General features: G+C 42.3%; 4 protein-coding genes across 10 annotated transcripts; 3 read left to right on the top strand and 1 right to left on the bottom strand.

The window, feature by feature from the left end:
* Nucleotides 1-8,325: 8,325 nt before the first annotated feature.
* On the top strand, nt 8,326-15,870 carry LOC147451122 (uncharacterized). Of its 2 annotated transcripts, none has more exons than XM_086520087.1 (6): nt 8,326-8,478; nt 8,610-8,787; nt 12,196-12,245; nt 13,456-13,553; nt 13,632-14,209; nt 14,437-15,870. In XM_086520087.1, exons 1-6 carry the CDS (start codon nt 8,408-8,410, stop codon nt 15,337-15,339), a joined length of 1,878 nt encoding a protein of 625 aa, XP_086376213.1. In that variant the 5' UTR covers nt 8,326-8,407; the 3' UTR covers nt 15,340-15,870. The 2 variants fall into 2 exon arrangements, with proteins under 2 accessions (XP_086376213.1, XP_086376215.1); XM_086520089.1 differs by having other exon boundaries at nt 14,440-15,869.
* Nucleotides 15,871-18,576: 2,706 nt separating this feature from the next.
* On the top strand, nt 18,577-21,757 carry LOC147451123 (pentatricopeptide repeat-containing protein At1g06140, mitochondrial-like). Of its 4 annotated transcripts, XM_086520092.1 has the most exons (3): nt 18,577-18,882; nt 19,397-19,591; nt 19,703-21,757. In XM_086520092.1, exons 2-3 carry the CDS (start codon nt 19,447-19,449, stop codon nt 20,800-20,802), a joined length of 1,245 nt encoding a protein of 414 aa, XP_086376218.1. In that variant the 5' UTR covers nt 18,577-18,882; nt 19,397-19,446; the 3' UTR covers nt 20,803-21,757. The 4 variants fall into 4 exon arrangements, with proteins under 4 accessions (XP_086376218.1, XP_086376217.1, XP_086376216.1 ...); XM_086520091.1 differs by having other exon boundaries at nt 18,577-18,892; nt 19,397-21,757; XM_086520090.1 differs by having other exon boundaries at nt 19,397-21,757.
* A 25,764-nt stretch (nt 21,758-47,521) lies between these two features.
* LOC147451124 (uncharacterized) lies at nt 47,522-107,222 on the top strand. Of its 3 annotated transcripts, none has more exons than XM_086520866.1 (3): nt 47,522-47,784; nt 47,941-48,317; nt 106,751-107,222. In XM_086520866.1, exons 1-3 carry the CDS (start codon nt 47,646-47,648, stop codon nt 106,802-106,804), a joined length of 570 nt encoding a protein of 189 aa, XP_086376992.1. In that variant the 5' UTR covers nt 47,522-47,645; the 3' UTR covers nt 106,805-107,222. The 3 variants fall into 3 exon arrangements, with proteins under 3 accessions (XP_086376992.1, XP_086376993.1, XP_086376991.1); XM_086520867.1 differs by lacking the exon at nt 106,751-107,222 and adding an exon at nt 104,477-104,615 and having other exon boundaries at nt 47,527-47,784; nt 47,941-48,322; XM_086520865.1 differs by lacking the exon at nt 106,751-107,222 and adding an exon at nt 104,477-104,865 and having other exon boundaries at nt 47,540-47,784.
* A 23,340-nt stretch (nt 107,223-130,562) lies between these two features.
* Nucleotides 130,563-132,114, bottom strand: LOC147451125 (uncharacterized). The gene is made up of 4 exons (XM_086520576.1): nt 131,977-132,114; nt 131,679-131,891; nt 131,451-131,613; nt 130,563-131,383 (listed from the first exon to the last, which is right to left on the bottom strand). Exons 1-4 carry the CDS (start codon nt 132,112-132,114, stop codon nt 131,178-131,180), a joined length of 720 nt encoding a protein of 239 aa, XP_086376702.1. The 3' UTR covers nt 130,563-131,177.
* Between the last annotated feature and the right edge of the window lie 12,065 nt (nt 132,115-144,179).

Genomic DNA, 144,179 nt, shown 5'->3' on the forward strand with positions numbered 1-144,179 from the left:
CATTAGATTCATCGCACATGGGTTTGACGTTGTCATCGTAGCCATCGTAATGTTCATCGAGTAGATTTCGCGAGGAAGAAGAGGCAGCCATATTAAGAGAGGATGGTAAATAATGTTCTCACAATTATTACTTGATGTCTTCAAAAGAAGCAAAAGGTAAAGAACATGCTTTAGCTAAAGGATGAATAAGTTCATAGAAATAATACTTCACACAATCACAAACATCTTAGGATCAGTAAGGGAGAGGGATGTTTTTGAACTAATTTTTGAAGCAGCAAGATCACTTATATACTACAAGCTCCCTTGCCTTTCTCAACGGTTCACTATGTCTTAAAGCTAAGCTACTATCACATCTATCAAATCGATTTGACACATAAATGGATTTAACACATTTAGACACATGCAACAGGTGAAATCAAATTCAAAGGGATTAATGAACTAGTGGAGAAGTGTGTGTTGGTAGTCTAGGGTTCCCACCATGCTCATGCGTTGAACACCATAGAAATAGCAAATGAACGAGCCTAAAATTTTCTCTTGACAAACTCAACGAAAAGAAATTTGCATGCTCGAGAAAATGATTTTTCCTGAGCACTTGGTGGAAAAAGGATTTCCGAAAACCAGTGCTCGTCGTAAATTGTGTGTCGTCTTAATAGTGTGCCGGTTTCAATTTCAAAAATGCCGCTTGAGGGCACGATAGTATTTGGGAAAAAGGAGAAACGTTGCCTTAGAATAGGCAAAAAATAGTGTTGAAATTTTGTAAAGTAGCCTAATTTTTTGAAATTCCTCTCTAGTGTTCGGGGAAAATGTGTCTCGTCTTAATATTGTGCCGTTTTCAATTTTAAAAGTGTTGATTGAGGACATGGAAAAAGGAGAAATGACGCCCCAAAATAGACAAAAATAGTGTAAAAATTTAAAAAAATAGCCTATTTTTTGAAGTGTCCTCTTGAAATATTTGTAGACATGTAGTAGTGTTAGTGTGTATACGCGCTTCACCAGGGGCACTTTTCTCCCACTGGGTTTTTCCCCCTGGACATCTGGTGTGAAAGGACACCTTATCTCTTAGGGTTTCATATAAGCTTTGTAGCTCTGAGTTTGTATACACATTATTATTCCAATACAGAGAGACAGACTACAGAGATCTCGTACACAAGCTCTGTGTCTTCTCCTTCTCCATCTTCTTCCTACTCTGAGTTGCTGTCTTCCTTCTGTTTCCTGTTTCATCATCTTCAACAATTGGTATCAGAGCAAGGTGATTTCCAGAGCCTCTACTTGCGTTTTCGCGTCCGCGCGCGCAATCGCAGTTTTCAGAAAATTTGTTCGCGGGAGCATCCTCGACGTTCCGGGAGTATTCTGACCACGCGACCTGGTGTTTTACCCCCCTTTCGAAGCCGTTCGAGCCCTCAGAATTTCGTTCTGAGCAGCGTAACAGAAGTTACTTTTCCGAGGCGTTTAGATCAAGAGGGTGTGTTTTTTGACAGATTTTCTTCAGGTAAACAGTTCTTTTGGGAAGCAGCTTGTCTTAGCTTTGTGCTGAGATTTTGTGTAGAGTTTTGCTTGGATTGGAGAGGAGATTTGTGAATCTCTTGGAGGTTCTTTTGCTCTCTTGTGTGCATCTACAGTATGGCTCAATCTACGGAGAAAGAGATTTTTGGTGCGTTTACATCCGAAGACAAATTGGATGGTACCAACTATTCTCTTTGGTCTTTTATGACCAAAAATGTTTTGGTTGGTAAAGGATTGTGGGATTATGTATCTGGAGATGAAGTTCGTCCAGGTAGCATTGCACCTGCCACGCCTGGTCGTGGTGCAGCTTTTGGTGCAGGACCCTCACAAGTCACTCCAGAGCAAAAGAGATGGGATACTAAAGATGCACAGGCTATGGCTGTGATTGCCTTAACCATAAAGAGGACAATCACACCACATATCAGATCTTGCAGAACTTCTGAGGATGCTTGGAACACTCTGCAAGCTATGTTTGGAGGAAGAAACGCTGCCAGAATAGAGTTTTTGAAGAAACAACTTGACAAAATACAGATGGACGAAGGTGACGATATTGTCGAGCATCTTACAAAAATCAGGGATCTTAAAGAGCAATTGCTTAGCATTGATGAAGTGATTCCAGAGAAGGACTTGGTTTCCAAAACACTCAATTCACTACCACCATCTTATTTGACTTTTCAGACTTCTTTGACTCTGTCTTTGCGAGCTAATCCTGACCCTCTTCATTTTGAAGAGTTAGTGGCTTTGCTATTGCAGGAGGATCAATCACGTAAGAACAAGTCTTTACAGGTGGATGGTATGGATCATGCTCTTGTTGTACAGAACAAAAACAGGGGTAAAGAGAGTGCTCATTACTCCAAGTCTAGTGCAGGACAATCTTCAGAGAAGTCTAAAGGTGATTCCGACAAGTCCAAGAAGAAAGGTAAATGTCACTACTGCAAGAAACCTGGTCACTACATTAGTGAGTGTAAAAAGCGAATTGCTAAAGAAAAGAAGAAAGAGTCAAGTTTGGTTGTTTCAGCTTCTGGTGATTCTTCTACAGCTAAAAAAGAGTCTGCAAACTTTGTGCAGGATTCTTATGCTTTTGTAGTATGTTCAAATTTTTCTGCTTACAGTGTTGACAAGACACAAATGATTTGGTACTTTGATATTGGTGCATCCAGGCATATTACTTCAAGGAAGGATTTGTTTTGTTCATTGGATGCAGCTCCAGCAGGAAAGAAGGTGACATGTGCAAATAATGCTTCTTATCCAATCAAAGGCGTTGGTAAGATTTTGATTACCATTTCAGATGGTTCAGATTTATGCTTGCCAGATGTCTTATATGTTCCAGGGATCAAGAAGAATTTGTTGTCTGTATCCTCTCTTGCAAAAAATGGTCTTCGGGTCATTTTTGAGGATGACAGATGTGTTGTACGAGATCGAGAGAATGGTTATTCTCTTATCACTACAGGTACGCTGGACAATGGACTATTTGTGCTAGATCGTTATGAAAAGCAGATTCAGGTATGTATTGCAGAAACAAAGACTCAGGCCATGCAGGATGCTGAGTTGTGGCATGCTAGATTTGGGCATGTTGGTTATGGCAGTTTGATGACTTTACAACGTCATAATATGGTGCATGATTTGTCCTTATTGGAGATGCCACCAAGACATGTATGTGAAGGTTGCGTTCTTGGAAAGATGCACAGATTTGCATTTTCGCAGGATGGTTCAGTTAGAGCGACACGAAAGTTGCAGCTTGTACACAGTGATGTATGTGGTCCTATGAGGACGCCATCTTTGGGAAACAGCCTTTATTTTGTGACCTTCATTGATGACTTTTCCAGGTTTTGTTGGGTGTATCCACTCAAAGCAAAGTCAGATGTGTTTGCAGTTTTTCAACATTATGTCTCCATGGTTGAAATGAAACAGGTTGCAAAGTACAGACTCTTCGTACCGATCGAGGAGGTGAATACATGTCAGGTGCATTTAAGGATTTTTTGGGAAAGAAAGGCATTAAACACCAATGCACTATGCCATACACACCACAACAGAATGGTGTTGCAGAAAGGAAGAACAGGTCTTTAATGGAGACGGCTAGATGTATGCTCAAGACTAAGAGTTTGCCTCATAAGCTATGGATGGAGGCAGTTGCTTGTGCAGCACATGTTTTGAACAGGTGTCCTACTCGTGCCTTGAAGACCATTACTGCATATGAAGCTTGGTATGACAGAAAACCTTCAGTCAGTTATCTTCGTGTTTTTGGTTGTCTTGCTTATGCTCACATCCCTCAGCAGTTACGTGGAAAGCTTGATGATAAGGCAATCAAATGTATATTTGTGGGGTACAGTAGTGGAAGTAAAGGTTATAGACTTTACAATCCTGCTACAAACAAGATTTTTGAAAGTCGTGATGTAATTTTTGCAGAAACTACTGCTCAACCTATGGTTGCTTTTGATGTACCTCATATGCAGACACATGATGTATTTGAAGGTTTGCTTCCTTCTTTTGTGGAAAATCAAGAATCACAACAGGTTGATAATCTTGATCAATCTTTTGATCAGCATGTGACACCTCATGATGTAGAGGAAATTGTGCGTGAAGAGCAAGAAGTTCTCAGGGAAGAAAGAACCTTACCTAAATGGGTTCAGAAAACTTTGCAGGATAGCAAGTTGGATGCACCGTTGCCACGAAAAACACGTGCTGGTACTACTTTTGGCAGAGAGCAAGTAGATTTGGCTTGCTTTAGTACTCTTTGTGATGCAGATGAGCCTGATTCATTTGAACAAGCTTTAGAGTGTGTTCAGTGGAAAGATGCTATGCAGCAAGAAATTGATTCTATTCATAAGAATCATACATGGGATCTAGTGGACTTGCCTACAGGTAAAAAGCCTATTGGTGCAAAGTGGGTTTTTAAGGTAAAAAGGAAACAAGATGGTACTGTTGATAGGTACAAAGCAAGGCTTGTGGCAAAAGGCTATGCGCAACAGAAAGGCATAGATTATGATGAAACCTTTGCTCCTACTTCTCGTGCGTCCACAGTTAGATCACTAGTTGCAATTGCTGCTCATCATGGTTGGAAAGTGCATCAGTTGGATATCAAAACTGCTTTTTTGAATGGTGATTTGCAGGAAGAAGTTTATGTAAGTCAACCAAGTGGTTTTGTTGTAAAAGGTCAAGAGCAAAAGGTATGTAGATTGCGTAAAGCTTTGTATGGTCTCAAACAGGCTCAAAGAGCATGGTATGAGAAGATACATACTTATTTGTTTGGCAAGGGATTTCAGAATAGTCCAACAGAAAGTACTTTGTATGTCAAAAAGAGAGATGGAGTTCTCATTATGCTAACACTTTATGTGGATGATATGCTTCTTACAGGCAATAATGCAAATGAAATTGAAGCGTTTAAAGATGCTTTGAGAAAAACCTTTGAGATGTCTGATCTTGGTTTGCTACATTATTACTTGGGTATTCAGTTTGTGCAATCAGAGGATGGCATATACATGCTGCAGGCAAAATATTTGCATAAAATTTTGGACAAGTTTGGTATGCAAAATTGTAAACCAATCTCTACACCCGTAGAAACTGGATCAAAGTTGAGCATGCACGATGCTAGAGAACCTTTTGATGTACATACTTATGCAGCAGCGGTTGGTTGCTTGATATATTTGGCAGGCAACACTCGTCCAGACATTCAATTTGGGGTTTCACAAGCAAGCAGATTTATGCACAGCCCAGGTATGCATCATTGGCAGGCTGTGAAGCGCATACTTCGTTACCTTTCAGGTACCCCTAATCTTGCCATGTTCTTTCCAAGGGGGGATATGTATGGAAAGCACAGTTCTATGCAGCTTCTTGGTTACAGCGATTCAGATTGGGCTGGTGATTTTGACACACGACATTCCACAAGTGGCAATTGTTTTTTCTTGGGAAATGCATGTATATCTTGGCTAAGCAAGAAGCAACCCACAGTGGCTACATCAACTTGTCAAGCTGAGTACAGGGCAGCTTTCACGGCAACAGTTGATTGTGTATGGATACGCAGGTTATTGGCAGATCTTTGTGAGTGTCAACAGGCACCCACTACCATTTTCACTGACAGTCAGAGTGCTATGGCAGTTGCAAGGAATCCAGTATTTCATGCAAGAACAAAGCACATAGAGGTTCACTACCACTATGTCAGGGAAAGGCTACATGCAGGGGAGATCACACTAACTTACTGTCCTACACAGGATAACATTGCAGATCTATTTACGAAGGCGTTATCACGAGAAAAGTTTGAAGCTTTCCGAAAAGCTTTGGGCTTACTCTCATACACATGATGATCTTCTACCTTGTACGGATTCACACTATCACTACAGGGGGGATTTGTAGACATGTAGTAGTGTTAGTGTGTATACGCGCTTCACCAGGGGCACTTTTCTCCCACTGGGTTTTTCCCCCTGGACATCTGGTGTGAAAGGACACCTTATCTCTTAGGGTTTCATATAAGCTTTGTAGCTCTGAGTTTGTATACACATTATTATTCCAATACAGAGAGACAGACTACAGAGATCTCGTACACAAGCTCTGTGTCTTCTCCTTCTCCATCTTCTTCCTACTCTGAGTTGCTGTCTTCCTTCTGTTTCCTGTTTCATCATCTTCAACAATATTTTCGTACCATAGCCTCAACATTGCCGAGCAGTATTCGGGGAAAATGTGCCTCGGGTTAACACCATACCATTTTGAATGTCAAAAATGCAGAGAAATTTTAAAAACCAGGCTAATTTTTTGATGGGTTTTTACACTATTTTTCTCTCTTTTGGGGTTGAGAGCATTTTCAAAATTGAAAACGGTATGGTATTAGGTCGAGACACATTTCACCCTAACAAAAATTTTCAAGAGGAAATTTTTGAAAATTAGGTGCTATTTTCTGCACTTTTACACTATTTTTCTCTCTTTTGAGGTTGACAACATTTTCGAAATAAAAAACGGCATGGTATTCAGTTGAGACACATTTTTCCCTAACACTGCCTGCAGCAAAACACTTCTTTCTTTTGAGGTTCACAGCATTTTCGAAATCGAAAACGGCATGTAGTGTTCGGGAAAAAACATTTTCCCAAACATGCAAAATGCCTTTCCTTATTTTTGCCAAGAGGAAAATTTAGAAAATTAGCTTACTTTTTTAGGTTTTTACACTATTTTTCTCTATTTTGGGGCGGAATTTCTCCTTTTCCCCTTGTGCTCAACAGGCATTTTGGAAATTGTAGACGGCATGGTATTCAGTTGAGACACATTTTTCCCTAACACTACCTGCAGCGAAACACTTTCTCTCTTTTGAGGTTGAGAGCATTTTTGAAATCGAAAACGGCATGCAATGTTTGGGAAAAAACATTTTCTCAAACATACAAAATGTCTTTCCTTATTTTTGCCAAGAGGAAAATTTAAAAAATTAGGTTACTTTTTTAGCTTTTTACACTATTTTTCTCTATTTTGGGGCAGAATTTCTACTTTTACCAACGTGCTCAACCGGGATTTTGGAAATTGAAGATGGCACGATATTAAGCTGAGACACATTTTTTCGGAACACTGGCGGCATGGTATTAAATTGAGAGAAAGAAGATCATGCTTGTTATTTTTAAATATTGGGGATGATGGCCACGTAATCGATTTCACCTTCAGTTCTCTACTTCACCATGAGCCACTGACACAGACAGTCCTCAAAAGTCTAAGCCTTAAATAGGCTAGAAGTGCATTTTAGAAAGACTCTCTCTCTTTTGAGGTTGACAGCGTTTTCAAAATCGAAAAAGGCATGGTATTAAGTTGAGACAATACAGCCAATACAGCCAGTCGATGGAGTCGTCACCAACCTTCTGTACCAACACTGCAGCCAGTCACTATGCACACAGTATTGCAAGGACCTCATGCTCAAACTCTGCAGCCGTACTGACCACCTCCCTCGCCCTCCGCAACCTCGCAAAGAGCAGCTCGTCCAGTGCTTCTCCATCGACTGTCGAACCTTGGACGCAGTCGTCGAGTACAGTGGACTGCCTCTAAGCCTTTAAGGCTCTACAAACTTTCACACGCAACTGGCCTCCACGTGGATGCCATAGGCAATAGGACACCCAAGCGAGCCCAACACTAAGGCCAATGCTTTAGCAGGCCAATGATATATGATTAGAGCAATCTAAGAATCAATGGGACTACTCACAATAACGAACTATGCGTGTACAAAGAGATATGTTTCTGTTTTACACACTCTTCTTGCCTTCATAATGGCACTCTCATTATTGCACTCACATGTTGCTTATGTTTGTGGCTCATAGCATGGCTTTGCCTCCAAGACTAAATGACACGGAGCATTTAAGAGGGGGAGGTGAAGGGATCAATGAACGGGAAGTCCGTGCGCAGCCGTCGAGGCGATGTCCACCGTAGATCTCCTATTAAAACTAAACCTAGACAAGAACTAAACCCGGACATAGGGCCTGTCCAGGTTTAGTTCTAGGCGAATCCAGGTTTAGTGTTTATAACATCATGTAAAATGGCATTGATTTCACATGCACGCGGACGGGCGTTGTGGTTAGCTCGCAAAAGACATTTGGGTGCGAGGTCGTGGGTTCCAATCCGGCCTCCTCACCTGTGCCCCAATTTTTTTGGGGGGGCTCACCCACCTCGAGATGCCACCACCCTCCACCGTCGATCCCCTTACCCACCCCCACGTGGGCAACCGTGTTAGTGTCGTGGATGGCCTTGCCTACATGAGTCTTCGGAAAACTAATGAATTTAGGTTTAAATCCTATAGGCCACTCCAGTCTAAGATAAACCATGTCAATAAATAACCTCCCCGTGGATGCCATACCTGATCCTAGCAATGCTCTAAGAGCCAACTCTTTGCTTGGTTGAAATGAAGGTGTCATTTCAATACGTCTAGATTAAAGCATACGTCGTCATGCAGGAGGACGTTGGTGTCGACCATTACGCGCGCCATGAAGAGCTTTTCAAGAAACGTCTATCATTACTGTAAGAACACACATACACAAGCAATGTCCTCGCTCAAGCTTATGTGTGTGTCTGGTGTGTGGAGAGAGAGAGAGAGAGAGAGAGAGAGAGAGAGAGAGAGAGAGTTTTTTGGGTGGGTGGATTTGTATCAGGCGGGAGTCGTTGGGCCTGGTGGAGCAGAGACGAAGGATGACAAGAGAGAGAGCTTCTTCGCCTGCCCTCAAGCGTGTCATTCTCCGCTTAAAGCAAAGTCAAGCAGATGCCCTTGATGTCAAGTGCAAGAACCAGAAATTGCTTCAAGCTGTGGATGACATGCTCATGGAAAAACAGGCGTGTTTCCTATGCCATATGCACTTAACTCAATTATATGTGTCAAGTGCAAGAGGAAGCCGTTCTCATTTCAACATAGACCACACGCTGTCCCCAGAGAAACCTCTTTAATTTACAATCACAGTGTCTTCTTTTAATTTTGAAGTAATTAGGCCCTGAAAAAACCAAGATCAGTATCTGGTACTACATTTTTGATCATAGAAGTAAGGTGTTGGCTATGGAGGTTGATAGCAGAAATGTTCAAGCTCCATTGAAGACAACGATAGCAAGAGGTACTGTTAGAAAAAAACCGGGGTCTAGTGTATTTTAATCGACTGAAATTATAAAATCCCGGTTAGATTTTAAACTTGCCTTTAAGAAAACCGACAAATGTACACAAGTTTTAGTGTAATTACCGGCAAAAGCTTCAAATGTTGACCTGAAAACCGGGAGAATTTCAAGTTTCCCCTTATTTTGATCGGTTAGGAAAAATGCTTTTTTCTAGCCCTGGCAAGAGGGAGTGAGAGACTATTCACATGGGCAGAAAAAAGAAACATGCACTCTTACTTTCTAGTTAAATTCATAGGGCTGAAAAGTTTTGTGGTGACGGTGCATTGTGATGCCATGTCTTTTAGAAGGGTTCTTGCAGTCGAGACAATTCAAATGCTCATCCCAACAACCTTCCTCTTAAGCCTTTTGCTTATGGCCTATTATGGTTGACACTCAATATACTTCCCCTAAAATGATTGTGGGATGTCTTTGCTGCTCCGTTTGATCAACACGGGATAGGCTAAGGTTCTCCTAGACAATCCTTCCTTGAATGATTGTCAGGAGTACAAAACAATAGCCTTGCTCTTCTGCACTAAAGATATTAAGTACTTGCGTTAGTTTTAAAAAAATGCATTACTGCTAAAGATTCCTTCTCCCTCTCCTTCCCGACGCCGATGACATATGAAAGCCCCTGCTTCTGTTGCGTTATGCTGGCGCCCTATCACGTGTAGCCATAGCCGTCCTTGCCCCTTGTGCTTGCGAAAGTTTGAGTGCCGAGAAATCCACCTTCACTAGCCCGCCTGCAAACCCCTTCATCATGAGAAGTCGTGCTATGCAACCCACAGCTCCCATCTCCTCTGCCTCCCTGGCTTCCCCACGTCCGCCATGATTTCTCCGGGTACGTCTGCTTACCCCTCCTTGTTTTGGGACTTGCAACTTGCAAGTCAGGTTTGCGGCCAAGATCAGTCTGCTGCATGAAAAGACTGCAGTTCCACTGCTCTCAAAAGAAGGAAAAAAGAAGGATCCTACTTCCAAAAGAAATCGGGGAAGATAATTTTTCAAAAAAACATAGGCACGCATGTGCTTGCTCGACGCCTTTCCCCTTTTCTATTCAATCCTTAAATTGCATCTACTGAGACTCTTCTCAGTTCCTTTTTCAAAATGTGTTTCACCTACTCATCTTACAATAATAGGGTAATGTTGTTGCTCCTCCCTTTGAACAATAAGGTATAGGCTGGTTTTGTACTCGGAAATCCTTCCTTTAATGACTATTTTGAGAGCCCAACAAAAATTTGTGCTGCATTACTGATTAAAGTGTTCAACCTATCCTTGCTTTAGTTTGTGTTGGGATTGAGCTTTGTACCATGTGGCAGGACTCGAAGGCGTGTGAACTCTTATAGCATACATGTTGAAGCAGAACCTAGAAGGTGCGTACCCTAGGAAAATGTGGATCTAACTGTGTCTACTGCATCACCAAGCATGGAGTGGATGTGATTGTATTATCAGGAACTTCCTACTTTATATGAAGGAGAGGAGAGCTCCACCTATTGCATGTGGAAGTCTAATTCATTGGAAGCCTTAGGCAGTCGAGTCTTGCTCTCTTGCTTTACCTTTTCTCTCTCATTCTCTCATGCTTTATCTTCCAACATGGTATCGGGGCCTTAGTTTCAAATGAGGCAAGGTTTCAAGAGAGGTGACTCGGAGCACCCTTGTAGCCTGGGAGTGGCAGACAGTAGCTCACGCAATAGTAAAGCGGCAAAGCCTGCAGAGGGCTATGACAAAACTGGTGGCAGCAAGGCCATAAAGCCCACATTGCCATGAGAAGCTGATTGGGCTGTTGATGCTTATAGTCAATTGCCAGAAGCCATCCATGCTGCAATCAAGCTGTTGTGGCTGTATTGCGCCTCAATGTGCTATTGTTATTGATTGCAGTAAGCAGCAATGTGGTTGCTTACTATGCCACAAGTAATCACCAAGAGGATTGGCAGCCTGCTGTGGGTCTGCGAGGCTTCTCATAAGCAGCGACACAGCTGATTACTACGCCTGTGTGGGCTGCTGTGTGAGGTTACTACGCCTGGGATTAGTATGCCTATGTGCAAACAAAGGCAGCCCGTGTAGGTGCAGCCAGCTGCTACTGAGGAGGCAAGGCCAGGAACTGACTGCCACCGTTGTGCTGCCATTGGCCAACATAAGCTACAGGAACGAGTTAAGCTCCTACAACACCGTTTGGGGGCTTCGAATAGGTGCTTGGCTTCGGTCTTCCCTTGGAGTAAATGTAGGGAGAGTCAGTGGCTCCGTGGTAGAAGCTTTCTTTTCTGGCTCAAAGGCAAAGTCTGCCAATGCTCAAACACCCAACTGCAACATGTTTCGTAAGTTCATGAATAGTGGAAACCTGTGTGGAGACATAGTCCTTGTTTTGGTGGAATATCTCACTATGATGCTCCAAGGATAGATTTTTGTGGAGAGAAACTGATAGATAGATACCTTAAAATCTCTGGTTATAGTCGTCAGTGTGTTGATGGAGACCATCTCTAAAGTTCCTAATTGGCTATGAATTGTTTGCTACGTCCTAAGAGCACAATGCTTGGTTGATAAAGACTGCATAGCATTGTCTTTGAGAAAACCTGCAACACGAGAAATCTTGGATTCTTCAATGTAGTTGCCAAGAGAATATATATTGTCAAACTGTCGAAGGAATTGAAGAGGCTTCTTTTTGTCTCAAACACTAGAAAAGGTAAAGAATTTCATTGTGTACCTCCATCCTTGAAAATCTTAGGCTGATATAGATGATATACTAAACTCTGATGGTGGTGGGGGAGGAGGCAGTGGAGGTGGATCCACTAGTAAAAGCATTACAAATGTAGATTCTGCTACCATTTGGCAGAGAACACCTCCAAGTGGAATAGAGGACTCCCCCAAATTCTAAGTAGAAGCCCTGGAACTGCCAAGTGGGGTCTCGTGGCTGCAAAAATCAAGGTTTACTTCAAAATGAATGGCTACAAAGTTTTCTCTTGTATCCTGTTGCTATCTTAGTATTGTTGCACCTATTAAAGTCAATGTTGGAGCCAACACAATGGCCATTTTCACAATTAGTGTGAAGTCATTTTATACAGTTATTGGATTTCTGCTACGTAATATTAAGAAAAGTCTGATTTGCAGGCACAATTGCCAATCAAGTCAGCCACTAATGTAACAACCAAAGAACTATGGTACTTTTCTACCTTGACATACAATAAACTCTTTTAATCATGAAGTCAAATGTTTCAAACTTTTATAAAAGGAAGCCATCATGTAACTTACTATTCACAACACTTCCGCAGAAACCTTTGCTACATGATGTTCTCAACACAATGCACTCATCTCTCTATGTTTTTTGAGAACATCAGAGCCATTTTTCACAAATTTGTCATGTGCGTAGCCCACCACATCTAACTGCAAACAGTGATTAATAAAATGGGTGCATATGAATGTGCGGGTGCATTGCGATTGCAAACACTGTTCAAATTGGATGTCATAGGAATATTCTGAGACCTAGTAAAACACACTTCAATTTCATATGAATTAAGCTCTCTCTTTGTCATAGTTGGTAAGAAGATGAATGCTCAAACTTGAAGGTGATGCGCTAATGTATTTGGCTGTTTGCTCATATTTTGCATTAATTTCTTCATTTTCCGATATGGCATCCAACATGTGAGATAGGTAGCTTGCCCAGCTCTTGTTCAGATTTTTCCAGGGATCCACATTTACTTACATCCCAGTGATACTACACTTTTTGGTTGGGCTTGCATCGTGTGGCTCATCAATTATGTGCGCCTTGTTTCTATCAAGTAAGAAAGGGCCTAGAGTGTGGCAACGGATGCCTCAGAGACAAACAGAGGCCATCTGATCATGGATCATGATGAGTTATGTGCTCTTTAGACTCAAAAAGGCCTTGAACGATATGCAAGCGGCTCGGTGTAGCACAGCAATCACAATGCTACTTCAATCTGTAGGAAAGCCATGCTGGCTAGTCACTGCAATTGATCTGTTATTACAACCAGCCTGCTCCATGAGTTTTGCTACACCTATTTGTGGAAATGTGGAACTATGCACCATATGAACATGCATTTTCTTGGATCAGGCTCCATGTGGAGAATCAGAAGGCCCTTTTCTGGTAATTAAAATTGGTTGCTTGCAGTTACTCAGTAGACATGGATATTTTTCTTCTCTAGACTAGCTGTTCTTGTTTCCCTGATGAATATGCAGAAGTCTGCTTCGTTTTGAGGGGTAGGGTACTCTATTCAAAGTAAAATGATTTGCTTCGCTTTGTGAACTGTGTTGAGGTGTTGGTGTTCTAGCTCAGATTGTCTTGTGTGAAATGAGAGATGTCTTATCCTTTACATTTTGGTGTGATTGTGGTCTGGTTTTTACGGATTTCAGTTGCAAAAGCAGCGCAATCGTGAAGGAACAGAAGTTAAATGATACATGTTCTGATGTTGGCCAAGAAGGGGCAGTCATCATCAGGTCTTCTGATCCAGGTATATCCCTTTTGTGACCTTGTTCTCAATTATGTTTGGGTTTCTGTTTCTGCTTAAACTGATGCTTAGGTCACACAGAGGCAGAAAGGCAGCACCAAGCGACATCTCACATAAAGCTGCAAGATCTGGGATCTAGTATTAAAACGACTGATACTGACGCCTCGTGCCTGTCTACACCAATCACCTGCTCAAGTCCTCATGAAAAAGTCTTATTCGGAACATGCGAGGAATTTCCAGCCCAGTATATTGTCAGTGAATTGCAGGCAATTATCCCTCATTCAACTCTGGTGATGGAAGAGAAACTAGCCTTGCATTCAATCATAACAGTAGAATCATCGAAATCTGTTGATATCGACAACATTGCTCGCAAAAATCAGCATCAAGATACATTGACAGATAAAGGCAGCGTATGCACATCTAGGGAGGACACAAATGAGCCGACGTCGGGTGGATGTTCAGATCTACCATGCTTGAACAATGACTTCATTATACAAGAAATATATACACATACAGAGCAGCAAAATGAACATCTGACGTATAAACATGAAAAGCTACTGGAGCAAGGGGATGATTGTAGCAAGCCAAGGCTACTTTCCTTCGTGAAGGAAAGTGAAGTTGCAACAGATGCTGGAGACACAGTACCAAGCAGATTTTTGGTATATTCACAAACCTCATTCTATTTGATAGGGCCTGCATTGTAGACTCCAAGTTGAAGGAGAGCTGCACTTGGGTTTTTAATCATATGCAAGGGGCTTATATTTTTTTCTGGTCTGCAATTAAATTGGCTTTTTATGTCGATTTTTCACAAACCACTCTCTCACCCCACTTATTAGAACGGATGCAGAGTGGGGGAAGACGTTGAGCAATGCTTATGGTTTCTCAGCAGATTGCTGATGTTGGACATCAGATACATGACCAAGACAGGACTCTTATAAGGAGGAAGAGAGCAGAGCTTGCCACATCTCCATCCAAGGAGAAGCTGATGATTCTTGACAATATTTACAGTGCAATACATCAGTCGCAGCATACTCTGTGGGCATACCAAAGCGAACATGTGTGGAATCCTGGTCTTGTGTTTTCGACCATTGAGGCTGCAAGAGTAGGCGAAGAAGAGGTCAGGAAGGTTCTCAATAGCAAAGATAGTGGGTCACGGTTGCTGATCTGCTGTGAAGCGATTTGCGAGCTGGTACATGCATTTCCGCCGGAGAGTCTTGTGCCATCGAAATTTGTGGAGGAGTGCCTATTGGCAACCCAGTCTGTCAAAGTGGATATACATGATTGGGTTAAGAAGAACCTGCTCACAACATACCAAGATGTCGACTCAGCATTGTTTTGGGATAGCCTAACTCGGCATGCAGTTTATCTAGTAGCACATGAACTTGCGACGGCGAAACAAATAGCATCAATTTTCACTGGAATTTTGCTGCCAGCATCCAGGCTGAATGACACAGTGAAGGATGTGCATGAAAGTGCAAGAGTAAATCTACACATCTTTATTGCGATTCTGCTGGGTACGAAAGATGCATTAGCAACGTTGTCTTCTCAGGTTAATGGCTGCCTCATTTCCAGTGGCCTGGATTGTGATAGTGCACATGTAGCTCTTTATAAGTATGATAATGATAATAGCAGGCATGAATGGCAAGAGAGTGCTTTGTTGCCAATTGTACAGATGCCAACAGTCCAAGCAGAAGAACCGGCCAAGAACGTGAAATCCACAAGCCCTCGATCGTGCCTTTCTTGTTCTTTGCTTGTGAAGTGCCTTCCATGGAAAAAGTCCAATCTCTAGAGTTGTGAATTGTCTTCCCACGGTTTAAGTTGAAGGTCTTGTGCAAGCATTTGGAAATTCACCACAAGAAGTTTTCCTCTACTTCCAAACATCAAACAGGCCTAACAGGGGATATGAAGCTTTAATGTGGTGCAAAATGGGAAACTGACTCATGATGGCAGACCTGACACTCCCATAAATGTGAGAAAATTTGGCTACTTGCATTGGTTCGAATGCAGGGTTCCAATCTTCACAATTTTGGCAATAGAAGATTTTCAACTCTCCACTGCCAATGATGTTTTCAAGCATCATCGATATGTTTCGCACGTCAATAAATTTGATTCTTACTGCAAGTTCACATGTTACAGATAAGCTTAAGTCAAAAAAAAAAAAAAAACCTTAACTGCTTACAAATGTACAATTTCTACCAAGTTGTTCAAAGTGAGTGGTACATTGTTTGACTGACATATAAGATGTCATATCGGCCGTTTATCTCTGCAATCAAATGCCAATGCCTCTACAGAAACATGCTGCTGGCTACCATTTACTTGCAAGCCCACCTAAATAAACAGTATGTTTACACAAGCTTGATGTAGAAATAGTTAGATTGGTGTTAAAACATGCATACCAGATGGGTTTTTTAACTTTGCAACCATTACACACTCTCACGACACTCCTACTTGCATGCAATCAAATCACTGATTTGGCAACTTTACAGAAAAAGCAATTTTTGGGTTGTAGGTGCTTCAACTGGACTATGAATAACCCCACAGCAAGAGCTTGATGAGCTTAAGCTTCCCTCTTAGTTTTGTGAAGCTCCAGGGTAAAGAATCCCGTAACTGGATGGGTCTAAAACAAGGAAAGATTAAGTGGGATCTAATTTATCATGCAAATTTGAGGGATGATAGGGATACACTATACCAGAGTTTTACATGAGCTTTTTTCTTAAAAACATCAATGTCATTCAAAATCGTTAATTTTAGTGAGATTTGAGTCATTTCAATTTGAATTTTTCTTTATTGGCTCTTACATTTTAGTTGCCCTTAAGTTGGCTCCTTTATATCACTTTTATAGTCACTACTCCACTTCTCTGATTTGGAAGAAATCAAACAAAATAGATTTTATCAGAGCTTAAGAAGGGAGGATTTCATTACCATTCTCAAAATCAGTGTGGACACTTTCATTCGACCACCAACACTAGTGAGAGTTCTCAACTACATGATATACTACTCTCTTCTCTTGAACAACTACATGATATACTATTCTCTTCTCTTGAACAAGATGAAAGATCTCTATTCACGTCCTTTCAATTGACTTGTATACCTAGCTTATGGCCAAAATGCTAAATGGGTACTTCTCAAGTATAAACTAGAGGATATGAGCCCCAACTTAAAGATAAATATTGTATTTACATTTGAAGGGTTCTCATCAATCCTAAGCTTTTGATAGAGCATATAATAATGTCATAATAAGAATTGTACTAGCCAAAAATCTTCAATATGCTAGATGCTTACATGTTTGGAGCAAAATTAATCCCCAAAGCACCAATGTTTTCTCACATTCCCTCCCACCTAGAATATGCTGACACCTTAGCCTTAGTGCCTCTCTCTCTCTCTATCTCTTAAATTGAGCATCCACGTCCATGTCCCACACGATGTCGTAGCAATGGCATCTCTATCCTCTAGACTTGGTTAGATACAAACCTTGTTTGCAGATCTTGATTGATGGAAAAGAAGATGTGAGTTTGTTGTGTAGAAAGTCTTGACCATGAAGTGAGTGGGTATAAGATACATAACTTTGGAGTACAATCTCATAATGATATTCTTTGAAGGTGTGTTTTATAAATCCCTGACCTTCCTCTCCCTCCAAGAATGCAACGAAAGGGTGACCAGTCTACCACAGATCAGTAAATGTGCCTATACAAGTCTTTATCATTTTTGCAATATCTTGGATAGCATAGTGCATGCCAAATCCGTCACTCCTTTGAACATAATGATAAGATCTGGTGTTAGAGTGTCCTTGAAATGTTTTTAAAAAAAAAAAACCATTAGCGCGAGGAAGGTAGTAGGGAGAAACTTTATACATATCCATCCACACATTGCTGTTCATTACACCTTCAAGGGGCAACAATGGGGACGACCTCCCCGATGGGGAAGGAGAATAAGTGAAATGCTTCTCTAGTGGCCTAGAGTTCTTTGCCATCAAATCTAGATCGAAATAGTTTAGCCAAATTTGATTCATCTCTATATGCCTCTTGAAAGTTTCACATGTCCCCCTAAGTTTGCAAGGGAGAATAAGTAGGGTCTATCTTGATCTCATGTGGAGCAATCAATCAATATACTTGCATGAATCCTCTTTTCCAACCAGCTCCTCTACCATGTTGGTTAATTCTTTATCATGTTAGGACATCAAAACCTCCAAGTGTATTTGATGGACACTTGGAAAGAAGCTTTTTTACATTCCTCTTGATGAGTGGATAATGAAAACAAGATGTAGTCACTTACGGATTCTTCGGTCTTCGCATATACAATGTTTGCCAAAAGCTGCAAAAGATGTTGATGCAGATAGGAGGGGATTTTGTAGTAGTTGCTTCACATTTTCCTTGGAGGCTTCATATTTGTCCACCATTACGAATTTTATTGGATACCCCCAATCTCTTCCTCTTCCTCTTGCAAAGCTTCCTCCTCCTACTCTTCTTATCTTTGGAGGCTACTCTCCATCTTGATCACTTGTGTATCAAACTCTGTGTTCTTCTTTATGTTTTCTAGGTCTATGCACGGTCTCTTCTAATTCTACTCATCTCAACAACCTTCTTTTCTTCTCTTCCTCAAGGAGCATGTCTTACTCCATTGGAGCAACTTCTAGTACTTGTAGAATTTGTCCTCTGCTATTGTTAATTTGAGCTTGGGTATTGGACAAAATTGTGGTTGTTACCCGAGTTCGCCACTAGTCCACCCACCTCGAGTTCACCTCTAGTTTACTAGCCTTGCGGGGCGTTGGTCGAACATGAGACCTCTGGTTGCCACACGAAAGCCCTATCGTCGTGCTAGCACGTGTCGGTGACCATGTCTTCACCTGGTTCACTGCTAGTTCACCGGACCATCGGACAACTGAGATCAAAGGCGATCCATGTCCCCTGGACCCCATGCGTGGGATGTAATGACCCCCTAGGGAGAGAGGCACTTGGTCTCAACTTATTTTTTGAGGATCGCCTTTTCTTGTTTTGGTCGAGTAGGTAGTACTATTGCACTTCAATGGAGCAACTTCACAACATTTTGCTTGTCTGAGAGGACGGACATCGGACAGCTATTCTATCTGCAATGCGAATGACATTCTTGGCATTTTTACGCCATTCATGACACATTTTCAACCTCTCTGTATTGGTATTAAAGAAAAGAATTGAGTTTAATTAGTATTAGTATTTTTCAAACAGTCTAAACGACCTTTGGCGTGCACGATGAGTGATGAAGCTGAAGATCAGCAGTTTTGTTGACGGAAGCTTGGCTTACGGCGAAATGGCTTCTCGCCCCACACACAAACGTCTCTCATAGACGCTTCTCTCAGGTTCCTTTTCGTGCGTGCAACACACCCACCCACCCACACACACACACACACACAATCACTGTCAGTGCTGCTCGTGTATGCCATGCTTTATCAGCGTTTCGATGATATTGTTCTGTGCAATCTTCACTTGTTTACAACCATGTCCATGCCCTTATGAAATATGTAGCCTTACAGTCACGCTACCTTAACTCCATTCTTCTAAGAATGCCCAAGAAGTATACCTATGGAAAATACGGTGTAATTTAATCACACAGAGATATGCACACGAAGGAAGACTTCCCTTGTGGCCGCACCATAGTTGCACAATTGAAAGCATGTGCTAAGGTAAAAGATGTAGCTACTGCTAGCAAGATCCATAGCCTCTGCGTTTATAGAAGCCTATTGAAAACCAATATTTTTGTTGGCAATGCCTTGATTCATTTGTATGCCAAGTGTGGAAGTTTACGGCAAGCTCAAGAAGTTTTTCACTCGCTTCCAGCTCCAGACATTGTCTCATGGAATGTACTTATTGCAGGTTATGTACAACATGGTCGCGGCAACAAAGCAATTGATTGTTTCAAAGATATGCAGCTTCAGGCTGTTGCATGCGATCCTTTTACCTATGCATGCATTTTGAAAGCTTGTGGCTTCTTGAGAGACACCAAAATGGGCAGAGAGATACACATGGATATTGAGAGAAAAGGATTGTTGCAAACCAGCACACTTGTCGGTAACGCCTTGATAGACATGTATGTCAAGTGTGGCTTACTCTTGCATGCGCATGAAGTGTTTGACGTGCTATCTGTTCGTAATGTTGTCTCATGGACATCCCTTATTGCAGGATACGTGCAAGAGGATCTGGCTGTGGACGCATTGCATCTTTTCAAACAGATGCAATTCCAGGGCGTGTCTCCAGATGCCGTTACAATTGTCTGTTGCTTTAAAGCCTGCGGCAGCATTGCAACCAAGAAGAAGGGTCGAGAACTGCATGCTTATGCTAAAAGCAAGGGGTTTCTAGAAAGCAATCTTCTTGTTGGCACAGCTTTAGTTAACATGTATGTCAAATGTGGCATGCTAGCCGAAGCACAGGAAGTGTTTAATGATTTGCAAGTTCGGAATATAGTATCATGGAATTCTCTGATAGCAGGATTTGCGCAACGAAAGAATGGTGAGGTTGCATTGAAGTGCTTTGAGCGCATGAAACTGGAATGTGTCTTTCCAGATGCGGCTACATTCACTTGCAGCTTGAAAGCATGTGGGGGTGTTGGAGCCACTGAGAAGGGAAGAGAGCTACATGCTATCATGAATTATCAAGGCTTGTTAGAAACAAGCCAACTTGCTGGCAATGCGCTGGTGGACATGTATGCCAAAGGCGGCACGCTAGAAACGGCATTGAGAGTGTTCAATGAGCTACCTGTACGGAATGTTGTCTCGTGGAATTCTTTAATAACTGGATATGCACATCTGGGTAAAGTTCTAGATGTCTTTTGTACCTTCGACAGAATGATGAGTGAAGGCATTGTTGCAAATCCGGTGACATGCTTGTGTGTTCTTAGTGCTTGCAGGCACAGTGGTATGGTAGACAAGGGTCAAACATATTTTCAGACTATGAGTGAGAGCTTTGGGTTTATTCCAACTTTTGAGCACTATGCTTGCATGGTCGATCTTCTTGGTCGTGCAGGCCAAGTAGAAAGAGCATTTTTGGTGATGAAAAATGCTCCATCTTTTACCTGTTTGGTAATGTGGCTTACCTTATTGGGTGCATGTCGAAAGTGGGGGAATGTTGAGCTTGCAAGACAGGTGTTTGCGCAGGCAGTGAAGCTTTATGAGAAAGAAGGCGCTCTGTATACGTGTATGTACAACATTTATGAGGATGCTGGCTTATGGAGTGATGCAAAGCAGTTGGACCTCATGAGAATAAAAGCAAGAGTGTGGGCGTAGCCCGAATTTTTCAGCAGCATGCTTTTTTGCTTAAAGCTTTGAAGGGCCTTGTGGCCTGTCAATGCTCTTCTTCCTGCAGTTCAGAGAGATTGAACAAGCTAGGAGGGAAGCTCAATGTAACGCATGCCTCGTTGAGCTTGAATGGTCTCTCAAGTATATTTACCAGGAATGGAAAATTGGAATGCAGAACGGGGAATGGAAGGATGTATGAATTGCCATTCCCTCTTATGGATACTCACGTCTAGAACAAGCAATGGGGATTTCGAATTGGAATTGGGATGGGCACGAAACGGGAACGGAAGCCTGAAAATGGCCATTCCCTGTACTCTCAAATAGTCATTGTGTAGGGGCAAATGGACATGGGGATAATTCGTTTGCGATGAAAGTGCAAGCATGCCAGATTGCGAGCTATGGAATGGATTATGCTTCCATAAGGTTTTACTCCTCTTAGCAAAGAGGATATGCAATCAAGATTATAAAGGCAGTCGAAGCAAGGAATGTGAGTGAAAATGTCTATCGACATACAATCAGGCATATGAAGGCAAACGGCAGCGAGGAATGCAAGTGCAATTGTCTCATTGTCATATAAGCAACACATATGATGGCAGTAGAAGCAAAGGAGGTGAGTGCAAATACTCCCAAAAATGAAAGGTGAGTATGAAGCATTTGTTTAGCTTCCTCTTAAGGAGTTTCATGAGGGTTTGGAGCATCTATGCGCAGTGCTCCACCTGCTCCGATTTTTTCCGGTCAATGTATGTACCATAGACCATCTAATTTTAACGTGCTTGTGCACCTATAGTCTATTTATATAATTTCAACTCAAAACAATATTGGAAAGAAGACAGTCAAATCAAGATTGGGAGATATACAGAAAAGCAGGTTTTTGGGAGCATTGTAAAATACTCCCTTGTATCTATCCACTTGTACAATGAAAAAATTTCAGTTGGTTGTCATTCTCCTACATGGATCAGGGGTTTGTTTGGCTCTAGGCCTAACTTAGATACGAGAATGTGCAAGCTAACTCGTGTATATTTTGGGATTATTTGATAGATTCCTTCCCATTTTTGTAGAGAAGCACCCAATCAATCAAACTTACTTGGCCACCAACTCCATTTGTTTTAAGGGAAAATTACCAAAATACCTCTCTATTTGTGGAAATTCCCAAAATACCACCAATATTTTGTTATAAATTCCTAAGATGCCCTTCAAAATTTTCAAAATATCCTTGGTTGTGAGATTAAATTTCTCCAAAGATAAAAAAATTTGTAGCTTTTCATAAGAAGATTGATTGTCTATCAATACAAGATGTTAAATCTACAATTTGAGTTGGTTATGTAGCCTTTTGAGATGAATTGTTTCGTTATTTTTAAACATAATTACCTTTTTTTGTGAGGTAATTCGTGACAAATTACATGCTAAGCACTTAAAAATGGAGCTCTATTGTCAAAAAGGAATAAAGATTCAAAAATATTGAATAATCTAACCAAAATAGATACAAGGGTATTTTGGCAATTTTTGAAATTTGAGGAGTATTTTGGTAATTTTTCCTTCTTTTAAAATATAGACATAAGAGTCTTTCAAATGCTTTCACAAATCATCTAACAAGGGTTTTGGGCCATAATTGGCCACAAAATCTTGAATCGTTGCATTGGCATGCAGAGGCAATGCAAATTAAAAGGGGTTGATCTAACAACTATAATGCTATTAAAGATCGACTTTATCTAAGTTATGTCTTTGCAAGTAGTCACCAATTAGTATTGATTTATGGTGAGAGGAGGCATCCTTTCACACTATCGTAGCCTACCAAGAGAATCCTAGCTCCACCCTAAATTCATACAAGGGATCTATACCCTACATGGACCCCTAGGTAGTTCCAACCTTATGTGGGATCTATACCCTCCCTTAAATCCCCAGCTAGCGAGCTCAATGTGATTCTTCCATCATTGTGGGTTACCTTATGGTTGAAGGATTTTCTGGTAACTATGTTAATGTACCATCCCAACTTTGGTTACCCCTTTTTGGCCCCATGCCAAGGAAATCCTCCCTAGTTGCTATGTTGGATTTAGTTGAACATGTGATACAAATCATCCTTTGAAATTTATAGTTTCGATCCGATACAATGTAAGAAGGGATTCCCCTCTTCTTTATTGGAATTGATAGAGAGAAGAGGACAATTTCGTTTTCCCTTTTGTAAAAAATGAAAAGGAAGCCCCCCTCCCCACAAAGGAAGGGAGGGTCCTCATATCCTTCCATCCTTAAACAAGTTGGTATGCTCTCGTCTCAATAATAGTCGAAGAAATTCTTCGATCAAATTTTGTTCATTTTCCTAGGTGGTACATTTTGTATCTTTTGGTGAGGGGATAGAAGATCTTGTAGGCTTGATCATTAATCTCCTTGGTATTAGCAAGGGTTTACAATACTTGTGATTAGAATGGTCACAGCTACGCCCATAGGCTTTGATAAGATGCATGAAATTGTTGTGCATGTGTAGGTGAGGGGGCAATTGGATTGTCTTGAGTATTAACCTTGCAAAGGTTCCTCGATACCTCTCACTAAATCTGGATTCCAATAGGGTGAACAATTCAATTTGTACTTACTTTTAAACCATGCCCCTTGTTTGATTGCTTGGCATCTACATAATACTTATGGCTCTTTTAGCTTCTTTTTACACTACCATATTAGGATATCTCTAATTACTCAGTTTACCCTTACATCGAGTTATTGATCTCTAGAATTTAAGTTTTACAAAAGTGTGCCTAAGTGCCAATTCCTGAAAAAGACCGACAAGATTTTCAAGAATATCATGATGTTGAAAAGTCTCCTCGATAAATCCTAGCAACTTTTGAATCCTCAAAGGTCTTCTTTACAACTCTAGTTTATGCCACTATAGTCAGCATACCACCCTAGTGTAATGGAAGGATATCCACCCTAAAATGGGGTAGCTTGTAGCACAATCCTTGATGATACCATCTAGTCCATAGGATGTCTAGCAGTTGACAACCCCTTTTAATTTTTTCCTTGCACAATGTAACACTAGGTGTCATCCTTTAGTACATCTCTCCTTAAGCTTCATGTAGAACCTTCTATCTAATATTGAATGGCACTTAATATTTTTGTATATCTTGGGTGACAAGGAATAAATAAAAGGTTAAAAACTCTTTACAATTGGGTATACTTAAGTGGCCGTGAAATAGAAGGGACACTCTTATCCCCACACAATCTTTGTATCAAACCTTCTCATATATAATCCACTTCATCTCTAACCTCGTGATCACAATAGAGATGTGCTTATCATATAAAAGTATTTTAAGTTAAACAATTACTTAAAATCTTAATGTTAGAATAATAACATGAGGTGGAAAAATAGAGACAAGGGTAGGATGGAAAACGAATTCTTTCTTGCATTACTATAATATCTCACATTTCACATGATGGATTTTGGCCTAACCAATGCTCTTGCTGCATTCCAGTCATTAATAAACACTACTTTCAGAGAATATTTAAATCATGTCTACAAAAGGTGTAGGTTATATCATATCTCATTGAACCCTTTCAAATGCCAATTTTGAGACAACATGGAGTTATTTTAGGGCATATAGTGTCCAAAAATGGTATCTCCACAGATGAAAGAAAAATTAAAGTAAACCTAGAATTAACACCATCCACCAAACATTCATGAGTCATGTTGGTCATTATCGACAATTTATTCTATTTTTTGTTGAGATAGCTCGTGTCTTATACTAGCTTCTCAGTGAATTTAAATGGACCGAAGAGTGCGACAAGGCCTATGAACTATTGAAGCAAGCCCTAGCGAGTGGTGTGATTTTGAGGGCTCCTAACTGAAATGTTATCTTCCATGTGCATATTGATGCATCAAACTTTGCTATTGGTGTAGTATAACTCATCCAAGAGAACATAAATTAGAGTACCCCATTAGCTTTGTCAGTCGCCAACAATTGAATGATGCTAGAAGAAATTACACTGCTACAGAGCGAAAAGGTTTAGCTATGATTTATGCAGTAAGGAAATTTTGTTATTATCTTCTTGCTAACAAGTGTTTTTTATGTGGATCATCAAACGTTATTGTATTTGGTAGACAAACCATGCTCCACGAGAACAATTACACGATGGTTATCAATTTTTCTTGAGTTTGATTTCATTGTTGTGGTGGTGAGACTTGCCCAATACTTCCATGTTCCTACTCGAGACCGTGCCCGAGTGGAGTGAGAAGATTGTAAACTTTTTAGTTAATGGTTTTCCACCCAAGGATCTTCGTAAAGATGTAACTCAAAATCTACTCAAGGAATGTGAACCTCATTGCTAATTGCTAGAACTCTCTATTAGCTAGGGAAAGACGATATTCTTATTATTCCCGTGAGGATGAGTATTTGTATATATTGTAAGAAGCACATATGGGCATAGCTGGAGGGTATTTTTCAGAAGAACCAACTGCTAGAAAGGTATTACAATCAGGCTATTGGTGGCCACCTTATTTAAGGATGCGTCACTTTTTCCAAAAGGGTGTGATGAATGCCAACGTTACAAAACCACACAATGGAAAGATAAGATTCCTTTACACCCAATTGAATTCACTCAACCATTTGAAAAATGGGGCTTAGATTTTGTAAGTCCAATTAGTCTGACAATCTCTAACACTCAATCTTGGTACATTATTGTTGCCACTGACTATGTGATAAAGTGTTCTAAAGCTAAGGCTACATACAAGGCTTATGCAAGGATAACAGCTAAGTTTCTCTTTGAAAACATTATTACATGATTCGGTTGTCCCGTTGAAACTATGAGTGACAATGGTACCCATTTTGTAAATGAAGTAATAAGAGAACTCATGACAAGCTTCCTAGTATCCCACCATAAGTCTACACCATATTATCCACAAGAAAATGACCAAGCCAAGAGCACCAACATGTCTCCAATCTCTATTTTTATCAAGATAATAGAGGCTCATCGCACAGCTTTGGATTTGAAGCTAACATCAGCTCTATGGGCTTATCGTACTACTTATAAAGTGGTTATTAATTGCACACCATTCAAGATGGTATTTTGGCAAGAAGCAGTTATGCCATGGGAGTTCGTCGTTCCTAGTCTTTGAGTAGCTTCATAAGAAGGTTGGGATACAAAGACCTCTTTGATTGCATATGAGAATGTTCCTCTAAAATAATTATAACACATCATAAATCTTCAATAAGGGCTTCTAGCACTCACACATTGCTAAGGACCACTAAGAAGTGGTTATCTAGGCAGTTATGCACATGAATACATTCATGAGATGGTCAAGATTTAAGAAAGCGTTGTTGGAAACTTATCAATCCTACAACTTATCCAAATTCTCCTCGATGAATGATACATTATATCTACAAAAACAAACAAAGCATCATTTAAGTTCTAGTTCACTTGAATAACATGGGTACCAATATGAGACAACTCCTAAGTACATGGATTAAAGAGGCGTGAAAAAAAATAGTTCTTACTTGGAAGTGGTAGCACATGTTTGTAGTAGTTGTTGATGGATTTATTAAAAGCTTCATGACATTGAGAATGCACTCTATAGTGAAGCTCAACATTATAGATTAAGAAAGCTTGCTACTACTGCTACAAGATTTTAGAGCTTTGTGAGAATGAGAAAGTGTTATAGGGAGATTAGCTTATAATCTCGTCTCTAGGATACATCCTTCAATTCACCAAGATATTGAAAAGGTCTTTTGATGTTCTCCATTATTGCAACAATAGTTTGGCAAAGAAGCTAGGGTGAACTTGAGTTGGTGCAATTTTTAGAGAGACACATCTAGAGAGCAAGTGGTAGATCTTGAGATGGTGCAAGTTTTAGAGAGAGACATGTAGAGGGTAGGTGGGAGAGCATGAGATTGAGCTTCAGGTAGTGTAGATTTTTAGCAAGAGATCGTGCAAGTTTTAGAGAGAGACATGTAGAGGGTAGGTGGGAGAGCACGAGATTGAGATTTAGGTTGTGTAAATTTTAGGAAGGGACTATAGATGGAAGCTATGGCGAGCTTGAACAGGTGCAGGTTAGAGAGTGTGTGGAAAGGGAAATGAGGTAGGGGATGGAGAAGAAAATAGGTAAGTTTCAGTACTAGAGAGGTGAAGAGAGGGTTTCTAGGGAGAGAAAATACAATTTGTCATGTTAGAATATGTTGTGGGGTGCAAAAGGAAAAATAGCAATTTTGAAAATAGATCAAAAATTAAAATTTCAAGGGTTTTTTCATGTATAGATCTATTTTTAGTGGGCCAATAGGTAGACATAACGAGCCCACCCCCCAATGTACTAGGTGGTATCACCACCCTCTTCCTATTGGCCTTAAGCCTTCCTTAATTCAAAGGACCCTTCAGATATTTCTTAATGATACTAGTTCCTTCAAGCAGGTGTGGAAGAATTTGGTCGAGCTAGATGTGACCAACGATAAGCCAAGGAGACTAAAGTTAAAGAGAGCTCAACATTGTGCAAAAAGAAAAAAAAATATCTATGAAGGATTGTGGGTTAACAATTATGGACATTTGTGAATCATTGCATCTATTGGAGTCACAATAGATGATCTTGACAAGGTGGAAGCATATTTGTCTGGTTTAGGACTAAAGTACAAACAATGCAAGACGTCTATTAATTCTCTAAAAAATATGTCAAGTTTTACAAATCTTGTGTGCTTGTTAAAAGAGAAGAGAATTGGTGAGACTCCTCATCACAAGAAGATGTGAGTAATTTTGAGCAGTTCTTCTACAATAACAGAGGTATAGATAGAGGATGTGGTGTAAGTCATGGAGGTGGTCATGGTTGTGGAAAATAGAATCACAACAATCTACAACCAAAGTCCAAATATTGCTGAAAAAGGAAATTTTCATGTTAGGGGGAGTTGAAGTGGTCACTAAAACTTTCATAGATGCAATATGCTAAATAATGCAAGGGATGTTGGACATGTGGCAATCAAGACCACTTTGAGCATGATTTTCCACCAAGAACTTAGAAGGAAGCAAAACAGTTATGCGGGCACTGGAAAGGGTGTGGATGAGACAAAAAGATTATTTTATATGAGATGAACACTATGTTAGCAAATGTATTGAATTTTGGTGATAATGTATGATGTGTGGATTTGGATGCATCAACTCACATGACCAATCATGGTGAATGGTTTACAAATCTGTAAACAATAGACACTACTAGCTATATTGAGATTAGGGATCATACAATATATCCTATTGTACATAAAGAGAATGTACCATTTTATTTGATAGATGGAAAGGTGAAGTATTTGGCTGATGTATTCCATGTACACAACAATACAAAGAACTTGGAGTCTATTTGAAAAATGGTTGAGTAGGGTTTCTTGGTCATTTTCAATTTTGATGAACTCTTGTAGAAGAATGGAAGGCTCATTACACAAGGTAGAAAGGTGGAAAAAATTCTCACTCTTGCGTGCACATGTACTTGAGATGAAAGTTGTCACGTTTGCACAAGGTTCAGGAGTTGTTGCAGACATAAACATTTGGCATAAGCAAAGGCTAAAAACTGTGCAAAGTCCGAAAGAACTTGTGACAAAGTTTCCAATGTTTAAGATGGTTGCATTGCATAAGGTTTGTGAGGCTTGTCCATTTGGAAAGCAATCAAAGGTATCATTCCCTCAGGACAATTATGCAAGAAAAAATGTATTGTAGATAGTGCACTCTGATGTGAGGGGCCGTGCAAAGACTGCTCCAATGAATGGATGCAGATATTATGTCACCTTTGTCGATGATAGTAAGGAAGGTATCAGTGTACTTCATGAAGTAAAAAAGTGAGATGCTTACTCACTTTCAAAACATCAAGTTTATGGTTGAAAGAAAATAGCAAAGTATGTATAGTGCGTGAGGTCAAATGGTGATTTGGGGGGAGGGTGTGTGGGGGGTTACTTCTCCAATCAGCTTAGAAGTCTTTTGAGGAAGCATGGAAGTCAAAGGCAATTTTCATGTAAGTATGTTATGCAGTAAATGCATTTTTGAGTGGAAGAACATGCACGCAAAAGTCCCAAGGGCGATGATGAATGAGAAGAATATGCTTCATACATATTGAGTTGAGGTAGTTTCTATAGTTGTCTACATTATGAGCAAGACTTTTGTTGCTATTGTGCATGACATGACACCCAATGATAAGTTTGTTGGTTGAAAACCTCATTTGGCATACCTTCAAGTGATTGAATGTTTTGCTTATGTGCATGTTTTTGATGAGTTGAAAATGAAGTTGACCCTAAAAAGGTGAAAAGTGTACGAATAAAAAGGGTGTTTCATTGCCCATAGCGATGTTTAAAGCTTCTCCTCCCAGTTGTGGGGTTCCTTCTGCACAATCTTAGTCAAGATAGTCTTACAAATGTTACAACCCTGTCACACATTGTCAATGTGTGTCAATTCTCTAGGGGAGATCGAGAAGGCGTCGAGCCTCCAATGGTGAGAGAATTGAGAGAGAAGAAGAAACAAAGAAAAAGAGTATAAATTTAGATAATATAATTGCTAATTGCACAGGATAATAGAGATTCAAGACAAATTATAGAGAAATAGGGAATAATAAGAGCCTGCAACTTTAAATTCTAATTAATGATTTTTGTTAATCCTAGCGTAAACTTTGATTGTGTAAACCCTAAAATGAAGAATCAATTCTTGAATCAATTAATAGGCAATAAATCCAATTAGAATCAACCATATCCAACCCCAACAGCTTGCACAAAAATCATCTAATGAAATAGTAGCTTTCCAAGAGAGAGCATACAAACTCCCATCCTCTTCACATCTTAGTTCCTTGAGAGAGAGAAAACCTCTCTTCCTCTTCACCTCAGGGTTCCTCAAGAGAGAGCTCAGAATACCACTTCCTAAAACTTCCCAAAAGATCTCTTGTCAGCCTTCGTCTTCATAATTGTTAGAAGCTGGACACACCCTACAGAAAATGACTGCTCGGCGGATTATTATTTTTTGTAATTATTCATTTATTGAGAAAACCCGACATTTCACCTTTGTAAATATTGGGGCTTACAGAAGTTTCCAAATTGTATCCCAGTTTTGACATTTAGATTGAGTAGATGGTTAAATTGGAACATTAGGGTTTGAGATTGTAAGGTATTTTATACCACTTTTTGACCTTAATAAAAAACCTTTTGTCATTTTAAAAAAAGTAAAGTCTCTGAGTGAGCGTACTGTGTACGAGACAGAGTGAGAGCTTCATCTTGACGCTACACACGCACCGGTGGTCGGTATAGAGTGCGGAGAAGTGTAGCGTGTTGCCCCCGACGAGAGCTACGCGCCAATACCTACATTGCGTGTGTACGGTCCGCTATTGTGAGCTCGACCTTTGAGCTTCATCTAGTGATTCGGTGAGCATACGTTATCCATTTTTTCATTTCAGCATATCCACGCATTCGCATTGAATAGAGCTACACATTAGGCACTTTAGTTTTTGAAAACGACGACCTGCAAATTTCGGCCAGACATCCTACGTGATTTTGCACCGTGTGTTTTGGGTTGGGATTTTGGTTCATAGACCTTAGGGAGAGTGACCTATTGGTGTTAGTAGGGTCTCCTTCAAGTTCTATGGCGTTTCCAGACCGTTTGATGGGTATTTGGCTCTTGGAAGCGTTGTAGGAAACCTCCTCTTATGCACTCCTAAAGGCTGTAGCTTAGACATTGGGTAAAGACCTCTGTAGGAATTAGTCGAGAGACCTATGTAGGAATCTATAGACCTCTGTAGGAATTAGAGAGTGTAACTCAGGCAAGGCTAGATCCACTAGCACCAATTATTGAGGAGGGTAGTGATACTGACACTTCATCCGATAAATCCTTCTTCATGATGGGTAGTCAACACACCTATGAAGGACCAATGCCAGGAGGAAGCACCTCCCTACATCCTTTGAATGATTCCAAATTCACCGTAATCTTCTTAGAAGGAACAAACTCGAGGGGAGCCCTAGTTTATTCTTACTATCGAGGATGCAAGTGTATTTGTATTGAAGAAAGGCCGGCTCAAAGACTGAAAATAATTCGAGTCTATGATGATGGAGATAGATTCTTAAACGAAAAGGGGAACCACTATCTGATAGTTAGTAACCCTGAGGATTACAACAGATATGGAGATAACGTGGCGAAAGGAAAAATGGTTTCAGAAACTCAAGAACCGCCACCAAACATTCATTGACCTGGAGCGCTTTTTATGTATGATAAGAAAACAACCAGGGTCTCAACGTATAATGAGAATGTGGGAATTTACAAGCATGAGAGCGAGGGAATAATCTCTTACTTTCGTTGCAAATAACCCTATCCAAACGAATTAAGCAAAGACGAGGTTCTTTACTTATTCTCTTATGAAATTGCTATGGGGAAGGATATCGTCTTTGTTGATCGGTACGGACGAGAATACGTTTTACAAGCGTATTCTCCCAGAGGAGGTAGAAAAGGCAACAGTTCCAGAAGCATCAACATATGCCCCCGAAGAAGTGCCAAGAGTCACCTATACCCCTAGCAAGTCGACAAATCCATTTTCAAAGGAGTATGACGCGACCTCACATTCTACCCGACCGTAGACATTCAACAACCAGAGCCAACCAGCAACTCAGCCATCATTGCAGGCATGGCTTCAACAGAGTGCAGCATTAGAACAAGACCAAAACCGGGATGGTTATCAATCCGCACGAGGGCTAAGGGATTTACAAGAACCACCACTCTATTCAAGGTATAAAGGAGAGAGTAAGCCAAAAACTCAAGGGTCAACAAAGCCTGGAAGACCACCCATAGAGCGAGTTCGAAGAGATGAACCATCTCTTGCAAGAACCGTCAGAAATTACGGCTTAGGAGCACCACTGGGAGAGGAACCCGCTTACTACCGAAGGCCAGAGGAGGTATATTGATTAGGACGTGGAGATCCAATGATGAGATTTGTAGACCATCGTAGAATTAGACCTTCTCAAGTGCAAAAATGGGTAGACAAGAAATACACGGGAAACAAAGATCCTTGGGATCATGTAGCAGCCTTTGTGTGTGTAATTAGAGCTGAAGAGGTGTTAGACTTCCCTACCCAATTTGCAGGGTTTGGACTAACCCTAGAGGATGATGCTGCTACTTGGTTTGACTCTATGGAGCGTAGAGACTTTGAGTCTATGGAGAAGGTGTTTGACGAGTTTATTGAGGAATTCTCACAAAGGGAATAGCTCATAATACAGTCTTACAAATCCATAAATTCAAACAGAAAGAAGGGGAATCTGTGCGAAAGGCGACCCTAAGACTAAAAAGATATGTTAAGTTCTGCCCTGTGGAAGAACTGCCAACTCAGTCCAGACTTATGCTTATATTTATCCAAGGACTAAGGAATGCAGATCTCCAGAAGGACTTACATATGAAGAGGAGCACGGCGTTAAATGAGTTAACTAAGGAGGCTCTTTACCTTGTAGACAATTGTGCGGTCTACAAAGAGGGTGAGTTCAAGGATCTTGACGACGATTCATCCTCACAACAAAGTGGAAGCAAGTCCGCTAAGACAGCAGCAAAAGGAGAAGTAGCTGTAAACCAGGAGCAGCTTGTAGAGGAAGTGCTAAAAAAGATTAACTTGTACGCCAAACCTCAGGCTAAACAGTCAAAATGGTGTGCTATTGAGCAAAAATGGACAAACCATGGGACGGAGGAATGTTATTATAACAAGGGGTATGTGAGAGAACGACCGTATGCTCCCCAAGCTCAGGTAGTATCACCTCAACTTCCACCGATGCCTAGGTATCAAGCAGGCAACCTACCAGGACCTGTAGGTGTAGAAAGACCACAACCAGTGTTGGGGCAGCAACCACCCCTACCAGGATTACGACCAGTTGGCATAAGATACACACCAACAGTAACCAAACCACAAGAGAAGGCTTTGGTGCCTATGCATGCATACTACGAAGATCCCAATGGATATGCTGCAAATCCAGCCTATTATCCATCGGAAGAACCTCCAACGTCATAATCATGGAGCATGATAGGCAGTACAGGACCACCAACAGCTGCACACGCAGGAGGAGAAGGAAGATATAGCCCAGGATAAAGGATAAAACTCACTGTCTAATGCTAGTCAAAGCAGAGGATTGTGTAAAAGACCAAATATCAAGAAGATTCTCGAGAGTGCGAAGGGAACAAACGCAAGAGAAAATAAAACAAGTACGGAAAGCTAAAACAGAAACAAAATCACAAAAATCTCAAAAATCAAGACAAGAAACAACAAAAGACCCAGAGTGGACCAAACTGAAGCGTAAAAAGAAATACCAAGAACTAAAACGGTCTTTACGAGAGAGGTATGGACTACTGAGGGAGAAAGTGATGGTAAGGAGGAGTCAGAAAAAGGAAACATGAATATACCATCACACTGTAGGAAATTCACCATCCAGGACAGAAAAATAATAATGACACCACCAGTCGGGGAAAGAATAAACTAGGAATCTTACGATGGGCCAGAAAATGCAAAACGGATAGACCTCACTGAACCAGGTGAAAAGCCTCAGCCGGTCTATATCGCAACTAATTTAGAGCCTAACAAAGAAGAACGGCTAACATAGCTTCTCAAGAAGTATAAAGATGTGTTTGCATGGTCCTACAAAGACCTCAAAGGAGTTGATCCATCGATATGCCAACATACAATTCCTTTGAAATCAGACGCCAAACCTAGCAAACAGCGTCCTTATACATATAATGACACATTTGCTAAACGAATCAAAGAGGAGATTGACAAGCTGATGGATGCTCAATTCATTTATGAAATCGAACATACAGATTAGGTGTCACCCACTGTGGTAGTCCCCAAAAAGAACGGAAAGCTGCGAGTGTGTGTGAACCTCAAAAAGGTAAATGCAGCCACCGTAAGGGATAATTATCCCTTGCCGATCACAGAACATGTACTTGAGAGGGTGGCCGGAAAATGGACTTATTCCTTTCTAGATGGATTTTCAGGGTATAACCAAATGGCAATTGCAATAGAGGATCAACACAAAACAGCGTTTACCACATAATGGGGAATATATGCGTATAGAGTTATGCCTTTTGGCTTAACTAATGCCCCAGCTACCTTTCAAAGGTTAATGACGCATGCGTTCAAAGAATACCTGAGAATATTCTTAGAAATATACATGGATGATCTTTGTGTACACTCTCTTCTACGAGAAGAACATATAGACCATTTACAAAAGGTATTTGAGAAATGCAGAACATATAGAATCTATCTTAACACGAAAAAGTGCATTTTTATGGTTAGGCAAGGATGCATCTTAGGACACATTGTCTCAAGAAATGGCATAACCACTGACCTAGAAAAAATCAAAGTCATAGTAGACCTGCCCATGCCTACTAATGCGAAACAAGTGCAATCCTTCATGGGACACTGCGGATATTATCAAAGATTCATATATATGTATGCAGTCATTGCACAACCTCTGTATCATTTGTTAGTCAGTTTCGATTGGACTGAGGAGTGTGAAACTTCATTCCAAAAGCTGAAAGAAAACCTTGTATCAGCACCGGTACTTAAAGCACCGGATTGGGAAAAGATATTCCATGTTCACATTGATGCTTCTGCATATGCAATTGGGAGTATTATGGCTCAACCTGGAGACAGAACAATGGATTTTCCAGTTTGTTATGCAAGCCGACAGTTAAATAGTGCATAAAAGAACTACACAACCACCGAAAGAGAGGGGTTAGGAATGATTTATGTTGTAAAGAAATTTCGGCATTATTTGCTCGCAAACAAATTTATGTTCTTCACAGATCATCAAGCTCTTTTGTATCTGGTAAATAAACCATGCAATACTGGGAGAATTGTACGCTGGTTTATTATATTGCTAGAGTTTGATTTCACAATGGTGGTCAAAAAGGGTAAAACTCATCTACGGGCGGATCATCTTTCAAGGCTGCATAACGGGGAAGCTCCTGAAGGAGTAGATGATGACATACATGATGCGTATCTTTTCAATATTGAAATGATACCCAAATGGTCTTAGGAAATTGTTAGCATTCTTTCCTTTGGAGGTAGATTTGATAACAAGGAAGACATACCCAAACAACAAACAATTCGACAAACGAAAAACTTCCAGTTGATTGCAGGACGGCTGTATCATCTAGGATTGGACCAAATTCTATGATTATGTATAAATCCAGAGGAATTCAAGTGTTATCTTGAAGAAGCACATGTCCAGGATTGTGCATTTCATTGTTCAACAATGAAAACACACCAGAGACTAAAATAGTTAGGGGTTTATTGGCCAACTATGTATGCTGACATATATGCTTATGTTGACAATTGTACTATATGTAGTGCCAAACGACCAGTGGATCACGCGACATTGTTTCAGGTAAACATTGCACCTGCATGGAGTCAATATATCATTGATTTCTTAGAAACGAGGGCATTTCCTGAAAACATAACAAAAGCACGAAAAAGGGCTATAGAGCTGGAGGCTCGCGACTATAATTTTATTGGGAACCAACTCTATAAGCGAGGAAAGGACAATCAACTTAGAATCTGTGCAAGTGAAAGTGAATACCTGTTGATTCTAGAACACGCACATGGAGGCATAAGTGGAGGCCATTGTTCAGGCGATAAGACGACAAAAATTGTCTTAACCGCCGTAGGAATATGGTGGCCTACATTGCATATGGATGCTGAAGAGTTTGTAAAGCGTTGTGATGCATGTCAGCACACCAAGGTGCCGATAAAGAGAGATGAGACGCCACTACGGCCAATGATGGGAGCAAGGACATTTGAAAAATGGGGCATTGATTTTGTGGGGCCTATTTCATCGCCTGCATATCGCACCCATACCCAATATATCATTGTGGCTACGGACTATCTCACAAAATGGGCAGAAGCCTAGGAAACACAAAAAGCAGATGCACAAACCACTGCACAATTTTTGTATGAGAATGTCTTTGTACGATACGGATTACCAATAGAAATTGTCAGTGATCGAGGGACACATTTTCTTAATGAAGTCATTGAATATCTGCTAGAGGAATTCATGGTCATACATAGAAAATCTGCTCCATATCATCCACAGGCAAATGGACAAGCTGAGGCCACAAATAAAACACTATGCACAATTCTCACTAAAATTGTATCAGAGTCAAGAACAGACTGGGATCAGCAGCTACACTCAACACTATGGGCATACAGGGTAGCTTACAAAACATCGATAGGAACGACACCATACAACATGGTGTTTGGCCTAAATGCTATATTACACATAGAGTTTTTAATTCTAACTCTACGAGTAGCGAAACGCTTAGAATGGACAGGGCATGAGCTCTCTTCAAGAATAGATGATCTTGAAAAGCTAGATGAACTTCGCTTACGAGCTGTAGCTTCGATCTATGCTAAAAAGAGAAGACAAAAAGAGTTTTTTGACAAGCATGTGCGCACGAAGGAGTTCAAAATAGGTGATTATGTACTTATACCTTGAAGCAACATGCCAAGAAACTTAAAAAGCGAGGGATGGTCCCTTTGTGATTAGTGACCTATCACAAAGTTGAGCTGTCAAGCTTGCTACATTAGCAGGTGAAGAAATGCTAAATTGGATTAGTGGGTGTCGATTAAAGAAATATCATTTACCGCTAACACAGGATATGCTTCAACAAATCCATCAAGAAAAAGAACGGATGAAGGAGAAACAGAGGGTACATGAAGAGGCCCAAGCAGAAGCAAAAGAACGCATTTCAAAAAGACGGCTTCTACGACAACAACAACAATGTGGATCGCCGTTGCGAATAAATGCTATTTGACTAGCGGATTTTGATGAAGACAAACAGCTCAAGCTCAAAGGTCAACTACATCCTACTCCACAAGTGCTGGAAAGTATTACATCACATTCGCTAAAAACAGTGGGCTGGATTTTATGGCATGTACAAGTACATCAAAATATTTACCCACACAAGTTCTATGTGGTTGAGGATAACACCCCATGTTGTTGAGACAACCTTGGCAAAAAGAGTATAATGTGCAAATAGATTGGAATGCGGATGTAGTCAAAATTCAGCATGCACAAGAACAACAGGTGGTAACCTTTGCTCAGCAACCCAGGAAGAATCAGCTGGCAGCAATGCAAGTGATGCCCCTGAGTATATAATCCAGTCACTCAGTGCATGTCCATCAGATGGTGTAAGAAGAGTTGAGTCCATTGTATTCTTCAAGAAGTAGATGTCTCCTGACACTAGACTGTCATCCTCTGCAACAGTGTTTGTCACATTTATTTCTTGAATCTTCACTAAGGACTTGTTCTTCTCACCATGGTCTTCAGCTTTCTCTTTGCCTTTTTCTGCTTTCCATTCTCTGCAGTCTCTTTTCATGTGACCCTTCTTGCCACAATGGTAGCATTCTATGTCAGTCTTGCCTTTAGCACTGCGGGACTTGCTACGAGACTGATTCCTCTTTCCACCTTTGTACTTTTCTTTGGTCCTTCTCCTGACAACTAAGGCTGTTCCTTTGCCTTTATCCATTGTCTTTCAGTTGGTTTCTTTAGTAAGCAGACTGCCTTCTACACCTGCTATGGTCAAACCATCTGGAGGTGCATAATTACTCAAAGATGTGCGAAAAGTGTCCCAACTTTCCAACAATGTGATCAACAAGAACATAGCTCTAACAGGTTCATCAAACTTGACACCTTGAGCTGACAACTGACTGTAGATGGTGTTGAATTCATTCAGATGATTGGACATAGGTGTCCCTTCTTTCATCTTCAAGTCAAAAAGCTTCCTAAGCCAGTATACCTGTGAAGATGCACTCTGCTTCTCATAAAGATCACTCAGCTTTGTCCATGCTTCATAAGCGGACATCTCGTCTGCTACATTGAAGTAAACGCTTTCTGCCAAAGTCAGCATAATGGTAGAAAGTGCCAATTCATCCATTTCGCTCCATTTATCTTCGTCCATATCTTCTGGTTATATCCCCTTGAGCTTTATAGGTTTTATCTGCTTCTTTTGTACCAACACGTGCCAAATATGCTTCTTCCACAATGGGAAATTGGTTCCATCTAGCTTCTTGATATTGTAAAGAGCAGCGTCTTGTGATCCAGCCATAGCTACGCTTCACAGTAGTTTACTTTCCTGGGAAAATTCGGCAGAGTTTCCCCTATAAACTGACCTCTGAACCAATATCAACCTGTCAAATGAACCAAGAAAGCTTCAGATTCTACAAAAATTTCGACAGAGTCTCCTTTGTAAAATGGCTCTGGTGTACTAAAAAAGAGACCAAAAAACAGCTAAAAAAGCCACTATTTCTCTAACACTGTAAGCTGTGGGTAAACCTGTCCTGCACCTGTACTGTCTCTCACTGTCCTGTAAGCATAGACTGCGACAATGCCTCAACGGCGGCAGTAAAGCAAAGATGCAATCCCAACTGTCTAACTCACAGTCAATACATCCTAGCTGCCTATCTAAGGGTGCTCGAGGGATCGCTCCAAGACCTGTATCACTGAAAGGATCTCAACATTCGAGAATCCCCCAACTCAATAAAACCTCACTCGACCCTCAACAAAGGCTGTAGTAAATCAGACAATACATAGACTTCCCACGAAGTCATACATCCACAAATTTCCCACTGTATGTTGTAACCGCTGCGGCGGTTGTTTGCTGCGTGACTCACAACCAGCAAACCCTCAACAGACATACATCATCTCTGACAATACATCCCATGTGGAAGTACCCGCAGTGTCAGGATGAAATCTGGAATATCAAGCAGCGAACAGAAGCTACCTGATGAACTAGTGGATGTCGCCTACAGTCTGTGTGTAGATGTGCCCGTGTCCTATGTGACACGCCTCCAAGAACTGTGAGCCGTCCTTCGATGTGTAGACAACCACAAATCAGCACTCTGGGAGTGCCGATATCCTCAGCACCTGCAGTCGTAGGCCGAAACCCCAAATTTGCAGAGTCGGATCCGCACCCACCTAGACCACGTAGTTGAAAATGGCCTGTGCAGAACTTTGTCGAAGCCGAACGGTGGCCAAGATGACCTCAGAATGAAATTTTGAGAACACCAGGCCCTTGGGCTTTCCCACAACATTTGGGGCCATGTCTTCGCCTGTCAAATCTCACTCCAATCTGAGCAGGTGACTCTAGCTTCCTGCAATGCTGCCCCTAGCCTCAATCTGAGCTTTGATACCAGCTGAAGGAGTACGAGCGGAAGTGCGACGCGAGAGAGAGTGCGAGAAGAAGAGCACGACGATATGGTGAACTCGCTCTGTTTTAATGTGTAGAGCATAGTGAGTTCTTATTAGTTTTTTACAAAAGAATATGTGTACATACCTGGCGGCCCGCCCACTTACCTGGGCGACCACATTGGGCTTTATACCCCAACATAGGCAGTGTCTAAACCATCTTTTATGGATTGGCACCATCGTATCCTTGTGAATAAATGTGTTCATATATTTCAGCAGTGGTGCACATTAAGTGTGTAATGCCTTTATGCATGTGTATCTTAGACATCTCTACTATGACATAAAAGACCATTGGGGTAAGCGTACTGCTCACAATGTCAAGATATTTCATGAAATTTACATAGATATGTTTGCCTTTTAGTGCAGATGTAGAGTGTGTGTTGATGTTCAGAAATAGATAGATTATTTCTTTAAGCAGGACAAGGTAGCATTGGACCATATAGTGGGAAGAGGCCCTTAGGTTTTGAGGCATAAAGTGGCTGAGGGTTATGAGGTGATGACGAGCGCTTGCAATAAATGGGCTTCGAGCAGCTAGCGTGGCAATGGGGGCATGGAAGAAGCAGGAGTATACCATGACATGAAAACTATAAACTCTTTGTATGAACCCCATGTTTGGCTTAAGGGGGCGATTGTTAGGGTAAGCCCAACTTGTGGCACCATGTGGGAAACCCCTCTAGCCACCTAGGAAAGATAAATGATGACATGGTCCAAAAGCAAGAGGGTGCAACCTCTCTAGCCAATGATTGTAAAGCACCAAGCCTACTTTAGAGGCTGTTTTCTAATGAAGCATTTGCACTTTGAGTTTACTTCATTGTGTCTATATTTTCTCTCTATGCTTTTACACTTGGCTTAGCCTAACCCTAATCTCCATCTCTCTAACTCTAACCCTAACACCATGGTTAAGCTAAGGCTTCACCCTCCATGGCCTAATGCTAATCATTGGTGATTAGGGAGTACGCTTTCGCATTGACTAACCCATTAGTGTGGACAAGGATATATTGCATATGTGCAATCACACATAGATCGCCCTTGACATAGCTTGCAAACAAAGAGTTCCATTCCACTCATGTGTAAGCAAGGATATGTCATAAAATCTAATATCTAACCAACTCAAATGATTTTCTCATATTAAATTGATCACTGAATGTGGGAGAATAAACGGGAACAAGGGTTAAGATATAGACATGTGCTTATAGATTTATCTCAACACGGGGCCAATGGTAAAGGGGGCCAAATGAGAGATGGTCTATCAAAGAGCAAGGCTAACCAATGGAGCATAAGACCTTAGGGTTAGCTTCATTGAAGACCTCCAATAATGAGTGTAAAAGTCCTTTGACCTTAGGTAAGCTAGGGCTGTGCTTGAGGTCGGAACCCGACCCAAACTTAAGGTGCTTGTCATGCTTGATGACTAAGGTGCTTGAGGTGATTGATGATTGAGGTGCTTGAGATGCTTGAGGTGCTTGATGATTGAGATGCTTGAGGTGCTGTTTTAACATGCTTGAGATGCTAGGGCTGTACTTGAGGTGAGAACCCAGCCCAAGCTTGAAGTGAAGGAGTACGAGCGGAAGTGCGACGCGAGAGAGAGTGTGAGAAGAAGAGCACGACGATATGGTGAACTCACTCTACTGTAATGTGTAGAGCATAGTGAGTTCTTATTAGGTTTTAACAAAAGAATATGTGTACATACCTGGCAGCCCGCCCACTTACCTGGGCGACCACATTGGGCTTTATACCCCAACAACCTCCCACTTAAAGTCCAATGTGGTACTTTAAGTGTGAGAGAAGCTACTATACAAGCTAATATACAAGAGATGTAGAGAAGTGATGTACTACCCTACACCTAACTGCTTGCGAAAATGCGCAAAGCTCTCTGAGGGAAGTCCTTTTGTAAGTAGATCAGCAGGATTTTCTGTGGTGTGAACTTTGACAAGCTGAAGTTGCTTATCCTCGAGCATTTCCCTGATGAAATGATACTTCACATCCACATGCTAATATACAAGAGATGTAGAGAAGTGATGTACTACCCTACACCTAACTGCTTGCAAAAATGCGCAAAGCTCTCTGAGGGAAGTCCTTTTGTAAGTAGATCAACAGGATTTTCTGTGGTGTGAACTTTGACAAGCTGAAGTTGCTTATCCTCGAGCATTTCCCTGATGAAATGATACTTCACATCCACATGCTTTGTCTTTGAGTGATAAAATGGATTGCGAGCCAATTGTATAGCACTTTGACTATCACAATATAACACAGGCATCTCTTCTTTGATACCCAAATCTGTTACTAGTCGATTAAGCCAAATTGATTCTTTGCATGCCTCTGATGCTGCAACATATTCAGCCTCTGTAGTAGACTAAGTAACACAATCTTGTAATCTAGAACGCCATGATACTGCTCCACCAGCCAATGTAAAGACATACCCTGACGTAGACCTTCGGTTGTCTAAGTCACCTGCATAATCTAAGTCTGTAAAACCCTTTACACTTAGCTCCTGACTCCCATAGCATATACACATACTCTTTGTAGCTTTCAGGTATCTCAATATTCCTTTCACTGCCTCCCAATGTTTCTTGCCTGGGTTTGACATGTATCGACTTACTACTCCCACTGCAAATGCAATGTCTGGGCGAGTAGCAATCATTGCATACATCAAGCTACCCACTGCAGACGCATATGGAATCTTATCCATTTTAGCCTGTTCCTCCTCATACACAGGACAATCTTGTTTGCTAAGTTTCACATATGGTGGCAATGGAACACCCAATGCCTTTCCCTTCTCCATATTGAAACATTGCAAAACCTTGTCAATATACTCTGTTTGAGATAACCAAATCAACTTCTTTGATCTATCTCTCTCAATGCACATACCAAGTATATGACTTGCCTCACCCATGTCTTTCATGTCAAACGATTTTGCCATCTTTGACTTCAAAGCTGAAATTTCTTCCAAGTGCTTGCCAGCAATCAACATGTCATCCACATACAAAATAAGGATCAGCCAACTGCCATCCTTAGCCTTCTTTGTATATAGACAGTGATCGAACTCACTACGTTTGTAGCCTTGAGAAAGCATAAACTTGTGGAACTTATGGTACCATGCCCTCAGTGATTGTTTTAAGCCATAAAGACTCTTTAACAACTGGCATACCAAATCTTCCTTGCCTTTCTCAACAAACCCTTCTGGCTGCTGCATGTAAATTTCCACATCTAAATCACCACGCAAGAACGCTATCTTGACATCCATTTGGTGCAACACCAAATCTAATATGGCAACCAATGCAAGAAAGCATCTCAATGTAGTCATCTTGACCACCGGAGAGAAGACTTCATCAAAGTCAATTCCTTGTTCTTGCTTAAAGTCCTTGGCAACAAGCCTTGCTTTGTACTTTGGCTGACTATCATGAGCGGTGATCTTATACCTGTAAACCCATTTACAAGGTAGAGCCTTTTTGCCCTGTGGTAATTTAACTAGCTTCCATGTCTGGTTTTTATGCAGAGCTGTCATCTCTGACTGCATGGCCAATTGCCAATTCCCAGAGTCCTTCATTTGCACTGCTTCCTTGTGACATGAAGGCTCATTGCAATCAGTCAACATGACATAGTTCATAGATGGAACAAACCTATCAGGAGGTCGCGTGATACGTCCATATCTACGCAAAATAGGTGGCTCATGCTCAGCCACAACCTATGGTTCCACTCTATCCTGTCCTTGCTCCTCTTGAGCCCTGACATTTTGTCTTGCACGTGTAGGTCCATCTTCTTGGAAGACAATTCTTCTAATCTCCTCAACCCTCTCTGGTTTAGAATGATATTTGGCTTCATTAAAGTGAACATCATTGCTGTGGATAACCTTTCTGGATTCGGGATCCCAAAGTCTGTACCCCATCTCACCAGAATTACCATAGCCTAGAAAGATGCACTTTCTACTCTTTGGCTCAAGTTTGTTCCTAAATTCCTTTGGAACATGAGTATATGCCTCACAGCCAAAGACTCTAAGATGCTTGTATGAGGGCATTTTGCCTGACCATACCATCTTTGCCACTGAATCCTTCTGCAAAACCTTGCTAGGAGATCTATTTATAAGATGAACAGCTGTTGATACAGCTTCAGCCCAAAACCCATTTGGCAGTTGTGCATTAGACAACATACTTCTGACCTTCTCTTGTATGGTCCTATTCATCCTCTTAGCAACACCATTTTGAGGAGGATTGTAAGGAGCAGTAAGTTCACGTTTTATGCCTTTTGACTCACAAAAGTCCTGAAAGGCCTTTGAAACATACTCTCCACCATTGTCAGTGCGTAAGCATTTAAGCTTCTTGCCACTCTGATTCTCCACAAGTGTCACAAACGTTTCGAAAACACTAAACGCTTCATCCTTGTGCTTGAGAAAGTAAACCCATACTTTCCTCGAGTAATCGTCTATAAATGTCATAAAGTAAGAAGCTCCCCCTAGAGATAGGTTAGGCATAGGTCCACACAAATCACTATGAACAAGTGCCAACTGTGTATCTCTTCTACTGCTTCTATGCTTATGTGGCTACTGTGTTTGCTTACCATACAGACAATGTTCACAGAATTCAAAATCATTAAATGACAAGCCAGGCAAATAACCAGAACGAGACAAGATTTCCATTCCCTTCTTGGACATATGTCCTAATCGGCTATGCCACAAAGAAACGTTTAGTTGCTCGGTTACATTGATTACATTTTTAGAGACATTTGATACATAAATCATGTAAAGTCCTCCAGACTTTACTCCATGTGCTACTGTCATAGAACCCTTGGATATCTTCCACATGTTCTTTCCAAAAGTGGTGACGTAGCCAGCATCATCAAGTAAACCTATGCTGATCAAGCTCTTTGTAATTGCGGGAACATGTCTCACATTCTTCAGCGTGAAAGAAGAGCCATTCTGAAACTTCAATTGAACATCTCCAACACCTAAGATCTCACATGTCTGCCCATTGCCTAGCCGAACATGATCTTTAGTGGTCACATAAGAGGTAAACCACTCCTTGTTTGGAGACACATGAAGTGATGCCCCTGAGTCTATAATCCAATCACTCAGTGCATTTCCATCAGATGCTGTAAGAAGAGCTGAGTCCATTGTATTCTTCAAGAAGTAGATGTCTCCTGACACTAGACTGTCATCCTCTGCAACAGTGTTTGTCACATTTATTTCTTGAATCTTCACTAAGGACTTGTTCTTCTCACCATGGTCTTCAGCTTTCTCTTTGCCTTTTTCTGCTTTCCATTCTCTGCAATCTCTTTTCATGTGACCATTCTTGCCACAATGGTAGCATTCTATGTCACTCTTGCCTTTAGCACTACGGGACTTGCTACGAGACTGATCCCTCTTTCCACCTTTGTACTTTTCTTTGGTCCTTCCTCTGACAACTAAGGCTGTTCCTTTGCCTTTGTCCATTGTCTTTCTGTTGGTTTCTTCAGTAAGCAGACTGCCTTCTATACCTGCTATGGTCAAACCATCTGGAGGTGCATAATTACTCAAAGCTGTGCGAAAAGTGTCCCAACTTTCCGGCAATGTGATCAACAGGTACATAGCTCTAACAGGTTCATCAAACTTGACACCTTGAGCTGACAACTGACTGTAGATGGTGTTGAATTCATTCAGATGATTGGACATAGGTGTCCCTTCTTTCATCTTCAAGTCAACAAGCTTCTTAAGCCAGTATACCTGTGAAGCTGCACTTTGCTTCTCATAAAGATCACTGAGCTTTGTCCATGCTTGATAAGCCGACATCTCGTCTGCTACATTGAAGTAAACGCTTTCTGCCAAAGTCAGCATAATTGTAGAAAGTGCCAATTCATCCATTTCGCTCCATTCATCTTTGTCCATATCTTGTGGTTTTATCCCCTTGAGCTTTATAGGTTTTATCTGCTTCTTTTGTACCAACACATGCCAAATCTGCTTCTTCCACAATGGGAAATTGGTTTCATCCAGCTTCTTGATATTGTAAAGAGCAGTGTCCTGTTCTAGCCATAGCTACGCTTCACAGTAGTTTACTTTCCTGGGAAAAATTTGGCAGAGTTTCTCCTGTAAACTGACCTCTGAACCAATATCAACCTGATGAACTGGTGGATGTCGCCTACAGTCTGTGTGTAGGTGCGCCCGTGTCGTATGTGACACGCCTCCAAGAACTGTAAGCCGAGAATTGTAAGCCGTCCTTCGTTGTGTAGATAGCCACAAATCGGCACTCTGGAAGTGTAGATATCCTCAACACTTGCAGTCGTAGGCCGAAACCCCAAAATTGCAGAGTCGGATCTGCACCCGCCGAGACCACGTAGTCGAAAATGGCTTGCGCAGATCTTTGTCGAAGCCGAACGGTGGACGAGATGACCTCAGAATGATATTCTGATAACACCAAGCCCTTCGAGCTTGCCCACAGGAATTGGGGCCGTGTCTTCGCCTGTCGAATCTCACTCCAATCTGAGCAGGTGACTCTGGCTACCTGCAAATGCTGCCCCGAGCCTCGATCTGAGCTCTGATACCCGTTGAAGGAGTACGAGTGGAAGTGCGACGCGAGAGAGAGTGCGAGAAGAAGAGCACGACGATATGGTGAACTCACTCTACTGTAATGTGTAGAGCATAGTGAGTTCTTATTAGGTTTTAACAAAAGAATATGTGTACATACCTGGCGGCCCGCCCACTTACCTGGGCGACCACATTGGGCTTTATACCCCAACAGAAATGCTTAAGGGCCAAGCTTGTGGTGGGAACTGGGCCTAAGCTTGAGGTGTTAAAAGTCAAAGATCTAATCCCTACAAGGAGGGAGCGAGATCTACATGAGGGGGATGAGAGAGAACACCCACACACTCACACAAGGCCTACTTGATACAAAGAAAGAAAAGGGGACACTTGTCAAGTTCCTCCTTATGTTGCCCCTCATGGTGTGCCTGAAGCTTATTGGTTGGCCACCCAAGGGGTCCAATGATAATTTAGGGGATTTATTTTATTGTCTTTGCATTTATCAAGTCCTCTGTCTCAAAGGGGAAAGGGGGACACTTGTCCCAAGGCTTCCCTTGTTGCTTGTAATGCCTCCTGCTTGTGATTGGCTAGGCCTAAAGGGATCCAATGAGCTTCAAGCATGAGCTACAAGGAGGGGGTTCGACCAAAGCAAGCTAGGGGGTTGCTTAGAGGGTATACTCTCCCACACACACTCACACTCACTCTCATTATGCAAAATGCAAAGTGCAAGAGCTCCCTCTCCGTCTCCAAGCAAGTAGAGGTTGAGAACCTACACCAACACTCTTGGCTATGGAGTGAAAATCCAACCAAGAGCCATGCTTCAATGCTTGAGCTTGCCATCTTCTCCATCTTCATTACTATGCTATTATGTATGCTAGCAAGAAGAGCTATGATAAGTGAGGAACTAATTCTCTCTTCTATGAAATGTTTCTTCTTCCTCTTCCCTACCCTCATTCCATGCTAGCTCTCTCCACCTTCGAAGGTGTTTGAGGTCTTGGGACTGAGGCTTGGGATAGTTAAAGCTTTCTTCAAAGTTTATGTTATGTTTGTGATGCATGAAGCTTTCCATTTTCATTGCATCACCTAGGTCACAAGGAACACAAAGATGGTATTGTAACAAGTCTCTCTTAATGGGAGAAATCATAATACAAATGCCTACTGGAAGGGGGACCAGCTCCACATAAATCCGGTCCTCAACTGTTGCCATGTTCTCTAAATTCTCTCTCTTGCAAAAGTATTGTTCATGCCAAGTTAACTAATTGCTATGTCTATGTTGTTATCTTCAATTATGTTCACCCTCTATGCTCACAAAGTAATCTCTCAAAAGTATTCTCATTAATTTCCACTACTCTAAAGTTAAATAGGCCAATTCCATTACATATATGTTGCATATGTGTAAGCGCACATGGGGTTGCGTTGGATATAACTTGCAAAAAAAGATTCCACCCAGCAGGAGAAATAGTTTACCAGAGTTGTCATCCTACCAATTTATAGTCATTTAACATATGATCAATTTTATCAAAAGAGTGTTCTAAAATTAGGGCTTAAAGAAGGAATGAAACAACTCAAAAAATGGTTCAATATTGTGTTCTTGTGTGAAGTAAATGTGAACTAAATCTATGGTATGTTGGTCGGTTGCACTTTATAGCCATATTTGTGCACATATACATTGGATATACAATATATCAAGTGGGTTGTTAGTTCAAGACCCAAGGGTTCTCACTAGTTTGGTTTTGAGCTTTTGTTTCCCGGTTGAGAAAACTGATTGCCCACATCTTACGAGGAACTATATTTGTGAACTTCCACGTAGGATGCACGATAAGCTATAAGGCTATAATACCAAGGTTTGAGCTCAGCATTGGCAAAATGGACTGCCCACATTGTTCAAGGATTGTGGGCCATCGATCTATCCTTATTAATGGAAAAATTGAATTTCTTCAATCAAGGCTAAATCTTTGAATTTGAACTATGTTTATGTTACCATTACCTCCTGTGCCCTGGTTGCTTGGCTTCGCCTTTTGAATTTGAACTATGTTTATGGTTACCATTACCTCCTGTGCCCTGGTTGCTTGGCTTCGCCCTTTGAATTTGAACTATGTTTATGTTACCATTACCTCCTGTTGCTTGGCTTCGCCGTTTGAATTTGAACTATGTTTATGGTGTCATTACCTCCTGTGCCCTGGAATGGTGGTTGCTTGGCATCCAGTCGACTGCAACAATCATCGCTTCAATGTCGGGCACGGCACCCCATGCGAACGTCATCCAAAAACTCTAGTCGCCAACAAGCAGGTTTCTTGATGTCCGTCTTCTGTAGCGCGCTAGGGCCACGCCGCCAGGAAGGAGAGAGAGAGAGAGAGAGAGGGAGAGGGAGAGGGAGAGGGAGAGGGGTAGAGGTGTTCGCCATCGCCTTCCTGCATTGAACCAAACGTGGACTCTCGTTTGCAGGCTCTAAAGCTGGAGAGGAATTCCATTCAGCTTTCAGCGACGAGCTTGCTTCATATACAGATATCGAAAATGCTGCATCACGGCAGGGCTTATCGTTGCGCTTGGAGACCGTGGGTCCTTTCTTTCAGGTCAGGGTTTTCAATTCAATGTCCAAGGAGGTTCTGGGAGCTGCTCAGGGACTCGTGAAATTGTGGACATGCGGTCGTATCCTGCATCTAGACTCAGCTCGCTTGAATACTGCATCCCTCAAGGCCAAAAGGCCCATTTTTGGGATTGCCTTCTTGCTTGGAGCTGCCGCAGTCCGTCATGGCTACGATCAAAAGTGTGTCAAAGCGGAGCTGCTTGCTATCAAAGACACAGACACCTACCACTCTAAAGTAAAGTATTCTTTCTTATCCCTATTCCATTCTCTCTTTTTCGTTGTTTTCTTTAAAATGGGAACTCATGTTTGAGCTCTCTCTCTCTCTCTCTCTCTCTCTCTCTCTCTCTCTCTCTCTGTGCTCCGATACAGTAGTCAGTGGTGTCTTTTTGGGCAATCTTATTCTTAATTCTTGTTAGAGTATTCAACACTCCTGCTGCTTCACCATGGTAGGGCATACTTATCGCTAGTTTCCCCGGGCTGGCCATCGACGGCATAACATTTAAGCTGCATCTTTGTCCTGCTGGGCACTTTTTGACCGACTCCTCGTTTTATGTCCAGTGTATTTTGGCCCATTTATTTTCTGGGCGCCCTATTTATTTTTGTAGGATTTGTTGGGTGATTTGTCCTTTCTACACCTTTGATCCCTAACAGGGAGGAGCACATTCTATGCTAGGAGCACTCTGCCTTTTGTATCAGTCACCTATTGGCTCTCTGTGGTTCATGGAGGTTATGGGGACACGTCTTGCTTTTCAAATTTGCCCCGAATCTACATATCCGCTTGCATTTACAATATGACATATCCAAACCCCTTATATTTCAAAGAACGCATGGGGGCGCATTGGTTAGTGCATATGGCTCGCTGCGGGGAGGTCGTGGATTCAAGATGTGGAGCTTGGATCGCCCTGAATTTACAAGCCTATTGGAACTCACTTTTCGCCCCGACTTTAATAAATTTCCGAAATTTACAAATGTGCATAGGACCCCCCCCCCCCCCCCCCCCCCCCCCCCCCAAGCTGTAGATCCCATTTGAAGCTGCCCATGTGAGATAGTGTGGAGGGGGGTGGGGCACCACATCCTATCATGAATATGTGCTTTCCTCTTGCGTTCCTTGCTGGTCCCTCAGATCTACACCTGATATCCTTAGCGCCAGGTCTCTGGCCTCTTTCCATGCTGGAAAACCTCTCCCCTTCATTTGCGTTTTTCAGCCAATCTTGCGTTTTCTGGGAGTGCTTTGGGTTTTGGAGCAAGAGGGGACAATGTCTGAGTGTTGGCTGTGGGACCCCTTGATCTTTCCTCTTGAACCTTTCTCTATCCAGCTCCACATCCAGTGCTTTGCCAAATTGGTTTACCTTCTCTTTGACATTGTTTTGCAGGCATTATGGTGCTATTCTTCTATGTTTTCTCACTTTTGATGGCTGTGCACATTGAGGTCTACCCCTCCTCTGACCCTCTGTGCCGCTCTAGATTTTGCCGAAACCATGCGAGCACACTAAAATTCGCGTTACAGCCACATTTTCAGCCCTCGCATTGGCGCTTTTGGGTGGACAACCACTAGTCACAAACACAAACTGATGATGTGGCATGTCCAACTTATGCACCTTTGTAGAGGGGCCTAGGTGCCATTAATAAGAAGCAAAGAGCATGTTGATGCGGCCGTTGTATGGACTTCCGTAAAACGCGTTGGCTGTTGACGTGGCAAAACTGCACGGAATTCCGTGATTTCTTTAATTTTCGCGATTTTTGCTAGCTACTTTTGGCAGCGCTAGCTTTTGGGAGACATTGCTTTTGAAGTTTAATGCTTTTGGGGCTCTGCTTTTAGCAACCCTTGTAAATCCTTTATAAGTGACCCAAGGGGGACTCACTTCTTAGAGCATCTGGACGCGAAGTGTAAGAGCGAGCACCCGCGGGCTCAATTGTACTTTGCTGACAGATTAGTATAAAAATTAATACCGAAAGAACTCCAGTCTTTGGGGTCAATATCGCCTGGCACGGAACTACGCCGGGCCGTGTCGATTCTCTTTTGGTTTTGTTAGTTAATTTGAAGTGAACCTCTGCTGTGTCGTGGCAGAATTTTGACTTGGGGTGTCCAAGTTTGTTATAGTGGTATCAGAGCACGACCGATTTCTCTTCTACCAAGAAATCCGATCCCTTATTTTGTGACACTTATGGATTCCAAAAAGAATCAGTCGACTTTTTCTGCATCTGCTAATGCGGGAGGAGATCACACAAAAGATTTAAACGAATTAACAGAGAAAGAGTATGGGCCACCTTGGCCTACTCAGTATGAACTTCAAGAGATGCAGCGTCGACAGTGTAACAGACTTGGACACTCCAAGTCAAGAATCAACCATGACAACACAAATAACCACTTCAAATCAGTTCACATTTCACAATTGATTCGACACTGGCCCGGCGGAGTTCCGTGCCTAGAGATATTGGCCCAAAAGACTGGCGCCCCTTTCGGTATTTCTTTTTGTATTAATCTGTGTTCAAAGTACAAGAGTGCGGGCAGGCGCTCACACTCAGACTCTGCGTCCAGATGCTCTGAGTTGTGAGAGGCCTATCCATGTATTTAAAGGTTACAAGGGTTGCCAAAAGCAGAGCCCCAAAAGCTAAAAATCAAAAGCTAAAGCAAAAGCTTTCTTTGACTCTCATAATCTCTCTCTCCCTTGAGAGGGAAGAAAAAGCAAACAAAGCAGTTCTCTCTCTCTTTTCTCATGCGTAGAAAAAGCAAAGAGACTTTTTCTCTTCAATTTGCGTCGCCCAAAAGATGCCAGCTTTTTTCCGCAAATAGCGCCGCAAAACGCGGAGACTGCCACGTCAACATGTACGGATTAGGGTTTGCAGGTTTTTTAAAGGGTTTGCAGGTTTTTAGGGTTAGGGTTTCCAGAATTAGGATTTTTGCAGATTAGGGTTTTCAGCAGTCGGGTAGCCACGTCATCACTTTGTGACATACCCCCTTCTTGAAAGCATTGTAATCGCCCTCGATTACGCCTGCAAAACAGACAGAGGCCATAAATCGTCTTAGCAGACACTGACTGTTAGTACCTACGCACTAGGAACACACATCTAGCACATGTACTAATCGACAATCACATCACACGACATCGCAGGACATCACATGACATTCAACATTCATTCGGATCTTAGAGCATGATTTATCGGCAATGTAGCTAGCAATCGCATCTACATCTAGTCGGGACCTCATCGATGTCCGATTGACTTACCCCTATTGCAACCATGTCTATTCAAGATCAATTAGACCAAAATGCTGCTGTCATTTCGTCTATCAATTCCTGCACTTAAAAACAAGTCAAGAACAAATCAGTTTCATATTCAGGAATTCCATTTCATAAAGTCATACAGCAGAATACTGTCGGCTCTCAGTGTCCCTGAAGGCTCAAAGAGACATCAGTGACTCTAGTATCAAAATCGAGGCATCTGTTGACAAAGGAGCGGAGTAACTCCCCTCTTGTGCATCCCACTGCACCAGATCTCCGGCCAAGCTGAATTCTGGGTTCCTTGTATTAGACTATGCTAAATCAAAAGCTTCGAGGTAAAGTTTCACAATCTGAGGAGTATCTGCTAGATCCTCCTCCTCCATCCACTTCGCATCAAATGCAAGATAGTTCTTGAACTTAACCAAGAACCGCCTTGGGACTTTACCTTTATTCTTCGTATCCTTATGTACCAAAATCTGTTTAGGAACAAGGATCTCCTCGTTTTCTTCCACTGCGGGTTGCTCATCAGACTCCCCATCATCAGGCACATCACCTTTAAAAGGTTTCAAGAGACTCACATGGAATGCATTGTGAATCCTCCAAGTGTCGGGCAGTTTCATTCGGAAGGAGACATCATTAATCTTTTTGGATATCTGGAAAGGTCCATAGTATCTCATACTAAGCTTTGGAAAAAGCCTCTCCTTTCCCTTTTTCTTTCTCAGGCGTGCTTTCTCAAAACGTAAGAGCACCCAATCATCCTCCTTCAATTTCAAATCGCGATGATGGCGATCCGGTGCCTTTTTCTGTCGTTCTTGAGATTTTTGCAAAGCCTCGTGGACCTTGGCAAAAGCCATGTCTAAGTCGCGCGTATACTCATCCCTTTAAAAATCTTATCTTTCGTGCTTAGGAAGGGTGGAACCTTCGTAGCACCTTCAACAATCTCAAATGGCGCCTTCCCCGTCGAAGAGTGTATTGTGTTATTGTAGGCAAATTCCAACAAAGGTAGGTACTTTTCCCATTGAGTCTTCTGATCCGAGATATAAGACTTCAATAAATTTAAAACCATTGAATTTGCAATCTCAGATTGCCCGTCAGTCTGCAGGTGGAACGATGACGAGAACTGCAACTGCGTGCCAATGTTCTCCCAAATTGCCTTCCAAAACAAACTCGTAAATCTGGGGTCTCTGTCGGAGACAATCGTCTCAGGCATGCCATGTAATCTGAAAATCTGGGCCACAAACAGTCTCGCTAAGTGATCCGGCTTGACTGTTTTCTTTACTGGAATGAAATGAGCCTGTTTGCTAAATCTGTCAACAACAGTCCAGATACCATTGTGACCACTCTTTGTTCTCGGGAGATCAAAAATGAAATCCATTGCAATACTTTCCCAAGGGGCGGGTGCGTATGGGCAAAGGCTGTAACAATCCCTGTGCTTTATGCTTGTCAAACTTGACTTTCTGGCATACCAAGCAACTGTGCACAAACTCTTACACATCCTTCTTGAGTCTCGGCCAAAAGAAGTATCTCTCTACCCTTTTCATGGTAGTAGCAATGCCGCGATGACCCGTGAAAGGTGGACAATGGCATTCAGTCATAACCTTTTCCCTCAACGGCTGTGTAACGCACAACATGGTTTTTCTCATCAAGAAGCCATTTTGAATGGAATATCCCGCTACTGTCTCCCCATCCCGTATCCGTATGAAAACATCTGCAAAATCTGTATCTGTGGCATACTGGTCGACCATATCCTCGAAGCTCCTATGATGTATCGTGGAAATAGCCAGAACCAACGGCTTCCGAGACAAAGCATCTGCCACCACATTCTTCTGTCCTTGAACACGGACAATCTGGAAGTGAAACTATGACAAGATGTTCGCCCACCGCATCTCCTTTTCCGAAAGCTGCTTCTGTGACAAGAAGTAGTGCAAACTCTGATGGTCTGTAAAGACAATAAAATCCGCTTCGAGTAGGTAGTGCCGCCACTGAGTAAGAGCAAGGATTATCGCCAAAAGCTCTTTCTCATAAATCTGTGCTGTCATTTCCGGCCCTGAGAACAATCGGCTCTCGTAAGCAATGACATGGTCTTCTTGCATTAAGACCGCACCCAGACTACGACCACAAGCATCACAATACACTTCAAGTGACTTTTGCAAGTCCGGCAAAGTCACAACTGGTCCTGTAGTCAATTTCTCTTTTCAATTCCTGAAAGGCAGTCACCTCTGTGGGTCCCCACGAGAAAGGGACTCCTTTTTGTGTCAAGATATGCAAAGGGGAAGCAATCTCTGCAAACTTTCAAATGAATAGCTTGTAGTACGAACACAGTCCCAAGAAGCTTCTAACTTCATGGACATTCTTCAAATCGGACCAATCATGGATAGTCTCTATCTTGGCCGGATCCATTTGCACTCCTGCTACTGACACAATGTGTCCCAAAAAGTGTATCTCTGGTAGGAAAAATTCACTTTTCTTTGCATTAATCACTAACTTGTGATCTCGTAATGCCTGAAAGACCTGAAGCAGATGATCTCTATGTTCTGCCTCATTCTTGGAGAAAACAATGATATCGTCAAAGAAAGAACCAACAAATAGCCTGTACTCTCGAAAAATCCTGTCGATCATCCGGTTAAATGTCGCAGGAGCATTGGTTAAGCCAAAAGGCATCACCAAAAACTCAAATAACCCAAAAGTTGTCCGAAAAGCTGTCTTTTAGACGTCTCCCAGCGCGCTTTCGATCTGATGATACCCACTCTTCAAGTCAATCCTGCTAAAGCACGAGGATCTCTGTAATCTGTCGAGTATATCATCGATCCTAGGAATCGGAAATCTGTTCTTGATGGTGATTTTGTTGAGAGCTCTATAATCGATGCACAGTCTCCAAGATCCGTCTTTCTTCAAAACCAACAACACTGGAGAGCAATACAGTGAAGTACTAGGCTGGACAAGACCCTTTTCCAAGAGGTCTTTCACTTGGTTCATAATCTCTTCGTTCTGTGCTCGGCTCACACGGTAAGGTAACCGGTTCGGTGGCGTGCTTCTAGGTATCAGATCAATGGGATGATCTTCAGGACGAGCAGGTGGTAACTCGCTTGGCAGGCCCTCTGAGAAGCAATCGGCATGAGAGTGTAGAAAATCTTGGCGTTCTTTATCAAGTTTAGATATATTTGTCCTATCCTCATCACTCAATTCTTTCATAAAGATCGAGTAAACAAACGGATTGGATTTTATTAATTTAGAAATGGCCGTAGCCGATACAATAGGGACAGACTCGCCCTTCAGTTTAATGTCAAGTACAATGGTTCTGCCCTTCTCTTTAGTCAATGTCGCTTTCCTCGCCCGATAGTCGACCACGGCGTTGTTCTTGTGGTACTAGAGAATTCTCAAGAGAACATCACAACCTTCCAAAGGCATTATGTAAAAGTCCTCATGCCCCAAATACCCCTGACAATGCAACCGAAGTTTGCCAATGACAGGTGTAATGGCTACGTCCTTGCCGGGTGCCGCTAGAACAGCCTCCGCAAGTGGTCCTATCCGATCGGGAGTGATCTCGAGCCGCGCTGCCAATTCAGGTGAAATGAAGTTGGCCTTGGCTCCTCCATCAAAGAAGATCAAGGCCTCTTGGTCTTTCACTTTGCCGCAAGCCCGGCAAAGTTCTGTACTCTCGTCCATTGTGTTGGGATCGGTACCCACACAATTTGGAACCAGTCCTGTTTTCATCATGGCTTTTCTTACACGTTCCTCAGCTGCTCTTGAACTCTCAGGCCTTTCGTCGTCCTTGTCGTTTTGTTCTTTCTCTGCCTTTTTAGGGCACTTCGTGGAGATATGTCCAAATTCCCCGCATCCAAAGCACTTCCCTTCCCTGATGAAGCGAGCTCGCTCCTGAGGAGTAAGCTTGGGTTGTGCATCTTTCTTTTCTGAGTTGCTCTTTCTCTTTCTACCTTCATTTGCCAAAGTCTGTTCGGCTCATTGTGTCATGACCTCATCGGTGGGGTAGGTCAGACTGCAAAAGTGAATGGCAAAACCCCGTTTCGCATGACTCATCAGCTCCTGAATAGAAGCTGACTTCTGTTCCAAGCAGTGATCTCGGATCTCTGTAGGTAGACCCAGGGTAAACCTCTCAATCTGCTCCTTGAACGAGATCTTCTTAAATGAAGAGGCGGGTAGAAAAGAGCTCCAGAATCTCTCGCAATAAGCGTCCACTGTATCTTTCTTGGTCATTGAAGATGGTTCCAAGCAGTTCGTATATCACGTTCATACTCTTGAGTCAACCAAGAAGAAATAAAAAGCCTCTTGAATTTCAGCCATTTAACTGGCGCAGTCTTGCTTAATAGAAGCGTGGACCACCAAGTTCGAGCATTCCTCTTAAAATAAGAGGCAACTCTCCGAATCTTAGAGTGCTCTGAGTAACGTCCTCCCGCGAAAGCGATGTCAAACTGCTGTACAAAAGACAAAGCCTTTGAAGCATCTCTATATCCCGAAAACGTGTCAAATTTAATTGATTGTCCACCTTCTTTAAACTCTCGGACTTTCTTGCTTTTGTCTTCGAGAAAGTCATATTGGTTGGCTTTGTAAAAATTCTTCTTCTTTGCATAAAAGTTGCTCTCATCAGAGTCTGAACTGTTTGTAGACGAGTCCTTTGTAAAACTGTCACTCAGTGGGCGAGATTTAGACTTATTTGCCTTTTTCTTGCCCTTTCCGAAGCGTTGTTTCTTGCTTCGCTTTTTGCCTTTTCTTTCTTCTTCGCTCGAATCAGATGAGCTAGAAGAATTGTCAGAAGAAGAAGAAGAAGAACTGGGTACTCATTCAAACCGAACACGCTTCTTCTGTTTTCATGCTTTTTCAAAGGTAGACTGACGACCCAAATAACCCGAAAAGTCAGCACCTTTCTTTTGCTTTTTGCCGTGCTTCTCAGCTTTGTTTTGCGCGTCAAAAAGTTGAGCAATCCATGCATCAACCACCTCTTTTAATTCCTTCTCTAAATATGTCTTGTGAGCAAAAGGTTTCTTGAGAGCGGGTTTTGGGGGTGGTGTTGCGGTTTTCTGCCACTCCGTATGCACCTCCTCCAAAGAAGTCTTGCTCATATATTTTGCCATCTTCGGGTCCTTGGCAAAATTAAGCATCATCTTTGTTGTATCGTCGATCAGCTCTCGGCGCTCCATCTCTCGACGCTCCGCCTGAGGAGGCCGAGGCGGGCCATACTTCTCACATGAATCTTCGTTGTGATCCCTTCCCGCATCTTCGAATGCAGAGGGAGTTGACTGATCCTTGCCTGAAACCATAGGTGCCGCGGAAAAAAAAATTTGGGATCGGATTTCCCGTAGAAGAGAAATCGGCCGTGCTCTGATACCACTGTAAGAGACTTGGACACTCCAAGTCAAGAATCAACCACGACAGCGCAAATAACCACTTCAAAACAGTTTACAGTTCACAATTGATTCGACACTGGCCCGGGAGAGTTCACTGCCTAGAGATATTGGCCCCAAAGACTGGCGCCCCTTTCGGTATTTCTTTTTGTATTAATCTATGTTCAAAGTACAACAGTGCGGGCAGGCGCTCACACTCAGACTCTGCATCCAGATGCTCTGAGTTGTGAGAGGCCTACCCGTGTATTTAAAGGTTACAAGGGTTGCCAAAAGCAAAGCCCCAAAAGCTGAAAATCAAAAGCTAAAGCAAAAGCTTTCTGCCAAGGTGGGGTCACCGAGAGAAAGTACCCGACAGCTGGGCCACATTGCATTTTGGAATGCGGTCCCAGTGGGGATAGATGGTCAGACCATTGGAGTCCAATGGAAGCATCCCCTAAAATTTAGGGAACTGCTATTTTGGACCATAAAATTTGTTCGCGTCATTACCTCGGAGGTAATGACAAGGGGAACATTTTAGAACTCTGCTGCAAAGTCAACTGGGAAACCAGTTGGGAGATTTTTAAGCGGGAAGCCCAAAACGGGAAATTGCTTGTAAATGTGCCAAGTGGCACTTTCTGGTGCACTTTCCTCATGTAGAAGAAGAGGCGCTCGATTTCTTGCCGGGAAGGCCTCATTTGCAAGCTGGTCACAGGTTAAGAGCTATTGACTGCAAGCTTTCCCTCTCATGTATAGTGTAGTGCAAGAAGTCATGTCCTGCACACCCTACACTGCTCTCTCTCTCCCCTACGTGCAGTAATATGATGCCCCACAAGAGGGCTCTTCATTTGACTCATGGACAGCTGCGTGGTCATATGCGTTTTTGCTAAGGCAAGAGTCTCTCTGAGTAGGAACAGGAGTGTTGCTTCAAAAGCAGGCACCGGTGAGGGTGATAACCTCACTGTACAGGTGCGTTTTCAGCGTTGGTTATGCTGTAACAAACTTGCACACCCCAAGTCAAGATTCTACCGCGACACAACGGAGATGCACTTCAAAACCGTTCACAATTCACACTTGAGTCGACACGGCCGGACGTAGTTCCGTGCCTAGAGATATTGGCCCCAAAGACTGGCCCCCCTTTCGGTATTTCTTTTTGTATTAATCTATGTTCAAAGTACAAGTGGGTAGGTGCTCACTCTCAGACTCTGTGTCCAGGTGCTTTGAGAAGTGAGGCCCTGCCCACTTATTTATTGGTACAAGGGATGTCCAAAAGCAGAGCCCCAAAAGCTGTCAACTTTAAAAGCTTTAAAAAATAAAGCAACTAGCCCAGAAGCTGTCCCAAAATTCAGCTAGTGTAAAATCAGGTATTCCGTATAGCTGTGCCAGCGTAAAAAGAGAAAATCCGTATTGCTATCCGTACGCCTTCCACGTCAGCATGCCAATGGATTTTGCGGCGCAATTTTAGGGATCTTCGAACGGCAGTCTGTCAGCGCTTTTTGCGGGTGTACTGCGACGTGTCACAGTGTGTCCCGTGGTCTGCTGCCACGTCACCATTTTGTGACATACCCCCGTCTTGAAAGCATTGTAATCGCCCTTGATTACGCGTGCAAAACAGACAGAGGCCATAAGTGTCTTAGCAGACATTGACTGTTAGTACCGACGCACTAGGAACAACACATCTAGCACATGTACCAATCGACAGTCACATCACAGGACATCACATGACAAATCACATTTAAAAGTCATTCCAAATCTCAGACCATGATTAATCGCAACGTTTTTAGCAATTGCATGTAGATCGAGTTGAGACTTCACAGATGCCCTATTATCTAATCCATATTGCAATCTTGTCTATAGAGATTTATGAGACCGAAATGTTGTAGTCTTTTCGTCCTGCACTCAAACAAGTCAAGTACAAATCAATCAGTTTCATTTTCATTATCAGGAATTCCAGTTCATAAAGTCAAACAGCAAAATACTGTCAGCTCAGTAGTATCCTTGAAACCCAAAGAGACATCAGTGACTATAAAAAAAAAATCGGAGCAATCTGTCGATAAAAGAGCGGTGACTCCCCTCTTGTACAAACCCGCTGCACTAGATTCACCCATGCTGAAAGTGGTGTTCTATCGGAGCAGACTATGCTAAACCGAATGCTTGAAGGTAAAGTTCCACAATCTGAGGAGTATCTGCTAGGTCCTCCTCCTCCATCCACTTCGCATCCAATGCAGGATAGTTCTTGAATTTAACCAAGAACCGCCTAATCACTTTACCTTTAATCTTTCTATCTTTATGTGCCAGTATCTGTTCTGGAACGAGTATCTCCTCGCTTTACTCCACTTCGGGTTGCTCATCTGGCTCCCCATCATCGGGCACATCGCCTTTAAAAGGCTTCAAGAGACTCACATGAAAAGCATTGTGAATTCTCCAAGTATCAGGTAGCTTCAATCTAAAGGAGACATCATTTATCTTTTCTTTTATCTGGAAAGGTCCATAGTATCTTATGCTATGTTTTGGAAAAAGCCGCTCCTTTCCCTTTTCCTTTCTTAGGCGTGCCTTCTCAAAATGTAAGAGCACCCAATCGTCTTCCTTTAATTTCAAATCGTGACAGTGTCGATTTGCTGCCTTCTTGTGTCTTTCTGAGATTTCGCTAAAGCCTCCTGAACCTTGGCAAAAGCAGTGTCCAAGTCCCTCGTGTATTGATCGGCTTCAAAAATTTTATCTTTCGTGCTTAGGAAGGGTGGAACCTTCGTAGCACCTTCAATAAGCTCAAATGGCGCCTTCCCCGTCGAAGAGTGGATCGTGTTATTATAGGAAAATTCCACCAAGGGAAAAAACTTTTCCCATTGAGTCTTCTGATCAGAAATGTAAGACTTCAATTAATCCAGTATGACTGAATTTGCAATCTCAGATTGCCCATCTGTTTGCGGGTGAAAAGATGACGAGAATTGCAACCGTGTGCCAATGTTCTCCCAAGTAGCCTTCCAAAACAAACTCGTGAATCGAGGATCTCTGTTAGAGACAATTGTCTCAGGCATGCCATGTAATCTGAATATCTGGGCAATGAACAGTCTCGCTAAATGATCCGGCTTGACTGTTTTCTTCACTGGAACGAAATGAGCCTGCTTGCTAAATCTGTCAATAACAAACCAGATACCATCGTGCCCACTCTGTCACAAGACGGGCACCACGTGCCAATATAAAAGAACAGACTGAACAGACTTTTAGCACTTCATTAACAACTGAACTGAGAGAGAGAGAGAGAGAGAGAGAGAGAGAGAGAGAGAGAGAGGACACGCGACAAGGAGTGGCGGAATTCCACCCTAGAGAGTATTGGCCCCAAACCTTGGCGCCCCTTTCAGTTTTTTTTTATATTGCATCAACTCAGTACAAGCTAGTACTTCAAACTCTGCACCTTCTCTAGGAAGCATGCAAGAGAATGAGCCCTAACCTCATATTTAAAGGCCCTTGGCCCCAAAAGCAGTTTACAGTAAAAAGCCTTCAAACTCAAAAGCTTCTGGTCTCAAAAGCAAAGCCAAAAAGCTGCCAATGTAAATCAAGGAAATCCGTACAGCCTGCCATGTCATCAGCCAGCGAAAAACGTAGAAATCCGTACAACTTGCCACGTCATCATGTTAGCGCAATTTTCGAAAATCTGCCACGTCATGAGTTTTTGTGTGTGTGCGGGTCCTGCTTTATTTTAATCCTTTATGTCACTTGGGGCCCCATCGGACGGGGTCCCCATAAGTTGGTAGGACTTCTTCTTCTGTTACTTGTTCTTCTTAGGGTTTAGGCCCCTCGGTCGGCTTCTGTAAGTTGACTCCATTCTTTAGGCTTCGACACGTCAGCAGTTTGTTACACACTCTGTGTCTTCGAGAGATCAAAAATGAAATCCATTGCAATACTTTTGTAACAAACTTGGACACCCCGAGTCAAGATTGTACCGCGAGACAACAGAGATTCACTTCAAAACAGTTCACACTTCACAATTAAGTCGACACGGCCCGGCGTAGTTCCGTGCCCAGAGGTATTGGTCCCAAAGACTGGCGCCCCTTTCGGTATTTCTTTTTATATTAATCTTTGAGCAAAGTACAACTCCCGCGGGTGCTCGCTCTCAGACTCTGCGTCCAGATGTATACACACTTGTGGTTGAATTAAGATGGCTTCTTCCTCTTCCGCATCTGACACTAAAAGTTTGATGGAACTCAAATGGTTCGATGGTCAAAGCTTCGATTTTTGGCAAGAACGCATGCGAGGTATCCTTTTCTTAAAGGACTGTGAAGATGCATTGGAATAAAATAAGCCACTAGGTTTGTCTAATGAAGAGTGGGCCAGGTTAAATAAGAAGGCTATGGCCTACATCAAAATGGCTATCAATGATGACATTTTGACGGACATCAAGCTTTTGGACTCTGCTTATGCAATATGGCAAAAGCCAAAGTCCAATTATGAAAACACCACGCCTGTGAACCAGGTGTTTTGATGCGAAAGTTGGTGAATATGCAGCTTGATGACTCGAAGTCAGCTTCTGAGCATTTGAGTGCTTTTACAGGTGTGTTGAATCGATTGCAGGACAGTGGGCTTCAACAATTCAATGATAAGCTGAAAGCTATTTTCTTGCTTATGACATTGCAAGATACGTGGGAAACCTTATTGTCTCCTCGAGCAACATTCCCACCCTCACGTAAGACGGTGTGAGAGGGTCTATTCTCAATGAAGAGATTAGACGCAAGTCTAGTGGGGAAGGTGGCAGTTCTTCCTACAATGCAAGAGGTAGAAATCAAAAGTGTGATGCAAACGACAGGACTCAAAATAGAAGTAAGAGCAAGACAAAGGATAAGGATGTCACTTGTTATCAATGTGGCAGAAAGGGTCACAAGAAACCCGATTGTATGTATTTCAAGAAAGAGCAGGAAAGGAAGAAGGAAATGCAAGATAAGAAGAAGAAAGATGAGAAGAAAGGGGAAAAATCAGGAGGAGATTCCTCCAAGAATGCTGAGAATACAAATGTATCCTCTAATGTGGTCATTGAGAAGTTGTTAGACGTTGAGGAAATCTTGCCTGTGGCTTTATACCCCTCAGATTTGGTGATAGCTAATGCAGAAGACATGCTTATCTCGAAGAACGATGTCATTGATGCATTGCTTAGTGCTAATGATGGCCTATCCGAGTCATGGATAGTGGATTTTGGTGCTTCATTCCATGTGACTTCATCTTTGGAGTGTTTTGCTACATATGCTGCAGGCAATTATGGCAAGGTGTACCTTGGTGATAATTTTGCTTGCAATATTGAGGGAATGGGTACTATGTGCGTGGCTCTTAACAATGGTCAAGAGCTTGTGTTAAATGATGTCAAGTTTGTACCAGGCATTAAGAAAAGTTTGCTATCTGTTGACCAGTTAGATGCACATGGTTATACTACCATCTTTGCTGGGGGGCTCATGGAAGTTGCTTAAGGGCTCTATACTTGTTGCAAAAGGGTCTAAAAGAGGTACTTTGTACTATCTTCGATGCAAAGCTTTGCCTGGCAAGTTTCTTGCTGTTGCTGAAGTTGCTTCACACACGGAATTGTGGCATAAGAGACTTAGCCATATGGGCCAAAAGGGTATTGATGTGCTTTCCTCTTTGAAGAGGGGTGATGTAAAATGCAAAAACTTGGATTTTTGTAACGATTGTCTTTATGGAAAGCAAAAGAAATCTTCTTATTACTCTGGTGTCTCTCGCAAAGCTAATCCTCTTGATCTTATTTACTCCGATGTATGCACTATGCCTGTTAAGTCTTTTGGTGGTGCATTGTATTTTGTTACATTCATTGATGACTGTACTAGGAAAGGATGGGTGCACTTTTTGAAAAGTAAAAGTGAAGACTTTTAATGCTTTTAGAAGTTTCATGCTTTTGTCACTACGCAAAAGAGTATTAAGCTTAAATGTCTCAAATATGATAATGGAGGAGAGTATATATTTGCTGAATTTCAACGTTTTTGTGATGAAAATGGGATTAAAAGGGAGTTGACAGTCCCTTATAATCCCTCTTCTAATGGTGTGATTGAGGGGTATTACTTTATGTGAGAGAGTGCGTTGTATGTTGTCCACCGCTAATCTTTCCCAAGAGTTTTGGGGGGAGGCATTGAAAACTGCAGTTCATATTTGCAATTGCTCTCCTAGTAGTACGTTGAAAAATGACATTCCAGAGGAGGTTTGGTCTGGCAAACCTGCCTCTTATGATCATTTGAGAGTATTTGGCTACGAAGCTTTTGTTCATGTGTGCAATGACTTCAGAACAAAGCTTGATATGAAGTCCATTAAGGGAGTCTTCCTAGGTTATAGGGAAGAAGGTGAAATGGGCTATAGAGTGTGATTACCACAATTTAGAAAGGTAATACACAGCTGAGATGTAGTGTTCAATGAGGCAAAATTGCTTAAGAATGCTACAAAATCTGATGTTGACAAGAAAACAACGTTTTTGCATGGTGACATTGAAGAGGACATATACATGAAACAACCTGAAGATTTTGTGGTTCATACATGCGAGGAACTTGTATGCAAAATGAAAAGGGCTCTGTATGGTTTGAGACAATCATCACGGCAGTGGTATAAGAAGTTTGACACTTTTATGCTGTCTCAAGGCTTTAAACGCAGCCATGCAGATCATTGTTTGTATACGGAAATGGATGAAGATGGTAGTCCCATCGTACTTGTTCTCTATGTTGATGACATGCTGCTTACTGGGAAACATAAGACTAGTCTTGATGCTCTGAAACGTAAGCTAAAGTCAACATTTGCTATGAAGGATTTGGGTGATGCAGAGCATATTTTGGGCATGCGTATTAAAAGAGATAGAAAGCTGAAATTGTTGTTTTTATCTCAAGAAAGGTACATTGCAAAAGTACTTGACAGATTTAATATGGCCGATGCTAAGCGTCTTGGAGTACCTTTACCTCCATACACTAAGCTTAGCAAAGCAAATTGCCCAAAGGATGAGGTGGCATTGAAAGCAATGAAGGGAATCCCCTATGCATCAGCTTGTGGTTCTCTTATGTATGCTATGGTTGCCACTCGTCCCGACATTGCTTATGCAATGGAAGTTGTTAGTCGATACATGTCAAATCCTGGCAAAGTGCATTGGGAAGCTGTCAAATGCATTCTGAGATATTTGAAAGGTACACAATCAAAGTGTATTTGTTATGGAAAAAGTGACTTAAAGTTGCTGGGATATTGTGATGTAGACATGGCAGGTGACATGGATACCAGGAAACCTACCAGTGGATATGTATTTGCCATTGCTGGTGGTGCAGTCTCTTGGTGTTCTAGGTTGCAGAAAATTGTGGCATTTGTGAGTGCGCGGATGCGGTGCGCGTGCGCAGAGAGTACGAAGGAGAGAGAACGACACTGGATGTGGGTGGAGCTCCCAAATTTCACTGTATGAGTACCATGTGAGAATATGAGTGAGCTCCTTATTCTTTGCATGTATAAAGAATAAGGAGATAAATGTGGGCAGCCGGACACTGGCCGGCGGACACGGGCAAAGCACGGTGAAGCACACCACTTTTACCTAACATTCTCCCACTAAAGGCCATGTGCCGATAATTGGCGAGAAGACTAGCCTACAACTAGTATATACAAGAGATGAGAGAAGACGGCTCTCAACCTGTGCCCACTAGCTCACTCATATGCATACCACTAGGGCTAGAGCTACGATGACACTCCTGATGCAGGTATCGAGTGACAACTTGCATGGCTCCACAATGCACAATGCCAGTGTCAGTCATCGTACGACTGACAACTCCCACTGCAAATGTACCAACCGCATAAGCAAGATCAGGTCTCGAGACCAAAAGGTCAGACATGAGAGACCCGAAAGCCGACAAAACATGCACTATGTGTGCCAACCTATCCCTGTCAGCAACCTCAGTGCCATATGCATCCTCGTCAGGAACCACCTGACTATGCATCACCATATCAGCATCGTCTGGCAAAGGCATATCTGCTGAGAATGACTACGAAACCGAAAAAATCAGCACCACTGCAATCACACACAGCTGTTTGAAGGACATTGTCGCCCTCAAACATATCAGATGCATCGTAGAACAATGCATCGGTCTCTGGCTCTCTGGCTCAACTAATGTCACCTCAACTGATGACTGGCCAAGCTGTGCATCCCCAGAGATACCAATGTCTGCGTGAACGTCACCTCAAGATAAATGCACAACCTGCTCTCCATGCAACACATCCGCAAAAGAGACACGCCTCGTCTCTTGCTCCAAACATGGCTGCAAATACACAGAGACTACACCACCTTGTGTGTCAGAAATATGCAAAGGGTATACTAGACCACTCCTAGCACCTCTGGCTATCACTAGTGATCCCCTATGCATCTGAAATGACCGCTCTCCAAGCAGTACACAATGTCCACTATTCTGCAACTGACGCACTGAAATGAGACTCTGGTTGAGTCCTGGTACATAACGTACATCTCGTAGCGTAAGCAATGCACCGCTAGGTAAAGACATGCATACATCTCCAGCACCCTCTATGTCAAATACTGAACCATTAGCAAACTGCACACAACCAAGTCTCCCACTAGAGAAAAAGCAAAATAAATCACTACGTGGCGTCATGTGAAAAACTGCATGCTCGTCTAGTAGAAAACGCGTAGACAATGTGCTATCCCAAGACACAAAGTAGTCTGATGGCAAGCTAGACTCAAAAATGACATGCCTGTCACATGCATACTCTCTAGCATCTGTCCTCATAGTAGCACCATGCATCTGCCTCTTCCGTTGCCTCATGCGCCTGAAGCAACGGCGCCTAATATGCCCCTTGTGGCCATAATACCAACATGTCAGTCGCCGTGAACAAAAATCGCCTCTCATGGCCAATGCCAAACAATGGCAAACAATGCTCGAGATCACAAAACTCTCCCACCTGAGAGCAAACCACTATCTCAAGCAGACAAAGTGAGCAAACTGTTAAGCTCACAAGCCTCTACAATAGGCGAACAAATTCGACAAAATTTTGGCAGAGTTTGAAGCCTCTGTAGCTGAATTATATTCAACCTCAGTAGTACTCAATGCTGTTAGGTAAAGACGGTGTGCTTCACCGTGCTTTGCCCATGTCCGCCGGCCAGTGTCTGGCTACCCATATTTATCTCCTTATTCTTTATACATACAAAGAATAAGGAGCTCTCACTCATATTCTCACATGATACTCATACAGTGAGATTTGGGAGCTCCACCCACATCCTGTGTCGTTCTCTCTCTCTTTCTCTCTCTCCTTCGTACTCTCTGCGCACGCACACCGCATCCACGCACTCACAATTGGTATCAGAGCTTTGGCTTCACGACAGATGGAGTGCTACAGAGAAGTGAGCTTTTGGCTATGGTGAGCTTGCTTTCGGTGGAAGCTTGAGATCGGTGAGCAACCACCAGATCTGTGCTCATGGAAGCTTGAGGGACATTCCCAAGCTTGAGGGAAGAGTGTATTGCAATGTATGCTTTTTTGCAATCATATTTGCAAGAAGAATGCAGATTTTCATTTTCGCAGGTCATTTTTCGAGTCCCAAAAACAACGTTTTTTGCATAACTTTTGCAAACGGAATGCGATTTATGCAAGGTCAGGGTGTAACCTGGGGTTTTGGCACGCTCCGGACGCAATAATGATGTCCATTTCAGCTGATTTTGACCTCTGAAATTTCTGCAACAACAGCAAGTTTTTGCTACGTTTTTGGGCCGAAAACAGTGTTTTTTGGCATATCTTGCACACTCGGACATCAGATCTATATGATCTAGGGGTCTACCCTAGGGTTTGTCGACGTTCCGGACGCAATGGTGATATCAAAATTTTGAAATTCTGAACTCTGAATTTTCTGCAGCAACCTGCATTTTTTTTTAGACACAAAAGATTTGACAGTTAAGGGTTTGTATACTACAAATCAATGTGTAGATTGCGTTTGGGGATATGTATGTCACATTGTGGAGTCCATTGGGTGCTGATTTAACTTGCAATTGTGTATACAAGTGTTGATTTGGGATGTGGTTCTTGGACTAAGGCACATCCGTATATAGTTTCTCGGCACATGGTTTTGTGTTGATGTATGCCCTATGTGGGAACAGAGGTGGAGATGTGGAGCCATCATGGCTAAGTATTTTGCATGCATGGTTGATGTTCGCAGTTGAGCACTTGTTTATGCGCATCCGTTGAAGCTTGTTTATGCAAACAGGTTGACAGGTTTTGTCAATATTCAGTTGAGTGGTACTCCGACTAGAGCGTGCTTGCTCTTTGTATGACTTTGTGAGGTGATTCCGGACGACTACAGACTTGCAAAGAACTTGGAATGCCTGCTCATACACCCGTGTTGGGTTGTGATAGCCAGAGTGCTGTCTACTTAGCCAAAAATGCCATGTTTCATGCGCGTACCAAACACATAGATGTGCGGTACCATTTCATACGTCAGGTATTGGAAGATGGTTTAATCACCTTGACTAAGATCCATACACAAGATAACCCTGCAGATGTTCTCACTGTAACAAACTTGGACACTCCAAGTCAATAATCTACCGCGACAGCACCAAATAACCACTTCAAAACAGTTCATAGTTCACAAATTTATTCGACACTGGCCCGACGGAGTTCCGTACCTAGAGATATTGGCCCCAAAGACTTGCGCCCCCTTCGGTATATTAATATGTGTTCAAAGTACAAGAGTGCGGGCATGTGCTCGCACTTAGACTCTGCGTCCAGATGCTCTGAGTTGTGAGAGGCCAACCCACTTATTTAAAGATTACAAGGGATGCCAAAAGCAGAGCCCCAAAAGCTGAAAAATGAAAAGCTTGTTCTTTTCTCTCTCAAGTTCTCTCTCTCTCTTGCCCTAAAAATAAAGCAAAAGGGATTCTCCTTCTCTCTTTCAATTTTCGTAGAAAAAGCAACAAAAGACTCTCTCTCCATTGCGTAGCTTAAACCAATGCCCCGAAAGCTGCCGGAAAAAGCGCCGTAAAACGCGGAATTCCGTATGGGTTGCCACGTGTCAAGCTCTCCGCAGTTTGCGGGATTCGTACAGCTTGCAGCCATGTCATCTTTTCTGCACCCGCCAGGGACTGTCCCATGCCAAGGGGGTGTGTGTTAGGGTTTGCCACGTCACCATTTTGTGACATACCCCCCTCTTGAAAGCATTGTAATTGCCCTCGATTACGCCTGCAAAATAGACAGAAGCCATATACTGTCTTAGCAGACACTGATTGTTAGTATCTACGCACTAGGAACACACATCTAGCACATGTACCAATCGACAGTCACATCACAGGATATCACTAGACATCACAGGACATCACATGACATTCAACATTCATTTGGATCTTAGACCATGATTTATCGGCAATGTAGCTAGCATCATTTAGACCAAAATGTTGCAGTCATTTCGTCTATTAGTTCCTGCACTTAAAAACAAGTCAAGAACAAGTCAGTTTTATATTCAGGAATTCCATTTCATAGAGTCATTCAACAGAATACTGTCAGCTCTCAATAACCCTGAAGCTCAAAGAGGCATCAGTGACTCTAGTATTCAAAAATCGAGGTATTTGTTGACAAAGGAGCGGAGTAACTCCCCTCTTGTGCAAACCCACTGCACCAGATCTCCAGCCAAGCTGAATTCTGGGTTCCATTTGGAATAGACTATGCTAAACCAAAAGCTTCAAGGTAAAAATTCTCATTCCGAGGAATATTTGTAGGTCTTTCTCCTCCATTCGCTTCGCATCCAAGGCGAAGTAGGTCTTGAAGTAATCCAAGAACCGTTAGTTCGCTTTACCTTCTTTCTTTCTTTCTGTGCCAATGTCTATTCTAGAACGAGTATCTGCTCGTTTTCGTCCATTTCGGGTTGTTCATCAACAGTCACATCGCCTTCAAAGGGCTTCAAGAGACTCACATGAAAAACATTGTGAATCCTCCAAGTATTCTAGCAGCTTCAGTCCAAAGGAGAGATCATTTATCTTTTGGGAAAATCTGGAAAAATCCACACTAATCTGGAAAGCACCAAATCATTCTCCTTCAATTTCAAATCGCGGCGATGGAAATCTGCTGCCTTTTTCTGTTTTTCTTGAAATTTCTGCAAAGCCTTTCAGACCAAGTCCCTCATTAACTGGTTGGCTTCAAAGAAAAATCTTATCTTTCGCGCTTAGGCATGGTAGAACCTTCGTAGCAAATCTCAAATGGCATCTTCCCCATCAAAGAGTCAAGCGTGTTTTTGTAGGCATATTTCACTGAAGGTAAAAACCTTTCCCAAGTAGTCTTCTGATCCAACCAAGAAGATTTCAACAAATCCAGTACCAGTGAATTAGCAATCTCTGATTGCCCGTCAGTCTGCGGGTGGAACGATGACGAGAATTGCAACCGCGTGCCTATGTTCTCCCAAATAGCCGTTTGAAACAAACTTGTGAACCTGGGGTCCTGTCGGAGACAATCGTCTCAGGCATGCCATGTAATCTGAGACCTAGGCAATAAACAGTCGTGCCCACGCTGTGTTCTCGGGAGATGAAATCACTTTCGCAGGGGCGGGTGGGTATGGGTAAAAGTTGTAACAATCCCTGTGCTTTATGCCTGTCAAACTTGACCTTCTGGCATACCAAGCAACTTTGCACAAACTCGTCCACATCTGTTGCTAAATTGGCTTTATCTGAGACAAAAATAATTCTAAATGAATTATTGGATTTATAAGTGAGAGGGTTTTCTCGCTTGGAACACCAAGGAAAAATAATTCTAAATGAGTTATTGGAATTTTAAGTGAGAGGGTTTTTCTCACTGGAGACATCCAAGTACAGAGTATTCCTAGTGCATCATTCAAAGTAATGACGGGAGCACTGAGAACGGGAATATCTGTAAGGCCACCAAGAACGGGTACTTCTGATGCGTCACAACGGATGGGTGACAGGGAGCATCAGTAAGAAGTATTCGACCATCCACGAATGGACATCTCTGATGCGTCATAGGATGGGTGACATAGAGCATTGTGAAGGAGATTGTACCGTAAGTTCGGTAGGAAAGGACTAGGTGATGGGTATTCCTGATCCGTCATGAGGTGGGTGACGGGTGCATCGGAAAGGGGATATCCATAGTCGAGAGGAAATCCGAACTGGAAAAGAGGAATACACGTAAAGACGCAAGTACAAGAATAAAGATGGGTTCTGAGAAGCTTTTCTTAAAAAGCGGAATATTTTAACGAGTTTTGCGGGAAGAGCAAACGCTTTCCGGCGAGGAATCTATGTATGCATTGCATTTGTGCATGTGGTTGCATCCAGGGACGCCTGGGAAGTGCTGTGAAAAGCATTGTTTTAAACTTATAAGGTTTTATTGAGTTTTTGGGCAGGTTTAAACCAATTTTAAAATATGCCAGCCGTCCACTTAATAAGTGGGCAGCCACTTAGAAAATAAAGCAACAAAACTAGCCAGCGAATTCTCTCTCCCTATTTCGGGTAGAACAACGCAAAAAAAAAAAAAAAAAAAACGGCCGCGATCTGTACGCGAACAGCTATTCGTACCGTGGCCAAGGAGCTATAACAGCACCACATGCCCTCACTGAAACAAGAGGTTACCAATGTCAGCAAGAGAAGACTCTGCCGCCAGATAACGCAAGAGATCGCGAGACTACGAAGTACGGAAGTCGCTTTTCCCGCGCAAGAGCGACAGATATCTATTGTGGATTCGCCATATGAATTGTTGTCGCGTGTTTGTGTGTGTGTTTGCAGGTACTTCATCGCGAAGGAGAAGCGAGAAGGCTTCGGCCTACGCTTGGGAATTCTGGGAACGGAATTCGGAAATTGTCTGTGGAGTCTCGACTCCGAGTACAGACGGAAAAAGGATCGAGAGCTCGTCTCTCAGATTTCCCTTACGAGAAGGAACGACCATCGAGTCAGAGATTTAGAACGGAGGGGTTTTCTCCTGTTCTTGTGCTTGTAAAAAGATTCTCCCTAATAAAGGATTCTCTTTAAGGGGGGGGGGGGACCAACCCATCTTCTGGTCCCTAATACTGTGTCGATCTTCTCTCTCTCTCTCTCTCTCTCTCTCTCTATTTCTCTCTATATCCTTTGGCTTCAGTATTAAGTGATAAATTCTATTTATCCGAGAATATTTTATATTGTTATGCGCTCCCGTTTGTGACAGTGGTATCAGAGCATGGTCTCCTCTCTTTCTCTGTAAAGGAGGACGACTCTGGGAAGAGACGGGAAGAAGCCATTACAAGCCAAGAGAGAAGTAAGCAGGCGGAAACCTAAGTCCTGCAGGAAAAGCTCGTAGAATTGGAATTTTTTATTTCCCCCCCTCTCTGCAAGAAGTCGACACAAGACTTGGGATTCTCTGAGAAGGCGACAAGAGCATGATGCTCAAGAACCTAGAGAATCCAAGGAGTGGAATGCTAGAGATCCTTCAAAATCCAAAAAATATCCCTGAACGTCAATCCAAAACCATAGCCATGAAATCCCGTCTTTCCGGGAAGGATATGGTCTCTAGACCTCAGAAGCTGCCCCGAAAGCTACCACTTTCATTCGACAGTTTGAAGTTGCTTTTGCAAACGGCAATTTGTGAGGAGTGTCGAAGGTGAGGCATGTGGCCAAACACCTCAAGGGGAATGAAAATACTTGGTGGTATACCAAAGCTCTACAAAGAACTTACAACAAGACTTGGATTCAATTCAAGGCCGAATTTTCGGACAAATTTCTTCCCTCTACGCTTTGAGGAAGGCATTCAAGAAGATTGGGATTGGTTTGCCCAATAGGAACACAAGCGAGTCAAAGCAAGTAGTAGTTCACTCTTGCCAAGGTAGCTCCATTCTTGATCCTCTCTGAGGAAGGAAAGATGAACAAATTTAACGAAGGACTTTTGCCCGAATTTTGTAAACCCATCTGCAAGATACTTTGCAGCAGATGGTGGAGTAGCAATAAAAGCTGAAATTGTACATGAAACCGGCCTGTACTTTCAAAAAGGGCGGTAGACTTTACTTCAAACCTTGATTTAGCTTTCACCCATTATTAGTCGTCTATTCTACCTGTACTTTCAAGACACAACACGGGGGAAAGGGATACAAGCTGCTAGAATGCACCTGTATGAGAAGACCGACACCAGATTGACCCCTAACTTAGGCGCCCCTTTCGGTATTTCTTTATTGTTTAAAAGAGGGAATAAACGCTGTGGTTCCCTACAAGCTGCCCCGCACAAACTTGGCTGAATTTCAACTGTTCCGGCCCGATTTCGGCAGCATAACTGTACTAGGACCCTTCACAGTCAGTATTCCCACGCATTGAATGACTTTCCCGACGCATACGGTCACTTTGCAAAACCTGGCGAGAATCTGCAGCACGCTGAATTCTCTGTTTTCAGCCCCGAAAATGCGCCATATCACCTGTACAGCGGTCCCCTCGCGTCCCCGAACCTCCTGGGGGTATTAGGGACCGTTTAGGGCCAAAACCCTAAACCTGCAAAAATACACAGCAGGCTGTAATTTACTGTTTCGGGCTCCGTTTCGCGTGCCGGTCGCATCCGTAGCAAGTCCTCGAGCTCCCGCACCTATAGGGCTACTTGCCCTTTGAATCGGACGAGATTTTCGGCGTGAAACCTCTCCGAATTCACCTGTACATGCGGGGGATTAGCCGCTAGCTTATCCAGTACCTGTGCAAGAGGCTCTTGCCTCGGCAATCGCGCATGAACCCACACAACTGTACATTGGTCAAATGAAAAGCCCACTAGAGGGGCATAACATACTGCCATAGGGGAGAGAGAGGGCAGTGCGTAGCGTGCAAGGCATCACTCCTGGCACCGCACTGTACATAGGAGGGAAAGCAAGCACTCCATAGCTCTTAACCTGTGACAAAATCTGAAAATGAGCCTCTCCCAGCTTAAAAATCAGCGCCACTTCTTGTTGCATGAGGAAAGTGCACCAGAATGTGGCACTTGGCGCATTTACAAGCATTTTCCCGTTTCGGGGTTGCCGCCTAAAAATCTCCCAACCGGTTGCCCAGTTGACTTCACGGCAGAGTAAGAAAATGTTCCCCTTGTCATTCCGGAGGTAATGACGGAAACACATTTTCAGGTCCCAAAATAGCAGTTCCCTAAATTTTAGGAGATGCTGCCATTGTACATCATTTTAGGAGATGCTGCCATTGACTTTCTTGCCACCTTCAACTATCTCAAAAGGTGCCTTGCCAGTTGATGAATGCACTGTATTATTGTATGCATACTCCATCAATGGCAAATACTGCTCCCACTTTCCTTTATGCTCTGACACATAGCACTTCAGCAGATGTAGGACAATAGAATTTGTCTCTTCTGACTGCCCATCTATTTGAGGATGAAGTGACGAAGAGAATTTGAGCGTTGTGCCCATATTCTCAAACAAGCCTCTCCAGAACAAACTTGTCATGCATGGATCACGGTCGCTAAGAATCGACTGTGGCATGCCATGATACTTGAAAATATTGCTCATAAACAAGCGTGCCATCTGATCTGATTTTATCTTCATCCTGACAGGAATAAAATGAGCCTGTTTGCTGAATCTGCAAATAATGGTCCAAATACCATCGTTTCTTGTCTGCGTTCTCGGAAGATCAAAGATAAAATCCATAGCAATACTTTCCCATGGTTTATTTGGAATAGGTAGTGGTTGCAATAACCCTGGTGCCTTTTGCCTATCAAACTTGACCTTCTGGCAAATTAGGCATTCTCGCACAAAGGCATCCACATCTCTTCTCAATGTAGGCCAGTAGAAGAATGTCTCAACCGCTTTAACTGTAGCATCGATACCACGATGCCCTGCATACGGTGGGACATGACTCTCTTCTATAACTTTGCGTCGCAATGGCTATGTGACACAATATGCCATGCATCATCATGAACCCGTCTTTAAGAAGATAGTGTTCATGACGTTGTCCATCCATTAGTTGCTCGAAGACCCTTGCAAAATCTTCATCATTTGCATACTGTTCTCTCATATCATCAAGTTCATGATGATAAGGAATTGACACAGCTTAAATTTGTGGCTTCCTTGACAAGGCATCAGCCACAACGTTCTTCTTGCCTTCCACATGCACAATCTGAAAGTGGAACATGGACAAGATATTTGCCCATCGCATATGCTTCTCAGATAACTTTGTCTGTGTCAAGAAGTATCGCAAGGTCTAATGGTCCGTTTGGACAACGAAATCTGCACCTAGCAGGTAGTGTTTCCAACTTAAGAGCGCATGAATCACAGCCAATAGCTCTTTCTCATAGACCTGCATGGTCATCTCTGGCCCTTGCAAAATTCTGCTCTCATAGGCTACTACCCTGCCATCTTGCATTAGCACTGCACCAATGCTACTACCACAGGCGTCACACTGGACCACAAATGACTTCCTAAGATCTGGCAACACAATGACTGGATCTGAAGTCATCTTTTCCTTTAAGAGATTAAAGCTAAAATCTCTTTCTGTGTCCATCTAAAGGTGTCTGCCTTCTTTTGAAGAGCATGTAAAGGTGAAGCAATCTCAACGAAATTTCGAATAAACCTTCTGTAATAGGAGCATAGTCCCAAGAAACTTCGGACATCGTGCACCGTCTTCAAATCTGGCCATGACTTGATCGCTTCAACTTTTGCAGGATCCATTCTGACACCATCCTTTGAGACAATGTGTCCCAGAAAGTGAATCTCTTCCAGAAAACTCACTTTTCTTTGCATTGATGAGCAACCTATGACTGCGTAGCTCTTTGAACACAATGGCCAAGAGCTGCCTATGCTCCTCTTCATTCTTTGAATAGACTATCATGTCATCAAAGAATGTACCAACAAACTGCTGATGTGGACGGAAAATTCTGTCCATCATCCTATTGAACGTAGCAAGAGCATTTGTGAGACCAAAGGGCATCACTAAAAATTCGTAAAGGCCAAATGTCGTTCTAAAAGCAGTCTTGTGCACATCCTCTGATCTAATGCGGATCTGATGGTACCCACTCTTTAGATCAATCCTGCTAAACATAGCTGCTCCTTCTAATTTGTCCAGAATATCATCAATTCTAGGTATAGGGAACCTATTCTTGATGGTATTCTTGTTCAGTGCACTGTAGTCGATGCACATACGCCATGCGCCATCCTTTTTCTGCACCAACAACACTGGAGAACAGAATGGAGATGAACTGGGCTGAATCAGCCCCTTTTCTAACAGCTCCTGTACTTGGCCCATTATCTCTTTCTGCTGAGCCGCACTAACCTTGTACGGAGGCTTATTTGGTGGGCTAGTGCCTGGCACCAAATCTATCGCATGGTCCTCGGGTCTCTGGCGGTAATTGAGACGGTAATGAATCGGAAAAACAGTCACTATATTGTTGTAAAAACATTGACCTTTCTTTATCTAGCACATATAAATTTGATTCATCACAATCTGACACTTCACGTGTAAAAACCAAGTACGCAGAAAGATGCTTTTACATTATAGAAGTAATAGCAGAAGTTGATACAGTGGGAATAGACTCCCCTTTAAGCTTTATATCCAGAATGTGAGTCTTTCCCCTGCTCTGTACAGTGATCTTTTTGTTGTAGGCATCCATGATTCCCTGTACACGAAACAACCAAGGAATACCTAGCAACACATCACATCGGTCCAGTGGCATGATGTAAAATTCTTCAGCATCTACATAGGAGTGGATATGTAGGCGCAGCTTTCCAATGATGGGTGTCACAGCCTCTGTATGGCCAGGACATGCCAAACATGCCTCTGCTGTATACCCCATCTCTTCAGGTCTGATTCCCAACTTTGAAGCTAATTCTGGGGAAATAAAGTTGGCTTTGGCACCTGGATCAAAGAAGATAAACACTGTTTGATCCCTGACCTTTCCCCATGCTCTGCAAAGCTCACTTGCATCTGAATTTGGCTTGTCGCCCACCATATCTGGCACTAGACCTGCCATGGGCTTCTTTCCTTTCTTGTCCTCCTTGTCTTCAGAATCAACTGGCCTTTTCTTTGTAGGACAATTGTAAGCAATGTGGCCAGGCTGCTCACAGATGAAGCATTTGTTCTCTGACCTCAGGATCTTCTTTTGCTCTTCCGACTTGCGAGGAAAACGTCTTTTCCATTTCTTCGCTGGTCCCTTTTCTGATTCAGCCGTAGCTTTGTCTTTCCTTGTGTTGGCTGGCTCCTGAGTCACTTTCGGAGCCTCCTTGGGAACATACTTCTTCGTTGAATTTTTCTTGGCTGATCCTTCTTTGACGCCAGTATTGAATTCACAGTCTTCTCCCTTGAGCAAACCATTGCCAGTGTTTGCTACCTCAATGAGCTGCGTCAAAGTAGTGACTCTGGTCTTCGTGCAGTATTTTCTCAATCCTTTGGGTAGGCCACAATAGTATTTTTCAATCTGTTCTGACAATGGCACAAACCTATAGGAAGTTACTGGAAGTAGAGCTTTCCAAAACTTCCGATTGTAGTCATCCAGATTCTTGCAAGTGGCAGCATTAAGTTGGTGCCATTCTGTCATGACATCTGCTTCAAAATCATCAAATAACCATGCTGCTGCAAAAATCTGCTTGAAGTAAATCCATGTGGATGGAGCTTGCCCTTGTAGCAATAAAGTTGTCCACCATTGTCCCGCATTCCCTGTCAAGAAAGTGGCTGCCTTGCGGACCTTTGAAGCCTCTGTAAAGTTTCCCCCTGCATAGGCCTTGTCAAACTGCTGGAGGAATGAGAGAGCCTTCTTCTTGTCATCAAACCCTGTAAAGGTCGTGAAAGTCACACCTTTGCTACCTTCTTTGTACGGAGTTGGCCTCTCCAGCGGCGTCAAATTGTCATATGGAAGTGACTGAAACATGGGAACACTGTTAGGGTTCATTTGTGTTCCCTGACCGCAATTAAGTTGACCTGGAAATGCCATATTTGGATGCTGATTTGTAATTCCAGCCATACCAAAATTTGCCTGTGGCATCCCAAATTGGCCATGAGTTCTTTGAAACCCTGGTAGCATGCCCGTGACACCATACATGGGGTTAGGAATCATCGTTTGAGCACCCCCGAACACTGTTCCTGGCGTGTAAAACTGATTTCCAGGTGCATGACCAGCCATGCTCAGGAATACCGATCCACCTCCAAAATAGCCAGGGTGTACCTAAGGTGGTGGGAAGACTTGTTGCATAGCCTGTAGGTTGCTTCCCTGCCCATTAGAACCAGCTATAGGCTGCTGAAAAGTGGTTGATTGAACTGGTATTGAACTGGTACAGCTTGAAAGACTGGCATCTCAGCCACCTGTTCTTGCACCTTAGGCACAGGTTGTGGAGACTGCATGTTCTCTATCAAGTGTACATGTGTTTCCATTGACTGTGCAGTATGAATCACCTGTGCTCCAGCCTTAATAGGCTTTTAAATATGATCCAGTGACCCAACTTGCTGAGACGGAAGAGGAGGTTGTAGAAAGGCCAAAAACCTCGGATTCTGCATTACTTGTGTGAACATAGCCACAGCAGTAGCCAACTGGGTCTTGAATATATCATCATCCGTCTGTGGTGGTCTTGAAGACTCACTCACTTCATGTGTCTGTTGACCCTGTCAAGAGGAAACCCCTTCAGTCACATCATCTGGTTTGTCAGCCATAATTGCAATTCCCTGTGTCTGGTCTATGATCCCCTGTGTCTTCAAGCGCAAACTGACCAAGGCTCACTTCTACGGGAAAAAGTGATTTAATCCCGTCGATGGAACCATGAAACCGGCCTGTACTTTCAAAAAGGGCGGTAGACTTTACTTCAAACCTTGATTTAGCTTTCACCCATTATTAGTCGTCTATTCTACCTGTACTTTCAAGAGACAACACGGGGGAAAGGGATACAGGCTGCTAGAATGCACCTGTATGAGAAGACCGACACCAGATTGGCCCCTAACTTAGGCGCCCCTTCGGTATTTCTTTATTGTTTAAAAGAGGGAATAAACGCTGTGGTTCCCTACAAGCTGCCCCGCACAAACTTGGCTGAATTTCAACTGTTCCGGCTCGATTTCGGCAGCATAACTGTATTAGGACCCTTCATAGTCAGTATTCCCACGCATTGAATGACTTTCCCGACGCATACGGTCACTTTGCAAAACCTGGCGAGAATCTGCAGCACGCTGAATTCTCTGTTTTCAGCCCCGAAAATGCGCCATATCACCTGTACAGCGGTCCCCTCGCGTCCCCGAACGGCCAAAACCCTAAACCTGCAAAAATACACAGCAGGCTGTAATTTACTGTTTCGGGCTCCGTTTCGCGTGCCGGTCGCATCCGTAGCAAGTCCTCGAGCTCCCACACCTGTAGGGCTACCTACCCTTTGAATCGGACGAGATTTCTGGCGTGAAACCTCTCCGAATTCACCTGTACGTGCGGGGGATTAGCCGCTAGCTAATCCAGTACCTGTGCAAGAGGCTCTTGCCTCGGCAATCGCGCATGAACCCACACAACTGTACATTGGTCAAATGAAAAGCCCACTAGAGGGACATAACATACTGCCATAGGGGAGAGAGAGGGCAGTGCGTAGCGTGAAGGGCATCACTCTTGGCACCGCACTGTACATAGTAGGGAAAGCAAGCACTCCATAGCTCTTAACCTGTGACAAAATCTGAAAATGAGCCTCTCTCAGTTTAAAAATCAGCGCCACTTCTTGTTGCATGAGGAAAGTGCACCAGAATGTGGCACTTGGCGCATTTACAAGCATTTTCCCGTTTCGGGGTTGCCGCCTAAAAATCTCCCAACCGGTTGCCCAGTTGACTTCACGGCAGAGTAAGAAAATGTTCCCCTTGTCATTCCGGAGGTAATGACGCAAACACATTTTCAGGTCCCAAAATAGCAGTTTCCTAAATTTTAGGAGATGCTGCCATTGTATCTTACTAGGTCATGCGACCCCCTTTGTACACTGTAGCCACACCCAGAACTGAAATGTAGCCTCTGTAGCAAAGGATTTCACTTTGGCTAGTCAATGACCCCACTTTGGCTAACCATAGTCTTTGTCCAACCTTAGTGCTCTCTTGCCCTCAGGCCTGGACTCCCTTTGGACAGTTCCACACTAGCTATGCAATGCAGGGCAATTAGATTTCCCTAGGGGTGTTTCCAAAAAGTGAAAGTAAATAAATAATAAGAAAGAAATCAACAAAAAGGATAGATAGTAGTCACACGCTGGTGACAGTACACCTTGATGTACATAGAATACAATCCCCGTAGTGGGACGAGAATCATTGAACACAGAAACAACGAATTTTTGTTACCTCTCCTCGAAGGATACATTGCTATTCGGAGAAAGTTTGGAGTAAGGGAATTCAATCTAACTCTTGAGTTTTTGACCCTCAAACTTTTAAGTGAGAGGGCAGGTGTTTGATCAAAATGTTGCTAAATTGGCTTTATCTGACAGGAAAATAATTCTAAATGAATTATTGGATTTATAAGTGAGAGGGTTTTGTCACTTGGAACACCAAGGAAAAATAATTCTAAATGAGTTATTGGAATTTTAAGTGAGAGGGTTTTTCTCACTGGAGACATCCGAGTACAGAGTATTCCTAGTGCGTCATTCAAAGTAATGACGGGAGCACTGAGAACGGGAATATCTGTAAGGCCACCAAGAACAGGTACTTCTGATGCGTCACAATGGATGGGTGACAGGGAGCATCAGTAAGAAGTATTCGACCATCCAGGAACGGACATCTCTGATGCGTCATAGGATGGGTGACATAGAACATCGTGAAGGAGATTGTACCATAAGTTCGGTAGGAAAGGACTAGGTGATGGGTATTCTTGATGCGTCACAAGGTGGGTGACGGGTGCATCGGAAAGGGGATATCCATAGTCGAGAGGAAATCCGAACTGGAAAAGAGGAATACGTGTAAAGACGCAAGCACAAGAATAAAGATGGGTTCTGAGAGGCTTTTCTTAAAAAGCGGAATATTTTAACGAGTTTTCCGGGAAGAGCAAACGCTTTCCCGCGAGGAATCTATGTATGCATTGCATTTGTGCATGTGGTTGCATCCAGGGACGTTTGGGAAGTGCTGTGAAAAGCATTGTTTTAAACTTATAAGGTTTTATTGAGTTTTTGGGCAGGTTCAAACCAATTTTAAAATATGCCGGCCGCCCACTTAATAAGTGGGCAACCACTTAGAAAATAAAGCAACAAAACTAGCCAGCGAATTCTCTCTCCCTATTTCGGGTAGAACAACGCAAAAAAAAAAAAAAAAAACGGCCGCGATCTGTACGCGAGCAGCTCTTCGTACCGTGGCCAAGGAGCTATAAAAGCACCAGATGCCCTCACTGAAACAAGAGGTTACCAACGTCAGCAAGAGAAGACTCTGCCGCCAGATAACGCAAGAGATCACAAGACTACGAAGCACGGAAGTCGCTTTTCCTGCGCAAGAGCGACAGGTATCTATTGTGGATTCGCCATATGAATTGTTGTCGCGTGTTTGCGTGTGTGTTTGCAGGCACTTCATCGCGAAGGAGAAGCGAGAAGGCTTCGGCCTATGCTTGGGAATTCCGGGAACGGAATTCGGAAATTGTCTGTGGAATCTGGACTTCGAGTACAGACGGAAAAAGGATTGAGAGCTCGTCTCTCTGATTTCCCTACGAGAAGGAACGACCATCGAGTCAGAGATTTAGAACGGAGGGGTTTTCTCCGGTTCTTGTGCTTGTAAAAAGATTCTCCCTAATAAAGGATTCTCTTTAAAGGGGGGGACCAGCCCATCTTCTGGTCCCCAATGCTGTGTCGATCTTCTGTCTCTCTCTCTTTCTCTATCTTTTTCTCTCTATATCCTTTGGCTTCAGTATGAAGTGATAAATTCTATTTGTCCTAGAATATTTTATATTGTTATGCGCTCCTGTTTGTGACAACATCCTTCTTGAGTCTCGGCCAAAAGAAGTATCTCTCCACCCCTTTCAAGGTGGTAGCAATGCCGCGGTGACCCGTAAAAAAGGCAGATAGTAGCATTCGGTTAGAACGTTTTCCCTCAACGGTCGTGTAAGGCACAACATGGTTTTCTTCATCAAGTGGCCATCCCGAATATAATAGTCCGCTACTATCTCCCCTTTCTGTATTCAACTGGATGCATCTGCAAAATCTGTTCTGTGGTGTACTGACCGACCATATCCTCGAAGTTTCTATGATGTATCGTGGAAATAGCCAGAACCAACGGCGTTCGGGACAAAGTATTTGCCACCAATTTCTTCTGTCCCTGTACATGGACAATCCGGAAGTAAACTATGACAAGATGTTTGCCCACCGCATCTGCTTTTTCCGATAGCTGCTTCTATGACAAGAAGTAGCATAAACTCCCATCATCTGTGAAAAACAGTAAAATCGGCTCCCTGTAGGTAATGTCGCCACTGATTAAGAGCATGGATAGCTGCCAAAAGCTCTTTCTCACAAGTCTGTGTTGTCAAATTCCGGCCTTGAGAACAATCGGCTCTCGTAGACAATGACATTGGCCTTCTTGTATTAAGACCGCATCCAGACTACGACCACAAGTATCACAATATACTTCAAACGGCTTTGCAAGTTCGGCAAAGTCAAAACTGGTCCAATAGTCAATTTCTCTTTCAATGTCTGAAAGGCAGTCACCTTTGTGGGTCCCCATGAGAAAGGGACTCCTTTCTGTGTCAAAACATGCAAAGGGGAAGCAACCTCTGTAAACTTTCGAATGAACCGGTGTAGTACGAACACAGTTCCAAGAAGCTTTCAACTTCCTGGACATCCTTTAAATCAGGCCAATCACGGATAGTTTCTATCTAGGCCGAATCCATTTGCACTCCTGCTGCTGAGACAATGTGTCCCAAAAAGTGTATCTCAGGGAGGAAAAATTCACATTTCTTTGCATTAATCACTAACTTGTGATCTCGTGATGCCTGAAAGACCTGAAGCAGATGATCTCTATGTTCTGCCTCATTCTTGGATAAAACAATGATATCATCAAAGAAAGTGCCAACAAATAGCCTGTACTCTCAAAAAATCATGTTCATCATCCGGTTAAATGTCGCAGGAGCATTGGTTAAGCCAAAAGGCATCACCAAAAACTCAAATAACCCAAAAGTCATCCGAAAGGCTGTCTTGTAGACGTCTTTTGGCGCGATTCGGATCTGAGGATATCCACTCTTCAAATCAATCCTGCTAAATGTCATGTGACACATCCAACCCTATGTGTCCGTGGACAAGCTACAGCATGACCAGGGTTCAATTCAATCTAGTCAATCTAGAATAGGAAGTGATCTGGCACTTTTGTGAGTTTGTTCGCAGACCGTGCATATCCAGACACTTAGAATAGATGCATATCCTATGGTTGCACATAGCATGACCATCAGATTCCAGATTTCATCAGTAGCATTTTTACAGTGCATAGACCTATCTTCCCTATTTTTGACATTTTTTACTTATTATTTTTAAGTGACTTTTGTTGGAAAGTAGGTAGGGCAATTTTGCTAAGTTTGTATATAAGCAAACCTAGCGCTAGCACTTTCTGGCAGAAGAGGCAGCATGAGCACCTTGCTCAACAGGCAACTTCTCAGTAGAACCCATTAGAAAGCCTAGCATTTTGCAGATTGCAGGACCTAGCGGTTTTGCATCAGATCAGCCTTGGCGTTTTGTGCACAGCAGATCAGCCCCAGCATCATCACGACACAGCAGATCAGCCTAGCGTTTTGCATTTGCAGAACAACCGACGACAGCAGCAGACTTTCAGCCCTAGCGTTTTTGCATCTGCAGACCCTTCAACGTTTTGCAGATCTTCGCGACGAAACACCAAGAAGCATCAGTGTTTTCATTTTTCAGCCCTTAGACACCGCAGATCAAGTCTCGAACCTCGCAGATCTCACCTTCCTGCAAACAGATCCTCGCCGCACGGTCAGATCCCGCAAAGTTTAGAGTTTCAGCCCGGAAAACGCAGATTTTAGCATCTGCGTTTTCAGCCCGTCGTCGTCGCATCGTCGTCATTGACATCGTCATCGACATAGAGTCAGAATTCAACAGATACAAGATTTGCAGATTTCAGCCCTAAGAGTTTTCAGATTTCAGCCGTCCCGTCGTCGTCCTCATCGTCGTCGACATCGTCGGCAAGTCCAAGCATTGTAGAGATTTGTGCAATCATAAGTAGACCGCTCTCGCCATAGAGAGTGGGGCCTTCGGAGGAGGGTTTTACAACGTCTCTGGCGTCGTATTCTCTTCTCTATCTCTCAGTCTCATGCACTTCTATTCACAGTGTCCGTTCACTTTGTTTGTGTCCATTGCACTCTCTCACTAAAGGAATGGAAGGCTCTCTCTGCCGTAAGTAAGAGGAACCTTGAGCACAATTCGGAGCACTCATCTTGAGCAAAGTTCAAACATCATTTCCGCTGCACCTTACACTAAAACACGAGGATCCCTATAATCTGTCGAGTATATCATCGATCCTAGGAATCGAAAATCTGTTCTTGATGGTGATTTTCTTGAGAGCTCTATAATTGATGCACATTCTCCAAGATCCGTCTTTCTTCAAAACCAACAACACTGGAGAGCAATACGGTTAAGTACTAGGCTGGACAAGACCCTTTTCCAAGAGGTCTTTCACTTGGTTCATAATCTCTTCATTTTGGGCTCAGCTCACACGGTAAGGTGGTGGGTTCGGTGGTGTGCTTCCTGGTATCAGATCTATAGTATGATCTTCAGGATGAGTGGATGGTAACTTGCCTGGCAGGCCCTCTGAAAAGCAATCGGCATGAGTGTGGAGAAAATCTTGGCGTTCTTTTGTTCAGGTCAAAACATATTCGACCTTCATCCATCGTTCAGTTCTCTCCCAAAAAAAAGTGAGTAAAGAAACTGAAGTTCATCAAGTACAATCTCTGAGCCCTTCATTTGTCAAAGTCGCATTCTCGGCCCGGTAGTCAACCACGGCGTTGTTCTTGTGGTACAAAGGGATTTCGAGTAGAACGTCACAAACTTCCAAGGCAATTACGTAAAACTCCGTGTGCCCTAAACACCCCTGTCATTGCAAACGAAATTTGCCAATGCTCGGTGTAATGGCAACATCCCGTCCGTTGTGCCACTCGAACTACCTTCGCCCGTGGTCTCAGCCTGTCGGGCGTAATTCCAAATCGAACCGCCAATTCAAGAAGTTGGCCTTGGCTCCTTCAAAAGAGCTTTCTGATCTTTCCCTTTTCCCGGCAAAGTTTGTACTTTCATTCATGTGATTCGGTTCAAGCCCCACGCAATGTGGTACCAGTTCTGCTTTTTATCTGCCTTGTCTGCTACGTCCCTCAGCTGCTTTAGAACTTTCTGGCCTTTATTCATCCTGTTCATTCGGTGCCTTTTTAGGGCACTTCTCGGAGATATGTCGAGTTTCCCTGCATTCAAAGCACTTCCCTTCCCTGATGAAGCGAGCCCGCTCCTGAGGAGTAAGCTTGGGTCGTGCATTTTTCTTTTCTCGATTCCTCTTCCTCTTTCTACTTTCATTTGTCGAAGTCTATTCGGCTCTTTGTGTCATGATCTCATCGGTGGGGTAGGTCAAACTGCCAGAGTGACTGGTAGAACCCCGTTTTGCATGACTCATCAACTCCCGAATAGAAGCTAACTTTTGTTCTAAGCAGTGATCTCTGATCTGTGTAGGTAGACCCAAGGTAAACCGCTCAATCTGTTTCATGAACGAGATCTTCTTAAATGAAGAGGCGGGTAGAAAAGAGCTCCAGAATCTCTCGCAATAAGCGTCCACTGTATCCTTCTTGGTCATCCGAAAATGGTTCCAAGCAGTTCGTATATCGCGTTCATACTCTCGAGTCAGCCAAGAAGAAATAAAAAGCCTCTTGAATTTCAGCCTTTTAACTGGCGTAGTCTTGTTTAATAGAAGTGTGGACCACCAAGTTCGAGCATTCCCCTTAAAATAAGAGGCAGCTCTCCAAATCTTAGAGTGCTAGAGTAACACTCTCCCCCCAAAGCGATGTCAAACTACTGTACAAAAGACAAAGCCTTCGAAGCATCCCTATAACCAGAAAACGTGTCAAATTTAATTGACTGTCCACCTTCGTTCAACTCTCGGACTTTCTTGTTTTTGTCTTCCAGAAAGTCATACTAGTTGGCTTTATAAAAATTCTTCTTCTTTGCATAAAAGTTGCTGTCATCAGAGTCTCAAGTGTCTGAAGACGAGTCCTCTGTAGAACTGTCACTCACGGGGCGAGATTTAGATTTCTTTGCCTTTTTCTTGCCCTTTCCGAAGCGTTGCTTTTTGTTTCGCTTTTTGTTTTTTCTGTCGCCTTCGCTCGAGTCAGATGAGCTAGGAGAACTATCAGAAGAAGAAGAAGAAGAACTGGGTACTCCTTCAATTCGAACACGCTTCTTCTGTTTCTTTTGCTTTTTATCTTTGTTCTGCGAGTCCAAAAGCTGAGCAATTTGTGCATCAACCACCTCTTCTAATTCTTGCTCTGTGTACATCCTGGGAGTAGGAGGTTTCTTGGGTGGTTCTGTGGTCTGCCCCCACTGCGCGTGCACCTCCTCGAAAGAGGTCTTGCTTATATATTTTGCAAATTTTGGATCCTTCGCAAAATTGAGCATCATCTTTGTTGAGGCGCCGATCAATCGTTGACGCTCCATCTCTTCGAGCTCCGCCTAAGTAGGCGGAGGCGGGCCATACTCGCGTGAATCTTCGTTGTGATCCCTTCCCGCACCTCCGGATGCAGAGGGAATTGACTGATCTTTGCCTGAAGCCATGAGTGCAGCGGAAAAAAAATAGGGATCAGATTTCCCGTAGAAGAGAAATCGGCTGTGCTCTGAAACCACTGTAACAGACTTGGACACTCCAAGTCAAGAATCTACCACGACAATACCAAATAACCACTTCAAAACAGTTCACAGTCACAAATTTATTCGACACTGGCCCGACGGAGTTCCATGCCTAAAGATATTGGTCCCAAAGACTGGCGCCCCGTTCGGTATTTCTTTTTGTATTAATCTGTGTTCAAAGTACAAGAGTGCGGGCAAGCGTTCACACTCAGACTTTGCGTCCAGATGCTCTGAGTTGTGAGAGGCCAACCCACTTATTTAAAGATTACAAGGGATGCCAAAAGTAGAGCCCCAAAAGCTTCAAAAGATGAAAAATGAAAAGCTTGTGCTTTTCTCTCTCAAGTTCTCTCTCTCTTGCCCTAAAAATAAAGTAAAAAGGATTCCTTTCTCTCTCTTTCAGTTTGCGTAGAAAAAGCAACAGAAGGCTCTCTCTCCATTCCGTAGCTGAAAGCACTGTCTCAAAAGTTGTCGGAAAAAGTGCCGTAAAATAGGAATTCCGTATGGACTACCACATGTCAAGCTATCCGCAGTTTGCGGGATTCGTACAGCCTGCAGCCACATCATCTTTTCTGCACGCGCCAGGGACTGTCCCATACCAAGGGGGTGTGTGTGTGTGTGTGTTAGGGTTTGCCATGTCACCATTTTGTGACACTCACCAAGAGTCTTGCTAAGGCTCAACATTAGCATTGCATAGAGCTGGTGGGAGTTGGTTAACTTAAAGGCGTCATTTATGCCTTTAAGTGGGAGGTTGTTGGATTAAAGGCCCTAAATGACCTCTTATTGTACATTTATATACTTTGTGCACGTTCAACATGAATCTGGACACATTTTTTAAAAGTCACTTATAATAAAAGTGGGAAAACCCACAAACTCATTAAGTGAGTTTTCCCCAAATCGTACGAGCTCTCTCTCTCTCTCTCTCTCTCTCTCTCTCTTTGCTTTCGATCCCTAGCGATTCCTCTCTGGTGTACTATGCCTCCTGCTTCTTGCCCCAATCCTGCACTACATCGCGATGTGCACCTACCTGTACCCTCTGCTTCGCGCTTTCATAGGAAACCTATTCTTGGTGGTATTCTTATTCAACGCACGGTAATCAATACACATGCGCCATGAGCCATCTTTTTTATGTACTAGGAGCACTGGGGAGCAAAAGGGTGAAGAACTAGGCTAGATCAGCTCCTTCTCTAATAACTCAACCTAGCCCATAATCTCTTTCTGCTGCACCGTGCTAACCCTGTAGGGAGGTCTATTTGGTGGGCTACACCCTGGCACCAAATCTATCCGATGGTCCTCAGGTCTCTTTGGCGGCAATTGCAACAGTAATGAATTAGAAAAACAGCCACTAAACTCTCGCAAAAATGCTGACCTTTCGTTATCTAATGTAACAAACTGCTACGTGTCAAAGCCTAAAGAATGGAGCCAACTTGCAGATGCCGGCCGAGGGGCCTAAACCCTAAGAAGAACAAGCAACAGAAGAAGTCCTACCGACTTATGGGGACCCCGTCCGATGGGGCTACAAGTGACATAAAGGATTAAAATAAAGCAGGATCCGCGCACACACACAAACCGATGACGTGGCAGATTTCCGAAAACTGCGCTGACATGATGACATGGCATGCTATACGGATTCCCGCGTTTTGCGTTGGCTGATGACGTGGCAGGCTGTACGGATTTTTGTGATTTACAGTGGCAGCTTTTTGGCTTTGCTTTTGGACCATATGCTTTTGAGTTTGAAGGCTTTTTACTGTAAACTGCTTTTGGGGCCTAGGGCCTCTAAATATGAGGTTAGGGCTCATTCTCTGGCATGCTTCCTAGAGAAGGTGCAGAGTCTGGAGTACCGGCTTGTACTGTATTGATGCAATATAAAGAAATACCGAAAGGGGTGCCAAGTTTTGGGGCCAATACTCTCTGGGGTGGGATTCTGCCACTACGTGTCGTGTGTCGTCTCTCTCTCTCTCAGTTCAATTGTTATTGAAGTGCTAAAAGTCTATTCAGTCTGGTCTTTTCTGTTGGCACGTGGTGCCCGTCTTGTGACAGTGGTATCAGAGCATCAGGCGTGTGCTTTTGTGAAAGCATACCGGTCCTACAAAAGAGCAGATAGAGCTATTAATGAAATTTTATTTGAGAGATCTTTGCGCTCCAACCCGGACTTATTAGCCACTCTCACCCTTACTTCATCACGCATCGGGCGCGCTTCCGTCTTCATCGCTCATGTCTCACAGGGCATAAGCCATAAAGATCACTTGCAAGAGAAGGATCCAGATTTGTTTCAAGTCATTGTTTTTCTCAGAAGCAGTGCCGTGCAGATGTTGATGTCTATAGCTACCAAGCCACACACTCCAAGTACTTGGCAAGCTTTCAAGAAAAATTTTGTCCGAAGTTATATGGTTTCTGGCATCTTCCTTCGGAGTGCAACTTCAAGAAAAAATTTGTCCGAAGTTATATGGTTTCTGGCATCTTCCTTCGGAGTGCAACTTCAAGAAAATTTTTGTCTGAAGGTATATGGTTTCTGGCATCTTCCTTCGGAGTGCAACTTCTTGCAGAGTGGATATCCTGAAATGCTTGCCATGAAAACCCTAACAGATTATATCTTGAAATTTCTCGACATCTCTCAGTAGATGTCTCTTCTTGAGTTGATAACCTTGGTGGTTTGGTGCGATTGCTATCTTGGGACTACCATCGCCGCCAAAGAAATACTGTCTGTCCAAGAGTTGATGGACCATGCTGTGCTCGGCTACGACCTTATGGGATGAACCTAACCCTAATTTTTGGTGCAGGTTTCAAGATGGAAAGTCAGTCGACTTTTCGAGCTCAATTGATGTCGAGATTGCTTTTTAAGTTTGAGTTGTGTTTGATCTTGTTTGGCGATCCTGTTTGGAATTTGTTTGAAATGGATGGTATCTGTTTTAAACCTATCTTGGTGCTGGTTTGAATTGTTTGACTCTGGTTTTAATATTGGTTTCAATAATTGGTGATTTTACTCTCGGGTGGAGAAGTGAGAAATACTGTTTTGGTATTGTTTGAACCTCGGAACAACGCAGGCCGATGTCTGGGGAGCGTTTCATTGTATGTTTGAAAACCTCCGAACGACGCAGGCCGATGCCTGGGGAGCGTTTGGTTGATGCTTGTAAATTAGTTGTTGTTGTGACTCCCGGTTCGGACCTGGATGGTTATGCGGGAGGAGTATTAAGAAGTCTGAGTAGTGGTTACTCTCAGTACCTCCAAACGACGCAGGCTGCGGTGTGGGGGGCGTTTGGTTGTAAAAGGCCTCTATATCTCCCGGCCCGGACCTTGTTAGGTTATGCGGGAGGAGTGTTTATCGGCGGCTTTATGTTTCTATGTCTTGTAACATGCATATGTAAGCATTTGTGTTGCATTGTGATGTGCCAATTACTGAATATTCCTAATTGGATGAGATTACTTGGGTATGTAATTTTTTAGTGTATCAAGACACCCGTGGAAGATCAGTACGGTCTGGGTGTGATGGCTAATTTTACTACACCGGAATATCAAGAGTTCCAATTTGGACGAAAGGAGAAGCTAACTCCTTGATCAAAACAGCTGAAAGGAGAAGCTAACTCCTTGATCAAAAGAGCAGAAAGGAGAAGCTAACTCCTTAATAAAAAGAGCAAACTAATTGTCCCTACGAATGTCCCTCGGAATTTTTTAAGCTAACTTGAGTTGTTTTGCAGATATGCTGTAATCGCGGACAATTACTCTCTTTCAAGAAGGGGAGATGTAACAAACTGCTGACGTGTCAAAGCCTAAAGAATGGAGCCAACTTGTAGATGTCGGCCGAGGGGCCTAAACCCTAAGAAGAACAAGCAACAGAAGAAGAAGTCCTACCAACTTATGGGGACCCCGTCCGATGGGGCCACAAGTGACATAAAGGGACGTGGCAAGCTGTACGGATTTCCGTGATTTACGTTGGCAGCTTTTTGGCTTTTGGACGAGATGCTTTTGAGTTTGAAGGCTTTTTACTGTAAACTGCTTCTGGGGCCTAGGGCCTTTAAATATGAGATTAGGGCTCATTCTCTGGCATGCTTCCTGGAGAAGGTGCAGAGTCTGGAGTACCTGCTTGTATTGTGTTGATGCAATATAAAGAAATACCGAAAGGGGCGCCAAGGTTTGGGGCCAATGCTCTCTGGGGTGGAATTCCGCCACTCCGTGTCGCGTGTCGTCTCTCTCTCTCTCTCTCTGAGTTAAGTTGTTATTGAAGTGCTAAAAGTATGTTCTTTTCTGTTGGCACGTGGTGCCCGTCTTGTGACATCTAACACAGATAAATTTGACTTACAATTATCTGAGACATTTGGTGTAAAAATCAAGTACACAGAGAGATGATTCGTTATTACAAAAGTCATAGCCGAAGCAGATACAATAGGGACAGACTCCCCTTTGAGCTTTACATCCAAAACATGAGTTTTGCCTCTATGCTGAAGGGTGATTGTCTTGCCGAAGGCATCGAGCACGTCATGTACTCTGAACATCCACGGAATTCCAAGTAGCACATCGCACCCTTCCAATGGCATGATATAAAATTCTTTTGTGTCTACATATGACTGAATATGCAGATGCAGCTTTCCAATAATGGGAGTAACACACTTTGAGTGTCCAGGACATGCCAACCTTGCCTTTGCCCTGTACCCCATCTCTTCAGCTCTGATGCCCAGCTTCATAGCTAACACTGGTGAGATAAAGTTTTCTTTGGCACCTGGATCAAAGAAGATGAGTTCCGGTTGATCTCTAACTTTACCCCATGCTCTGGATAACTATCTGGCATCTGTACTGGGACTGTCACCCACCATATCTGGCACCAAACCTGCCCGCGGGTTTATGCTTCTTGCCTTTCTGGTCCTCTTTATCATCTGAGTCAGCTGGTCTTTTCCTTTGTGGACAATTGGTAGCAAAGTGACCAGACTGCTCACATATAAAGTATTTGTTTTCAGCCATTAAGACCTTCTTTTCCTCGAGCGACTTACGCACAAAAGGCTTCCTTTTTTGTTTCTTTGCCTGCGCTCCAGAAGTCCCAGTTGAGTCCTTATCCTTGTTGGCCTTTTCTGACCCCTATGACGCTTGAGGAGCCGTTTCCAAAAAGGGCTTCTTCGCTGAATTTTTCTTTTGCTACCCTCCTTTTTCGTTGCTCGGAAACCCACTGTCCTCTCCTTTCAACAAGGCAAGACAAGTGTTAGCAACTTCAATGAGCTGGGTGAGGGTAGCCACTCTGTTCTTGGTACAGTAGTTTCGAAGCCCTTTAGGCAGCCCACAATAGTACTTCTCTATCTGCTCTGTCAATGGCACAAATTTGTAGGAGGTCACTGAAAGTAACGCTTTACAAAACCTCCGATTACTCCAGCAAGCTCTTACAAGTAGCCGAAGTAAGCTGGTGCCAATCTGTCATGACGTCGGCTTCAAATTCATTTGATAGCCAATCAAATGCAGACATTTGCTTGAAGTAGACCCATGTGGCAGGTGCCTGTCCTTGCATTAGCAATGTCGTCCACCATGTAAGCGCATTGTCTTTCAAGAAAGTGGCAACTTTCCTAACCTTAGAGGCCTCCGTACAATTCCCTCCTGCATAAGCCGTATCAAACTGCTGGAGGAAAGTAAGAGCCTTTGCTTTATCCTCAAAGCCGCTGGAAGTGCTAAACTTCACAGCTGCACCATCTTCTTGTAAGCTTTCAGCTTTTCCAATGCCCCCAAATTGTCATAAGGAATTGTCTACAACATGGGCACTGTCGTAGGAATCATCGGCGCATCTTGGCCATTGACATTTTCCATCATAGGTGCCATATCTGGCTGCTGTTCAGGAAAACCAGCCATGCCAAAATGACCCTGTGGCACCCCAAACTGGCCCTGGTTGCTCTGAAAGCCTTGCTGCATGCCGATGCTACCATACATGAGGTTTGGCATCATGCCTTGCATACCCCCAAACACTGTTCCTTGCATGTATGGCTGGATTCCAGGCGCATAACCAACCATACTCAGGAACACAGATCCACCCTCGAAACACCCAGGATATACCGTGGGTGGTGGAAAAACTGGATGCATTGCTTGGTAACCACTTCCCTGTCCATTCAAGAGAGCATGCGGGCTCTGAAAGGTGACGGGCTGAACTGGCAAAGCCTATAGAATAGGTGTCAACCACCTATTCAAGGACGGGAGGAACGTGTTTTGGAGCCCCCGACTCCGCACTGTGCGAGTGCTCCCTATCTTGCTGGGACGCATGTAGTACTTTGGCTTGAGCCTCAACAAGCTCTGTTCACGGTGTAGGTTGCCTATTTTGTTGTGGCACTGGTGGCACTTGCAATAACTCCATAAACCTTGGGTTCTGCATCAATTGTGAAAACACATTCACCACAGCAACTACTTGAGTCCTGAACGCATCATCCTCAAGTTGCCGAGTCATAAAGCCCTGTATTGGAGGAACATTCACATTGGAAAGAGGTACTGACAATGATGGCCATGAACTCTCGCCAACCTCAAACACCATCAGGATTTCTTGCCTGTCCTGCACCGGAGAGGAACCCTCTTCCATAATGCCCTTCCCTTTGTCGGCCATAGTGTAATCCCGCGTTCTTGTACTCTGTGTCTTTACCCAAAACATTGAGGCTCACTTCTTGAGGTAAAAGTGATTCTGTCCCAGCAATGGAACCATGAAACCGGCTCGTAGGGCGGTAGACTTTGGCTTTCACCCGAAATTCTTTACTTTAGACACACACAGAGAGAACTTTGGAAAGGTAACCCGCGATGGGAATTAACACTTAAAGTGCACACACAGCTCGGAAGCTAGAATGCTCCAAGGAGACGCCGACAACTTGTAGGCCCCAAAATTTGCGCCCCTTTCAATATTTCTTTATACTTTAAGAGGGTACATTACAAGAAGAGTCCTGGGAATTCTTTACCTGTATCTAGCTAGATACCACCTGTCCTGGCAAAATTTCGGTAACATAACAACCCCAAAACTTGGCCGAAACCAATTCCCCTACTGGAACTTACTTCCACTGACATAAACCCTTTGATTTTTGTCCAAAAACAGTAAATTCAGCATGTTGTATTTATTGGTCTTTGCCCTGTTTTTAGCTCTAAACAGTCTCTGAACTGCCCTCTGTTCCCAATGGTACTGGCATCCGTATGGCTGAAAAACTGTTCAAATTCAGCACATGTCACAAAATGGTGACGTGGCAGCAGACCCCGGGACACACACTGTGACATGTGGCAGTACACCCGCAAAAAGCACTGACAGATTGCCGTACGGAGATCCTTGAAATTGCGCCGCAAAATCTGTTGGCATGTTGACGTGGCAGGCGTACGGACAGCAGTATGGATTTTCGCTTTTTATGCTGACACAGCTGTACGGGATTCCTAATTTTACGTTGGCTGAATTTTGGGACAGCTTTTGGGCCAGTTGCTTTATTTTTAAAAGCTTCTAAAGTTGACAGCTTTTGGGGCTCTCTTGTTGGGCATCCCTTGTACCAATAAATAAGTGGGCAAGGCCTCACTTCTCAGAGCATCAGAACGCAGAGTCTGAGAGTGAGCACCTACCCACTCTCTTGTACTTTGGACACAGATTAATACAAAAAGAGTTACCGAAAGGGGCGCTAGTCTTTGGGGCCAATATCTCTAGGCTCGGAACTACGCCGGGCCGTGTTGACTCAAGTGTGAAGTGTGAACTGTTTTGAAGTGAATCTCTGCTGTGTCGCGGTAGAATCTTGACTTGGGGTGTCCAAGTTTGTTATAGTTGTATCAGAGCACGGCCGATTTGGCCGAGTACTTGTGGGCACGGAACTCCGCCCTGCCGTGCCGTTTCTCTCTCTTCTCTCTCTTTCTCTCTCAGTTTTGTTCAGTTCTTTCAGTTTCTCTTGCTTGTGTTGCACTAGATCTTTGGCTTGGAGTATCCAAGTCTATTTTAGTGTGAGTTGTTGTCATCAAGCTCCATCAGTGGCAATGTCACGTGACACATCCCAACCCTATGTGTCCGTGGACAAGCTACACCACAGCAGGGTTCAGTCAGTTCAGTCAAGTTTAGATTAGCTTTGATCTGGCACTTTTGTGAGTCTTTTCGTAGACCGTGCATGCCCACTCACTTAGCATAGATACATATCCTCCGGTTGCACACATCATGATCATCGGAATTCCCATCAGAATCCATTAGCATCAGTTAGGGGAATTTTCCAGTGCATTTAGCCTATTTTCCTATTTATTGGTATTTTCACTTATTATTTTTAAGTGACTTTCCAACAAAAGTAGGTAGGGCAATTTTGCTAAGTTAATATATAAGCAAATCCAAGTTAGCACTTTCTGGCAGAAGAGGCCGCAGGAGCTTCCCGCTTAACAGGCAACTTCTCAGCAGTACCCCCCCTCAGCACCCTAGCATCTTCAAGCATCAGCATCGCCAGCCTCCCACTTCCTTGGCATTTCCCTAGATCCAGCATCGCCTCCATATCCTCCATTGCCTGGCGTTTTTACCTTCACTGGTAGCAGCTCCAAAGTTCTACTAACGCTAGGCAACAATTGCAGATCCTCATCGTCTTCAGCCATCAGAAACGCAGCAAATTCAGCCTTTACTAACGCCAGGAAACACATCAGCAGGTTCAGTGTTTTCATCATCAATTGCAGCAGAATAACCACGGCCGGTAAGGGTTTACTAACGCTTGCAAAACAGTCATTTTCAGCAAGAAGACACCTGCTGTCACAACGTTTTTCAGCCAAGAGTTTCTCTCCAAAAACGCAGCCAAAGAGCAGATACCTCAGCGTTTTTCAGCAGCCCGTCAACCCCGACCAAGACAGTCATTTTCAGCCACCAAGAAGATCACAGATTTCAGCCTAAGTCGCCGTCGTCGTCACCGTCGTCGTCATTGGCATAGTCCCATTGCATCAGTCCATTGTATACGCATTGTACACCTTTGTGCAATCAAAGATTAGACCACTCTCGCCGACGAGAGTGGGGCCTTCGGAGGAGGGTTTTACAACCTCTCGGTGTCGTATCTCTTCTCTCTCCTTCTCTTAGTCTCATTCACGTGCACGCACAATATCCACTCACTTTGTTCGTGATCACAACACTCTATAAGATGGAAAGCTCTCTCTTTCCCTAAGAACTAAAGGAACCTTGAGCAATAAAGATCACTAATCTTAAGAAAATACAACATTCATTCCGCTGCACCTTACATTGGTATCAATGCTTTGGAAGTGTTCTGCATTACTAAAGGAAAGAACCACAAGAACCACAAGAACTTTTTTTGCTTGTTGCGATCGCATGAACCCAAGTTACTTGGGGGTGGCGATTCCTAATCGTGTTTTGTAGAAGAGTGACAGGAATCCCAAGAAAGAAGGGCTTGTCCAGCCTCCCCTTGTCTCTTTTCACTCATTGAGAGCGGACCGTGCACTTAGCGGCCGGCCAATCGACGTGAGGTAGGAAAAAGCAACCTTGGTGTGAGCGCAAGGCCGTCAAGGGGTGCGCCCGCAGAAAGGAGTAGAACTCGAGTGAAGAGAACATCCTTCTCCAACGCGATTTGCAAGCGAAAGAAAACCTGAAGAACCCCAAGAACCCAAGACCCTCAGGACTCAAGAACCCAAGATTCTCACGAATCAAGGACCTCAAGAACCTCAAGACCCTCAAGAACCCAAGTTCCTCGCGAGCTTAAGACCCCAAGATCCTAGTGCATGGTCGTCACCCGAAGCGGCATGGATACTTCGCATTGAGGTGATGAGCATGAGAGAGGCGACGAAGGATTCTCCCCACCGGGAGATTTTTCCAACCCTCCCTCTTCGCCATCTACGCCACGAGTTGTCCTCATTCCTATGGAGATGATGGTCAAGTCGATGTTGGACATGATGGCACAACAACAAGAAACGAATCGAGTTGCATTGGTACAACTCGCAAGCAAAGCAGAAGAACAAGCAGCAAGGGACCGTGCACAAGAAGCCAAGGACCGCGAGCGCGATGAAAGAAACGCCACACTTGCCGCAAAGAAAGAAGAAAATCGCCTTGCTCAGGAACGTGAGCGCATTGCTCTTGCCGCAAAACAAGAAGAAAATCGACTTGCTTTCGAACGCGAGCTCGATGAACGAGATGCTCAAAGGGAGATCCTGTCGCTTTCTTACCGTCATATGTCACTATCTGACATACCAAACAAGTACGCACAAACTCATCCACGTCCTTCTTGATCTGAGGCTAATAGAAGTAACTAAGAATTTCCGTGAGCGATGCCTCTATTCCCCTATGCCCAACAAAAGGAGGATTGTGACATTCTATCGACACCTTTTGCCTCAAATTTTGTTAACACACAACATGGTAACCTTCCTCGAGAGAATGCCCTTAAACATGGTCTTCTCCCCACTCCGTTCCTTGTCGAATATGTCATCAAAATTTGGATCTATAGAATAGTGCCTCGCATCTTATCGAAGTTCTGATGATGCACTGTTGTAGCAGTGGATACTTGTGCAAGACAAAGCATCTGGAACCACATTCTTCTTGCCCCAAAATGAAGTTGAGATAGGATATTCACCCGTCGTATCCGCTTTTGTGACAACTTCATCTGGGACAAGAAATACTTCATACCTTGATGATCGCTGTACATTATAAAGTGTGCAACGGGCAAGTAATGCTTCCAGTGATTGAGAGCATGAATCACTACTAAGAGTTCTTTCTCATAAATTTGTGTGGCACTCTCAACCTTCGAAAGCATTCGACTCTTGTAAGCTACTACATGGCCATCGTGCATCAAGAACGAATCCAAATTGCCCCCACAAGCATTGTAGTAAACCTCAAAAGATTTATGCAAGTCCGGTAGAATCAACACCGGCCCCATAGTCAAGTTTTTCTTGAGCCTCTCAAAGGCCGTAATTTGTGAAGCTCTCTGAGTGAATGGTACCCCTTTTCAAGTAAGGGTGTCCAATGGCGAAGATATCTCTGCAAAATTATCTAATGAACCGTGGATAGTAAGAACATAAGCCCGAGAAGCTCCTTTCATTATGTACATTCCGTGTCACGTGCGCACTGCAATTCAGCCATGTGAACAAGCTACCGCTACAGGTTAGCGTCAATCTTAGTCTAGTATAGCTTAGGATCTAGCCTGACAATTTTGTGAGCCAAGAAAAGAATGTGTGTGACCAGGGAGGTCGTAGTTACATACCCTCACTTGCATAGTACAATCACTTAAGCATATAGACATATGAAAAGTCATTTATTGATAAGTGACTTTGACATGACATTTATTAAAAGTAGGTAGGGAAAATGGCTAAAAGACCTTTAAAGGAGTCACTTGGCCTTTTGTTTAAAGACAGCAGAACTAGTACTCGCAGTACAAGTAGCGGCAGCACAAGCACTCACCAGCATTTCCATCGCCAGCACCTCCATCATCATCGGTACCCTCAGCACCAGCAGTTCAGCACCTTTGTTTTCAGCCTACAGCATCAGGTCAGCACTAGCGTTTTGCAGCAGATCAGCCAGCGTTTTTTCATCAGATTCTACCCTAACGTTGTTGGAGTAGATCAGCTAGCATTTTTGCATGAAGCATCAGCATGAAGTATTCAGCATCAGCATTTAGCATTTAGCCATTGTATCAACATTTGTGCAAGTAATTAAAGCAAGTACTTGCTTTGGCAATAGAGCAAGGGGACCCTTGAGGGTGGTTGGGACCCGACATGCTCTCTCTCTCTCTCTCTCTCTCTCTCTCTCTCTCTCTCTCTCTCTCATTGTGTTCAATTCTTTCAATTGAACTAGAGTAACCTTGTAAGTACTAGAGCACACTTGTACCTCGTCCGTTGCACATGACCTTCCGCAATGTAGGCAATTGCGGATAGCCTCAACGTCTTTGCTTGATCTATGTGCCTAACACCCTTGGACGAAACAATGTAGGCAATTGCGGATAGCCTCAACCCCTCTGCTTGATCTATGCGCCTAACACCCTTGGACGAAACAATGTGTCCCGTGAAGTATATCTCTGGCAAAAAGAACTAGTTCTTTTTTCCTGTTGATCACCAATCTGTGGTCCCTCAACACTGTGAACACTCGTGCCAAATGCTCTCTATGCTCTTCTTTGAACTTGGAGAAAACAATGATGTCATCAAAGAATATATCCACATACTGTCTATGTTGTTGAAAGATCTTGTCCATCATCCAGCTGAAAGTTGTCTAAAGGACGTCTTGAACTTTTATATCTCTCGGGGAGTGATTGTGGTATGATCATAGCCAATTTTTAGGTCAATTTTACTGAAATAAGTAGAACCTTGTAATTTATCAAGTATATCACTGATACTGAGGTATTGAAAACTCGCCAAGTAAACCCATTGAGCGGCAATCTACATGAGACTAAAGGAAACCGAGATGCTTTGACTTTGACTTTGACAAATTGGAATTATCATATTCACTCATAGCTTTGAAAAGATCGAGTAAGCAAAAAGACTTGATTTGATTAATTTTGAAATTGCCGAAGCAGATACATAGGGGACTGACTCGCCCCTAAGTTTTACATCCAAAATCCACATCCTTTCCTTTTCTGTTCTTCAATTGGACTTTGTTAGTTGTCGCATCCATGAACGCACTGTTCTTGTGGTGCCAAAGCATCCCCAAGGGCACATCATAGCCCTCAAGTGGCATGATATGGGAGTCCTCGTGCCCAATGTAACCATTACAATGCAAGTGAAGCTTGCCAATAGAGGTGTTACTATGACCTCATGCCCTGTGTTGCTAGCATTGCGTCCATTGTGGCCCCATGTTTTTAGCCTTCACTCCCAGCAAGCTGCCATCGCTGGTGAAATAAAATTGACTTGAGCTTTGGTGTCAAAGAAGATCAAGGCCTCTTTGTCTTGTACCGTGCTCCACGCTCTGTAGAGCACGGTACTCTCATCCTCGTGATCCTTTGGCATCCCCATGAAATCTACCACAAGTCCTGCTTTGGTCTTTCCCTTCTTAGCCGCTATCTCTCTTTTGCTACTTTTGGAATCTTCGACTTGTCTTAGGATTCTCTTCTTTGTTTGGACACTTTGTCAAAATGAGTGTGTCACAAACTGATGACGTGGCATGTTTGAACTAATCGAGAGGACACTTGGGGGTTAGGGTTAAAAACCTAGCCCCAAACAACTTGCAGATTATGGCCGACAGGCCAATGGGGGTTAGGGTTGAAAAGCTAACCCTGCACAACTTAGAAAACCTGGCGGAGGGGCCCAAACCTTCTTAAAATATAGCAAAGACCCAAATTTACGTAGAGTTGCTAGCGTAGCACTATTGTACGGACATCCCATGTTTTTCGTTGACCCTGACGTGGCAATGCACAAACGTCTGTTTTACACTGTACTCCATGGGGTGCCAGATTTTGGGGTTATTGTTGTTGGGACCGAGTGTATTTGGAACATGGCTTTTCATGTATGCTTTTGGTCAAGGGCCTTTAAATACAGAGCATGGACCTCACTCTTGGTAGATTAGCTTGGGAACATTGCGAGAGAGAGGACCCTCGAACATTGTACTCTTGCAAAGTCATAATAAAGAAAGATCGGAAGGGGGGACCGGTCTTTGGGGCCAATGCATCTTGGCTTGGGAGTCAAAACTCCGCCTTGTGCCATGTCGACTCTTCTCCTCTCTCCCCCTCTGTTCAAGTTTGTTAAGTTGTTTGCAGTTTTCTCACGTGTGTTGCTATAGATCTTTGGCTTGGATTGTCCAAGTCTATTACAATGGTATTAGAGCTCGCGCGATTCTTCTTCTACGAAGGATCCGATCCCTTTTTCTACAATACACATGGATTTAGGCAGTGAATGCGGCAGGTAGGACATTGCTCTACTGACCCGCATGAGTGAAGCAACCAACGGAGGTTCTATCAGGAGTCGGCCTCTTTCCGAGGAATCGAGGGAAGAGCATGGCCCATTCCCACCAAGAGACTTTGACATGATGGAGTTTCAGCGTTAATTGCAGGTTGACACTTGTGCTAATCGGTTGCTCAAGTACTCCAAGGATCCACAGTATGCCAAGTTTTCGAAGAATCATCCACTTCACAAGATGCATTCATGATGGTGTGCTCCCATCCACTCACCTCTCAAGCCGGCCATGAAACAAAAAGCAAAGCCGAGTGTAGACAAGCAAAAGCTGTACTGGCAAGATGAATTTGAGCAACAGGTCAATAAATTAATGAAGACTAGAAGAGCTCTTGTAAGAAGAGTCGATCAACAGACTATCCCGGCTATTTAGGTCGGAAATCTACTTTTGAGGTAGCCAGCAAATCCAAGAAGCATGCCAGGAATACATAATGTTTCAATATCGTAGGTCATGTTAATAAATTTTGCATGCTCATTCCTTGGCAAGACACAGTCACAACACAAGCATTAGCACGATTGTCCATCAAGCATTGTATTTCCTTTGTGGTTTGCCAGAGTCGAAAGTTTTAGGCAGAAAAGTCGAGTTTAGATCACATTTTTGGCGTGTACTCGTTGAAAGGTTTGGCACTCCGTCACACTTTTCATTTGCATTCCATCCACACTCTTTTAGCAAGTATAGTCCTTTTCAAGTCATCCAAACTTATAAGACGTGTCTATGAAATTGTGGTCGAAGTTGTTTCAAGGAGATTCTCCAAAGGAGATCTTGAAGAGGACGAGGTCAAGATTGTAGACAAAGTGGAAGACATGGAGCTGAGCAGATTATTCTGCATCGCTTTCGATGCGGCTCAGAGAAGCAAGCATTGCAGACCTTTTTGAAGTTCAAGTATTGTGAAACCCACGGAGCAGAGTGGGCTGACGAAGATTTCTTCATAGATTCCTGGAGTTATTGACAGACTATACGACACCCATGCAGCTTGGTACCAGTACCTCACCTTGAAAAGGGGAATGTCACATGCACATTAACCCTATGTGCATGTGGACAAGCTTACTCCTATTTTTGTGGTTTAGGATAGCGTAGGAAGAGTTCTGGCACCCTTGTGAGCCTGTACGCATGACCCACATGTCCAGGCACTTTAGATTAGTTGCATACCCTCTGATTGCACATGCGCATAGCCAGTGTTTGCTACATGTAGGCACTGCGGAGTGTTCCCATACACTTACATTAGTACCCAGCCTAGGTATTTATCTGCATGTGAAGCACCTCTTATAAGTGAGTTTATTAATTTATTAATTAGTGACATTTTATAGAAACCGTTGGATTTTTATTGGCATTGCCTGACCAAGCTTTAATCCCATGTGACCCCATATATAAGTGACCTAAGGGTCACTTATATATGGGTCACTTCTCAAGCATAAGTCAGTACCCTCAGTACCCTCAGCCCACCATAAGATCCCATCAGCGTCTCAGCATCTAGGACAATTGTATCAACATCTGTGCAAATACCTCTCTAGCGATAGAGAGAGGGGCCCTTGGAGGGGTTTTGGGACCTTCGAGGACCCCATCCGGTGTTAGTCTCTCTCTCTCTCTCTCTCTCTCTCTCTCTCTCTCTCTCTCTCTCTCTCTCTCTCTCTCTGGCGGCACATTACCTAGAGTGACGGGATACCATTGGGAGACTACTTGTAGGCAAGAAGACAGATCAACGCATAGAGGACGGGGGTTAGGAGGTGTGGCAATCCTATTCAGAGAGGAGTTGCAATCCCTCATTCGTATTGTTCGGAGGGATGAGCAAGCCAGATATATGTGGGTCAGAGTGAGAGCAAAGACAAGGAGTCCACTCTACATTGCAATATGCTATTTTGCCTCGAGCACATCTGATTATGCATTGCCCAAGGGGGAGTCACCCTACGTGATATTGGATGAGGACATATCGGAGTTCTCTAGGGATGGAGATGTCATTCTTTTGGGAGACTTCAATGCCAGGACAGGCCTACAATACCTCAAAGGAAACGTTGACAGAATTGGATGTCAGTGAAATGGGATCGGCCAGGTGTTCGCAGGATGAAGAGCACATTGGATATGGGGGATATCTGACAGATTTGGGGACTACACATGGACTGGCCATCTTGAATGACCTCCACGGATTTTCAGCGTCGAGTGGCTCACTTGCTTTCCTCATAGACATGGGGCGAGCATAGTGTTATGTTTTGGCCTATGTTTTGGCTCAGCCCAGTTTCATACCCTCTACTCAGGACTTTACAGTCGGGCCCCAGGCCCATTAGGGCAGCAGTAGATCATCATGCTCTCGTCACATTTACCGTCTCATTCTAGTTGAGCACAGCTCGACTGGCACATACACCTATGCATATCCGATACTTCAGAGACTGATTTTGTCTACATAGATGGTATCTACAGACGCTTATGCATAGAGTAATCGGAGAGACCTTTAGGGGAACTCACTTAAATATTGACAGAGACACTACAGGATGGAGCAACAGAGGCATACCCCCATATTGAGCCTGGGCAGTGCCGAAGTTCTGGGAGCACACCCCAAAAATGATGGTATAATGAGGAGTGCAGAGAGACGAGAACCTGACTTTCAGAGGGAGGTACTTCTAGGTGTCATTACTCATAGGAAGTCACATATTGCTTCTCGGCGTTTGGTACGACGAAAGAAGAGGGCGTTTCTAGCTCGGCTAGAGAAGGATTTATATCAATTGTTTTTGAGCCAGGATTCAGGTGAGGCATGGGGACTCTTCCATGAGCACTCCCCCCAATGGGGTCATCACTTCTACAGAGGTATGGGGTCAGTATGCATCATCTCTCTACATCGTCTCGGGGCAGACACCTCTTCCAGATCCGCCGGAGCCATGCCCACACATGTGCTTTCTTTACCGCCGAGATGGTAAAGAAAGCCATTGACATGATGAAGACTAGGAGAGCATATGATCACGATGGCCTGGTGGCATAGCATTTTATACATGCCAAAGATTTGCTTGCAGAGCTTCTAGCAGTGATGTTCAGCCGTGCCATGTGCGAGGGCCTACCTGATACTTGGAGTTTGTCCACGATTGTACCTATCTTCAAGTCCGGAGATCCTATGGAGCTTGGGAACTACCGCACTATGGAGAAGATGTGCTCGCAGGTTCAGTTTCAGGAACCTTGAACAAAGCTGTGGCCTTTTGACACTCTTGTGGCTTCAACTTTGCTCTATGGGGTTCAGACTTGGGGCCCCTCGGTGGACCACCAAGGAAGATCTGGTAGCACTGGTGGATGGAGATGTATAGAGAGGCCTCTAGTCTCTATGATCTCTCGGATGATTCGGGCTAAGGCCTCAGTGCCAAATGAGATTATTCGGGCTGAGCTAGCTGCCCCTCCTCTCGTAGTTGAGGCCCTTATTGAATCAGTTTCTTTCATGCATAATTTATGGGACCTTCCTAGAGACAGATATGCTCGGCTAGCACTTGAGTCATCCCGATAGCTACCGCTACAAGGGGACACAGCATGTTGGTATGGGCAGATGACATCATGGTTTCAATCACACGGCTTCAGCATGGATAGAATGCCTCCATTCCAGTACTCCTTGGATGCACCCTCCTTTTCTCTCACAGGGATGGAGACCACTAGACTTATATTTCAGGATCAACTAGCTACCAGAAGCACATGGATACAGCCGATACAAGAGTCGGGCACGAAGATGGCTTTCTATAGAGAGCATCTCCTCCAACTAACAGAGGATGGATATGTGATCAGACCGGCCTATATGGACACTCATTTATCCTATGGGATACGATGTGCTATTGGTCAGATGCGCACATCGTCGCATCAGCTAGATCAGACCGGCCTATATGGACACTCATTTATCCTATGGGATACGATGTGCTATTGGTCAGATGCGCACATCGTCGAATCAGCTAGAGATTGAGACTGGCAGATTTAGAGAGTACTAGCAGAAGCAAGGATATGCCAGGCATGTAGAGTTCATCCTAAGCATGCCGTATACTAGCCAAGTTGGTACATTTGGCACTGGATCTCTCTATAAATCCTCTGGAGTGAGAAGAATTGGACCCTTTCTTGTAGTTGTAGAGGGGACGCTTTGGCTTTGCTTCAACTTTCATGAGCGTCTTGGATCTAGGGTTTATTGAATTGTGCCACTTCTTGTACACTTTTGTCGTTGGCTGAGTCCGTATGTGCTTGGTGTAGAGAGGAGTAAGAATTTGATCCATATAGATTTGCCCCTTCAAGTGTCACCTTCGGTCAGCAACATCGGGCGTTAAGTTGGGCCCCGCAACGGGAACACCCTCCTGTACAGGTACCTTAGGCCAAGCCTCCTCTGGCTCAAGTCATCATCCTTCTTCATGGTTGGTTGCCTCTGCTTCGGCGTGTTCCTCGTTTTCCTCTTCTACTTTATCTTCAGCTTCTCGTTCTTCAAACTTTACTTTTGCTTAGAGTCTCTGTTAGATGCATCCATAACGTTTGTTGCAAATAGTTGGATCAGATTTTCACAGGAGGAGGATCGGCTGGAGCTTTGATACCAATGTAACATGCAAGCCACTTGCGAGGTGGTGTATCAACAACAAACACACAACTTAACTTTGAACTGAAAAGAGCACTAGACACGAGACATGGTAGAACATAGTTCTCTATTGAGATGCACTGGCCCCTAAGTGAGGTGCATCTCCATGGTACTTTATATTGATGATCATAGCTACAGCTGCCAGAGAGTTACTATGCAATCTGCTTCCAAGAAATGGTCTGTAGACAGGCCCCAAAGGCCTCATATTTAAAGGCACCCAAGCCCAAAAGCAAAAGCTGGTGCCCATTAAAAGTCAAGCTTTCAATCAATTGAGCCCAGAAAGCAAAGTGGGTCTAGTTCTTCGGTCTGGCACTGACTAGGCTCATATGTCTCCTCATCCTGTCTAGTACAGTAATGCCACAACATCATCTTGTGACAACTCACTCAAAAAGGATAATTGGAGGTTGGAAATCTTCGACTTGTGTGGGAATAAAGCACGTATTCCGCTTCTGCACTTATTTAAACTCACCTTGTTGTATGAGGCTTTGTCTTTGTAGCTGCAATAAACAACTATCGGCCCACCATGTTCCCAGCCAAGTGTTTCATTTTCCCTCATTTTGTTCATGAATCCCTGTGCTGTGTTCCCCAATCTTGACCACCCCGGTCTCCCCATCCTTGTTTCCTTGTGCTTTTGGGACTATGTTCTTTTTTTTATGTTTGCTTTTAGGTCATTGTAGGAGCTTTCAGGACTCTAATCACCAAATCATTGTTCTATACTGCAGCTTGTTCGCTACTACACCCGCCTAGGGTTCAAGAGTGTATACGATGTTACGGGGGAGTCTTTGCAGGATATTCCTCACTTGCTTATCTGGGGAGGTGTTGGGACGCGCATGGATGCCAGCATTGAAGAGCTTCTGCTGAAGTGGTCGCCAACATTAAAGAAAGTGGCAAAATAAGTCGTGCAAACGTTTGGAGTGGCTAGCAAAAAGGCAAGTACATTGTTGTAAACTTACGGTGTGAATTGATCTTGGTGGTGTAAATCGAAGCCTCTGGCTGGTTGTATCCTTCTCTCAGGAGAAAATTGTGCTCAGAATATGCACAATGAGTGGTGTTGTGGTCATAGTTTTTTCCATATGTTTCCATACGGCAAACACATTCGGGTTTTGAAGTATGATTGGAGTAAGTTTCAACCTTTGAACTTGAAACAGACTGACCCGAATTTATTTGAAATTACACAGATATTATATACGATAAGCACTCATAGAACCATAGAAATATATAACTCTTCACATCTTACTTTACTCTCGAAATTACTAAAAATTTCAATCATCATTTATGTCCACATCAACCTCATTGGCTTGAATTTTTGTTGCTGATATTAACCAAATATTAAATCATTTTCCTTACATGCATGAAAATAGTTTATCATACAGGTATGGTTCAGCTAATTATACGTGTAAGGTTGTGATATGGTCGGCATCGGCATAGAGGCAATGTGAAAGGGGTATTCGAGGGTGTAGATTGATATTCCAATTTTTATTGATGCATCTACACCATGGGTTTAGACTACCAAAGAGTGACTCCTATATTTGAAAGCCTAATGCCCTTGTTTAAGAGTAGATATGCAGGGATAAATTTAGCATTGTTGGGATTCTAACGGAGCCTATGGAATGCTAGAATTGATACAAGGCAGAAATTCCTTGGAGATGGTGCCATCAAGGAAATTGTGAGAGCTTATCAGGAGTGCATGCAATGAATGAGAGCTTATCGATCTGACATTGCAGAGTCTCAATTTTTCAATACATATGGAAGCGAACATAGGTAGGAGATTAACCATACTATTGCTTCACATCATTTTTGATAGAACAAGGCTGTTTTTCTCTTGGGTATAATTGAAGTTCTTTGCATCTCTCTCTCTCTCTCTCTCTCTCTCTCTCTCTCTCTCTCTCTCTCTCTCTCTCTCTCTCTCTCTCTCTCTCTCTCTCTCTCATAGCCATCGATAACGAGCACCTCAAGGCTCCAGAATGGTTGTGTGTCGCTTGTTGTAGACATTGAACCAGGGCATCCACTTGCCTCGCCTATACCATCACTGTGGATGCCAACATTATTGCACTTAGGTAGGGTTGTGATTATCCCGTTTTTCTTTGCTTAATAGCTTCAAAAAATCACCACTTACATACTTTTGCGTAATTTCAAAGAAATTCAGGTCACATATGTTTCAAGTTCAAAGGTTGAAACTTACTCCAATCATACTTCCAAACCCGTATATGTTTGCCATATGGAAACATATGAAAAATGAGCACAATTTTCTCCTGAGAAAAGGATACAACCAGCGAGAGGCTTTGATTTACACCACCAAGATCAATTCACACCGTTAGTTTACAACAATGTACTTGCCTTGCTAACCACTCCAAACATTTGCACGGCTTATTTTGCCACTTTCTTTAATGTTGGCGACCACTTCAGAAGAAGCTCTTCAATGTTGGCATCCATGCGTGTCCCAACATCCCAGATAAGCAAGTGAGGAATATCCTGCAAAGACTCCCTGGTAATATCATATACACTCTTGAACCCGAGGCGGGTGTACTAGTGAACAAGCTGCAATACAGAACAATGATTTGGTGATTAGAGTCCTGAAAGCTCCTACAATGACCTCAAAGCAAACAAAAAAAAAAAGAACAGCTTAACTTTTAGTGGGCACCAACTTTTGCTTTTGGGCTTGGGTGCCTTTAACTATGAGGCCTTTGGGGATTTGTTTGCAAACCATTTCTTGGAAGCAGATTGCAGAGTAACTCCCTGAGAGTTGTATCTATGATCATCAATATAAAAGCACCATGGAGGGGCACCTCACTTAGGGGCCAATGCATCTCAGTAGAGAACTATGTTCTACCATGTCTCGTCTCTAGTGCTCTTTTCAGTTTAAGTGTTCTCCAATGCTCTTTTTAGTTCAAGTTAAGTCGTGTGTTTGTTGTTGATACACCATCTAGCCAGTGGCTTGCCTGTTACATTGGTATCAAAGCTCCAATCGATCCTCATCTTGTGGAAATCCGATCCAGCTATTTGCAGCAAACGTTATGGATGCATCTAACAGAGACTCTAAGCGAAAGTAAAGTCTGAAGAACGAGAAGCTGAAGATAAAGTAGAAGAGGAAAATGAGGAAGACGCCGAAGTAGAAGCAACGGACCATGAAGAAGGATGAGTACTTGAGCCAGAGTAGGCCCTGAGGTACCTGTAGAGGGGGTGTTCCCGTTGCCTTGTATCAATTCTAGCATTCCAAAGGCTCCTTTAGGATCCCAACAATGCTAAATTTATCCCTGCATATCTACTCTTAAACAAGGGCATTAGGGTTTCAAATACAGGTGTCACTCTTTGGGAGTTTGAATGCATGGTGTAGGTGCATCAATAAAAAATGGAATATCAACCTACACTCTTGGATACCCCTTTCACATTGCCTCTATGCCGATGGTGACCATACCACAATCTTACATGTATAATTAGTTGAATCATACTTGTTTGAGAAATGATTTTCATGCTTGTAAGGAAAATGATATCATATTTGGTCAATATCAGCAAGAAAAATTAAGCTAATGAGGTTGATGCAAACATAAATAATAATTGAATTTTTTAGTAATTTCGAGACTAAAGTAAGATGTGAAGGGTTATATATTTCTATGGTGCTATGAGTGCTTACCATATATAATAAAGTAAGATGTGAAGGGTTATATATTTCTATGGTGCTATGAGTGCTTACCATATATAATAGCATAGTTCAAAGACACTCTAAAGAGAGAAGAAAACGTTGAAGCGAAAACAAAGAGAAGAGAAACACATGTACCAATGTGCACTCGACCACCTCTTTTTTTATGGACACGAAAAGTCTTTTCACTTTCCACGTTCATGTGTCTTTTTCATTTTCTAAACTCACCCTTCATTTATGCACTTAAAGATGTTTTGAAAGGAGTTATATTTTTTTGACATTGAGACATTTCTAATATAAGATATTCTTAATAGCTTTCAAAAAAAAATTCACTACTTACATAGTGCAAAGACACTCTAAAGAGAAGGAAATGTTGAAGGGAAAACGAAGGAGAAAAGAAACACAAATGTACTAATAATGTGCAGTCAACCACCTCTCTATATGGACAAAAAAAATCTTTTGACTTCCATCTTCGTGTGACTTTTCATTTCCTAAACTCACCCTTGGCTTATGCACTTAAGATGTTTTGAAAGGTTTTTAATTTTTCTGAGATTGGGGGGCCCTAATATTTACAGGTATTCCTAATGGCTTCAAAAAAATTAAAAGGTACTCCTAATTCAAATATTCCCCTTAAAAACAAGAAAAATGATGCGTCAATCTATAGCACGTAACTACAAGCAATGACGAAGCACATAGATTTGCAACAATATTACCTAGGAAGGCCGAATACAACATTGAGAGAGAGAGAGAGAGAGAGAGAGAGAGAGAGGGAATGCTAAAGAGAATTTAGAAGAAAGCGCTAAAGGAAAATGAAAGAGAAGAGAAACACCTATTTATTTAGACACAAAAGATCTTTTGATTATCCATTTTCATTTGTCTTTTGACTTTCCACTTATTTGTTTTTTGACTTTCCACCTTCTTCTGTCTTTTCATTTTCGAAACTCACCCTTCACTTATGTACTTAGTATGTTTTGAAATAATTTTGCTTTTTGAGATTGGTGAGACCTAATACAAAAACAACAAATTTCTCAAATTTTTGTGAAATTTCCTCAGCATACACCCTCCCTTTCCACAAAAAAGGGCATACAACAAGATTTTAGCTTGACTTTTGTAGGTGGTGGGAGATGCCTTCCAACTTGGCAAGTCCATCCTCTAGACTACCATGGACTTTCTTCCAAGTTTTCAACCATCATTGAATGTGCATTTACTGACATCATATTAAATCAGAGGGGGCAAATTTTCATACAGATTTTCAGATGCCAATTGTACTTTTGTTTTGCAAATAGGAAATATATAAATGAAAGATATTATATATGGAAGTGTGCTTATGGGACATCAATCATATATACCCAAAATGTACATCAACATGAATGATACAATAAAAGTCGATTGATAGCTCCTCCTAGGATGTGGGGAATAACATCTATGTATAAAAAGGATATGCCTTCAAAGTATGCATGAATCAAAAATCTGAAAGAAGATATACATGATTCAATGTTATATCGTTATTCACGATCACATGCCCTTAGACATAGCATCAATGCTAGTGTACTTGTGTTCTATTGTCGTTATTCTCCCATCCCTAATTAAGGTCGCTAGACCTGCTAGCATTTGATGAGTCAACTCATCCACATCTACCACTTTATGTGACTCCTGCAACATTTGTTAAAGTGCAAACTCAGTGACTTATATTTTAAAATGCATATGTGATGGTGCTTGGAAGGTTGATGACTTGATGGGTGGCACAACGTATCTCATGTGTGGCAACCTACCTATAATCCTTTCCGTGTCATTAAAATTGAACATAATTAAGATCTTTACATAGTAGAGACATTTATAGCAAATGTGAAATATTTAAAATCAAAAGGGAAATAGGAATGGACACGCTCACAATCCTATTGTGCCAATCCCCTTGAGATGTGATGTGTGGCTTGACGCCACGTTGATTGCAGTTGCCTTATATGAATATAATGCTCAAGGACATTGATACATATTTAGTTGAATCTTATTTTGTAATTCCATCTCTAGAATATATTTTATGATACCTTTTGTTGTTTCCACTTTATCTTTAAGTGTGCTACTATTTCTTAATCATTAAGTCTAATAGTTGTTAGTTTTGTGGCGTGTACATTTAGACTCATCTTTTTCACACTACATCCACCAACACTTTCACTCTACTCTTTTGTCATTGGTCAAGGAGCACATCATTCCTTATCTTCTTCAACCCTTTGGGCTTTGCATAATGACATGTTGATGTTACTACAATGACACAGTTCCATGTTGGTGCCGATGAGATGTGGTGTGCAAATGACTCAGTATATGTAGATACCCCCAAAATTGGGAGAGTTTTGAGGGCAAAACCAAGCCCATGTGCTTGTTAGATTGCTCAAACAGACGGACTCACTATGCTTGTCAATTTGCATCCTGTGCTAACTTTTTTTGTTGGGGTAACCCTAGCCATGGGTAGGCCCTCTTCTCTCTCCATGACACAGATCCATGATGTATGATCCATCCAATGCACATAGCACAGGGCACATAAATCCAGCATATCCTCAACTTAGAAATGTATGCACAAGGGCCTCCAACTAGGCACCACGAGTCCACGCTTAGCATCTTCTTACTCCTAGCATCACATATGATATTATCCACTTCTCCTCTCATTGGAGCATCTCTTGCACTACGAGTTCTCAATGCAATGCTAGTCTATTTCATTCTTTGTGAATGGTATCTACTCTATAGCTAGATCTAACAAGTGGTATAAGAGTCTATCATAGGCTAGTTCTTATTTCCTAGCTTAGAATTAGATCCTAGGTCATTAGAATACATGCTAGATCAAGTAGATTCTCTTCTCCATCTAATTGGTTGACACAAGACCCCTTTGCACATGCATTTTGCCCAATAAAGCTCATTTATTTTGATGGTGTAGTTGGGCATGGGACCAAGCAAGGTGCCACTACCCTTTGCTAGACTCAAAGAAGAGCACTTAGATTAATCAGCAACACCTTCATTTAACAAAGAGAATGTGGTAGACTTAGTGGCCTTAACTAATTTTGGGAGAATAGTTGTTAAAGCTATTTTTTGTATGCTCATTATTGGCAAGTTGACTACCTTGTGTAGGTGAGCCCATCTCCTCCTCTACTCGACCTGATTAGAGAGGCAACTTGATGTCCATATCTTGGCAAAGCTCCAACCCAAGCTCAGTCTTCTTGTGGAGCGCATCAAGTCGCACCTATCCTTTGCTTCACTTACACCAAGAACCCCATTAATCATCCAATTTCACCCATTTTGCATCAGCATGCCCAGTTCCCATATTCGGCTTGTGTATCGCACCATTCCATGCCATACCTTATACACAGGATCATCTAGGCTTAAGTAAGTTTCTTACAAAGTCTTAGATATTTTGGCAAAGTATGCGAAGAGTAGAAAGCCCTAGAATAGCATCAAATTTTGCCCAAATTTCTACAAAGCCGAGATCAAGAGCTACGTGCAGAATTGCCACGTCATAGCTTGTGTACGAGCTCACCTAATCATGATGATCAAGAACCTCAAGTTTGAGCTTGATTGCTAGAGTATACAAGGAGTTCTAGTCTCTGCAACATTTGGTTGACTATCAACATAGAGGCTTTGAGTTTCGAGTTCAAGATAATTCCTCCAATCAAAAATTAAACTAAAGGGTTCTTCAAGTTACCTATTGCTCTTTTAAAGTTTGCAAATCCCCTACTTCAATCTATATATCCGTGTTCAAGGGAGAGAGATTTTTCTCTCATCTAGAATCCCTTTAATCACTATTTGCAAAGTTCTTATTCTCCGTTCTTGCATTGAGATAGACATTGCCAAGAGAGTCTCTTGGTAAGACCCCTAGGCCATCATGGGAAAGAGAACCTAGAAAAGTTCTATGGCAATGGGTTTCACACTTGGAAATCCAAAGTGAGAGGCTTTATTATGAGAAAGAATTTATGGTCAATTTTTAGACCACTAGGAGAGAATGAGAGAGTTGAGACAGCATCCACTATTTGGATGATTGAACCTCGACATTGCAAGCTTGGATACTCTTAGAAAGACATTCTGGATTGCTACATGCTCCACCCTTGTAGCATATGCCACATGACAGGACATCCATCCTTTAGATGCTTCAATAAGGTCAAGATGAAGAATCAAGATCAATGGAGAGGACTTATGACTATAAAGCAAGGAACAAAGGCAATGGAAGAGTCAGCCTAATAGAACAACAAGATCATGACCATGACCAAAGTGAATCCTCTACATCCTCTGGATCATGTTAAAAGTGATCACCATGTGAACCTAGAGAGATGAACCATATTGAGGTTCCTAGATGTATGAGTGAATCACAAAACCCTAGATGAATCACATAGTTGAGAAGTACTACCATGACTAGGTTTAAGGGGGAGTTTGTGGGGTAACCCTAGCCATGGGTACACACTCTTCTCTCTCCATGACGCACATCCATGATGTATGAGCCATCATATGCACATAGAACATGGCACATGAATCTAGCATATCAATGCATGCACAAGGGACTCCAACTAGGCACCCACGAGTCCACTCCTAGCATCACACATGATATCACCCACTTCCCCTCTCATTAGATCTATATAAGAGCATGTCTTGTACTCACGCATTTGCAAGTTTGCAATGCAATGCTACTCTCTTTTATTAATCCACAACTTGTCTCATTGAGCTTGGTAGTTAGAGTGTGATTGGTATCTACTCTACCTATGTTATGGGCCATGAACGGCACTCTTGAGTTGCCTCCCTAGCATAGCTAGGTCTAACACTTTTTTATCGATTTCTCCAAGTGATGGTAACTCACTCACCCACTCTGTATGCCCTATTGTCCATTGACATTACAGACGAAGCCAATTTGGGCAGGGCATGCTAGTAACAATGTTAGTAATGTGATCAAAATAGTGCAATCATGTGATCACATAATCAAAATCCTTCACAATGGGGGACAATTGTAAGTATATTGAACACCAATGTCTATAGATATGATTCGGTGCACCCCATATTCTTCAGCATTTTGATGAAACACTTAGGGCATTTCATTGTTTCTATTGCACAAAGCAAAAAATCTTATGTGAGATATGCCTTTTCCATATATGCATGCAGACTCGTTTTTTACATTTCTATATTGAATGATAACCACATTGAAAGACACTTTGGGTTATTTTGCCAATGGTAACCATATCAAAAGGCACTTTGGGTTATCTTGCCAATGCAATCCTTTCTATGGATTGCATGTCTTGCACAATTAAGGTTGGGCTACAAAAGAATACTATTGTGAATTGTGAAAATATAATTTGAAGCAAATTATTGATTGGGCTACTCATGTGAGAGCAATTATTTCTTTCACATGAGTTATTTATGACAATTTATTATATGAAATGAATAAATTATCACTCACTTGAGAGCAATTATTTATATCATATGAGTTATTGTTTCTTTATGGATTATGACATTTTAGATGAAATTAATGCTGCTCCTTTTTCTCAATGTTGTTAGTGCAAAGGTATTGTTTTGCTTATGCAACTTGAAGAGGCTTTCCTTTTTGTTTTGGTGGTTCAAAGGCTTGAGCTCATCTTGCATCACATTGAGAAACAAAACCAAAAAAGGGACAAAAATGGGCCTTGCTTTAGCAAGTAATTTTTGTGCACTAGTGGTCTAGCCAACAATTATAAGTGCTTGTATTATCAATAGTCTATTCCTTTGTAATGTTTTTGTGTAATTTTTGGACTTGTTTGTCTAGTCACCCATAAGTAGCCATTGTGCTATTGATCTCTATACCACACCTTTGTTTGAGGCTTTTTAAACCAAAGAAATATATACATTCATTTTCACTAAAATCTAAACACTTTAGAATCACTTAAATAATTGATTAAAGAAAAATTTCCATGATCCACTTGCCATGTGGCATTCGTCGACAAGCTTTAGACACGGTCCACAATTGCTCCCAAGAGTTCCATGCTTTACTAGTGAGGCCTTATGTAGGCCAAAAAATCAACACTACTTTAAGGTTGAAAGTAGACCCTTTTAAGCTTAGCAACCACAATCATGTGTGTACATGATGGACCACATTGGAAAGTTGCCCAAAAAAATCACCTTTAGAAGCTCCACCAACGTCAATAAAGGGAGAGAGAAACAAATTAAGATGTCATAGCCATGTTGACTATAACCCCCCAACTTTGCCCTCCTATCTATGTGGTCTACAGATATTGGAAACAAATTGGGGGCATCCACTAGCTTTACGCAAAGTACATCCCCAACGTAACAAGGGACTTTCAGAAAATTTAGTGATCTTTAAACAATAATATTAAGCTTAAGGGAAAATTAGCAAAATGCCCTTGGAATTTGTGAAAGTCCCTTAAATGCCCCTCAATGTTCAAAAATTTTCGAAGTACTTGTGTACTCCAGTTTGTACCTAGTTTATTCTTTTTTCCAATAGAGATCTATCTTTTCTTTTCGACACACCAGAGAGCCTACAGGGGGAGGTGCTTATCCCTTTCAAACATTAGCCATGTTACATGGTCAGGCAAGGGCCGCGGGCAAGGGCCGTGTACCATCAGGCAAGAGCCACGTGTAGGTATCTCCACGATCTCACAAATAGAGGCATTTAGGTCTGAAATAATGAAGTATTTCACATAGAAATAGTTGACACTACCATCTAAAGTCCTATCATCTTTTGTTAACGGAGAACTAGCCTTTGTACGAAAAGTTGCACATAATAATATGTTTGGGTATCTTTAAGAGAGTATTATGGCAAGGAGTATTTTGGGAATTTTGATTTAAGGGAATTTAAGGTTTTGGAAATTGATGAGGTACTTGGAATTCCCACAACTTTGAGGGCTTTTTTATAATTTTACTAGGATTAAATAAGATCTATTTTTTCAATAGAAGAATGTGGTTATGGGGTAGGGAATGGACATTGTGTCCATTCCTCATAATATTTATGACTCCTTGGTGACCAACGAAGGTCAAGCGACATTGGGAAGCAGGTATTATGGGGGATTGGAAACTAAGTGTCCATTCTCGATCGTCAAGAGTTAGCGGGAGACAGTCCAAGAACGCTGACAACTGCAATGTTGTACGGGTCATCATCATGCTATTCTCCAATCCTTTTGAATTTTTGTTGTGTAACCTGTAATAGTCACATCTTCTTACTCCCAGTTGTGATTTTTTGCCCTCCCCTCCCCCTAACCTTCACACAAAGGAAAGGTACTTCAATAATTTTGCCTCCAATGTAGATCCGAACCTAGCTTCCCATTTCCATCAATCGCTACATGCCAGAACCATTAGGGAAATTTTGGACTCTCAAATGGGCCCTTTAAGGACTTTGACTTTCTCCCTCTTGTCCAAAACGGACGCATATTAAAAAATTTACAAGCTAAATCAAAACTTGTCGGACCTTGTGGATTTATAATGTACTCATCGATATCTATCCATTGGTATATAGCATGCCATTAGATTCCTTATATTCTAGAAGATTCCATTTTTTGATGTGACAACTCCGTTTTATAAATGGAATCTCTCCCCACACTTTACCTTCAGTGGGGAGGCCATAACTTCTACAAATCAACTCCAAATTTGTTGGAGTTTAGGGATTAAGAACTTGCTTTCTAAGATCTTTCAAATGATATGTTGGTTGATAGGGTTTCGACAAAGCGTTTATGTACTTCACTGGTTGCCCACTTTGGACAAGAGAGACAAAGTCAAACCTCCTTACAGGGTCCCTTTGAGAGTCCAAATTTTCCCTAATGATTACACAATGAGGTCCTTGAATTAGGACGATCCATTTTCATAAGGTTATTGCATTATAGGATAAGTTCCCTGGAGCAGAGATGGGCTGCCCTCTTGTGAATCCAAGTTTGAGTGGAAGGCGTGGCAGTGGCCCAAGAACTAACATTTCCTAAAACCACAAACCAAGGATGTGTACAACACCCTTATGATATCAAAGGATTGGTTTTCACCCTTGAATAAACAATGGGGCAAGCAAGGGCAAGAATCAAGATGGGTTTCAATCGCTAAGAATATATGGTGCCCACATTTGTCACTTAGGATGAAGATTTTTCTTTGGAAGGTTCTATGTGGGGCCTTACCAACGGGTGTGAAGATACAAGCTAGAGGTATTGGTCATGATAGATGTCCACAATGCAGAACGGCTGGGGACGACTTCCCTTACTTATTCAAGGAGTGCCCGGCGATGGATTGGTAAAACTAATTTGCAAATGGGTGCAATAGACCTGGAAGATTGGATTCTTTAAGAATGACCTCCTAAATAGCATTATTTGTTATTCGAAAGACAAATAATAAGTGTATTATTTGCTTTCCCATATTATATGCTCGTTTTATACGGTGCCACATGAGCAAAGAGGTGTCATATAACTTCTTAGTTTTTCAATTGAAAAAAGTTTTGATTAAAAAAAGGGCATAAAAATAGACTACGCTGCTCATTTGGCACATTTGTCACTTGAGCAGTAATCAATATTCAAAGAAAAATTTACAATTAAAACAAATGTTTGCTTTAGAAATAGGTTTCAAATTAACGAAAAAGTTAAAAATAAATTTTGATTAAAAATAGGTTAAATTGATTCTTTTCAAATTTTCACAGTAATTTGTTTTTCATGGTCAAATAGTATAAGCTTTGTATTCTATGTAGATCTTGGTCTCTCACTATATGGAAGGTGTTTATTATAGGAGTCACTTGCCATGTGCTTAGTTAACTGACACTTGGAAGTGAATTAGTCAAATAATTTATGGTATTGCCGTTGTGTGTAGAGTGTACTCTCACATGAGACAATCAATTTGAGAAATATAACATGATAGAGGTTAGTCTTACATAGTTTAATCTCCGATTTTGATGTGCAGAGATTCTCTCACTTCAAAGTGAACATAGTTAGATAAACAATTTTTTGTCCTGTGTAGAGCCAAGCCATTCACACTATGCTCTCACTGGAATTAAAATATAGGAATAGCATGTCCAAAGATACTGGTATTTAATTATCTTTATTTGGATTGCAAGATCTGTCGTACTATGTGAGAGCATACACATGCTTGCACTGTCGGTAGATAATTGCTTAAAGATCTATGGTGGAATGTGAGAACATGTTCGCACTTTATATAGATATGGTAAAATTGTCAAGGTTTGCAAATGATTATCATTTAGTAATGTCACTTGTAGCTCATGTAGCTTGTGCATTTCATAATGATAATCATTTGCAAGATTTAATTAAGATTATCGATTATCGTGCTTGTACTTTAGATAAATGAATGTAGCACAATGTGAAATAATTTGAGTTTTATGCAAAAAAAAATTATAAGTGATTATCACTTATTGTAACATGTGAAAGCCACAAGCTTGTACTTTAAATAAATCGATGTAGTAGGATGTTAACACAATATGATCAAAATATATTTTTTAAAGCATTATGTCAATTTTTGTTTGGAACGATGTGAATTGTTTGTCATGAGTTGATGAATAGAGAATGATAGACCATGAATGCTTATTGTAAATTTATAACGTAGCTTGATTTTGACCATGAGACTAGTAGATAGAGCATGCGTCTAATTGATAATGTAGATATATTTTGACCATGAGCAGCATTAGGAAAATTTTTGAGCTCATTTTTGGGCCTTGTTAGAAATTGATGATGTGGCAAGCTTTCAAAAAGTGGGTACCGATTTAAAAAAAAAATGCAAATAACATCCAAATTTTTCGGAGGTTAGATATTTAGAATTTACTCTTCAAATGCTATCTATTGATATATGGCATGCATGTATCAGACATTGCCTTCTTATAGATCTAAAAAAAGGTGATTTTTTAATTACCGTAATGATAACAAAGACTAGCTGATTGGGAAAAAATGGCATAACTTTCATAGAACCCATCAATACTTTTTGAACCTTGGCTCTTTAAATTCATTTTTCAAGAGCTTTCCAATAATAGGTCATATCATGGGGTTCCGAGCAATATTTAGAGGGGTTTACCGGGTTGCTCTCTTTTGTGTAGCTTTGATGATGTGGCACCCTTAAAAGGCCCAAAAATGAGCTCACGATTTTCTTAATGGTGTTGTTTGATGCTTAATTGTTTTTTGACCTCAAAACTGATAGTTAAATTTGTTGCTGCTAGCATATTATCCTTGTGCAACATGGTGAAAGGCCACGAGTGAGACTATGTGCACAAGTTGCATGTCAAAAAGAATACATCTCGATTGAAATAAAAATTGTGTGGCCACAAACTCAGTGGTAATGCGACTAGAATCAAAGAGAATTTGTTTGTTCCCTAGCAATGTGGAAAAGTGTACGGCCCATCCGAAAGATATTCATGTTGGTTTCCCTAAGTACTCTTGCAAAGCAGAGCAGAGGAGATTATTGCAACTACAAAGAAAAGTGGCTCCTCTAAAGAAGTTCATGTGGATGTTGAAATGTTTGTTGGCAATGAGAAACTGGAGTATTTGTTTACGCACGTAAATGAGCAGTCTTTGCCTCAACTGACTCCTCTTGATGGGCATGCTTCAATGCCAGCATCGGGCCCTAGCATAAGTAAACCTTGCAGAGCATCACTCAATAGATAGATGTTGTATGAAGCGCTAGATACGTAATGGTTGCTTGAGTTGCACTTGAAATGGACGAAAGCTTTTGTGGCGTGTGGTATATCATTCAATGCTATGCGCAATCCAATATTTCAAGATGCTTTGATGAGCACAACCAAAAAAGGGTTTGTGCTTCTTGACTTCAACAAGATGTACACTGAGTATCTAAATAAAGTGAAAGACAGTACCGAAGCCATCCTCAAGCGAACAGTGATAGACTTTGTCCTTGCATATGGTTGCACCATAGTATTAGTTGGATGGACTAACTGTCAGAAGAAGTAGTTGATCAATGTGATGCTTATCAACCCTAGAGGGTCCATGTTTGTAGAAGCTATTGACACCTTGTTGAGAGAGAAGATGAGCAACTATCTAGCAAGGATGTACGAGTGTACAATAGCAAGGGCAGGTGGGTCAAAGCATGGGATTGCTGTCGTCACAGATAATGCATCTAACTACAAGGCTACAAGAAAGGCTATCCAAGCAAAGTATCTAGAGATCACTTGGGTGCCATGTGCAGTGCATACTCTTAACTTGCTACTAAAAGACATTGGTAAAATGGCTTGCATGAAGTAAACTTTATTGGATATAAACCGTGCGATAAAATTTATCAGAGGATCAATTTTTGTATGCTCTTCTTTGAATAAAGCCGCCCAATAAAACTCCACAGATATTTTAGGTGACAAGGGTTTCTACTGTATACTATGTTCTTTCCACCTTGCAAGAAATGAAGCGTGCATTGATTGAAACTGTAGTCAATAGACAATGGGATGCATGGCTCAGCAAGTATCCGAGCTGCTACGAGGAGGTAACTGCAAGATGTGCATAGCTTGTGAAGTCGCCAGTTTTTTGGTGGAATATAAAGAGGATTGTGACTTTGGCTAAGCCATTTGTAGATCTTTTGGGAATTGTCACTAAAGACTCTTTTATCTTTGGCTAGATTTATTGGTATATGTCAGAGGCCTCACACAATGTAAGAGAGCATGTTGGCTTTGATGCAAAGGAAAAAGATACCATAATCACAAATGCCAACAAGCGATGGGTGCAGTTGCATATGCTATTGCATGGTGCGGGATTTGTATTGGATTGTAAATTTCAAATGCATCAATAATCTGCCAACAAAGAAGTCATGACAGACTTCAAAATAGTGTGCGTCCAACTCTTGGGACGAGAGAATGGGAAAGTAGCTTTTCATCAGTGAGTTGATTATCCTAATAGAATTGGTATGTTTCAAGATCTATGGCATATAGATGTCATGTCCAAAACAAGTATACCTCTATCGTGGAAAGAGTATGGCGGAGAGAAGGTGGAGTTGCAACACATTACAGTCAGGGTTTTATCAATTTTGCTACATCCAGTGGAAGCTGCAAGAGAAACTGGTCGGCATCCGACTTTATGTATACCAAAAAACAAACAAAACCGGCTTCATTCTAAAGGGGATGTTGATTTGGTGTATATTTTTTTGCAATATGCGACTTATCCATAAGCTTCAAACCTTTGCAATAAGAGCAGCACAAAAGCACTATGATGTCTTCCAAACCCATGAAGCTATCACTGTAGAAGTTGACGACGATGATGATATGGAATGGGAGATAGCTTCATTATGGTTGTTGTGTTTGAACCCCACAATCATTTGTGATCACCATACCTTTGTAACTTTTGCTTATTTTGGTATCAGTGCATGATGGAATACAATGCTATGCTATTTGATATTCACATCTCTCTCTCTCTCTCTCTCTCTCTCTCTTTCTCTCTCTCTCTCTCTCTCTCTCTCTCTCTCTCTCTCTCTCTCTCTCTCAAGTTTAACAAAAATTTTCGCAATAAGATTCGTATTACAATTTGATATAACACAAATGTCTTTTCAAGAATATAGATAAGAGGATGTGATTCTAGCAAAACGTAGTTTTGAGATTACAAAAAAATTGATATGACACATTGGCTTCTTGAGAAAACAGATAGAAGGAGGTGAGGGGGTGAAATGTAGTTTTGAGTACTGAGGCTTAAGCTATTGACTGTGCCAATTCGCCTAGTAGGTCATCTATGTGAAACTTAAAACTTCTAAAAGCTCAAAAGATTGGTGTGCAGGTGCTTGTTGCGAAGTATCACCCTTGTGTGGTAGGGATTTGTACAAGGAGGCATATCATTGAAGCTTTGTCTCTTTTCTGTTAAGCCTCGCCTGGGCTTTTGCTATCTCTATCTCAAGCTCAAGGATTCGGTCATGCAGCATGTCAGATGTCTCTCCTTAGCTTGCAAGGTCTTGTCCTTGGATGGCTAATTCAATTAGTGTCTTTGACTCTTCGGGAAGTAGAACTATAGGGAACTTGTGTGGAGGCATTGGTTTATTTGCATTGTGTGCTGCCACTTTTTTTGCAATTTGGACATGGCCAACGTCAGCAGTCCCTAGGCGGTTTGACCAATCCACCCACCTCCTTGGGATGTCGTAGCATAGCATTTTTGTATGAAGTAGAGAACCATTTGGTTGGTATTTGGCATATACCTCTCTCGTCGTATGAATCTTCATAGAAATACTTGTGCTAGCCCTTTATGCTACAAATCTGATACCTTCACTGGAGATGTATCTTTTGCATTGCCACTATTTGAAATAATTGTTGTTGCACAAAGTGATTTGGGCTAAGCTTCTTGCACTCCTTGAGGCTTAGTCGCTTACCCTGCAACCAAGATTCATCCTCTTCAATGTTGGAAATAGTTGTGAGGTTCTTCTCTTTCTCATGTCTCTCTCTCTCTCTTCTTTAAATATCACCTGGGCTTCAGTGTGGTTGAGTTCTTCTTCCATATGTGCAAATGAAGTTAACATCTTATGATCACAATGCTCAATGATCAAGTCAACATGTCATCAATGTGAAACCACTTATTAAGTTATATCTATCATCATGTCGCAAGATAGAGATAGAATCACTCATTCAATTATATAATTTACATTTGCCATTGGAAGCCATACAAAGATCGAATAGTGATTTTAGATTCACATTAATCATCAGTTGGTCATAGACAAAAAGTAATAACAATGTTGTAACCCACGCTATGGGCACCATCTAGACAAAGAGAGAGATCAAAGTTGTTAGGCCGAGTTGAGGGATTAATTCGCTTAACACTTTCAAGGTGTGTAAGCACGTTTCTTAAAAATTCCCTCTTGTTTTGCTCTCATGGGGAAATGCCATGCACTTAAGAGGCGTTTATAAGTATGGCACATAGAGAAAACATCCATGGCTTTAGTCCAGGGGGGTAGTAGATATACACTCAGGGGGGGTAGCCCATTGGAATCTCTCTTGCTTTGTTTTTTGGCTTCTATCTACAAATCGCGAAGAGGAGGGAAGTGGGCGATACTTTTTGTCTTTGTATATGATCCCCAATCCACAACGCCTACGTAAACGCCCTTCTGGTCAAAATGGAGCATCATGTTGCAAGAGTGGAGACCATTGGGGAGGTAGTCATGCGCATGGAGATACTTTAGAGTTTGGAGAAGAGCATTGATAATCAACAAAATTTTATTTTGTAATAGCTCTATTGTTTCTTCAGTGGTTACGTAATCATGAATTGCAAGCTCACTGTCATCTGCATTCGGCATGGGAGGAAACCAGTAGAAAGCCTCATATCACGCTTGGGAGGAGAGAGCTCAATCCAGAGCATGTACTCACTTAAGCAAGGGTTATCAACCCTTTGAAAGTAATTTTAAGGGGAGTGTTCCCACAACTAGATAACACATGTGGTGAGTTCCACCCAATGCATACCGACCAAGGAGCTATACTTAAGCCAAGATAGTATAAGCAGGTGGGTTTCGCCACATAGGAGAGATATAGATTAAAAGCATCAAGTGAAAGGTCCTTCACAGGATAGGGCAAAGTCATAAAAAGTTTGAGACAAGAATTTCTAGGTGTAGGATGGCCAATAGTAAGATGAAGGGGTGTGTGTGTGTGTGTGTGTGTGCGCGCGCGCGCACGCACACACACACACACACACACACACACACATATATATATATATATACACACACACACACACACACACACACACACACACGTATATATATGTACACACACACACACACACACACACACACATTAGTCACTGACTAAATAGTGTAGTAGCTCCTACTGCCACATATGGCTATGGACTTTGAGCCTAGGAGCTAAAAATATGAGCCTACCTAGGCGGTCACTTTCAAAACTTTTTAATACTAGAAATTCATAGTCACCTCGAACCTTTGTTTTAACCACGTACAAGTAGTGTTTAAACCTAAAAAATTTACACAAACCTTAGGTTACTACCGGCCAAAACTTCAAATTTTGATCTTAAAAGTAGGAGTTTTTCCTCCCTTTCATCGAATAAGGATAATATATTTTGGCCCGACTAGAGATTCATCCTGCCAAAGAGCACACACATACACACTCTCTCTGTCATTGTTTTACTTCGAAAATACTTTTTCGCTTCAGTCTCTCAAGGTTACTTTTTTTTGCCGAGAAGTTAGATAGGGTAAACTCGCCTAAACTAGACAGGTGGAAACACCTTACTATTTGGGAATAACTTTATTGGTTACAAGGAATGCTACACGGAGGATATAGTTTTTGGCAAGAACAAAACCCTAGTTAGATCTTCATTATTTAATAGTGAATTTTAAAATTCTTAATACTGTTGTGCTGTTTCAGACTTATCTGTAACCAACACAAAAGGAGAAAAAAGCTAAGGTAGAAATAAATGCTATGTAATACACACACACATACATGTCATCCCAATTGGGATATTGCTAGGGAGATAGCTGGAAAAATGAATATCTCTTAGAGCCTTGCAAAACGGACTTTGTCGCTTCTCTCTCTCTCTCTCTCTCTCTCTCTCTCTCTCTCTCTCTCTCTCTCTCTCTCTCTCTCTCTCTCTCTCAGCACGCATGCACACACTCGCTACATAGTACTTAAGAGCACCTTGCAATACAATACTCTGGAGCGGTTTCTCTCACATACACAACCCTTTGCTCAATCTCTCCATGTGGCAGGAGAAGGCAATCCCAGAGAAAATGTGGTTCGCTTATGTTGAAATCCTAAGCAATGCAATTTGATAGTCTTCAATTTTCCATGCATTAGCACTTAGCCGTAAGCCCATGTTCGAGTTTATCTTCCTTACGTAGTTCTAAATCTCAAAAGGTCAAGACGAAGGCCAAATCAGCAACAACACACACGTTCTCGGTGCCATCTCTCTACAAAACTTGCAATACAGCCACTTTAATGGCGGAAAAACAGATGAATAATTAAGTAGTGGACTCGTCCTCCTCTAGGGTGAAATATTTCGTCATTTTTTTAATTTTGTCCTTCTTATGGAACCAAATATAATTTTATTTTTAATCTCTACTTGGATTTTTACATTTAAGCTTGTTAAATTAATAAATATATACATCTTGACATGAAAAGTAAGTAGTCATTACTCTTTTTCCATCCACAGATAGGCATAACCATGGCAGTTTATAGATTTTTCAATTCCTTACTAGGATGGTATTATCTTTTATAATAGTAGCAGTAATGTCGTGGGAATAATCGTAGATTGTTAAACTGACATTAACCAAATAAGACTATACTTAAAGTGGTTAAAATGGATCTTGTTATCAAGAAAAACGCAGATGTAATAGAAGGGTACTAACTCCCTTGAACATAACAACAAGGTTTTTTTAATAAAAACTTTTTCAATGCTAGTTTGTAAGTTTTAATTCAATTTATGTTCTGAATGCCTACTTAACTAAAATCTTTTGCATGGGGTTTTTTCATAAGAGCTTAAGTCTATTCATGCTCGTAAGCTAGTTAAGTAGCATGGTTTTAAAATCCATTCCTGCTCTTTACCAAGCTTTGTTTGTACCATAAAAATTCCCCTCTTTCACTTACGAGCGCATCTAGAGTTACTACTCTTGGATACACGCCTATCATTGAACAGAATGGATAAAAGGGGCATGGATGACAACTGTCGGATCCGCCCTATACCTACATTCCATGTCTAAACAAAGTTGCTGATGATTTTTTTGTTTACATGATGGCTGCAGGTAAGGATTTTGACTTCTTTTATCTTTGAATTCAAATGATGTTCGATCAATCTTTGTAGGAAAACTTCTATTGCTGCTAATTTATTTTTTACTTCTTAGATGTAATAGAAACATTAAAATTCTACTTTAAATGTACATATGCTTAAGAAAAAAATGTATAGACTCACTTTTATTCATCGTTGTCATTTCTCTTGTTGAATCGTATGATTCAAGTTGTGAATAAGGTGTATAGATTAATACTCCAAACATACATGTACACACACACACACACACACACACACACATATGTATGTATACACATATCTCTATGTATGTGTGTGTGTGTACATATATGTGCATAAATATACTCTGACAGGACTAGACAACATACCGAGTCACCTCATGTCGAGTCACTATTAGGCAAAGCCAAGGCACTACATATTGGGTCACATGTCCTCTAATTGTATAATTGTGTAACCAAGTGCCTCTTCTTGGAGAAGAGCCATTCTTGATGTATTCAGGTAGTCCCTTTATGAAGAGGATGATGGATGAAGAAGGCAGGCTAATTGAGTTGAGTTTATAGCATCTCTCTCTCTCTCTCTCTCTCTCTCTCTCTCTCTCTCTCTCTCTCTCTCTCTCTCTCTCTCTCTCTCTCTCTCTCTCTAGCTTCGGTGACTATCACGTTACATTGTGGAGTTGATGTTCTCATCTTCCAAGCACTCCCCTACTCAATTTTATAATCGAAATACCCTTCATAAGCATGAGCCGCACAGTCTCCCCTGGGCAAGCCCCATTTTCCCACAAAACGAGGACACTTTGATGCATTCCGGATTTTCTCAGGAAGCTTCTTAAGCCCCATTGGAAAAAATGTATAGCCATATATTATATTCTTCTCTAGGTAAACCACACAACTGAGTCGCTAGTAGGATACCTAATTGCACAGTAGGCACAATCGATTCGCACGGATCCCAAGGTTCAGCCACGACATTTTGCAGGTCTTCCCTGTGAAGATGTTCTGACTTGGCTAGACCACTTTGGTAATGTAGCAAGCTATCACCACTGTGGTGATGATCGCAAAGCACTTGAGATACACACACTCCTTAAAGGTGTGGCAGCGACATGGTTCGTGCAACAAAGTGATTAGGTCAAGTCTAACTAGCTCTTATTGAAACAATTGTTAATTCAAAGTTTTGCCCATCATAATGTATCACAAACAGCACTTCAACAATTAAATGGTTTACAGCAACAACACACAAAACCAGTAGCACAATTTGTAGTTAATTTTAATCAATTATTATTAAGGGCTAATCCAGCTATGTCCGAAGAAATGAAGCTGTATTTTTTGTGGCCTCGACTTCAACACATCATATCCCATCGAGTCCTCAACCAAGGCCCGGCCTCTTTCCATGAAGCGATACAAATAGCACATCAGATAGAAGGAAGCATGAATTCAAATCTCCCAACAACTCCTCTTTCCCAACCCCCGCTCTTTTCCAACAAGTCACCATCAACAACCCAACACTAATGAACATTGATTTCCAAAATAGTTAGTACACAGCGCAAAGAGATCTCCTAGCATGAGATGCACAAGGCTGACCCAAATGCTTCTATTGCAATATTTATGGCCACTATGCCGCAGGCTGAGAGCTACCCGACAGGTACAAAAAAGTCAGATGCAACTAGCAAATATCACCACTCTTGTCACATTACCGAAAAACATTTGAACGAGTGGATGGTGGAAGACACCCATTCGTGCATACAAGCTGCAACAACTTTGAGCTGCATGGTGTGTTCTACCTTAACTCTAATACATGACACATCTCACGAAGCATTACTAGATTTAGGATAAGTAAGCACAATCTCATCCATAAGTAAGCACTTACTATATCAATTAGCACTTTCAACCTTTACCACTAGCCCTATTTTTGTACTAATCCGAGATAATAAAGAAATTTACAATTCAAACACAGTTGCACGTTGTACTTTTAGTATAGGGTCACACACCTTTGTTCATGATTTCTTTGTCTTGCCTCGCCAATTGTTTCCCCTCACCTTAGGGTGTGACTGGTTTGAATTTTGTTCACAATTCTCTAGTTCTTCCTGGCAAACTGCATGTCTGCTTTATCTACTCTCCACAAGGCCCCAACTTTATCAACACCCAATAGACCATGTTGAATGCTTCCATCCAAACCCAAGATATCTTCACAATATTATCTAGTTACCCATCTCTTTTCACTCAGACCACAAAGCCCTCAACCATCGAGCTGCCTCTTCATTCCTAATCAAGTAGTGGCTACAATGCTATAGCAAGGCGTAATCACCCCATCATGTAGTGACTGGGCTTCAGAAACCCACTTATTGAAGAAAGAGGATGGCTCTTATGGGTTTTTATAGACTTTATACCACCCAATAAAGTCACACAACATGACTTGTACCCTCTACCCAAAATAGATGATTTGCTTAACTAGTTGGGTAGTTCCCGATACTTCACTTGTTTAGACCTCAACTCTAGGTATTGGCACATACCTCTAGATCCAAGGACACTCACAAAACCGCATTCAAATCACCTAGTGGCCTTTTTCGATTTACATGGATGCTATTCAGATTTTCTGATGCTAGTAGTACTTTCCGATGGATAATTAACTTCATTTTCCAATATTTGATACAACAAAAGGTCTTCATTGTATACCTTGACATTATCCTCATACATATGTCAACTTGGGAAAAACATAGAGACATAGTGAAGGAAGCGTTGGTACAAGATCCAATTGCACTTGTGCAAATGCAGGTAGGGCTCCACCACTCTGAAGTTTCTCGGATTCCTCATCTCTGCATGTGGTATAAAAATTGACCCTCGAAATTTCTTTGCCGTACACTTATACACACCTCCTTCAAATGTAAAGAATTTGCAAAGTTTCCTAGGCATGGCTACGTTTTCGCTAAGCTTTGTACCCAATCTTGATCAAATAACCCAATCTAGTAACATATAAATGGGACGACATCTATGAGAAGCTTTTTGAAGCTTAAATAGTCCATTCAACACTCAACCATGTTGGCCCACCCAAACTTCCAAAAACCATTCCTATTATAGACAAATGCTTCCAACTCAGAATTAGGAGCAACGCTCCTGCAAAGGGATAACGGTGGCCATTGGCACCCTATCTCATTCATTAGTTGAATGCTCACTAAGAAAGAGATCAATTACTCTACCTCAGAAAAGGAGCTGATAGCAATAGTGTGGGCCTTTGCAAAATTTCATCCGTATCTCCATGGGACTGACGTAATAGTGGAAACAAACCATAAATCGATCATTCCACTTCTTCAAAAAGTTCACCTACCAGGTTGAGTTCTCAGATGGATTCTCACTTTGCAAGAATACCAATTCACAATCAAATACAAAAAAGGCATAACAAAGGTCTTAGTTGATGGCCTATACCGAGCAGAATTCCAGCAAACACAACTCACATCAGCCATTGACAATCCCATATCAGTGGAAAGATTACCTCACCTACATCAAGCAGATCACTCGATTAGCCAAATATGATTTGGAACATATGTGCCGTCACTTATCACCCCCACAAACTTGGGTGTAGCTTGCCAAACTAGGTCATCCTCCTCGCCTATATGTGCCTAAAGCACTCCAATAGAACTACACTCAATACTATCATGCTCACCCACTATCAGACCACCTTGGTTTTCACAAAGTCTTAGAAAAACTTAGAGAAGCTCATTTCTGGCCAAAAATGCGACAAACTATTTCGCAAGAGCTTCAACCATGTGCAACCTGTCAGGAGCTTAAAACCCCAAACCAGTGGGTAGTTACTTGTTTCCCATTACCGCAAATACCACATTTGAGCTGGTTGGGTGGGACTTGATGGGTCCTTTCGCAACATCCACATCTGGGAACCAATGCATCCTTGTCATCACAGAATACCTCACTAGATGATGTGAAGTCCAAGCCCTCCCAGATGCTTCAGTCTCTACAATAGCGAGTGCGCTCCCACACAACATCATATTTCAACATGGTTGTCCACACCAGCTACTATCGTTAGGCCTCAATTTAAAGGAGAATTCATGCAAATCCTCACTAGCATCCTTGCTATATCACAACTTTTCACTTCACCCCACCACCCCCAGATGAATGGCCTAAGGGAGTGCCTCAATTAAATCATCAAGCAGACCCTAGCTGCCTACATTGACCGGCCTTTGCATCAAACATGGGACCAAATCCTTCCATTCGTAGCCCACGCATAGAGTACATTTTTCCAAGCTTCCACTAAGGTAAGCCCTTTTTGAGGTAGCCCACGCATATAGTACATTTTTCCAAGATTCCACTAAGGTAAGCCCTTTTTGAGGTCTGTATGGGTGCAACCAAAAGTGCCCTCCTGACCCTAGTATCAACAACATTCAGGCCAGTAAACAGGATGCAATCGACCGGCTTCAATACCTATCAAACAAACCTGCCTATAATCCAAAGTGCGCTATTGATCAATCTCAAGTAGGCCTCGGCAAAGCAAAGGCACCAATATGTGAAGGTCAACACCATCTAGAATATGAGGAAGGTTCCATTGTCAATGTGTATTACCCAGTCCTGCGTGTAGGTTTAAACGAATCACTACTACATAGATGGATCAGTCCTTACCGCATCCTCCAACGCCTCCGTCCATACACCTACCATTTGAAGTGTCTATCACATGAGTCTATTAAATATGCCCATGTCTGTAGGATTAAGCCATTCTTCCTCTCCCATCCTCCAACCAGCTCCAACTTAGGGGAGGAGGTGTGACAAGACCAGACAACATGCTGAGTCACCATCATGTCGAGGCACTATTAGGCAAAGCCAAGTTATTACCGATTGAGTCACTACCCTCTCGAATTGTATAACTGTGTAATCAAGTGCCTCTTCTTGGAGAAGAATCATTCTTGATGTATTCAGGTAGTCCCTTTATGAAGAGGAAGAGGGATGAAGAAGGCACGCTAATTGAGTTGAGTTTATAGCATATCTCTCTCTCTCTCTGCTATCCTCTCTAGCTTCTATGACTATCGCGTTACAATGTGTGTGTGTGTGTGTGTGTGTGTGTGTGAATATATATATATAATATATATATAATGTGGACACACATTATGTACATATATATAATGTGCACACACACACACACACACACACACACACACACACACACACATATAAACAAGTCTAGGAAGCTGTTAAGTAACTTTCACATGTACTTTGAGCTCACTGAAAGAGAGGAAATGAGACTGGTTACCTCCTGGTTACTAGGTTTATAGATAGTGTGAATGAAAAAATACACCCCATGCATGTAGCGAGAGGAAGAGAGAAGGAAAGTGTGGTGCATGCTTGAAAACATTAACTCTTATATACCTCTTCCTTGCTATCATATTGTTATCGAAGGCTGCAAGAAGCTCACTTGTATAGTTAAGGATTGAATAACTTTCCCTCATCTTCTGAACCGGTGTCATGAGGGGTTATGGATTATCCTTCCTTTCCCCTTTGCAACTTTTATAGCCGTTGGTAGTGGGGTTTGCTTTCGAGGAGAGCCTTGGGTGATAGTGGTGTAGACTGTAGATAAATTGAGAGAGAAATAGAAACTTGAGGATCAGTTGAGGGATAATTTGAGCTTAGAGAGAAGTTAAAGCTTGAAGATAAGCTGAGAAATAAGTTTTATTTTCAATTGCATACTTCTTTTACATAGTGGACTTGGTCAGGTCCCAGTCTATTTCTTGACCATCGTTAAGCTTTAGTGTGTTCTCATTAGTGCACTGCCACTCAAGAGTATCCAAGTACTTTGCAACTTAAAAAGGGCTACATTTGAAGCTACAAGACTATATGGAACTCGGTTACCACTGTTTCTCCCATGTGGACAGCTTGCTTTGTGGGTCATAAAGTAGAATCATCTTCGAGAGGGTGTGTAAAATCTTTCGTAAGGTTTCCATGACTAGGTGTGAAGCGAAGTGCTTATGAAACCACTCTCCAATAACCTCACTTCTTTGAGGTTAATTGGGTTTGAAAGTGTGCCACTATGATAGTATTGTCCACTTGCTGGTTGGTAAGTTATCTTGTAAGCTCTTCTTAAATCCAATACCCATGCAGCCAATCAAATGAAATGGTTCCAAAGTCTAAATGCTCCCAAAACTCTCCTTTCAAATCAAAAGTTTCAGGGTGATATATGTTATCTAGAATGTTTTGGGACTTCAAACTTTCTTTTAGTGGCAAGTGGCAAAACAAGCGATGCTAACCTTGATGACAAGGTTTCTACCAAGCAACTCATCAACAAGGAACAAATGTGATAGGCTTAATAACACAACAAATTTTTGGCATGTGTGTGAGAAAGGATCTCTTCTCATTATAAGTTTCAACATCATGAGCTCTTGCTCAAATGGGAAATAGATAGGTAGGTGCGGTTGGTGGCATGCGCTGATACTCCCCTTCCCCCAACCGTGCATGCTCTCCCTCCCTCGCAACATGTCATGATGTTATGAAGGATTGCAATGTGGGGATTCTAATCAGAATTTGTCTATGGTGTCCCCAACACGTAGAGGGTAATTGTAATTTAGCTCGATTTGACGAAGAAGTGTGTGTAAGGAAGGGGAGGGGAGGGAGGAAACAAGGCAAAAATCTAACAACACCTCTTTGAGATGTACTTAGTTAAGAGGAGGGAGCTAACTCAGCCCCTGTCACACAGGGGCACCCGCACCCAAAGTGCGGACAAGCAGATGTGACGCCGCTTCATTCGTCCACCAAAAAGTGGATTTGGGGTGAAAACCTTTGTCAGATGGCCGGCCTCACTAGCCCGGCCAACTTTTCAAAGTAGTGGCCATCCCTCAAAAGTAGGGCACGAACGCACGCCATAGCTAATGAACTATGATCGTCAAACGCGAGAGCCAGATGGTCAAACACTTGGCCTACAGGCGTTGGCTGAGGAAAAGAACCAACTTTTATAATATAACCCAGTGTGACACCAATTGGGTGCCCACCTCCACAATTTCAGGCTGGGCAGGCGACCCAGTGTGACAGGGGCCTCATTGTGTGATGGAGATCGAGTTTCTACTATTCATGATTTACAAACTGCTGGCAAAGACCAAACTACTAAGGGCCGCGACGGTGTTATTTACACAGGAAAATGCTCGTGAGGGGAGGGGAAGACCTATGGGATAGACTGGTAATAGCCGGTGGATCGACGGGCGGAGACACCGGGGATGCAGTCCAGGTAGCCGCGCTGGAAAGCCCAGTAGAGAGCGTATGCAAGCAGGGCGAGCACCACCACGCACGCTATCACGATCAATGCAATATACCATGCACTCAGCCCGCTGCTGCTTTCACTGTCACTGTCACTGTCGTCTGTGTCAGATTCTGCACACAGGTACAATCATAAGCGTCACAGAGAGAGAGAGAGAGAGAGAGAGAGAGAGATCCTTGCCTCTCGTCACAGACACCGTATACGTCGCCGGTTCATACCCTATGGCCAATACGTACACGTTTACTGCCGTTGTGTACCCTGGCTCGTAGAGCTCCAGCACCGGACTGAACGACCCGCTGTCCACCCACGTGCCGTTCACGCTCACGCCCGACCCTGCAGATTCCTGCCGTTGGCCGTTTTCCTGTCAGTTCTGCATAGAAAGCACTGAGTTTTCCGACTGCTAGTTACCTGATCCGGTGGCACTTCGACGTAGACGGCAACCTCCGAGTAGGAGCTGTTAAGGGAGACGTTGTAGTAGAAAACAGTGGGGTCGAAAGCGGGAACCAGGGTTCCGGCCGAGAGGGACAGCTCTGAGAGAACGGCCGTTGTGGCAGACACCTTGTCATTGCCATTGCCGTCCGCGTGCCGTCGACTGTTGCCGCTAGCAGAAGCTGCAGGAAAATGCACGCCGTGATTATGGCCATGTTAGGGGTTTTGGTTTTCTACACAGTGTTAAAGCTAAACCACGGGCTTTTCGCCTCAGTACCCGCGGCCTTTTCAACCTGTTTAAGCCTGCCACGTTGGCCCCCTCTTGCCTATGACGCGTCGCCGCTTCCTTGTTTCTTTCTCTTGTTATCTCAACAGCTGGCTGTAAATCCATCCACCTCGTGACCTCGTGAACCATGGCTGATTAAACTCACTCTCATTCTTCTCGAATCTCATCGATTTTCCTCATCTTGTGAATAATTATTGATATATATGTTGTGCTGGACCCACTTTAGATCCAAATATAGACTAATAATAGAGCACCCAGATGTTGTCTCAATTTGTTGATTAGATACCGATGAAGATTCCGACAATGTTTCACTTGGAAATCGAAAAGGGAAAATGAGATTAGTTTCTATTCCTACTGACATAGAAGTTGCCTATTCAAAACCAAGGGGAAAAAAAAAAACCCGACTCTCTTTGTCTCTCTTATCTGGTGTCTTTATCTCCCTGCCCCACTCTCTCTCGCTCGGCTGCTGAAGGTACTCTCTCTTTCTCTCTCTCTCTCTCTCTCACAGACACACATAGACACATGTGGCGTTCAGCTTGCACCGCATGCCCCCAGGTCGACATCGAAGGATGGACTCTCTCTCTCTCTCTTTGTGTGTGTGTGTGCGCACGCGCGCGCACGTTCAGCTTGCACTGCATGCCCCCAGGTCGACATCGAAGGATGGACTTTGTGTGTGTGTGTGTGTGTGTGTCGTGCGCACACATGCTTCAGCCTGCACCACATGCTCCTTCAATTGTCGCTGCGAGACGTCGCCAAACGTCGCCTGACAAGCTGCGAGCCTCCTGTGCTGTCGCTTCAAAATGCCACATTAGTGGCATTTTGTGCTATATAATATCTAACGCTACCTTTTGTGTGTCCTACTGGCACGACGGCTTCTACATATTTCACTGACACCAGTCTTGCCGCCAAACATACTTCTTCTCAACAAGCCAAATGCACTTCATGTCAACAAACCCAAGTTCACTCCTAGAAAAGAACCATTTTCTTGACCTTGTCTTTTAAGGTCCAAGTCACATGAATGAGACCACCAGGATTTATACCCTAATCTAAGGTATTTGAGAAAATATCTTTTCAGTCCAAATAGCCAATTAGCTTGTCGATGATGGTTGTTGGAAGGAATTTGGTAATGTACAAGGGAGTTTACTAGAATATGCTTTTTGAAATATATAATTTGTAGGACTGCCTTCTCTACGAGAACCTGACAAGAATCTCAGCAACTTATATTGCGCTGAACAAGATGGGTAGAGATGATGAATTTGAAGCTCAGAATCCCCAGTACGTGGAAGTATTTGATGAACAAGAGGACTACAGATCAGCCGTGGAAAGATCTAACATCCTCCTGGCCAAGGGTCAGGCCTAGTTGGATTTTCAAAGCACATTGTGATGTATGGAACTATAGTTGTCTTGTTGTAAATGGAGCCCTGCCATGGGCTTGTTTTGTAAGACTTCAAGATATATTCCTAACCCTGCTAAAACCAAGCCCACTCTGTTGGGAAATAATTGCAAATTTTTGTTCTCTCTTAATACATTCCCATCCATTTAAGGTAAAAAAGAAATCTAAGGTGCTCAAAAATCTCATCCAACGTAGTGTGATGCAAGCTACTCAAAAAATCTAATCCGACGTAGTCTAATCGTTGAGTCATGAGCTCGTTTATAATGATCCAAAATATCTCTATTTTTTTATCACAAAAAATAACTTACCATTCTAATTTTGAAGATGCTCATTAATTGTTTGTTATGTGATTAAGTAAAAGAGATTGATATTTTTGCGAGCTTCTTGAAGTCTTGATTTTTTGCGACGTCTACTCTCATGGAAAATTCTAAGATTATAAATGGTTTCCCTAGTAAACATGATCTATATCGCTCTTTTAAGGTCCTGGGTTTTCTAATTTGGACGCCAAATTCATTCTTATTCTTGAAGCCCGATGATCTTGCTAAGATTTTCTTGGGTAACTTTTTGTGGCCCCATCAACCTCTTGATCCGAATAATGATATTACCTAGATTCTTGCTTTGATCAATGGCAAGCTACACACATGGATTTGGACACGTAGAGATAAAGCTGCTTGTCGATATCTTCAATTACCTCTATATGATTCATTTCTGCTAGCATATTCATCTTTCAAATTCTTGTGACATCTATAAATATAAAATTGAGAATAATTTTGTTACCTAAATTCGTCATCTCAAGGAGCAATTGGAAAATTTGAAATATAAGCTACCTTATTCTATGACTTCTCATATTGAAGCTTATAAAAACATTATTACTCAACTTGCTAAGGTTGGTATCCCTATTTTCCAAGATCTATTATTTATGTATTTGGTTCATAATAGGGTATAAGCATGTTAACATGTCACTGAAAATGTTGTCCCAGACAATGCTAGCTACTTGTGCTTGCTAGCATATATGAAAACCAAAGAGCAAGTGTAGTTTGAATTTAAAATGTCCATAAAAAATATTATTCATTCCCTCCCTTTTGGGGTGTGTCCTGGTCTTTCAGTTACTCAAGACAACGTGGAGTTCTCTCTCTCTCTCTCTCTCTCTCTCTCTCTCTCTCTCTCTCTCTCTCTCTCTCTCTCTCTCTCTCTCTGTGTGTGTGTGTGTGTGTGTGTGTGTGTGTGTGTGTGTGTGTGTGTGTGTGTGTGTGTGTGTCCACGTGCGCGCATAGCACAGACTCTCTCTCACTCTCTCAGAGCATCAGACTCTCTCTCTCTCTCTCTCTCTCTCTCTCTCTCTCTCCTTGCGCCGAGCATCTTGCCTCGGAGTTGAGTTGTCAAAGCTGAGCTCTCTCCCTCGCTCCGAAAAAGACCTACAGATATGGAGAACCAGCATACAACATTATTGCCACTAGCTCCAATGCTGGAAATGGAGGTGGTTGTAATATGATGGTAAGCAAATATTATAGGTAGCCCACTCGTTTAGTTGGTCACAACATTGCATGTTTGAAGCTGGCATGTTTGGAATTACAACATCAACTATTGAGAGCTACTCAATAAAGTGATTTCAGTGTCCATTCCAAAGAGGAAATTGTGGTGGCTATTTTTCATGTTTTTATTGATGTTTTAGATCATCCAAAAATTGTTCCTAGTGCAATACATATGGTCACATAGAACATGATTGTTGGGAAAAACAATATACTAAAGAGAATGGTTTGCCTCCTACTCACCATAGTATTTCTAAAAGGCACCCCAAATGTGACCATTGTGGGCATAGGAACCATTCTTCTTCTAAATGTCTTATGAAATCTTATGATGAAAAAAGTAACCAAGCCTATTGTCATAATAATCAATATCTAATTCTCCTAAATGATTTTCTCATGTTAAATTGATCATTTAATATGGGGAAGTGCCAGGGGAGAAAAAGCTAGAATATTGGTTAAGCTAGCAGACCGGCCACAATAGGGATCCAAAAGAGGGAAAATAGGGATCCAAAGGGGGGGGCATCTGCAAAAGAGCCATGTGCAACAATGGGCTAAAAAGACCCTAAGGTTCAGCCCATTAAGACTTCCAAAATTCTAAGGTTCTAAAATTCAAAGGTTGTGTCCAAAGGTCAACCTTAAGGGAATTGGATGCTTTGTGTGTGACCAAAAAAGTCTTTGCATATCCCTACATAGGAGGGGGAGAGCCTAGCATGTAGGGGATGAGAGAGAAAGCCACACACACACACACACACAAGCTCCCTTTACACAAAGGGAATGAGGGACACATGTCAGCTCCCTAGGCCAGATGCCCACAAGGTGTACCCAATTCCTATTGGATGGCCTTGGAGGTGGACCAATGAGAATTAGACTAGAGTATATTTAGTTTAATTAATTTAAAAACACTTAATAAAAGAACCAATGAGAATTAAGTCCTCTAGAAGACTATTGGACAGTCTCCCAAGGGGTCCAATGAGCATTCAGCAGCCCAATGGCTTGCCTGATTCCTATTGGCCAGGAGGCAAAGGGGTCCAATGAGAGTTTAATTGAATTATTAATTAACCTAAAGCTCTCACAAAAGGGGAAAGGGGGACACATGTCATAAGGCTATCACTTATGCTGCTTAATAGTCATTGGCTTGACTTGGGGAGGGCCAATGATGGTTGAGCAAGAGAAAATAGCAAGAGGGCTCGCCCAAGAGAGAGAGGGGGCTGATTTTTGCAAGGCATTATCACACACACACTCACACAATCTCATTTGTGAAGAAAGAGAAGACTATCTCTTCCCAAGCTTTAATGGAGAGCTCATCACCTACTCCAAGCTTGTGAGATAGAAGCCTACATCGACACACTCTTGGCATGTGGATGCAAATCCAACCAAGAGCCAAGCTTCAATGCATGCTCATCTCCTCTACCAAGCTAATTACTAAGCTAAGCTATGCTAATATGAGTGATTATGTGAGGAGATGTACATCTTTCTCGTAAGATACTCCTTCTTCCTCTTAATCTACTCTCATACCCTGCTAGCTCTCACCATCTTCGAAGGTGTGTGAGGTCTTGGGTCTGAGAACGGGGATAATTGATGTTGTGTTTGCTAAGTGTTTTGCTTAGTGCATGAAGCTTTCATCTTCATTGCACTAGCTAGTCTTGAAGGAACACAAATAATTGGATTGTACAATGTCTCTCTTGATGGGAGAAACCATAATACAAAGCCTTTTGGAGGGGAGACCGGCTCCATGAAAATCCGGTCCTCAATTGTTGTCAATTGCTTAATTTCTCTCTCTTTTGAAAGTATTTGATACTATCTAACTAGGTGTTATGCTTTTTGTTGCTCTCTCCACCCAAGCACTCTTGTAATTCTCATTAGGAATCTATTCTAATGAAATGCCCACTATGTTCATGCTAATTTCCGCTACACACAAGTTATTAGGCCATTAAATGTTACATTGGTATCAAAGCACAATGTTTCTCTTTGCTTTCTCAAGAAGGGAGGTCCTCAAGCTAGCTATAAATGGTTGGTATTATTAATTGCTTGTGAGTAAGTAGAATAGGGATTTTCAGCCTTGCAGTGCGCCTGCCTTCGTGCAGTTAACGAGGCATCACCGTCGAGAGCTACGGTCTTAATAGTGGAGTCCTACGGGGCTTGCCTACGTCTTAACCACTATTGAGCTATTAGAAGCTTGACAGGAGCCGGTGTTGTTTTGGTGTTGAAAGAACCTCTCTTCTATTCCTTGCAATTAATCGTATTCGAGCCGCGGGTACAGTAGCTTGAGTGCTTTTTCTAAAGGGGTAAAGAGGAGTAGAAACTAGGGCTTGAAGTGCCAAAGTACACCTAAAAAGTTTACACCTAAAAGTTGTTAGAATGGCCGACAATAGTAAAGAGAGTGAAAGTAATATTGATAACTTTGATTTTGCTCATGAGCAAGCTACTAATGATGCTTCAATGCTTGTTAACTATCTTGTTTCTAGGCTTCAACAAGCCATGGGCAATCCATCTCTCCAAAGTAAAGTTCAACGGCAGCTCCGTGCTCACGGGATTCTCCAAGCTCATCACCATGACGAGAGAACACCTAGGAAGCCTCCTTGTGAGACTACCAAAAGAGGTCTCTCTCCGATTCGGGAAGAAGAAGAGAATCCGTACGAAGGGCTCAAGAATTTACTTCTTGATGATGCATCTCCTTCCAAAGGAGAACTCAAGAGCCTCCACTGAAGGAACGAGAAAGAAGTGAGTCTCCCACCACCTTGGCAGAGATGGCTCCACGAAGACGGTGGGCTAAACGCTCTCCATCACCACCAAAGCGGAGAAGACCATCACACTCTTCTCCCCGCTATAATTCAAAGAGGGATGATAAAAAGAAAGAGAAGAAAAAGGCAAGAAAGAGGACACCCTCTTCTCCATCTTCTTCATCCTCTTCCTCTTATGAAAGTGATGGTGAAGACAACGAAGATCAAGACAAGAAAAAGGCGAGAAAGAGGTCACCCTCTTCTCCACCTTCTTCAAATTCTTCACCTTCTGAAGAAAGTGATGGTGCAACCTCTGAACCATCAAAAAGAAGAGGCCATAGGAAATCCTATGCCGCATGGAAGAGGTCGTCCAAGTTGAAGAAATTCAAAGAGGGAGGGAAGAGCATCTCTTTCCTTACCTATGATGGTACCTTTGGTGCTACGAACAAAGTCTTGGCCTTTATCCAACAGTTCGATGCGGCGTTTGGAGATGAGGGCTTCACGGAGTCCTCTAAGCTACGCCATGTAGCTATGCACTTTCAAAAGTCCGCCAGGCAATGGTGGTCTAGCCTACGAGCCAACGGTGAAGCTCCACGAACATGGAAAGCTTTAAGAGCTTCCATTATGAAGCAGTTTTTGGCCATCGATGCCAAAGACAAAGTACTCACCGAATGGCGAAGCCTAAAGCTCTCTCCCTACGAATCCATCCACAAATATGTAGACAAGTTTTGGGACCTACAACTCAAAGCCACTGTCTTCAAAAAGTTGGATTTTGGAGAGCAAAAGCAACAATTTTGTGCGGGCTTAAGCAAAGAAATGGCGGAGTATGTCAACTCCCAAAGGCCACGTACCATATCGGCGGTAATACACCATACTATGGTGGCCTCTCGAATCAATTTCCAAACGGGGGCTAAAAGAAATAATAAGCCCATGGAAAACAAAGGTTCCAACGAGCCTAAGGGGAAGGACATTGTCCAAAAGTCTTCTAAGGGAAACTCCAACAAAGCTAAAGAGAAGGGAGTTTACAAAGGTAAAAACAAACTCTCTCCTGAAGAGCTTGAGCGTTATCGCAAGGATAACCGGTGTTTCAAGTGCGGCGAACAAGGGCATGCGTACCGCGCTTGTCCCCAAAAGAACAACTGCCAAGATCCTCCTAGAGCTTCCTTGGTTGAAATCCAAGAGGAGGAGACTCACCAAACTCACCACAAAGGATCTCCTCTATGCCGTGCTTGGGGAAAGGTAAGAGAACATGATGCGTTTATTCTCTTTGACCCTGGTTCTACTCACAATTTTATATCTATAGAGTTGGCCACCAAGCTAGGCATACAAGCCTACGAGATGGGAGATTTCCTACCCGCAGACAATGCTTTCAAGGAGCAAGAAGCTTCAGTCACTCCCTTAATCGGGAAATTGAGGCTTCATGTTCAAAGCTATGTGGACAAAGAAGACTTATTTATCTCTCCTCTCAAGCATGAGGATGTAATCCTAGGGGTACCATGGTTTGACCGCCTGGCTGCCAATGTTAAATTTCCTGAAAGGAGAATCTCCTTTAAGTTCAAGGAAAAAGACATGTATATAGATGCTAAGGAAATGAGTAACACTATCCCCATTGTACATACACCAGCTTTCAACAAGTCAATAAAGAGCTCTATTTCCGTGTACATGATTTTTGTTAAAGATTATCAAAATGAACCTAATGCTTTAGCAAAAGAAAATAAAAGCAACCAAAAGGAATTAGAGTTATCCAATTTTCTCAAGGGGTTTCAAGATGTTTGTATTGACGACATCCCTTGTGAGCTACCTCCTAAACGAGGTAATGATGACCATGCAATTGAAATTCTTCAAGGAAGTTCACCGCCTAATAAACCTCCTTATAGAGTTTCTCAAGCTCAACAAGAGGAGATTATGCGGCAAGCGCATGAGTTAGTTGAGAAGGGCATGGTTAGACCTAGCTCATCTCCATTTTTCTCACCTGTGCTATTAGTGCAAAAGAAAGACGGCACATATCGTATGTGTGTCGACTATAGAGCACTAAATAGGATCACTATCAAGAATAGGTTTCCCGTTCCATAGGTAGAAGACCTATTTGATAAGCTATAAGGATCGACCTACTTCAGTAGGATTGACCTAAAAAGTGGCTATCATCAAATAAGGATAGTTAATCAAGACATTGTAAAGACCGCATTTCGCACCACATTTGGTCTTTACGAATACATTGTCATGCCTTTTGGCTTGACCAATGCACCAGCCACATTCAACCGCTTGATGGAGAAGCTGTTCAGGCCTCATCGAACCTTCACTGGAGTGTTCTTTGATGATATTATCATTTACTCTAATTCATTAGACGAACACAAGCAACACCTCTAGGTAATATTTCAAGTTTTAAGAGAGAATAAACTTTATGTTAATCGAAAGAAAAGTGATTTTTTCTTGCAAGAGATTCAGGATTTAGGTCACATTATCTCTCAAGATGGCATCCAAATGGATCCATCAAAGTTAGAGGTAATAAAAGGATGGCCTAAACCAAGGAATCTTCATGAACTAAGAAGCTTTATAGGTATGTGTGCATACTATAGACGCTTCATAGAAAAGTTCTCACAAATTGTGGGACCATTACATGACCTAACAAAGAAAAGTGTTAGGTATACATGGTCTGCTAAGGAGAACAATGCTTTCGAAAAGCTTATCTCTCAACCTGTGCTTACACTACCGGATCTCTCAAAACCATTTGAGGTCCAATGTGATGCTTGTGGTGATTGCCTTGGAGTTTTTGCTCCAAGAAGGGCATGCCATAGGCTATGAGAGTCAAAGGCTCGACCATTAGGGGAATTTTGAGGTCATTTTTGTGCCTTTTAGCGTGTAGAGAGAGAGTGGTCTCAACCAATGGTTGAAGAGCTTCCGTTACGGAACCTCTATTTTTGAAAACTCACAAAAAAGCAAATATTCTATCTTTACCGCAACTTTGAGCTGGTAAATAGCAATGTAAACAAGTAAAAGTGCAAAGGCATTCAATAGCTGTCGCTTTTAGAAAGACGTACTTCTCATATTATATTGTTTTCATTTTGCACGTCGTCATCATAAAACAACGTTTGGATTCTATCTCATGATCTTTTCCAGATTTGAACCGTTTTTTGCACATTCTGCTTATTCTTCTCTTGAACTCAGGCTAAACTTCTCTGCTCATTTCTTTTTTCATCATGGAATCTTCATCACGATCAAAACGACCAAGAACTTCCATTGAAGCCATTGTCACTTACAACACGACTGATCAAAATGGAGAATGGATTCCAATAACTATACACAAAGGAACGTGGATACTGATGCAACAGAACAAGAGAATAAAGTCTTCCACCAAAAACTCTTTCTTGGCGGGATGGAAGGGCATTGTTAAAGATTTCAGCTTTGGCGACAACAAAAAATCAATCAAAGAGGTGCTGGTGCAGCATGTGTACATGCATAAAGATCTGCATATTGACTCAGAGAGTTCTGCTTTGCCATTACATAGACCAAACTGTAAGTCTCTTAACTTAAATTCTTATTTGTAATGCATGTTGTATAAGGTTATTTGTTGTACAGATTTGTATCCTTCAAACATTATGGAATGGCAGCCAGTAGAATGTGTTATAAATATTCTGGATGTGTGTCATGGATCAATTGGTGAAGAAATATACAAGGGAAGGACTAAGGGTTCATTGGCAGAGAATGGAATATTCTTCTTTGACCATTATTATGTTCCACCTAGAAGGACTGGAGAACTTGGAGCCACAACTAAGCTAGACTTGCCTGATTTCAAAAGTGGAGAATGGTCACTCCCTAGCTCAAATACAAGTGAGGGCTACAGGTGCAAACTGTTTTGTGAGATTCAAAAGTGTTTGAAAGCAAACATAGCAAGCAAACAGAGTAGAATTTCTATATTCATGCCCATTAATAGCTAGGCTGAAGCAAGCTATGGGCAACCCTGCCTTGCAAGCCGAAGTTACTCAAGAATTTTGTGCTTATGGGATCTCCCTTCCTCTCTAAGAGGAGAGAGAGCTTAGGAGGCCTCTTGTTGATGAGACCCCCAAAAGAAGACTCTCCTATACAAGAGGAGGAATCCAAAGAATGAGAAAGTAATTAATCCCTAAGTTCCTCTGAAGATGTGGCTCCACGAAGACGGCGGTCTAGATGGTCGTCAACTCCTCTCAAGAGCAAAGGTCAACCCACAGTCCTTCTCCTCATCACTCTGAAAGGAAAAAGAGGAAACAAAGGAAGAAAAGGGAAAGAAAGAGGTCACCCTGTTCTCCTTCTTCTTCACCTTCCTCTTCTTTTGACAAAATCTATGGCTATTTTGTAGACTTCTTCTCTAATGCTGAAGTCAGAAAATCTAGAACAATGTTTTCAGTGAAGACTTTAGACTCAGCAAATGTACTTGAATTTGTGGATGAGGGTTGGAACACCAAAACAGTGAATGGAATCACTTGTAATGTGCAAGCTGGCTCAATTGCTTGCAAATACATGATAGGGACACAAAACTTCATTATGTCATTTTATTACAAAAGATGGCACTATGTTGGTGGTCAGCTAACTCCACTTGATCAAGACATGGAGGACTTCATTGACAGCCCAATAGAAGACATTGATATATGGGTAAACAATGAGCATCTGTCAATTGTAAAGATAAGAGGCATGTGTAGCTTACATCAATTGAGATTGGACCTGCAAAATGATGAAATTGAACTGCCCACAACATTCTGCGTTTAAATAAATGGTGGAAAGGTAAATGTTATCCCTAAAAGTCTCTTGTTCTCTTATTGGTTCTTTATTTAACTTGGGCTGTTTTTGTAGGTATCAAAAAGGAATGAAAAGAGGCTACAGTGCAAGGACATCTTGGATGGCATTGTACATTTGGTGCCTTGAACATCCTTTAAGGCAATTTTGTAACACATGACCTGCAAGGATCTTATTTTGTATCACATGACCTGCAAGGATCTTGTTTTGTATCACATGACCTGCAAGGATCTTATTGAAATAAAGATCTAAAAGGATCTTTATTTTGTTATTGAAATGCAACTTTTCCAAACATCAATGATTTTACTTCAATGATTTGATTTTGTAACAGAGTCTTAAAACAAGGTGATCAAAATGTATTCAATTTCAAATATTTGCAATTACATAGACAATTGGATACAAGTGGGCTATAGAATAGACAATTGGATACAAGTGGGAAGCTTGATACAAGTGGGCTACAATTAGATACAAGTGGGAAGCTTGATACAAGTGGGATGCAAAAAGCTTGATACAAGCTTGATACAAAGGGCTATAGAATAGACAATTGGATACAAGTGGGAAGCTTGATACAAGTGGGCTACAAAAAGCTAGAATAGTTTTCTGCCAGGAGTTTTCCTGTACCTAGGGGTTGGTGCTTTTGCAGTGGGCTCTTTTGTCCTGGGAGATTTTCTTGTGGGATCTTTGGCAGGAGGGCTTGAGGGCTGCTTCCTCTTTCTCTTATCATCCATCTCTTCACTTGCCTTTTCCTGCTCACCACTCTCTTCTTCCTCTTCACTTCCCTTTTCCTTTTCTAGTTTTGCTTTCCCCTTTGCCTTTTCTAGCTTTGCTTTCCCCTTCTCTTCAGCATCATCATCTTTAAATACCTCTTGCAGTCGTCCATTTGCTTCAATCATATACTTGATAATCTTTGCTCTTGTCAACCATACATGGTTCTCACTATAGCACTCTCTGTTGATCTATACAAGGCAATAGAAAGCAAGTTTTAGGAACAATAAAATGAGAAAAAATACAGCTAGCAAATATGAAATATGCTATACTTCTATATTCTGATTGTCATTGCAGTATATGAAGTCCAAGAGGAGCTTGGCATTTGTCACTACCCTCCATCCACATGAATGGCTTTCAGGCTGTATTGGAACCTGCAACTCATTACATGTATTTATGGGAAAAAATATTTGAGGATAATCCATTGAAGTGAACAAAGCATAAAGAATTCCAACCTTCACAATTGAAAATTGGATTTCAGTCAGCATCTTTGGCATGGGTGGACAATTCTCCAGTGTCTCTATAAATCTTGTAGCAACACTGTCCAAAATTCTTTATTAAAAGTATGTGCTTGAGGTTCTGCTTGTGGTTTACAAAATGTGTCTACTACTATACTTACAATTTTGCTTGACCATGTACTCCAGCAAGAGAATTGACAAAGTAGCATTTTCTTTTCACAATATCAATTGCAATTAAACTCCAATGTGAGCTATAAAAACAAGCCTCAGTTAGCCTTCTAACATGAATAAGTAAATTCTCTTCACAAGGTGTAGGTAGGAAACTTACCTCTCATGATAAGGAATCAAGAAAATTTCACAGATTTCCAAGTCCACATGAATCAACCACTTTGTGAGCTCTCTAATATTTGTCTCTGTCCTGAGAAAGTGGGAGATAGAAGGGTCTAAAAATTCCACCTTTTGTTGAAGGTCTGGCTCATATGTATGCATCATTAACCTGGTACAAGATATTGTTATATAAAGAGTTCTTGCTATAAACAAAAATACATAGGAAAACAAAAACAAC

This window comes from Adiantum capillus-veneris, chromosome 9 (assembly GCF_014529385.1).
Source record: "Adiantum capillus-veneris isolate H3 chromosome 9, ASM1452938v2, whole genome shotgun sequence".
In the NCBI taxonomy this organism is placed as follows: Eukaryota; Viridiplantae; Streptophyta; class Polypodiopsida; order Polypodiales; family Pteridaceae; genus Adiantum; species Adiantum capillus-veneris.

Bases quoted from the DNA above. Each gene is read 5' to 3' on its own strand.
- LOC147451125 (XM_086520576.1), bottom strand. From the start codon at position 132,114: ATGGTTCACGAGGTCACGAGGTGGATGGATTTACAGCCAGCTGTTGAG. The intron at 131,892-131,976 runs GTACTGAGGCGA...CACGGCGTGCAT, and splicing joins ACAGGTTGAAAAGGCCGCGG to TTTCCTGCAGCTTCTGCTAG. The intron at 131,614-131,678 runs GTAACTAGCAGT...GGCCAACGGCAG, and splicing joins TCGAAGTGCCACCGGATCAG to GAATCTGCAGGGTCGGGCGT.
- LOC147451122 (XM_086520087.1), top strand. From the start codon at position 8,408: ATGCAGGAGGACGTTGGTGTCGACCATTACGCGCGCCATGAAGAGCTT. The intron at 8,479-8,609 runs GTAAGAACACAC...GATTTGTATCAG, and splicing joins AAGAAACGTCTATCATTACT to GCGGGAGTCGTTGGGCCTGG. The intron at 13,554-13,631 runs GTATATCCCTTT...TAGGTCACACAG, and splicing joins CATCAGGTCTTCTGATCCAG to AGGCAGAAAGGCAGCACCAA.
- LOC147451123 (XM_086520091.1), top strand. From the start codon at position 19,447: ATGCAGCTTCAGGCTGTTGCATGCGATCCTTTTACCTATGCATGCATT.
- LOC147451124 (XM_086520865.1), top strand. From the start codon at position 47,646: ATGTTTATGGTGTCATTACCTCCTGTGCCCTGGAATGGTGGTTGCTTG. The intron at 47,785-47,940 runs GTTTCTTGATGT...TCTCGTTTGCAG, and splicing joins CTCTAGTCGCCAACAAGCAG to GCTCTAAAGCTGGAGAGGAA. The intron at 48,318-104,476 runs GTAAAGTATTCT...TCTATACTGCAG, and splicing joins CAGACACCTACCACTCTAAA to CTTGTTCGCTACTACACCCG.